The 117,023-nt window shown below is 35.1% G+C and overlaps 18 protein-coding genes and 1 non-coding gene across 25 annotated transcripts; 12 read left to right on the top strand and 7 right to left on the bottom strand.

Annotated features, from left to right (window-relative positions):
* The first annotated feature begins 4,071 nt into the window (after nucleotides 1–4,071).
* LOC108207817 (putative F-box protein At1g32420) lies at nucleotides 4,072–5,268 on the top strand. The gene has a single exon (XM_017378249.2). It carries the CDS (start codon nucleotides 4,072–4,074, stop codon nucleotides 5,266–5,268), a length of 1,197 nt encoding a protein of 398 aa, XP_017233738.2.
* A 452-nt stretch (nucleotides 5,269–5,720) lies between these two features.
* LOC108192233 (importin subunit beta-1) lies at nucleotides 5,721–7,842 on the bottom strand. The gene is made up of 2 exons (XM_017372675.2): nucleotides 6,431–7,842; nucleotides 5,721–6,334 (listed from the first exon to the last, which is right to left on the bottom strand). The coding sequence occupies exons 1-2, from the start codon at nucleotides 7,825–7,827 to the stop codon at nucleotides 6,154–6,156; spliced, it is 1,578 nt and encodes a 525-aa protein (XP_017228164.2). The 5' UTR covers nucleotides 7,828–7,842; the 3' UTR covers nucleotides 5,721–6,153.
* Nucleotides 7,843–20,212: 12,370 nt separating this feature from the next.
* On the bottom strand, nucleotides 20,213–24,143 carry LOC108209550 (iron-sulfur cluster assembly SufBD family protein ABCI8, chloroplastic). Its single transcript, XM_017380510.2, has 2 exons — nucleotides 22,566–24,143; nucleotides 20,213–20,599 (listed from the first exon to the last, which is right to left on the bottom strand). The coding sequence occupies exons 1-2, from the start codon at nucleotides 23,979–23,981 to the stop codon at nucleotides 20,381–20,383; spliced, it is 1,635 nt and encodes a 544-aa protein (XP_017235999.1). The 5' UTR covers nucleotides 23,982–24,143; the 3' UTR covers nucleotides 20,213–20,380.
* A 1,239-nt stretch (nucleotides 24,144–25,382) lies between these two features.
* On the top strand, nucleotides 25,383–29,098 carry LOC108206360 (mediator of RNA polymerase II transcription subunit 21). Its single transcript, XM_017376632.2, has 4 exons — nucleotides 25,383–25,700; nucleotides 28,144–28,221; nucleotides 28,319–28,370; nucleotides 28,760–29,098. Exons 1-4 carry the CDS (start codon nucleotides 25,488–25,490, stop codon nucleotides 28,834–28,836), a joined length of 420 nt encoding a protein of 139 aa, XP_017232121.1. The 5' UTR covers nucleotides 25,383–25,487; the 3' UTR covers nucleotides 28,837–29,098.
* Nucleotides 29,099–30,260: 1,162 nt separating this feature from the next.
* On the bottom strand, nucleotides 30,261–56,753 carry LOC108206489 (F-box/LRR-repeat protein At3g48880-like). Of its 5 annotated transcripts, none has more exons than XM_064088325.1 (5): nucleotides 55,773–56,753; nucleotides 34,832–34,850; nucleotides 32,191–32,673; nucleotides 30,871–31,026; nucleotides 30,261–30,774 (listed from the first exon to the last, which is right to left on the bottom strand). In XM_064088325.1, the coding sequence occupies exons 1-4, from the start codon at nucleotides 55,798–55,800 to the stop codon at nucleotides 30,912–30,914; spliced, it is 645 nt and encodes a 214-aa protein (XP_063944395.1). In that variant the 5' UTR covers nucleotides 55,801–56,753; the 3' UTR covers nucleotides 30,261–30,774; nucleotides 30,871–30,911. The 5 variants fall into 5 exon arrangements, with proteins under 5 accessions (XP_063944395.1, XP_063944393.1, XP_017232297.2 ...); XM_064088323.1 differs by having other exon boundaries at nucleotides 30,871–31,034; nucleotides 55,773–55,815; XM_017376808.2 differs by having other exon boundaries at nucleotides 30,261–31,034; nucleotides 55,773–55,815.
* Nucleotides 36,548–42,657, bottom strand: LOC108209894 (uncharacterized). The gene is made up of 4 exons (XM_017381096.2): nucleotides 42,632–42,657; nucleotides 42,437–42,531; nucleotides 38,183–38,407; nucleotides 36,548–37,327 (listed from the first exon to the last, which is right to left on the bottom strand). The coding sequence occupies exons 3-4, from the start codon at nucleotides 38,332–38,334 to the stop codon at nucleotides 36,817–36,819; spliced, it is 663 nt and encodes a 220-aa protein (XP_017236585.1). The 5' UTR covers nucleotides 38,335–38,407; nucleotides 42,437–42,531; nucleotides 42,632–42,657; the 3' UTR covers nucleotides 36,548–36,816.
* LOC108206864 (F-box/LRR-repeat protein At3g48880-like) lies at nucleotides 43,464–47,412 on the bottom strand. The gene is made up of 3 exons (XM_017377289.2): nucleotides 47,257–47,412; nucleotides 45,902–46,428; nucleotides 43,464–44,242 (listed from the first exon to the last, which is right to left on the bottom strand). Exons 2-3 carry the CDS (start codon nucleotides 46,342–46,344, stop codon nucleotides 43,723–43,725), a joined length of 963 nt encoding a protein of 320 aa, XP_017232778.2. The 5' UTR covers nucleotides 46,345–46,428; nucleotides 47,257–47,412; the 3' UTR covers nucleotides 43,464–43,722.
* Nucleotides 48,602–52,674, top strand: LOC108205924 (derlin-2.2). Its single transcript, XM_017376053.2, has 6 exons — nucleotides 48,602–48,904; nucleotides 49,293–49,392; nucleotides 49,862–50,076; nucleotides 50,168–50,251; nucleotides 51,277–51,330; nucleotides 52,231–52,674. The coding sequence occupies exons 1-6, from the start codon at nucleotides 48,806–48,808 to the stop codon at nucleotides 52,405–52,407; spliced, it is 729 nt and encodes a 242-aa protein (XP_017231542.1). The 5' UTR covers nucleotides 48,602–48,805; the 3' UTR covers nucleotides 52,408–52,674.
* Nucleotides 54,075–54,146, top strand: TRNAW-CCA (transfer RNA tryptophan (anticodon CCA)). The gene has a single exon. It is a non-coding gene; the product is annotated as a tRNA-Trp (tRNA).
* On the top strand, nucleotides 55,799–56,954 carry LOC108207815 (probable serine/threonine-protein kinase PBL23). The gene is made up of 3 exons (XM_064086944.1): nucleotides 55,799–56,039; nucleotides 56,125–56,516; nucleotides 56,643–56,954. The coding sequence occupies exons 1-3, from the start codon at nucleotides 55,799–55,801 to the stop codon at nucleotides 56,952–56,954; spliced, it is 945 nt and encodes a 314-aa protein (XP_063943014.1).
* A 520-nt stretch (nucleotides 56,955–57,474) lies between these two features.
* LOC135150561 (uncharacterized) lies at nucleotides 57,475–57,825 on the bottom strand. The gene has a single exon (XM_064086943.1). It carries the CDS (start codon nucleotides 57,823–57,825, stop codon nucleotides 57,475–57,477), a length of 351 nt encoding a protein of 116 aa, XP_063943013.1.
* Nucleotides 57,826–59,629: 1,804 nt separating this feature from the next.
* Nucleotides 59,630–63,407, bottom strand: LOC108210111 (N6-mAMP deaminase). 2 transcript variants are annotated; one of them, XM_017381378.2, is made up of 11 exons: nucleotides 63,045–63,407; nucleotides 62,133–62,203; nucleotides 61,940–62,031; nucleotides 61,810–61,869; nucleotides 61,313–61,540; nucleotides 61,137–61,213; nucleotides 60,971–61,040; nucleotides 60,765–60,878; nucleotides 60,320–60,386; nucleotides 60,019–60,123; nucleotides 59,630–59,927 (listed from the first exon to the last, which is right to left on the bottom strand). In XM_017381378.2, exons 1-11 carry the CDS (start codon nucleotides 63,119–63,121, stop codon nucleotides 59,803–59,805), a joined length of 1,086 nt encoding a protein of 361 aa, XP_017236867.1. In that variant the 5' UTR covers nucleotides 63,122–63,407; the 3' UTR covers nucleotides 59,630–59,802. The 2 variants fall into 2 exon arrangements, with proteins under 2 accessions (XP_017236867.1, XP_017236868.1); XM_017381379.2 differs by having other exon boundaries at nucleotides 60,015–60,123; nucleotides 63,045–63,405.
* A 4,911-nt stretch (nucleotides 63,408–68,318) lies between these two features.
* On the top strand, nucleotides 68,319–68,939 carry LOC108207814 (vacuolar iron transporter homolog 4). Its single transcript, XM_017378246.1, has one exon. The coding sequence runs from the start codon at nucleotides 68,319–68,321 to the stop codon at nucleotides 68,937–68,939; it is 621 nt and encodes a 206-aa protein (XP_017233735.1).
* Nucleotides 68,940–70,262: 1,323 nt separating this feature from the next.
* On the top strand, nucleotides 70,263–70,883 carry LOC108207813 (vacuolar iron transporter homolog 2). Its single transcript, XM_017378244.1, has one exon. It carries the CDS (start codon nucleotides 70,263–70,265, stop codon nucleotides 70,881–70,883), a length of 621 nt encoding a protein of 206 aa, XP_017233733.1.
* Nucleotides 70,884–74,682: 3,799 nt separating this feature from the next.
* LOC108208977 (pentatricopeptide repeat-containing protein At4g21170) lies at nucleotides 74,683–75,510 on the top strand. The gene has a single exon (XM_064086942.1). The coding sequence runs from the start codon at nucleotides 74,683–74,685 to the stop codon at nucleotides 75,508–75,510; it is 828 nt and encodes a 275-aa protein (XP_063943012.1).
* A 25-nt stretch (nucleotides 75,511–75,535) lies between these two features.
* LOC108208981 (nuclear transport factor 2) lies at nucleotides 75,536–80,165 on the top strand. The gene is made up of 3 exons (XM_017379640.2): nucleotides 75,536–75,668; nucleotides 79,033–79,400; nucleotides 79,826–80,165. Exons 1-3 carry the CDS (start codon nucleotides 75,662–75,664, stop codon nucleotides 79,898–79,900), a joined length of 450 nt encoding a protein of 149 aa, XP_017235129.2. The 5' UTR covers nucleotides 75,536–75,661; the 3' UTR covers nucleotides 79,901–80,165.
* A 1,927-nt stretch (nucleotides 80,166–82,092) lies between these two features.
* LOC108208980 (CRIB domain-containing protein RIC10) lies at nucleotides 82,093–98,963 on the top strand. Its single transcript, XM_064088322.1, has 5 exons — nucleotides 82,093–82,363; nucleotides 96,728–96,865; nucleotides 96,965–97,068; nucleotides 97,314–97,398; nucleotides 98,517–98,963. Exons 2-5 carry the CDS (start codon nucleotides 96,808–96,810, stop codon nucleotides 98,690–98,692), a joined length of 423 nt encoding a protein of 140 aa, XP_063944392.1. The 5' UTR covers nucleotides 82,093–82,363; nucleotides 96,728–96,807; the 3' UTR covers nucleotides 98,693–98,963.
* On the top strand, nucleotides 86,886–89,647 carry LOC108208978 (hypothetical protein). The gene is made up of 2 exons (XM_017379637.2): nucleotides 86,886–87,391; nucleotides 87,485–89,647. The coding sequence occupies exons 1-2, from the start codon at nucleotides 86,888–86,890 to the stop codon at nucleotides 88,121–88,123; spliced, it is 1,143 nt and encodes a 380-aa protein (XP_017235126.1). The 5' UTR covers nucleotides 86,886–86,887; the 3' UTR covers nucleotides 88,124–89,647.
* A 7,292-nt stretch (nucleotides 98,964–106,255) lies between the features above and the next one.
* LOC108206094 (homeobox-leucine zipper protein PROTODERMAL FACTOR 2) lies at nucleotides 106,256–113,013 on the top strand. 2 transcript variants are annotated; one of them, XM_017376280.2, is made up of 13 exons: nucleotides 106,257–106,564; nucleotides 107,057–107,116; nucleotides 107,526–107,817; nucleotides 107,968–108,085; nucleotides 108,363–108,551; nucleotides 109,299–109,742; nucleotides 109,835–109,936; nucleotides 110,130–110,330; nucleotides 110,406–110,580; nucleotides 110,722–110,993; nucleotides 111,382–111,477; nucleotides 111,564–111,951; nucleotides 112,252–113,013. In XM_017376280.2, exons 3-12 carry the CDS (start codon nucleotides 107,570–107,572, stop codon nucleotides 111,930–111,932), a joined length of 2,214 nt encoding a protein of 737 aa, XP_017231769.1. In that variant the 5' UTR covers nucleotides 106,257–106,564; nucleotides 107,057–107,116; nucleotides 107,526–107,569; the 3' UTR covers nucleotides 111,933–111,951; nucleotides 112,252–113,013. The 2 variants fall into 2 exon arrangements, with proteins under 2 accessions (XP_063944391.1, XP_017231769.1); XM_064088321.1 differs by lacking the exon at nucleotides 112,252–113,013 and having other exon boundaries at nucleotides 106,256–106,564; nucleotides 111,564–111,954.
* Nucleotides 113,014–117,023: the final 4,010 nt, after the last annotated feature.

Raw genomic sequence — 117,023 nt, 5'->3', positions numbered from 1 at the left:
ATGAGAACAGGCGATTGCAAATTACTGTTTGTTCGACTTGATCATTGGTGTAGATGCTGTATGGTTTTTTATTATTAGATTAACACCTTTGTTTCAAAAATCAAGGATATTTATCAAAGTATTAATTTTTATACAATAATTAAGTTCCATGTAGTCCACAAATCTACTGTAGTACCGTAGACCACGTATGTTCTGCAACTATAAGATGGCATAAAAACATTGCAAAATGTATAAAACTTGTTATTTTATGAAATACATTCTATAAATATCACTATTTCATGATAAATATTGAAAATCATTTATGTTCGACAAGTAGAACACATATGTTCTGTAATATGTAAATATGTTCTGCAAACTTAACATGTTTTGCAGAATAGTGTATTTTTCACTATTTAATTTGTAGAATGTTTAGGATTATCAATTTTTTTAACAAAATAATGATGTTTATAGAACATGATTTGCAAAATAACACATTTTGCAATGTTTTTATGTCATTCTATAGTTGCAGAACATATGTGGTTTACGGTACTACAGTAAATATGTGGACTACATAGAACTTTGTTCTAATTTATAAATTTTATTATCTTTCAAAACTAATAATAAAAATATTTTTTAAGTGAAATCAACTAAATATAATTTATGTATTATGAAGCCTAGGCAATGAAGCCAATATCAGGAGTTTAAAATAAATAAAAATTTGATGCACATGAATGTGTACAAAATTTTGTACATAATAATATGTGGTCTATACAATTTTGTGCACGTAGCACTATTGTTAAAAAAGGTGACGAGGATAACTGACTGTAATATGTGCACATGCCTTATCCCTCGTTTTAAAATTGGTGTTTTAAATTAAAATTTAAGATATTTGAATTAAACGTGTGTTTCAACAATGTCCTTTAAATCAACATCCAATAAGTGTCTATTTTTGAGGCACCACTAAGAGCAACTTCAACAGCATTTTAACACATTCCTTAAATATAATATAAAATATTAGATCCTAATAACTTAAGATAATAATAATTATTTCCACCTCCAACAATATTCCTTATATTCATTCTTTATACGCTATTTTATTATTAAAAATTATCATTATTACAATAGATGAATAGAATGAACGTGCTTGTTTTCAAAATTTATAATAAAATAGATTTAGGAGAGGAGGGAGGTTAGCTAAAAATAAGGCATGGCTAATGCATCTTAGTGATTTAGGGAATCACTAGGATACTGTTGTAGTAGATTTTTTTTCCCCATATTTCTCATATTTTGGTTTAAGACTCTAAATAGCTAAGCTACTGGAGTTGCTCTAAGCATATCCTAAACCAATTTTCACACTAAAATATTAATTTCCCACTATTTCAATAAATCTCTTTCCTCTTACCTTTTCACTTCTCTCCAATACTAATTCAAATAAATTATTAGTTTAATAATAAAGCACAATTATGAGAAATATTATTGGAGTTCATGTATCAAAAAGATGTCCTAAATCACTAGGACACTATTTTATATCGGTTTTTCTAGTGTGTGCCCATGGGCACACGCTAAGCACTAAAATTCATAAGTTTGGGTGATTTTTATTGGCTTGCAATTCTCTATAATGGTGGACCCCCTGCAAATTCACCAACCACACCAATAAAAATCCACCAAATTTATAGAATTTGGTGCTTAGCATGTGCCCTTGGGCACACACTAGACAAACCCATTTTATATTATATTTTTAAAACACTTCCTAAAACATTGTTGGACTTGCTGCGAGGCCAGTTAACCTATGCCCTAACGGCACATGTTAAAATATATTTAATGCATCTCGGTAGTAACTGATAGGATGCAGTTTTTTGGTAGACAATACACCACCAATACATTAATTACTAATTATAGAATTCAAATCGTATTATATATTTTATTTTACTCATATATTGTATTACAATTTTAATTATTATATTTTTTTTAAAAATATTAAAATAATAAAAGACACATAAATTCATTATTAAATATTAAATTGGCCGATTTTAGTTAGAAGACTAATTTTATTTGAAAATTAGTGTGCATATAGGGGGCTCGTTATTATTTCCGGGATGAAATCAATTAAAAATTGTCATATAAAATGTGATAAAAAGAATTATTCTACGTTCCCCTATTTTTTGAAATTTGATAATATTTTATTATAATTATAAAATTTAGAAGATAAATTAAAAATAGATGTATAATTAATATTTAATAAATTTTTGAATGATTTTGTACGCATACACGGGTAACTATACAAATATTGGACCAAATTCTGGTAACTCAGTGCAAAATTTGATCACAGTTCTAAAATTTATTTTGAAATTATGTAAGTTTATGACAAATTTTAACGAGTAACCAAGGCTACACTTTCAAAAACCGAAAGAACTATGGGCCAACTTTTTGTAATTTAATGTAAAGTTTGAGCACAAGCGTGAAACTATGGGCGACGTGCACATGAACTAGTCTCACTACATATGTTTTGATGAGAATTTTAATTTTGTTTTAACTATAACACATAATTATTATAATATGTTATAAATTAATGAGGTCCTTAAGCGTGAATATTTAGTGGTAATAAAAAAAGTATGTAATGAATTAAGGAGTACGAAATACTTATATGGCTAAGCTTATCAAAAATATTAATTAAAAATTAGTCTGAATATATGTGTCGATAATAATATTCAGAAATATACTTCAATTATAATAATAATAAATATGCGTTAAAATATGTTATAAATTAAGGAGGCTCGTAATTCAGATACCGATTGGCGAACAAATCAGCCAAAATTTTAATGTTTTGATTTGAATATAAGTGACATGCCTAGATTTTTATCAAAAATATGTATATATTTTAAAAATTGGATAATTTAAAAATATATATTTATATCAATATATTTATATAATATAATATCAAATTTAATTTTTGCATTATCTTACTAATATTGTATAAGTTCATATATACATGATTAAAGTTAAGATATCTTTTTTTTTATTATTGTCACAAGTTAAGATTTTCATCTTGTTAAAACATAAAATCGCTTAGCTGTTTTTCTTAGGGGGTGTTTGATAACTCTTAATAGCCTCTTAATGGCCATTTTACTTATTCGGTCAGAGATTTAATTTTTTCAACAGATTATCAAACATGCTTAATGAAACCAAAACACACTTAATTTTCACTCTTCCTGCGTTTATGCTAGCTGCTTTAACAGTGTATTATCAGGTGCCCGTCACTTTTCTTTAAAAAAAAAGGAATTGATTAATCTTGATATGGGCTATAAATATATAAAATTATAAAAATTTTGGATGATTTTTATAATTTTGGATTAATTTTTTTAAGATTTTAGATAAAAATTTTGGATGATTTATGATGTGTTTTAGATAAAATTTAAAAATATAATTTTGAAATTATAGTTATGGATAAAATTCCAAAATTATAAAAATTATAAAAAATTTAACATCATAAATCATCCAAAATTATAAAAATTTATCCAAAATTATAATTTTTTAATAATTCCGAATGATTTACATTTTTGTAATTTTTATAATTTTGGATAAGATTATACTTTTTTTATAATTTTGAATAAAATTATATTTGTTATAATTTTGGATGATTTATGATGTATGTTGGAATTATAAGGTTAAAATGATAAATATATTGTCATTCAGATGTTTTAATATGATTGTTATCAAACAATAAATTTCTTTCAGTAAATTTTTCATTCAGGTAAATTCTTCATTCAATGTATTCAGCAAATTTAATGACTCAGCATTTTTTATTCAGTTTTATCAAACAACCTCTTAGTTCGGAACTTGCTAGTGGGGGACGTGGAACTTCAAAATCATATTCTGATTATAAAATTATTTCTATTTTTACAAACCTACTTTTATTTGGTTTAGAAAAACTAATTCTTACAAATTTAGAACATGGAAAGTCTAAATTACTCCTATATATTTTGGTAGGGTTTGGTTTTGAACCAGAGGCTTTTCACCATATCTCAGAAGGAAAAGATACATAACGACGATATTTGATAAGCTAAGCTATCCAGAGGCGACGTGCACATGAACATGGATAAGATTTCCATTATTCCTGATGATATAATCCGGTTTGAGATTCTAACCCGACTGCCTGTGAAAATCCTCATGCAATTTCAATGTGTCTGTAAATCTTGGCAATTTCTCATCTCTCGTGATCCGATCTTTATAAAAGCTCATGTCGCTCGCAGCGTAATGGATCCCAGTAATGACAGAGTGATTATCAGGTGTCACCCTACACTCCGCCATAAGCATATCTCCGAAGACAATATCTTCAACTTTCCTCTATTTGTGTGTAGCAAAGTTGGTCCAGTGAATGAATTTGACTATCCTCTGTTGTCGTCGGGCATGGTGCTGGCTGGTTCAGTGAATGGCTTAGTGTGTCTGTACAGTTACAATGATAAGTCGAAATCAATACCATGTATCGGGATTTGGAACCCTGCAACTCATCGCTACAAGGATGTTCGTCCTCCCTTGAATGCATATAATATCAAGGCAGGTGATTTCTCTTTCGCGTTTGTTTTTGATTCGATTAAAAAGGATTATAAAGTGATCTACATCATCAAGACTCGAAATAAAAATAAAGCTAACAAACCTGGGCAGGTGGTAGCTGATGTCTACTCTTGTAATGCTCGTTCTTGGGCTCATATCAATGTTTCTTCTAGTTTCGAATTAGAGAATGGTGAACTTTTTAAATATGCCATAACTGTCGGTAATAGGGTTTATTGGAATTACAGTATGGCATATGGAAGAAAACATGATGTCATCTCATTTGATATAGGACATGAAGTTTTTAGGTTGTTTCATGCCCCAGATCTTTTGCCCAACCAAAAGATGGCTACAGGGAATTTGAACAATCTTCTTGTTTGCTTAGTCCATGAATATTGTTGGGACAAAACTACATCTGTCGATGTTTATGCTCTCAATGAAACAAATGGTGAAACCTGGAATAAGATGTACACGGTTGGACCAATTAGTTTGACAAGACGGATGCATATCGTTCAATGTTTTAGGAATGGTGATTTATTTTTTAGTGATTACAAAGAATACAGATGTTTGCATTTTGATCCAAAAACTCATGCACTACTCCGCAGTAACAGCCATGCCTTTGACGTTGATTGTCTCGCTGTTGCATATGGCATTGGGTACACGCAGACTTTAGTTTCTGTCATGGGAATGAAGCACATTGAGAAAAACGATTGTGAACGTCTTTTATTCATACAGTCATAAAGTTTTATTATTTAACTTGTAAGTATATTGCGCTTTATAAATATTCTAGCTTTTTTATTATCACTTAATTTTTAGTGGACAATTGGTTTATAATATTCTAGCTACCCCAAGTTCGCAATGTTTCCTGGTTCATTATTTTGATCACACGCAATCCATTCACCAACTCGCTAATACAAACTTGAGGAGAAAGATTGTGTTGGGTTATCCTCGGATACAAAACTAACTACATGCAGTAAATTAGGAGCTGATTGCGCACTGAGAACAAAATAAAAAGAGGTTAAAAAGGTGAAGAAAGAAGAACGAAATCGAACAAAATAAAGAAGAAAAAAGGCGAGGCAGTCTATAGTAAGAAATAAGAAATAAGATTCGCCCTCTAAACATATATACGGGTAGAATAAACAGATGGATGAAGCCATCGATTAACATGTTACGCTGAAGATTTATACGAGTTTGAACTAAGGTGAAAGCAAAGGTCCTAAGAAGAATGCTTAAAAGGACAGCATATGTATACAAAGGAAGTGAAAGTTATCTCACTGCAACTTTAGGGGCAAGAACCGAGTGCGGAATCAACAGCAACCCTAACATTTAACCCACCATTTGCATTAACAAAGACTTGACAAGATAATTGTGAAAGAAAAAAGATCTTGATAGATTTGGATTCTTACTTATGCCAAGTTAACACATAAATCCCACTAGGTAACCTCTTTCTAGAATTAAAGCACAGTTAGTATTGTAGTCACTTTGATAATGATCAGTACATATCTGCATCCCAAAAACTTGCAACTGAATGATACTAGACTAGAGCCAAGTTTAATAACATGCTGTGCTGACCTTCAGTACTAATGAAAAAGAAATTAGAGAAGAGAAGGCTTTTTGTTCAACAAATCAGTGAGTTCCACCAAGCTCCTGTTGTGTCCAAGCTGCAGTCTGCCTCAGCTCCTCATTGTCCGATTGTTGAAGCTCTGTTAATAATATATCAGAATGCACCTTCAGTGATCCCTTAATTTTTGAACAAACAGCTAGTTCCTTCAGCAATTTGACGGCTGTTCTCATACGTCCCTTATCCCTGCAAATGAACATTGTAATTAAGCAAGGTTGTCCGCAAGTGAGCTATAAGAAGTAAACAAGAAATTGCATAAAAATTACTAACAAAAACTTTTACCTTGGTTTGTGTTTTTGTATTAACTGCAGCATGTAAGGAACATAAGGCAACAATAAATCAGCATTGGAATCACCGAGTCCTATTAATATACAAGTAAAAGCCTCAAATATGCTCTGCCTCAGCCGATCCCCATATTCAACCATGTCATCACTGTTGTCCGAATAGACATGCAGATCTGAAGCATCCTGCATTATTTTTACCACATCCTGATAGTAATTCTTAAAGTGTTCTCCAATCGATTTAGCTATATTCCCATAGCACAAGAAAACAATAGGTGTTACTGACTTCTTTACTTCACTGCTAGTGAGATCCTTCAAACGGATCATGATACAAGAACAGTACGGTAGAAACTCTTTACGCAAAGCAACACAAATTTGCCCAACAACACCAACTGAGGTGGAACATGCCTGATATTCCTCTACATTCTGCAGCCCCATTAACACATACGGGTACAAGTCTGGCATATATTTCACAAACTCTGTTTTAGCTGCACAAGCTAGAGCGCCTATAACAAGCATTTCTTCTTTTTGTACTTTACGTCCACTGCATTGGGAACCAAAGAACAATGATATTACCTTATCACCAACTTGGAGAATGACAGGCTCCATGTTATCAACATCACCCATCCTCCGAATAATTACTTGAAGGACTCCAAAAAACGAAGCTTGTAAATCTGAAGCTTGCAAATGTTCTTGTATTTCCCTATCATCTGATGATCCAGTTTTAAGCACAGCTGTCTCTAACAACTCGAACATAACAGCAGGCAGATCTTTTATTTCACAGAAATCTTTTTCAGCAGAATATCCAATCACCACCCTCAAGGTCTCATATGCAACAACACGGAGTTCAGAGTCACCATCTCTTCTACCTGCAGTTTGTACAAGAGATTTTACAATATTGGGAAGATCAGAAGACAACAGAAATGCACTTGTACGAGCAATGGCACATATAGATCTACATATCTCTTTGGATATACAAGGAGCACATTCTAAGCTTTCCAACAGAATGACGACAACTCTTTTTGAAAATCCAAAATTTTTGAGAGGTATAAGAGAATATCCAGGAGAATGCAATAACTCAAACATACGACTGAGAGTACATGCAGTTGTGTACTTTACATGATCGATTTCATCTTTCATTAGAAGAAGTAGAATATATAATGTTGGTTTTACTACTCCCAAAAGTTTCTCGATACTGGGCCCTTCAAGAATTAAGCAATAGGCATGGGCTACAGCTTTACGAGACTGCCAATCAGAATTCGAAAAATTTCCTTCGATAAAATTTATCACGGGTTCAAGGACATCATCCTTAACAATCCTAGCCAAAAGACAAACGCAGGCCTTGCTGGCTATAAAAATATTTTGGTCTTCATCATGCTTCAGCAGATTCAGGTACATTTGAATCAGAGGTGACCAAACATCTAAATTAGGATACAGTTTGCGGAACTTTGGCACGCGCTCAAACTTTCGCTGCACATCAAGTTTAGCTTCAGCCTCAGTTGTGAGTAGGAATGAGTTAGTTGTCAGCTCAAATATAACCTGCATAAAAATCTCAGGCAGAGGCACAATTTTCTTGAAAAATCTAAGACACGTTAGAGCAAAACGTCTAACATCACACATTTCCGCCAATACTGCCTTACAAATTACCTTTGCTGAAAAGTCCGGCTTCCACCAATATTTCTGACTACCCGCATCCCTACGGTGGTGATACATGCCCCCAAAGATATTCTTCAAAGTCTTAGTAGCCGCCAATAGAATTTGTGAGCAAATCTGATCCCCATTCATCACCTGAACTATGGCTTTAATTACGGATTTGACCTTGTCGGGATTCTTTCCAAATTCACCAACTACAAAGTGCATGTCGCTGAAAAAACCCTCGAAGACTTCTAATGTGGCATGTTTCAATGTTTCGGATTTGTTTGGTTTCAAATTCATGTTCAATTTATCAAAAAATCCAAACCACTTCAATTTAGGCCCAATGCGTGCAATCCTTGCTATAAGTTGGGAGGCGGTTTCGGAAGCATGATGCCTCCTCCCATTAACCAAATGGACAGCTCCGAGAGTATCTAACAGCCGTTGTTTGATTTCGGATTTTATAACCACATCCATTTTACGCCAATAAACAGAAAATTTCATAATTTTGTTCCTCAACTCGAACTCCCTCTTATACGCCTCCTCATCTTCCTCCTCATCATCTACGTCTTCAACATCATCATCATCTTCCTCATCATCTACGTCTTCAACATCATCATCATCTTCCTCCTCATCATCTTCGTATTCACTTTCATCAGACTCCGGATATTCAACTTTAATTTGATCATCACTTTCCTCCTCACCGTCTTCGTCAACATGTTCAACATCTCCCTCCTCATCGTCTTCACTTTCATCATCCTCAAAAAACTCAAATGCCGGGCGCGCAGCAAAATTCGGTATCAAGTCCAATAACATTATTCCAGCCAACTTACGACTTGCATCCGGCTTTGTGTCATTAGATAACTCAACCACCAAGGACAGAAGATAATATTCTGGATTATCTTCTTCAAATTTCTTAAGCGCGCCCATCGCCTCACTCCGCACCGTTGAATCTACTGACATAAAAGAAGATAAAAGGGCTTGGGTGATATCCATGGCCATCCCTTCTCAGTTCTCTGTAACATACATATGAGATATTTAAAACAACTCAAACCCTGAGATGAGATTAAGTGATGGTGAAACTCACACAAGTTAATCAAGTAAAAAACGCAATTAAATTAACACACTAAGCACCTGACAATGAAAATAAAATAGATATACAAGGGAGCTTGCTTACCTGAGAGTGAAGAGTGAGAGAATAACAAGATGCTCTGTAACTTATGTGTTTGTGGATCACCTTGTAAATGTGATATACATAATAAAATTACTCCAGTATTGAGGTTTAACTACTAAAGATACTGGCTGTGATGCTACTTCCTGTGACAGACGAATACAGTGCAGATGACATGACAGATGAAATGGTGCAGCTGTATGTACCAGATTGTAATGATCACCTCGTCTTTAATTTTGCCTTTTTAAATTGATATTTTTGTGTAAATGAAACAAAATAAGAAAATGAAAGTGAAGGTATCTATTAAAGTGGCATGCCTTTCCTTCAAAAAGAAGAAAAATGCAAAAGTGGCATGCTTTTCTTTGCATAGAATTGTCATGCTGTCAGAGGACCATGTAACATACGGATGCGAATATTTGTTATTATGATAATAAAGACAATTGTTTTTGCTAAAACCGCATACCGTGTTCAACTTTCCAGTCATAAATATTTGACTTTTATATAATAAATTTAAATTTGTGATTTACTAATAATTTTTTATTTTTCTATACAAGAGTGTATGGAAGTTCGAAACACATATGATAAAAAAAGTCGTGAATTTGAGATTTGACTTTTTATTATTCAAAACACATGTGATAAAAAAAAATCGTGAATTTGGGATTTGATTTTGTAATATTCTAAAAATTCTTTATTTATTAAAATTTTATGATTTATGAAAAATCTCTGATATTCCTCAAAAATATTCTATCAATTTATTAATTAAACTTATTTTGATTAAAATCGCAAATTTAATAAATAATTTCTGATAGATCCTCGATAAATTGCGACTCCCATTGATTTTAACAACCCCATTAGCTTCGAATTGGGCTCGAGTTGGACTTGTACTCGAACAATGGCGCCCAGCGTATGCTAGCTATTACTATTGATGATCTATGTGAAGCCTGGATTTACTGCCAAAGGGCCTCGGCTTGTTTGACTTCGATTTTGGCCATACTAACTTTCTGTCATTGTCTTTGTTTCATGAGCCTATTTGTCTATTATAGTTTTATTTAAGGAACTTAGTAGTAAAAATTATTCACAATCTAATGTATTATTTTGGGTGGTCACATTTATCATCGAGAAGGGGAGAGACGGAAGGGGGGCCACCCCAGCTAGGGGTGGCAAAATCAGACACGACCCGAAACCCGACATGAACCCGACTCGAAAAAATACGAATTAGGGTCAGGGTTTTTACATTTCGGGTCGGGTTCGGGTTGGGTGATTTTTTACCCGAAAAACTCGGGTCGGGTTCGGGTTGACCCAGTGTACCCGAACCCGACCCGAAATATATATATATATATAAATATATTATATTAATTATATAGTTATATTTTAAAATTACATATATTTATGATATATTTATATAATATCAAAAATATTTTTGTCACATATAATCTTATTAAATTATTATTTATATATTTTTAATATATTATAATTAAAATAATTAATTTTTAATAAATTTCGGGTCAAAACGGGTCAATCGGGTACTGAACAGGTCGGGTTCGGGTTGAGATTTTCGACCCATTTCGGGTTCGGGTCGGGTTCGGGTTGACCCAAAAACTGGACCTGGTAAGACAACCCGACACGAACCCGACCCATTACCCGAAATTGCCACCCCTAACCCCAGCCCCCTCCTGGATTTTTAATTTCTTTTGTTTATATAATATTAAAAAAATATTTCATTTGCGAATGTAGCCTTACATATAATATTATAGTAGTTATATTTTATTTAGTTTATAAAATAAAATTATATCATTTATTATATATTTTAATAATATAGACTTTGATGTTAGACAATATCTTTTTACTTTTCCTATCGTGTCGATGAGTCTCCATATTTGCAACTCATTCTCTTAAGTTTCTGTCCTCAACGATTTGGTAATTAAATAATTAAATTTTCTTAATAAAACAATTGAGTTTTCTCATAAAAACCCAAAATAAATAGATTTGTATCACTAAAGTTGCTATAAAATTTAACGTATACTGTTTTTGAGTTTAAATAGTATTTATATTTTTACTCCCTCTAAAAATTCTTCCTCGCTCCGTCATTGAATATGGGTAAAAAGTGGAAGTTAGAATTTGTCCCCCGCTAATGAAATAAATAAGTGGCATGGAATATTGGGACCCGTTTGGATGAGTTTAAAATAAGTACTTCTTGTTTAAAATAAATAAGTGGAGTAGAAGTTAAAAGCAAGATAAAACTTATAAGTGATTAAAATGTCTAGAAATAAGTAGAATTCCTGAAACAAAAGCTAGCATTCCTAACTTTTTATAAATACTTCTTAACTTACTCCCTCCGTCCCATTTTACTTGTCCCTTTTGAAAAAATAACGCATCTTAAGAAAATGTTAGGTGGATATCTTGTTTTCATACATATCCCTAATAAATGTAATGAATTAGATAGAGTTGTGTGTATATATATGCTGGTCAAACATTGGAAATTGTTACATTTTGAAAAAACATACAAAAAATTGCTTTGAAAAGAGAAGTGGACAAGTAATTTGGGACAATTTTTTTTTTCAAAAGGGACATGTAAAAAGGGACGGAGGGAGTATTACACAAACGATACGAATAAGTGCTCATAACTTATAATTCAGAAGCTGAACTTATAAGTCCTAAACAAACACCCACATTATTTTCATAGTATTTGAGGTTGAATGCTTGCGAAGGGATGTATGCATGTATCTCTCGAATAGTTCATGCGTAGCGTCGTGGCGACGACGGTTCCACTTTTCACAAACAACATGCAATAAGTGGATTTTTTTCGAGGAACTTAATTGATTCGGAATTTTCAATAATAAATATACTCTTCCGTTCTACAATGCATGTTTTTTTAAAAGAAATTTTTGTCTCAAAGTACTTGTCCACTATTAATTTTCAATGCAAATATATTGACATTATTCCAAAATTCCTCATTTTGAAAGTTGTATACTTTTAATCAAACAATATCAGTTTAAATATAATGGACAAACCCTAATCGTGCTGCAGGTAGATTGTAAAAGATCATATTTAATTTTCATGTACTACGAATTTTGAAAAAGAAAGAAATATATTTGTTATATGATTTCACTTTTGCAGAACTTTTCTGAATGCATATTTCAAATTGACGAACTATATGACACTTGGGCGATGGGAGTAATAAATTTGAATATTATTATTTTATTTCACATAATAATTATTAATTATCAATATTAATATTCAATTCAATATATTCTAAATTCTTGCTAACATTAGCCTCTATCATTGGACTATTCATTTTTAAACGGGCTAAACCCACCTGTTTCTAAATGGTTTTTTGACAATTTGCTGGATGATCCATATACAAATGGGTCTAGGAAGGATTACTCCAAAAAAGCATGTAACTTTCATCTGATTCTCCAACTGCCCCTTTCACGCACAACACTATTATTATCTTCTTATCAGTTTGAAATTTAAATTCCTTGATTCCTGGATGCTTGATTACTCTCTCATTCCTATTATCTTTCATATTAATTTGAATTTTGAATTCCTCAATTAGTGGAGACATGATTTGAAACCTACGCTCCGAGGATGTGTTGTAGCGCATTTGGCTTCATTTTCTGATTATTTACAGATCACTGCGACCTTGCATACGAGATGTTCGATTTGTTTTCTACCTTGGGATCATATACCAATGATTAATGACTTATGACATTTTAACTATAATTATAATTTTTCAATTTTTTTTTGATTAATGACTTATGATATTTTAACTATAATTATAATTTTCTAATTTTTTTTAAATAATTATAAGTTTATAAATGTTTAAACACGAAATGCATTTTAATAATTTTATGATAGAAGTATGTAATTGAGGAGATGCTAAGAAGCGAGTACAATTAAAATGTTAACTTATTTTTTTATTAATATTTTTAGAAATTATTTATTTAATTATATATTTTTATTTTTAAGTTAACATTTCATGAATAATATGTATAATCATGCTTATGTGTGTGTGTATATATTTGAATTATTTCTAAACATGACTTAATATTTTTATTACAAATTGGTGGATAAAAAAACAACTGTATGCGAAGCACTAAGCATATTATTCAGAGAAGCAATTTTGACCGTGACCTTTCAAAATAATATTTTTTTTCATCGTCGATAATCACTAATAATTTAAAATTTTGGAATGGAGCATAGAAAATTTTCGTGTGTGTGCGAAGCACGTGCACAAATATTAATTATCTACATGTTATTATGAGGGTAATTTGTAATTGTAATATCCGTCAATGATATTTTTTGTCACGATCAAAAACTGGTTGAAATTTATAAAAATTAAATGGAACATCAACAATTTTCGTGTGCGAAGCACGAGCAAAAAGCTAGTTAATAATACAATAATTGCTAATAATATCTTTTAAAGCTATTTTACTAACTATGAATATTAATAAAATTACTTAAAAAAAACAAATCCTTTAAAATTACTCCGTGAAGAATAAATCAACCGAGTCTCGGGTTATTTTTTTTTTTGAAACGCAGCAAAGAACCATAAAATATCACAGAAGGTCTTACATAGTACAGGATGGAATAGCAGACCTAAAACTATACTTAGAACATCTCCCCAAAAACAACAAAAAGTTGGGAGATGGCTGCATAAGAGGCTAGACCTGGAAGATAAAACTGAGATACTAACATTCATCCTATATTAAAAAATATAAATACCCAAAAGATAACCAACAAAACTAGCATAATCCCCTGATCCACGATTCTACTGCAGCAAGCCTCAGACTTTCTTCTGGCGCTTCCCATTGTCGAAATCCATGAATACAAAAACCTGGTTCACACTGAGCAGCTTGACCTTGCATTCCCACTGTTGCTTCTTTTCCATGCCTCCATGATAGAGAACACTTCTTTGACATTGCCGAGTATAGCATGGAGAAGCACGACCTTGACTTACAGACCCACACCAACTACCGCATCCAGATCAACATCATCACTCTTTAGAGGAAGCAGGCCAGACTAAACAAAATTATTTTTTTCCATCTAGCAAACCCCTCCAGCTTGACATATCCTTGCGCCCTATTCCATTTTTTGCCAGTAAATCAGCTTCCTCATTGATTTCGCTTGGAACGAACTGAATGAAAATATTAAAACCGATGAGATGCTGGAAGTCAAGATTGCACTCCCTTAACGGGAATACTTTTGCGTAGCCCTTGTTGAATATATTTATTGATTCGGTCGAGTCTGTACAAATAAGGACCCGATTTTTGCTCAATCCCAGACTGAAAATCCAACGTAGCATTTGAAGAATCCCTTCAGTCTCCACTTGAAGTGCACTTTTCGCTCTAACTGGACCGGAAAAAATCAGGATTTTTTCTTTTCGATTATTCAGAATATAACCCCCAATGCCGCCTTTCGGACTTACCTCCCCTTGTGAGCCAAAAGCACCATCCACTGCACACACGAAATCGTAGTTGTCCACCCTAAACTGCCAGAAACCCAACGTCCTTTTGAAGTGGTGTACTGCAATTATCCCATGAGGGTTTACCCGCCATAACGGATCATCACCAAAAAGAATTAACCCCGCTGCATTACCCCATTTATTAATTCTTACAGCAATTAACTCAATCAGCTGCTGCTTCTTCAGCCTTGTACCATTGAATATCAACTCATTCCTAGCTAACCAGATGGACCATAAGGTGGCCACCACTACCACTCTCCAAATTTTTGCCGTAACAGGAGAAGCATAAAATCTGAGAATACTAGTTAGAGAGATGCAAGCAGCCCTGAAACTATTAAAGGGGATGCTCCACCACTTACAGATATAGTTCCATGCCCAAACCGCAACCTGGCAATCCCAGAGAAGATGGAAAATTGTTTCTGAGCTTCGCTCACACCACGGGCATAACCCTGATAATCCTGAAAATCGCTGCGCTAGAAAAACCTTTGTTGGCAAAATATTCCATTGAATTTTCCACACAAAAGCCAGGATTTTTGGTGGAGCACGTATAGACCATATAATGCTCCATATATTTCCTTTACAGAACGATGAACCCTCCACCGAATTATACACCGCATAGCATTTCTTTGTGCTGAAATTCGATTCCCCCGGTAACCATACCAGCATATCCTTGTTTTTAGATATACTATTCTGCGCAGTAAAACAGAGAAAAGGGTTTCTCCAGCTCCATAAGCATGCCAACGCCGCATTATTATTTTCCTGAAGAAATTGTGATCTTAATACTTTCATGGCTGCCTGTAAAATCTCTGCGCCGTTTCGCATCGGTCTGCAAACTGTGGCTTTCCATTATTACACACCCTGAATTTATTCAAACTCATCTCACCAATTCACAGAAAAGACCTGCATTATTAATACGAGGCACCATAGATAACACTAACAGGAACATAGGCTCATGGTATCAAGGTCTCGGTATTGTCTACCCCAACGATTTTGAACTCCCTGTATTCAATCGTCTTCAATTGCCATCTCCTTCAGCTGATCTACACGTCGCGTTCTCGTGTAACGGTCTCCTTTGCCTAAACAAAATTTCAGATGGTAGAGAAATCTACCTCTGCAACCCCTCAACTATGCAGTATAAAAGACTTGCTCCCCGCCCTATAGTATCACTTGGACGGCCTCCACATTATACTGGCTTTTACTTTTAACGATGACTACAGAATTCTTAGGATTGAATATGAAGATTACCGTAGTGTGCAAGTACAACTTTATTCTGTAAAATCCGATTCCTGGAGAGAAATTCAAGCTAGAAAGCGTGTCACGAGATTTATGCGCTCCCATGAAAGTTCTTCAGTACCTTGTTTTGTTATAAAAGAGGTATTATATTTGAATGGTGGACGGAATCCAATATCGTTCCAATTGCATAATGAGGTGTTTAAACCAGTTTCATTGCCTAGTATTAGGTACCAGGCTTCAGGGTCCAGTACTATATTCGACTTCAGAGGTTCTGTTGCTATAATTATGCATTGCTGTAAAGACGTTGGACTCAGTCTATGGACACTAGATGATAATGCTGGTGACGGAACTTGGACAAAGAACTTCAAATTTGAGAAGGAAGGTTTTAGGATGGACCAGAAATTCTTATATCTGGGCGATGGACTATTTGTTTCATCTAATATGAGTTTTAAAACTTTAACAATGTATGCCTATAAGAAGAACAAGACCAAGAAACTTCATCATATGATTATACCTGAATTATTCTACAAGCATACCGAGAGCCTTATTTCTATCCCGGGGTTCATCAATTTCTAATTAAGCGTTGTGAGCAGTCTAGTCACAGGTAAAAATAACTGACTTGTGGTTTATATTTATTTATTTTTGCCAGAGACTTGTGGTTTATTAATGATTTATATATTTGTTTAGTTATCACTTTTCCCTGTCCTGGTATATTTTGCACACTAATAAAGCTAGCACTGTTTTTTTTCATGGCTTCATTCTTTTCTGTTTGTAATAATTCACTCAAATTCACTTCATTAAGTTTTCTTTTCTTTGGCAGATGTCATTTAGATTGAACCTGAAGTACATATGTTTTAATCATCCTTGGAAATCTTTTGTTTTATTGTTAAAATTGCAGCGTGCAACTGCAGGTCTTTATTGTGTTGGTTTACTATGGTCGTGAAACAAACAGGGGATTGTGCCAAATTTGATGCTTGATCAAACTAAAAAATTTCTATTATTGTTTGGTAATTAGCGGATTGAAACAGCGGGTCAGTTTTGACTCTCTAATTCGAGCCATATGTTAAATTGTGATAATTTTACTTCCAATGAACAAGAACTGATAATTTCTAAAAACAAATATAAGTTTATCACTGATGCATGCAAGAAGAACATAAACAAGCTTACACGATTCTCGAATGTGTATAAAGTTACACAGAAGAATTAGCTACAAAAACTAAAGCTCAGGTGAAGAAGAGGGGAAGATAGAGTGCTTATAACTTATAAGCAAGGCAAATAGAACTTCTCACACCAAAGCAAACAGGCGCTTCCAGGTTCTCATATGACTAATAACCTGTTTATGACCGCTAGCTTTAGCTGCACCAACACTCAAAACTATGCCTTTCCTCAGTTTCTTGAGCCTGTTCCCGATCCTAACTCTTAATTTACACATTCTAATCCGCAGCCATGACCTTCTTCGTCGTCTTGGCGACGAGTGTGCAGCCTGTTGAAGAACTTTGTAGATCAAGAATTGTGCTCGGCGATGCTTGACATCTTCAGGGTCCTCAATCTCCAGCTTTGTGTAAGCAGATGACCTCCTACTCATATTTGTCTATGAGCATAAGAAAGGAGTGGCCGTTGAAGAGAGGAGGTCAATTAGTGAGATGTGAGAAGTACTACTAATTGAGTTATTTATAGAGAAGTAAAAGCTTTGGATGGTGTGTGGGAGATTATTGAAGAGGTCATCACTTCAGCAGTGCATGTGCACTACTTGAAGTCGTTGAAATAATGGTGTTGAAAATTAAACTGCAGTCTGCAGGCATATGAGCTGGACAAGCTACTTAAATTTGGACTAATTAACTACTTAAGCCATGCCGTTTATTTCCTGATTCATTTTCAATTTACTTAAAAACAACGAGAAGAACACGATGGGATAGCCCAAGGCCCCAAATGGTTAAGGTTTATCCTCTGTTGACCCAGATCCTGGATTCGACTGACGAACCATAACGTCTTTAATATTCAAATCACGTTAACCATTGCACTGAACCAAGGGTGGCTGCGACTTGTGAGTAGTTGATAGGCTTAACTTGTATACAGTATTACCAGCCTTGAGTAAAATTACAATATCTTTTACCTTTCTTTTGGTAAAATCATATTATAATATAAATAGTGATAATGTAGCAGTTTATGACCTGCCTTGGTAAAATTACAATATCTTTTACCTTTCTTTCGGTAGAGAATCATAAGATAATAATAAGAATGTAGCAGTCAGTATAGTAAAAACTATATATCCTCCATGTTTTCCAGATATTGCCAAGAGAGCCGTTAGGTTGCAATCTGTATATATCTGTCCAAGTCGGTGTAGATAATAAGCATATTCAAGCAGCGTAATCAAGAGCTAGTCAAAATTGTATTCATGAATAGGAGATTATTTTTTTGAGCCACGACTCAACTTAACATCAGTACAATCTTTTTTAACCCCAACGCTCAAAATCTTTTTTTTTTTTTCTAATTTTTTAAAACTGTTTTGGAGTCCTGATTTCGCAAATGTACAGGACTAAAAAATCTGAGACTAGGATGTCCCAGGTGCAGATATGAATATATGTACGGTTGATTCTTTAATATAATTGGATGATTAAATGGGGCACACCAGCCTATGTAAAAACTGAAAATATAATGGTCGACATCATGGCTGCAATAATTCTCATATTTAAGTACATATTACATGCCTCAGGCGGTGCTTGTAAATTGCTGTAGTTTCCAAGTCAACAGGGAACACATGAATACTGCCTCTTCTCTGTTACTATATCGGTTTTTCTAGTGTGTGTCATGAGCACATGCTAAGCGCAGAATTTTAGATGTTTGACCTATTTTTATTGGCTCTCATATTTTAATAATGATGGACCCCCTTGCATATACAACCACCACACCACATCAAAATCTCCTAGACATGAGAAATTCCGCGCTTAGTATGTGCCATGGGCACACACTAGACAAACGATGATTCAATATACAATAATACAAGACTGATAATAATACAAGACTGATGTTACAGTCAAATTCAACGGTTATCTTAACGTGAAGTGTTGATACTCTTAATTTTATTCCTGTAAAATTACATAAAATTGTTCTAATATTTGATTCCTGATAAGAACTAAACTCTGAAGATGGAGATGGTGTTTTCCTCCTAAAAAATGTGAATTATTAAGGCTTAGTTCAGTCGAAAAGGATGTTCACATTTAAAATACAGTGGAAAATCAGGAAACGAACTCTTAAGCCTATCGTCTTAATGTATTTTAAACCGTTAGGTGCGTAGTCAATTTGATGTATGTGGAGTCACCGACTCGCCAGTAGGCTGATAACATTGCGTCACCGAAACATGTCCCAGAAAATCAATATCAAAATAAATATTGATAAATAAAATAGCCCATTGAGCAAGATATAACTGTGGAGCCGTTTGGGTGAGCTTAAAACAAGTGTTTTTTGTTTAAAATAAATAAGTAGAGTAGAATTTAGAAGCAAGATAAGACTTATAAGTTATTAAAGTGTTTGGGAAATAAATAGAAGCCCTGAAACAAAAGCTAGCATTTCTACCTTTTTATAAGTGCTCTTTTTGACTTATTACACAAACGGTAGGAATAAATGCTCATAACTTATAATTCAGAAACTGGACTTATAAGTATTTACCAAACGCCCACTATATTTCAATAATTTGATGCGTTGTAGAAAACCTGTCATGTTATATGTTCTATTTTAACATCAAAAATCACTTTTTGATTTCATAATATAACAATAACAATGTATTTTAGCATTACCACCGTTAGACTTACTCTTGGTTATAAATGAAACACATCTTCAATTAACAATAAAAAATGAAACGCAAGTGGTGGTGCTTTAAATGAAGTTGAAAGTATTATATAAAGAACTACTTGGTTGCAAAATGCTAGCTACCATTAAAGGGCAAAACTATTTTAGAATTAGGGAAAAAAAAAAAAAAAAACTTTTTGGGATCATACCATGACAATGGGTATAAAAAATTTGCCATTAGCATAGAACTTGCTCTCATAACCATCACTTTTTACTACAAGAGCCTATGAATTGATGAATCTATACTTACAAATCCATAACAGGGGGAAAGAGCAATGCTGCTAACCCATAACTTTTAGCAACAAGGTGAAAGAAAGCTTCAACAATACACTACAAAGAAATCCTTCATGCAGCATCTTTCTTCAGAGGTTAAAAATTGAATGACTTATGTCAGGATAGTGATTAAAACTAAAGAAAATAGTTCTAAGAGAAGAGGGTACCAAACAAATTATTTATATTTACAAACTGTGAGATGTAAATTTATTTTCGTAGTATGTAGTAAAAACTTGTAATTGCTATAGTATCTTCCACAATTTTACAAACTTTGACTCATCAACTACAACGACTATACCTGTGACATGGTTGAAAGCAATAAGCTTTATAAACTAACCAACAGATCCTTCAAGCTTTAAGCTCATGAGTTGGTTCACTTCAGCACCAAACTCATCAGGGAGCTCATTAAATACATCTTTACAAAAGCCAGATATCATAGCTGCCATGGCTTTCTCATAGTCGATTCCCCTCTGCTGGAAATAAAATAGCTGATCTTCACCGATCTTGGAGGTGCTGGCTTCGTGTTCAATTCGAGCTGTAGGGTTCTTCCCCTGTTAAGAGCACGATTTAAAGCAATAAGCTAAGAAGAACCATCCCCATAATTTAATATAAAGGGACAACACAGCCAAGGATAGTGGACTAATCATAGTATATATAATTAAACAATAAACAGATTTTGGCTATTGCAACAGGTAAAGTTAAAATAAATTATGAACATCTATACAGGAATTGTGGGATTGCAGAGATGCAATACATAGAATTTATTTGCAAATAGAGCGGAATCTGAGATTTACATGCGGGGGTAATAGAGAGGCAAACGAATCTTTCAACCGAGGATTCGACTTGACTTCTCAATGATTGATAAAATCATATAGTAATATACAACTACAAATGTTTTCAATTCTCATTTCACTTTTTTTCATATTTTTCTCGATAGAGTAATAATTCCTGTATATGTCTTCCATTCTTTTCTTGAGGCTAACAAGTATACCCAAGAAAAGCGCAAAATCTGGTAGATGATTTTTAACTAAATTCTATAACAATCCAAAGATGGGAAAACCCATATCAAGCACGAATTTATCATTTCATTCTTCAACTAACTGATCTGACTGATGAACATAACAATGGTAGCAGGACTTTCCTTAAAAAAAAACAAATTTGGCATAAGCAGAAAGTCGGTTCCGCAAGTGCTAACACAGACACCTACCTTTTTAGACAATCAATACATAAAAATAAATCAACTCTCGAGCATTAAATCCAGACATCCTATCCTTTGAGCACAAACTAGCACCACTTTAAACAAAAAGGGCATAAACTCAAGACATTCTATTTTAGCCCTGGATGAAAACTTCTGATTTCCATTAGTAGTGGGTCAAAAAAAGAAGAAGCAATTTAGGGACACTTAATAATGGGACAATGATCATACAGAAAACAGTAAAAATGTCAAGCATTTCATCTATCACTTCGGCTTTGACCCCGGACGGGGTTAATTACTGAAATTACTTGCATAATCTAAGGAGTAAAAGTGTAAAACCAAGCAATAAAATTATGTAAAATCACATATACCATTCTCAGTCTCGTTAATCAATTATATTATTAATTATTTTATACCAACTTCAAAGTCTGCAAAGAACCAACGAACCTAGCAAACACAGCTGCTTTTCAAGTGCAGACAATATCTTATCTGAATGTTAATCAAGTCTATGCAACATCTTCTGTCTTTACTACCTAGATACTTCAATTTATTAACCACCCAAAACTCACTAGTGCAACGCATTCAAGTGAGTAGTGTGATAATAATAACGTTATAACGCATGAAACTTTGATGCTGTTGCTGCTTTTTCAAGAAAGTGTAAAGGCTCTTTAGTTTCTACACATTTCTATATCTCCAAGTACTTCACCTTTCATTTTCATATAATTTCATTTATCAAATTAGACTTCCAGCAGGAATCATCCTTCAGTAGATAGCTACACAATCTACATGGGGGTCTGGTACACTACTTATGAAATCGAGTTCCATATAAGCATGAGGCAATAATGAGTTAACAGTTGCTCACAGTAAAATTAATTATGGCTATAAAACAGTAAGAGGCAGCCTATAGGCTATAGTAACTAACGATATGATATACAAGAGAAATTCTACATTCATAATTGATACTGATTGAATTAAATTTATTTTCCTTTTATTCTCTAAATTTCCAATTTCATTTTACTATCGCAACTTCAATAAGTAAATGACCACTATACAGAACCTGTCAATTGAAATTGGATTTCTTTGTGCAATTACAAGCAACATCTTGGGGTAATCATCAACATGCATAAATTAGTGCTCAAGGTGATGTAATTTTCAGCAAAAGATTATCTACAATATTTATAACTTTCTTAATATTCATATAAGTTTGGCTTAACTAGAAGGCCGTCTTTAGAGAAGATAGCATCAAAGTTCAGTGATAATGTTGAATCAGATAATTAAGAGGAAGATGGAAAAGGATGCATTTGATATATCTGAAACGTTACCTGGATGTAAGGATAGGTGTTGGCAGCTGCATTATTACCAATAAGCATTGAATCACACTGTGAAGAGTTTCGAGCATTATCCGCCTTGGACTGGACCTGAACAAGACCCCTGTAACAGTTTCTAGAATGTCCAGCAGAAATTCCCTTTGATATGATTCTACTCCTTGTGTTCTTTCCCTTATGTATCATCTTTGTCCCCGTATCAGCCTGCTGATAATTATTAGTCAATGCCACTGAATAGAACTCACCCACCGAATTATCACCCTCTAATACAACACTTGGGTACTTCCAAGTGATAGCAGACCCAGTCTCAACTTGGGTCCAAGATATCTTTGATCCATTCCCAGCACAGATACCTCGTTTCGTGACAAAGTTAAAGATTCCACCTTTCCCATCCTCGTCACCAGCATACCAATTTTGCACGGTGGAGTACTTAATCTCTGCATCTTCGTGACAATACAATTCGACTACAGCAGCATGAAGCTGGTTAGTGTCATACGAAGGTGCAGTACACCCCTCCAAATACTCCACGAAACCTCTATCCTCAGCTACTATAAGAGTCCTCTCGAATTGACCAGTTTCCATCGCATTTATTCGAAAATAAGTAGAGATTTGCATAGGAGACCTAACGCCCTTAGGAATATACACGAAAGACCCATCACTAAACACAGCCGAATTTAAAGCAGCATAAAAATTATCCTCAGGCGGAACAACTTTCCCCAAATACTTCCTAACTAAATCAGGATATTCCTTGATAGCCTCGGATATCGAACAAAATATAACCCCAGCTTTCTCTAGTGTCTTCCTATGCGTGGTAGCAATCGAAACACTATCAAGCACAGCATCAACAGCAACATTAGCCAACCTATTTTGTTCGTTTAACGGAACACCCAATTTCTCAAAATACTTAACAAGCTCAGGATCAGCCTCATCAAGACTATTCAAAGTTGGTTTCTTTTTAGGCTCAGAATAATAACACAAATCTTGAAAATCAATTTTGGGGTAAGTATTATCAGACCAACTAGGTTCAGTCATCTTACAAAACTTCTGATAAGACTTCAATCTAAACTCAAGCATCCAATCAGGTTCATTCTTCCTAGAAGAAATTAATCTAATTGTTTCCTCCGACAACCCTTTCGGAATCGAAAAAGAATCAATTTCCTCACTGAACCCCCATTTATAATCACGTTTAAGAAACTTATGAAGTTGGTCAGTGTCAGAATTACCTTTCAGAGCGTCAGAATCAAGAGTTTGAGGCTTGTAATCAACATCAGCTCTAATCTTGAAGATTCTTGAATTATGGGTTCTGGGCTTCGAAGATTTGATTTTTATGAGGTCTGGGAGAAACCCTTTTGTGAAACAAGGTGATTCTGTGTGGGGAAAATGGGAAATCCCATTAGCTAGAAGAGAAGACATGGATGAGGTGCAGAGAGATAAAGATGAAGGTGATCTTGTTGTATGTATATGTGTGTGTATATATGCTTTTTGGGGTTTTTTTGGTGGCCACGAGTTTAGTAATTTGGCGTATGTTGACCACAGGCCTCGCCCTTCATAAGAGTGAATTGGAATTTTGGGGATAGAATTAGGGTAAATGATTAGACTTAAAATTATTTATTTCACAATCTTAACTTATTACACACATGGCAAATGACAAAGAATTTTCAAGGGAAAAATAGACACAATCAGTAGCACAAATATGGATTCTTAGTTAACATATCAAGAAAAGAGAATGTCCAATTGACTAACATAAAAAAATACTATTCTTTTGCATTGATCCATTTTGAAAAGTTAACATATGATGTAACAAGCTAAACCACCTTTCCCCCTAATATTAGATGTGATTTTAATAAATAAATATTTTAATTTTAAAAGTTAACTAATAAGGCAGGTTGATCAAATATATATAAATTCATATATATATATATATATATATATATATATAAAATTTACTTTTGATATCTAAATTTTTTAAGAATAAACAGAAAAATATTAGAAGTATTTTATAAAAATGAACTCAATTTTTTATATAACAAAATTTAAATTTTAGAAATTTATCGGATTGTGATTCAGAATTGATTTCTTCTACACAAAATGTCGGTAAAAAAATGGGTTTAGAAATATTTTTGATATTTATATGTATTGAGATATAATAAAAAATACAATATTTACGATCAAATTTTGATAAAAAAATGTAAAACATCTTTTTTAAAGGTTAGGGGATTTATTTCTTATAGAAACATCTTTTATAAAATTTATTTTAAAATTATCAATATTTTATGTGATAATTTATTTGAAGACATTAATTTAAAATCCGAAGGTTTGCTTCGTGACATGTCAATTTTTAGCCAAAATCAATTTTATTAAAATTATATTTTTACATATTATTCAATAAAAACCGTTCTCACTTTTTTTTTTGAAACAAAAAAACCGTTCTCACTTACTACTAACATAATCAACACTAATGATAACTAGTAACTTAATTATCAATTTAATTAATCACAAATCATGTGAATTTTAATATATATATTTTATTTATATAGCAAAAATAAATAAATTATAATATTGATAATTCTATTTAATTTAAAATATTTAGATATTTCAGAATAATAATTCTTATAAATCTCTTGTATATTTTTTAAAATACACATAAATTTATATTTAATTTTAATTTGTGATATTTTTTTCGTCTTTAACATCGGTGATCTTATACATATTATTTTCAAAATTATATGTACAAGACAATTAATTTCAGGACCACAAATAATTTGACTTTTGTTTTTTATTTAATTTTCTTAAATCAGTCTAGAATATGCAACTTGATCGACTCAAGCTAGTTGTCGCACTTGAGAAGTTGAGAATCAAGAAACAGTAGTGTCCGTATATATCAGAGTTTAGGGTTTTGAAATTGCAGGTAACAAAGAGATGGACATAATATCGCAATTACAAGAACAAGTAAGCACAATTGCAGCTCTTGCTGTGAATACTTATGGTTCTTTACAAAGAGATGCCCCCCCTGTTCGTCTGTCTCCTAATTACCCTGAACCTCCCCCACCCACCACTGTTCCTGCCGAAGATGCCAACTTTTCTGACCAGCCCAAGCTCATGAGCCAGGCTCTTGTTGATGCTGCTAAAAAGGTATTGTAAAGATGAAATCTTTTTGTGTCTTTGTGGTGGCCCATCTTGTGTTTTTGCTTGTTTGAGTTTGTGCTGGTTTTGTGATTTTTTGTGAATGTGGGGTGGTTCTTGAACACCCAATTAATATGTAATGTAAAGATTGAATCTTTTTGCGATTTTGTGATGGCCCATCTTGTGTTTTTGTTTGTTTGAGTTTGATTTTGTGCTTGGGTTTGTGGATTGGGAATGTGGGGTGGTTCTTGAATACCTAAGTAAGATGGTTTCGAGAATAAGAGTTTTGGGGAAATGCTGATAAAAAAAAGGTAGTGCAAAGATTGAATCTTTTTGTGTTTTTGTGATGCCCCGTCTTGTGCTTTTACTTGTTAGAGTTTGAGTTGGGTTTGTCATTTGTGTGGGGTGAATTGGTAATGTGGGGGCGGTTCCTTACCAATTTAAGATGGTTTTGTGAGTAGTGATTGTTGGATAGTTTAGGTGGCATGTAATCACACTCGGTGGGAAAATGTTGCTACAAAACTAAATGTTTTGATTATCAGAACAATATTGAGTATTGTGTATACCAACTTGGGTGATATGCATATGTGAAATGTGTATTAAGGAGCACAATGTGGTATGTTGATGGGTATCGAATGTGGTCTTTGGGCCTATGTTCTGTATTGTGGTTATTCGAATTATACTTCTAAATTGTTGGATTCAGGTCATTTTTTCTTTAAATATATGGTGGATTTTATTTATTATTATATTTTTTTCCCTGATAACTGCTCTGCTACTTTTTGGTCTTTTAGTTTCATTTGTGGGAATGTACTGGAGAAATCTGATTTGGAAGTTTATTCTCGTTAGGAGAAATTAATGCATTGAACATGTTTTTCTGGACTTGATAAAGGGTAACTTCCCATTCGTTAGGACATCTCTGAATGGCAGAAGTCTGTCATTGATGTAATTCAGATTATGTTTCCTTCGCACAACAAGAATATGTATATACTGCCATTCTTTAGGACATATCTGAATATGTTAATTCATTGGATTAAGTGTGGTGGAGAAGCTTGAGGATCTTGTACTAGTTTAATTCTAGTCACCGAATTTTATATACTGCCTCAACTGCGATTGATCAAGCATTTATGTCTCAGCACCTATCTGTGGATGTGGCCAACATTTAGTACAAGGAGTTTTGAGAGCCTGTTTCCTTTCAGATGAAGTTCCAAATAGTTGAGCCTGTCCTAGATAGTTTGTATCATGATGTCTCTCTATTAGGGATGAAATAATGAAATTTTGAATGTGCTATATATTGAGAAAAAGTAAACTGGCTACGATATTCAGGATAGGAACTCTGGTTCTCCTGCTACGATAATATCATGATATGAATTTATCTGGATTATGTGATGTGGTATTTGAATAGGAAAAAGCTGTTTGCTTAAAATGGTTCTATATCTCTGCTTCTTTTAAAAAAAATTCAGATGGTGGAGACTGTCGGGAGGTCATGTCTATCTGTATGAGGAGGTTATCATGGATTTATTAAGGCTAACATTTATATCATTGTGCAAGGAACATAACATAGATATCGTGAAATTTTAATTATTATACTTAAATAAAAATTATTATAAAAATTATTGAACAGTCAGCAAAAAAAAAAAAAATATTGAACAAAGTCGGAGGATTTTTTTTTTCAACAGATGCAGAAAGATGTGTGATATGATTTATGCAGGCTTGTTCCATTTTTTAATAAATATGCCCGTCTCTCTCTCCCTCCCTCCCTCCCCCTCTCTCTCTCCCTCCCCCTCCCTTTAAATGGTTGGCTTGTCCATTAGATGGTCTATATATAAGTACTGGAAAAGGTCATCCTAGAGAAGATGCCTATCAGCTGAAATGCTATATATAAAAGGTTGGACTGTAAATAAACAACTCCAATCGACGAGTTCTCTGAATTCTGTAACTTTGATATCAAAATGAATTGGTGCTCATTAATTATCAGAAACCAGCTGACGCTGATATTTGCATGTAAACTCGAGATTACGTAAAGTCTAAACTGTATGCTCCATCCGGCCAATTCTTTGAAATATCACAAAGAATGTCACTTTTGTTGTGTTGTTTGAACAATTAAGTGGTAAAAGTAAAAGGAAACATTTGAAATAAGTTGGTGATATCTTAATCAGCGATTTGAAGCACTTTATATTTATCTATTGCTTCTCAAGTCTTGTTGTAGAGCTTCCTACTTGTCCATAAAATTGTGCAGTAAGTAGGGTATCTGTCACGAAACTTTAATGAAGTAAATACTACCCAAAAACTAAAAGTGTTATATTTGCAGGTAATACAGGGGTCTGCTGACCTGGCTCAACTCCACAACCTATTTGTTGAGATGCTGTCATCTGTCTTGCCTGTTATTTTTACCGCTCAACATATATGAATACTTGTTTGTCTCCTTGCTAATCTCTCGTACACACCTTGACAGTTTGATGCATTAGTCACCGCACTTCCTCTATCGGAAGGAGGTGAAGAAGCTCAACTCAGAAGAATTGCAGAACTACAGGTATAATGATTCAAAGCAGATATATTATTACACTATTAGAAGGAGCTGTGGCTGCTGCAAGGGTTTGGTAAATTGTATATTTTGAGATTATTTGCAGGCTGAAAATGATATCGTGGGCCAAGAACTACAAAAGCAACTGGAGGCCGCAGGTGAAGTACTAAACCATATGTATCAACTGCATTTGTGCATCACTTTAAAGCACCATTGATCATTTTCATTAATCTTGATGCCAAATAGATGTCTGAATTTCTTTTGGGGAAAATTGTGAGGAAGGTAGAGTGAGTAACCAGCTTGAGCTCTTTGCAGTTTTTTCTTTATAATATCTTCAATAGATTTGCTTGTTTAGCAATCTTTGGTCTCTCTACTTTTACATTAGAACCTTGGATGTTTTGCCCTGCTTTCAATCTTTTTTTCATTTTCTACTCATACAGACACATTGATTGATATGTGTATCTGTATGTTCACATGTAGTATAGAATATTTGTGTATACATAAGATTTTATTGATCAATAACTAGTCTATTGCCCCCGGTGGTCAGAAAACGAATTGAAACAGGTCCAGGAGCTCTTCAGCAAAGCAGCAGACAGCAGTCTCAACTTAAAGAAACCTGATTGATGATGGAATGTACCGGATCATTTTTGCATTTTCCGAGTCCTGGGTTGAAGAGATTGTCATGTACGTGGTATTATAATGCACAAATTGCTTCTTAGTATGTTTCATCGAGATGCATCTGGTTGTCAAAGAGTCAAGTATCTACCTTACCATGATAGACTCTGTAGATTCTCTGATTGCAAGCATGTGACTTGAGATGAAAACAAAGTGGTGTTTGGTGTCGGTTTCAGAAAATAACAGTTTGATGTTTTATGTTTTCTGGTCATGTATATTCTGAAAGAAGACCGAACACTATATTTGATTTTTGAAAACGGTATTCTAAGAAACCGTCATGTCTAAAATATAGGAATTTTAAATACAAAGGATTTTTTTGGTTATAAGGTGAAACATGCACTAGGATAGTATGTTCTCGGTATAAACAGAACATATTATTGAATCATAAAATAATACACTCCGTTCCAAAATGTGTGTAGTTTTAGAAAAATTACACATAATAAGAACTTGCGGTCTAATTTGAGATTCTGAAGTTTTGAGCGTCCTGGTTATTGTAAATAAATGACCAAGAAGTTGAAAATGATATAAATTTGACTTTATAAAAATGTATAGGAATATCTTAAAAATTATCTTTATAATATCTTATTATTATATTAATAATTTTTATACCTAATAAATGGTAGCTCTAAAAAGAATTATCTATCTATTAAAAATTACTTCTCATGAATAAGTAATTTTTAAAGTTAAGTCAAACGATTACACATAAAAAATAGTTATTAGTTAAGATGTTCAAATTTTACGTTTTTTTTTGCTAAGCCAAATTTCACGTTTAAGTACACACCAAATACACAAGGCGTCATCAATATTGAAGAGTTTTTCCATATGCTCAAATGATCAAATTATAGGAGCTAATAAGATATACGTGAAAATGAAATTACTAGAACAAAATAATGAAAGTTGATTTGGCTTAACAGTATACCTCATATTCCAGCAAAGTAAAATTTTAAGCCAACGAACTTTCCTTGCATGTCCCTCGTTCCTATGTCTCGTAAATCGATATATTCTTCGATTTGAACTTGTTTTATTTTTTAAATTATAAAATCGGGGGTATATTCCTGATCATCACACGATAAAGTGTAAAACATATCCATTCCGAGCTATTACACTTGACACCTCTGGTTTATTTTTTTTAAGTATAATTCTTATATTCATTTAAAAATTTAAAAGGTCATGGTCTTTACCCAAGCATCGGTAGATATCTGAGCGGCAGCCTTAAAAGTTAAAACTATATAAGATCGAGTGAGAGCATAATACAAGATCAAATGTACCAAAATATTATGAGGTGCACAGACATCCTGCTTATGAAATAAAAGATTTATTAAGTGCTAACATCAACAGTAAAGCTAAAAACGAAGTCATCCGCTCCAAACGAAGAAATCCAAAGACAGTAAAGCTAATAACGAAGGCATCCATCCGAACAAAGAAATCCAAAGACAAAATGACAGCATTTTGAGCCTCAATATTTAGAGTTCACTCAAATTTGTCAAAACTATCTGAAAACAAGTTAAAACTTAAAATGACATACATGTCCCTTCCTAAGATTTCCAGGAGCGCATTCCATTCATTATCATCTGTAGTTCGAGAAGTACAGAAGCTTGTGTCCCAAACCCTGCAGCTTGGACAAAAGCAATGTCTAATTTTTGAGCTTCCAGATTAGATCAGTGAGTCCTTTAGAGGTATACAATTCCTCCACTTTATAGCTGCATATGTTAGTCCTCCACTTGATTCTACAACCTATCTGAATATTCCATATTTTGAAGCAGGCTTGCTCACCTCTGTCTTCATTATTTGTATAGAAACAAGAATCAAGATACAGCAACATTGGTTTCTTCAACCTTGACAAAAAGCTATGTAGCGCATACTTGGATATTTTAACATGACGCAGACCTAATCTCTCCAAAGATTTCAGATTCGACACGATCAGTTCTGCTGATTGCCGTTGGAACTTGAAATAAGTAAGATGAATGGATTTAAGATTCTTACAATTAACTCCGATTTCTTCGATAATAACGGGGAGAGGTAGATTATTGAGTGGTCCCCGCACCATCAACATTTCCATGCCACTCCAGCACTGCAGTGCCCTTGAAATTCCTTTGCGCGTAATGTTTTTCACGCAAGGGAGGAGAAGACTTCTGAGGTCTGGACACCTAAAAAGAATTTGTAGGTGAGCATCACAAATAATTTAATTGATGACGAATGAATAGGTACAAGGTACTTCATCTCTAATACAGGATCTTCAATACCTACTTCTATGACTAAAGTAAAAATATGATATAATAATGCCAATCTGAAGACAAGGGTGCGCAAGGCAGACATTTGTTCAAAGCTAGCTACAATTCTATAGCTTCATTGCTTCCTGATAATGACAAACAGATCTCGTACTGATATCACAAGTTTTCATATACTTTCAAGCCAAGAAACGGTTGTACAACTGGTCAATGACCTTAAAGTTGTTAAGAAAAAGTTGTACAACATGAAAGCTTCAAAGCCAGCTAGGGTTTTCCAACAACAGTCTCTATAAGGAAATGATACGAAACAAGAAGCACAAAAGAGGTTACAGATAATTTTTTAGCTGCTCAGGAATCACGAGCACAAGTAAATAATAAAGAGTATTCATTTAGGTATAGAAAATGCTTCTTATAAACAGGGAGTATTCTCTCATGTAAGAGAACCCAATTAACATTATCAAGCACACCAAGCCAGGGTTCATTCTTAAAACTAGAGTCAACTAAGCAATCAAATAGATTGACAAACAAACTAGTAGAAAGATACAGAAGAACTGAAATTGAAACAGTGAATGTGCTCATAGAAGCTCAATTTCTGGAGATTGCAAAAACTCTGTCTCCATATTCAAGCAGAATTTGATTTATGTTCAGCAGCCTGCATCCCTTGTTCAAAAATGCACACATGGCCAGATAGTTATAACTTATAACTATTGTTACTATTCAAGTGGAGCTGCAAAGTAACTTATGCAAATTTTATGAGCCTCATTTGACCTTACCTCAACCAGAGTTGCTTTCTATATTATTTCCTAATTTGCAGACAGGGAGACTACTATATAATTCACTATTAATCTAAAAGTTCCAGATATTTCATCAAATACTGCATGAAATAAAGAACCTAACCACATAATACCTGTAGAGTTAACTGTAATAAATATCACTCTACTATAGATATTACTATCAAAATCATGATCTTATATCAAATATTACTATATATGACAAATTACTCTAATTTTGGAAAAAATCCTCTACAAGTTTTATTATATAAAATAATAACATATCAGAGGGATAAAATTTGCACCTTTGCGCAATATAAACAAGGTGTCTGTCATGAATGGAGAGTGCGGCCCCAGTGTCTAAATCTGTGATCAAAGTTGGCCTGGCTGCAGTACTATTGTGAGCATCATTTTCACTCCCAGAGGCAAATGCATGAAGAAAACCAACAATCACAGTCATTAACCTCTTTGCCCTTACATTCTCATTCCCAGATAGGTGAAAAAGGGAATACAAAGGTGTGGAACATAATCGGGTGAGATCTAAATCAGTACTATTCTCTTGTATACGAAATACTTGCTTCAAGAAGATCTGACCCCAGTATTTGCAGACCAATGGAATCACGAGAATCGCATCTATGGGGTTTAATTTAGAAAAGATTTGACCCAGTGGACCGCTTGGCAAATCTAGCCATCGGTCAACAGCCATTTCTGCCGATCTGGGAACAGCACCCGCATTCGTGGTCTTGAACCTTGCACCACGACGTTTTCTTTTTCTGTGTCTGCGATCTCTGTCCATGATGCAGGACAAGATAGCAAAAGCTAAGATAAACAAACCCTCTGGTGATTGAATCGCAATTCAAATCACTACCCCAAGTTTAAATTCCTAAATTGACAATACTCAGTTCCAATTCAGAGAAAACTAATCAAATAACCTAATGGACCAAAGCCCATAAACAATTGGGCCTATTATTTATTTAACTATTTATGTAATAGTCTACTAATCCCACTTAAAAAAACATGTAGATAAATACATTATTCATCTTTAAATTAAATATATTTTAACTGGTTAATCTTATATATATATATCTTCTTCACTTCTGTTCCTCATCACTCATCAGTCCATCTCAGTCCAACACCTTTCTATTTTGTGGAGCTCAAATTCGGAGCGACACACATTAATACCGTTTTATAAAGGACTTCTTAAATCTATCTATCCAAAAATACATGTTTCAATTACTCCAAACTCATATTGATCGATAAACGACTTTTCAATCTATTATCTTCTCAAATTTTAAGAAAATTTTAGCTAAGATCAAACTTAATAAATTAATAATATCAAAACATTTTGACAGGTAAAGTGACATCTTGTCAAGGCAGCGGAGACAAGGTTTTAATACAACGGGGTAATATATAAAAATTAGCAAGCATATGACTAGAATCAAATTTTGCATAATTAAATTTTTACAACCCCCAAAGTCCGTCAAGCCCACACAAATGACCATCTCTTGCCTGAAAGTGAGAAACCCATGAAAGTCCGGCAAGCCCAAAAAATAAATATCTTTCGTAAACCAAACCTCAATATGCATAGAGGTCTTACTATTTACAGAATCATGTTTGTACATGTCAGTCTAATTGTACAACTAACATTCAAACATAAGAAATTAAATAATTATACAACTAGCAAGTACTACAGTGACTTGAGAAACTTTATTTATGCAAGGTACGTAAACAACTTCTCATCCTCACAACTATCACAACTCGGCTTACTTAGCATTTTCTTTCACTCTTCTCATCTCATTAGCATACTTATCTAGACCAAATATGATTAGGATTGAAAAATAATATGTAAGCAAGGAACGCGTAAATTCTGAACACAGATATGAAAATTATGAGTGTTGGAAGCTGTCCCACATTTGTGGAAGAGGCAAATAGCTAGAATATAATCACCCATATAACTCCACAAGTACGAGGCTTTTGGAAGATGCCCAAAAAATAAAGCCGTGCGGACTAGGCCCAAAACGGACAATATCATACTATGTTGGAGTTAGGGTGGGGTTCCGGTATGGCTTAGAAGGAGCCTGACCACATACCAGGAGGCAGTATTCGACAAGTGTCGATAGGAGTGACAATTTCGAGTAATGGGTCGTGTTCGGATCAGGTGGGTTAAAAATTTCAACCGAACCCGACATGTTCAGTACTCGATCAATCCGAAAACGATCCGAAATTTAATTACAATTAACTTTTGTTATTATATAAAATTGTATTTTATTAAAATTTATTAAAAAATATATAAATAATAATTTAGTGAGATTATATGAAAATAAATTTGTTTAAATGATATATAAATATATGGCAACTGTATGTAATTCTCTAATATAAATTATATATTATACATAACCCAAATAACAACATAAGCTAAATGAACAATATGGACAATAGTGACTAATTAAGAACTAAGAACAATTCGATAAATAAGTGTGACTAAATAACTTTGAACCAAGACAATGATCTCCAACATTAACCATCAACGAGATACTTTCAAAGACAATTTAATATCATGACCGAGGAATAAACTAAAAATACTTATAACCCTTTCCGACTGATCCCTCACATGTAACTCCTGCTTTGTTCACCCTATTCCACATTCACAATCCAATTTAGAAATTAAACCAACTACATGCACTCTTCTTATATAATTTGTACCCAACAAAATACTGATGCCACAAGGGCATAAATAATCATACCTTCGCCTCTTTTTTTCCTTCTGTTATCTCCTATTTCATCGCTCAATTTTAAGATATAAGCAACATCTAACTTTTAGTAAAATTATCAAACAACTCGTATGCATACTCTAATATAAATCTTAACTTAATATATCCAGCTCATATTTGATCCAAGAATGATATATTAGCACAAAATAAAATGTATTAGACATAAGAATCATACCTTCGCCTCTTCTTTTTATTTTTTCTCTGCAATCTCCGTTTTCATCGCTCATATTCTCGATTTATTCTGCGCTGTATATACTCCTCTGCTCTTTCATAAGTTCATAAAAAGAACATAGAGTTTCATCTTTCATCTTCATCAGCCGAATAACTTTGCTTTTTTGTTCTTCATATTTACGGGGGTGTATTCGATTAGGATTTTAATGCATTGTTTTTAATCAATAGATTTTAATGGATTGTATGGGATTTTGATTTTGTGCGGATTCTTGACGAAATATCGCAGAGTTGATAGGATTTAGGTACAATGCTTCAAAATCCCATTGAATTTGGTAGGATTTCAAAAAACTTAAAATACACCGAAGAATGCCACAAAATCCATCATTTTATGAAATGAAAAGAAATCCATCAGCATTTGAATACCATCAGATTTTAATGGATTTCAAACAATCCCAATCGAATACCCTCGGATTTTAAAGCATAATTTAAAATCCCAATTGAATACCACCAGATTTTGTAGCATAATTTAAAATCCCAATTGAATACCTCAAGATTTTAATGGATTTCAAACAATCCCAATCGAATACCCTCGGATTTCATGAATGCAAAAAAATGCTTTAAAATCCCAATCCAATACACCCCTCTTAGAATAAGATGTTTAGGGTTATATAGAGATTCATAGTTAGTCGCACATAATATTATTACCACACTATCTTAATGTTTGTCAAGAATAGTTAATATTTTATTTTGCAAGAAGATTATAAAAACAATAATTCTGACTGTGTGAAGGAAATTCTTAAGAATATATATAATCCAATATCAATTATATAAAAAATTGTTTTATGTTAATATGAAATAAGAGCATCTCCGGCAGAGTCTTAACATGTTCCCTAAATATATAATAAAATATTCATCTTTTAAGGGATTACTACATTTTATTGAATGGGAACTCCAACAACATTCCCTATTTCTATTCCCTATTATTATTATAATATTATATTCAACTTGTAAGTAGGAGAGAGAAAGGAGAGAAAGAGGGGGAAAGAGGAGTAAAGTGAATATTTTATTCTTGAAAATAGAATGAGGAATGGTTCCACAATCCTTAAAAATGAGGAATGAAGTGGGCATCCTAACTTTTTAAGGGATGACTAGGACTCTGCTGGAGTTGTGTTTTATGTCATATTCCTTATATTAATAGTTTAGGACATCATACAGGGAAGCTGCTGGAGATGCTCTAAGAAATATCAACTAAAGGTTCTGATTGATTTAAAATTATGAGTGTCAATTGATATCTCAAATTAATAAGAAAGGATTTGATTAACAACAGAAATTGTATGACCGCATCTAACAAAATAATGTCATTTTAATGAAATTATTATGATTATATTCACTAATAATAATAATAACTATTTTTAAAAAATTTTATTATAAAATCAGTAATACCTTCCGGACACATAAATTGGTATACCTGTTTTTTCTTTGCAGTATGATTCTTTATTTCGTTTTTGAATGAAAAAGATCAAAATCTTTATACGCATGTGCATTTGAAGGGTCAAAATCTTTATAAAAACATATGTAGATTTGTGTACGGTGTATGGGTGCTTAAATACTGAGACATTTGAGCGTCATCCCTGGAACTATACAAGACCAAATATTATCACCTGCAAGCACATCCTGCCTCTAGAAATGAAAGTTTATAAAGTAATTGCTAATATTAGCATTAGTACTAAAAACGAAGGCATCCATTGCAAATGAAGAAAGAGTCAACAACAAAATGATAGCATTCAGAGGACACTGTGTAGTCCAAATTATAAGAACACAAATTAAAATTTAAAAACATACACTTGTGCCTTCCCAAGATTTTAAGGCCCCAAAATAGAACTAAACCAACATATGTGGTGCATCCTGTTCGACCGGAGTAATTGTCTCAAGTTCAGAGAAGTACAAAAGCTTGTTACTGAAGACCCTAAACTAGAACAAAAACAATGTCTACTTATGGAGCTTCCAGATCACATCAGCGAATCCTTTAGAGGTTTTCGGTTCCAGCATGTCTCTGTATATTTCAAGCCCCCACCTAGTTCTACGGCCTTCTTGAACATTCCATATCATGAAATCGGGTTTCACAGCATCTTCGTCTTTATCATCTATACAAGAAGAAGAATAAAGATGCAGCGTAATTGGTTTCTTCCGCCTTGAGAGAAAGATAAATAGCCCATAATTCGATATTTTAGCACGATACAGAGTTAACATCTTCAAAGATTTCAGATTCTGCACGATCAATTCTGCTGATTGCCACTGTAACTCGAAATTATTAAGTTGAATAGAATGAAGATTCTTACAATTTACTCCGATTTCTTGAATAATTCGGGGAAGATGTAGATTATTGAATGGTCCACACATCATCCGATCCATGCAACTCCAGCACCGCATTGCCCTTGACATTCCTTTACCTGTGATGTTTTTCATGCAAGGGAGTTGGATATCTGTGAGCTCTGGACACCTGGAAATATTTGTAGGTGAGCATTACAAAATTTTGAAGATGAATTAAGAGGTACTTCTTCGCTAATACAGTCTTAAAATACCTACTAAAATAAAAATATGACATAATAACTCAAAAATGAAGACACAAATGACGGATGTGCTAGGCAAAAATGTATTGAAAGCTAGCTACAATATAGCCTCATTGCTTTTGATGATGACAAATAGTTCTCGTACTGATATCAACTTCTGGTTATGTAGTTTTAAGCCAAGCAAAATTTGTACAATAGGTCACTGACCTTAGAGTTGTTAAAAAACAGTTGTACAACACAAAAGCTTTAAAGCCAAATGGGTTTTCCCACAGCAATCTATATACGGAATATGAAACAAGAAGCAGATAAGAGGTTACAAATGATTTTCTCGCTGCTCAGGAATCATTAGCACAAGTAGATAATAAAGAGTATTCATTTAGGTACAGACAATACTTCGTATAAGCATAGAGTATCCTCTAATCGAAAAGAACACAATTCACACACACATCAAGCACACTAAGATTAATAAACAGTGAAGTATGAAGATACAGAGGATCTAATTTTATGAGCCTCATTTGACCTTACCTCATTTGACTTTTCTCATGTAAAACTTTAAGATATTTCATTAAATAATACATGAAAATGCACAATTTAACCACAAATTACCGCTAGAGTTAACCATAATTAATTTTACCCTAATGTAGATATTACTATCACAATCTTGATCGTCCCCAATTCAATTTTGCATCAAATATGACTGTTTATGATAATTCTCTATTTTGGGAAAACCTTGCAGAATTTTTACTATGTAAAACAATAAAATAGCTTAGGGATAAAATCCATACCTTTCTGCGATATAAACGAGATGTCTATCGTGAAAGGGAAGTGCGGCACAGATGTTAATATCTGTGATCGAAGCAGGCCTGGCTGCACTATTATGAGAATCATTTTCACTCCCAAAGGTAAATGCATGAAGAAGACCAACAATCAAAGTCATCAATCTTTTTGCCCTCACATTCTCATCCCCCGATTGACAGAAATATGAATAAAAAGGTTCCTTCACCAATGGGCTGAAATCCAAACATTTACCATCCTCTTGTAAAAAAAATAGCTCCTTCAAGAAGATTTGACCCCAGTATTTGCAGACCAATGGAATAACAAGTATCACATCTATGGGGTTTAATTTAGAAAAAATTTGACCGAGTGGACCGCTAGGCAAATCTAGCCATCGGTCGACAACCATTTCTGCCGAATTGCGAACACAACCATCATTCATGGTCATGTACTTTGCACCACCACGTATTCTTTTCTTTTTCGGCAATCTCCGTCCATCTCCCATCTACTCTGTGGAGCTTGAATTCGGCGGTGACATAAGGCAACCAATCTAGGTTTTTAATATAATGGGGGCAAAATGGGAAAAGACAAAATTTATCAAGCATCTGACCTAAATCAAATTTGCATAATTAAATATATTGTAACCCGGCCCAAGGTCCGTCAAAGCCCAATCAAATGAATGTCTCTCGTACCTAAATATGATAAACCCGTCCCATGAGGAACTTTCTATAACCCGACCCAAGGTTCGTCAATCCCAAACACAATAATATCTTTTATAAACTAAAACTCAATATGCAAAGAGGTCTTACTAAATACAAAATGATGTATGTACTAAGAAAATTATACAACAATGAAAACATAAGAATTTAGACAATTATACAACTAGCAAGTACTACGATGACTAAATAAGCTTAATCTATGTACTGTACAAGGTCAACACCTTTTTCATCCTCACTACTATCAAACCTCTGCTTGCATAACCTCTTCTTTCACTTTTTTAATCTCTTTCATGTACTTATCTTGGCATAAAATGGTTAGAATTGAAATAATATAAAAGAGCAAGGAACACATATATTCAAAACTTGATATGAAAATTATGAGATAACAAAATAAAAAAACCTAGACGGGATTCTACAAGATGAGTCACATATTGCATATTAGCTAGTGACTCAAACTAGCTAACATGAATCCAACAAAAATAATGAACATTTTGCTAATGCATAATCATAGTTAATCAAGAACCAACGATGGTCAAAAAACAAATAACATCAGTTAAAGAACAATGTCAACTGATCAAGAACAAAAGAACAATATCTGAACAATATTGATCAATGGCGAATGACGAACAATATTAGCTTGATCCTTCACATGTGACTATTGCTTTGTGCGATCCTATTCCACATTCATAATCAAATTTAGAAATTAAAGCAACCACATGCATTCTTCTTTCATGATTTGTGCCCAACAAAAAACCGATGCCAGAATGGCAAAACTATGTTATTTTTACTATATAACGAAACACTCTTTACTTAATAATTCATATATAATTAGCTCAAATTGTATAATTTACAAACATTGTTTATATGTGTGCTCTTTTCTCTAAAATTTTATGAACCAAATTACGGACTTTTAATCAGCTGCACATTCTCTCTCATTTTAAGCCCAAAACAAGTAACTCAAACATGTGGAAAATTTCAATAATCCAGGAAATTCGTTAATGGCCTGTTTGGAAGCATGGATTTCATTTGAAATTCTGGATTTCATCAAATAACTTGTTTGGGAATTTGGATTTGAATTTCATTTCAAATCCAGACATTCAAATACCAATATAAATCTGAGAATTTAAAATGACATCTAAAATCCTGTCATTTGAAATAATATGCAGGTTTCCAAGCGGCCTATAATGGAATTCATATATAATTAGCTCAAATAGTATAATTTACAATCATTGTTTATATGTGTACTCGTTTCTCTAAAATTTTATGAACCAAATTACGGACTTTTAATCAGCTGCACATTCTCTCTCATTTTAAGCCCAAAACAAGTAACTCAAACATGTGGAACATTTCAATAATCCAGGAAATTCGTTAATGGAAACTGATATCATTTTAAGTATTTGGTCAACTTTCAGACTTCATTAGGCACCAGAACTTGACATACGCTTAAAACAGTAGTTATGCTTAAACTAGCTTTAATTTTTTTGACAAGAAGTAATTTTTTTTCTAAAAATTCATATTAAAATTTTATTATACACACTCTTGCACTTCAATTTCAGAATTCTCGAACATATCATCAATATATACATCAACATAAACCTTTTAGTAACATTATCAAACAAATGGAACATATGCTCTTGTTTAAATATTAAATTAAAATTTTCAGTTTATAAGATATCCTAAATGATGAATAAGCACAATTTATAGGTATTAGAACTAAGAATTATACCTCGACACGTTCTTTTTATTCTTTGGCTATTTTTTCCTCTTCATCTCTCCTTTGCTCTATTTTTTTCTCTACCGTCTATGGTTTACAAGAAGATTGCAGAGGGAAACGCTTTTTTAGTTGAATTTAAATTTAAAATACCTATGATAGTTGAGTGCCTAACACGTGTTTACTGTTTAGCTATATTATATTCTTTGGATACAAGTTCGTGTGTTTAGGTTTAAAAGTTTTTACCAGTAGTTAAAATATTATTTAAATATATATTTTGATTGAAATTATTAAAACTTTAATAATTAATAACAAATATAAGAAAAATTATAATTCTGATTATGTGAACAGAAATATTAAATATGTATATTAGAAAACAATTCAGTTGTATGAAAGCTAATAGAGCAGTACTTTCTCCGTTTCTATTTACTTCTCTCGTTTAATATGTTCGGATTGTTCATAACATGAGACAAATTACTAATGTACGTCTAATCTATAAAACTAAAAATAGTCGTGAGTGACCTTGTTGGATTCGTATTCATGAATACTTTAATATAGCGAAGATTTTATATTTGATACTAATACAAAATTAAAGATATAAACAATCATAAATGTGTGTTGGCAAACGTGATAGAGGCAAATGGGAAAAGTATTAAGAGACAGAGGGAGTATTCTTTATTTATGTTGACAATATACATACCTTTAAAAATCTTTATAAATTTAAAATTCACGCAATATTATTAACTACATTAACATTTTATAATCATATTAAATTATTATCATTATCTTCAAATTCGACACCCTATTAAAAATAAAATGTACGGTTAATTAGACCCATTACACTTGACCATTTTATTTGTCACAAAAACAAAAACTTATATACAAATGAATAGTAGAGTTCTAAACCTATCTAGCCCATGTATGTTGCGTTGGACTAATCAATGTTTAAAATTATTGTATTATGGTGACATCAAGTGATGTTAAAATTTTAAATTAATATTCTTGTTATTTTATTAATTTCTCACATTTTATATGATGTTTTATATGTCCTTGTGTCAATCATTGCAAAAATTACAAGTATAATGTTTAACAGCACAAAACCATCGAGGCAAATGTGTGCATTACACTCAAAACAAATTCATCAACATCATCGCCCTAAAATTTTCATTCTCAATTCATGAAAATTGCTCCAAACAAGTTCAGGACATAAAGGGCTGAAAACCTTGTTTTGAATTGTTGGCTTCGTGCTGTTATTAGGAGTTGTGGGAAGAACAAATAACTAGAATATAAGCAGTCAAGTAACTCCACTAGTATGAGATATTTCTCCGACTCAACCATTAATGCTATGTAATTAACAAAAAGCATACACCATGGTACACTGTCCGGTCGCACTTTAAGCTTAATCATACTCTCTCTACTGGTTTTTTTTTTGGGGGGGGGGGGGGGGCTTGATACCCTTATTAACATCATAGTCACTACAACTCTGTGTATTGCCTTTTTTTTTTTGGAACAAGAGGCACCACCTAACTAGTTTAGTTTAGTTTAACAATCCGTCAAAATGAAGCAGATATAGCTGCTACATAAACAGTCTAAACTTCAAAGGGGCAAATTTTTCCCCGTATATTAAAACTTGATTCTCAATAACAAATCGAGAATCCAAAGTATACACATCTATTACCACAATATATACAATCCCTACATTACATGACATACAACCCAAGTTTTTATTACTAAGATACAGTGATAATTACTTGAGGGCTTAAGGCTATAATTTTGCAACCAGGTCAATAAAAAGAACATATATATAGTGAGTCGGAAGTCTGGGTGTAGATTACCTTTGTAACACAGAAGACCCACCATTCTTCAAGAACAAACAAACCTTGTCGAAGTTGTGGCACTTCTTTATAGCGCCATAATAGCAGTTCAATTGCTGTATGCATAATTTGTGATTATAAACATGTGATTTTCTATTAATAATTTAAAAAGATATATTAATATCTGTCAACAAGATGTTCACAATAATTTTGTACCTTTTTTTTGACAGCTGGATTATGAGATCATCTCCGCGCAGGTCTGGGTGTTGCGGTGGGGAAGTGGCGGAGTCTCTCTCTTTAAAACTGCACCGGAGCGGAATGAAAAACTTGGGCCGCCGGGTCGGTCGCTAGAGCAGCTTTTGTATTTTCTTTGGTTTCTTATTATTTTATGTAATCAAATATAAATCGACTTCCTCCTCTAATTTTATTTTCTAGAAATACATTATTTATTTTTAAAAAAAATATAGATATTGATATTTTTTATTTCTCATTATTTATATAAATTTAATTATTAGTTTTTTATATCATTTTATTTTAATTCTAGATATTATTTTTTATTTTTCAATAAAATTAGAATTTTTTTTAAAAAAATGTGAAAAATAAAAATAAAAAATATACTTTCACACTTCAGAACAATTGTAAAAATATTTGTAAGAAGTTAGTGATTTTTTTACATTACAGAAATATTTATTTTTGTGATTTATATTTATATTTAAGTTATTAAAAATTAATAATAACAATAATAGCAGATATTATGTTATTTGTATGTCATATTATATTTATCATCTAAAATAGAGAAAATATATTTTAGATCAAATTGAATTAATATAGTGGATTTTGGAGAATTTGGATTTTATTTGAAATTCTGAATTTGATTAAAAGATATATTTGAGCAAAAAAAAAGAGTTATATTTGAAATATGATATTCAAATACTAGTATAAACTGAGAATTTGAGAGTTTGAAATGACACCACAAATTATGTCATTTAAAATTTAGAATATATATTCCCAAACACAATCAAATATTAAATAATAAAATTATATCAGATAATAATGAATACCTTTAATCATTGGTTGAGAAAGGAGAGTTTTCCTTGAGGGAGTACGAGAAGACAAAAGCAATCAATTTTTGGGTGCTTCCGCAGTCCAGAAGCCAAAATGAAAAGGATTTAGGTGTAAAACTCGTTTAGAAAACCATGTAATCGACCTGACAAAAAATAACTATGTAATGGATTTCTGGAATGCAAAACAATAAAAACTTTCTCAAATGATACTCCTGTGACCATGTACATCCTCAAATATCTGCTTTACCACTTCCAAAGTAGATCAACCAGCTCTTCAGCAGTGTGCAATTTGCCAATGTCATCAGGATATTTATCTGTCCTCCACCTGGTTTTACGACGTTCTTGAATCCTCATTATGTTTATTTCGCTCACAAGTTCCCTGCCTTCACTGGTAAAAAAGATACAACCAAGAAACTTCACTTTGTCAAGTTCATTGTATCTTGAAAAAAAAATTTGCAGCCCCTGTTTGTGAATATAAGCACCAGAAAGGCATAACAACTTCAAAGACTTCAAACTCCGGACGAGAATATCTGCTGATTTGGAATTCAAGTCAAAGCCATTTAACTGAAGGCAATGGAGATTTTTACAACTTTTTCGAATTTCCTTGATAGTCCCAAAGAGCTGCAAGTCATACTGTAGTCGGCGACAAAATAGAGCAAGAGTCATCTCTTCCATGCCAGTCCAGAATCGCATTGCCCTTGTTATCCCTTTGCCTGTAACGTCTCGGGCGCAGGGGAGGATGATGGATTTGAGCTGTGGACACCTACAAATATTTGTGGGTGAGCATTACAAACTTTACTTTTTTAAGGAAAAAATTAGGAGGTACCTGTTTTATAATACTTTTCGTAAAAACACATAAATAGTCCTTACATTTAAACACGGGTAAAAGCTGCAAAGTAGGTTGCAAACCCTTGACTTGTAAAGTAACGATTGCCTAAACTTACAGAAACATTTATTCTACTTACAAGTACCTGACTGGGATACATTCCACTGTCAGTTAAAACAATGTACACCATGGTTGGGTGAGATTTTGAGCAGACAGTAGATATGGAAGGGAAAAATTATAAAAATAATGGACCACAAAAGAATTTGATTTCTGATATGCTAATCTCTGGCCTTGATTAAAAATTTATCAACAGTTAAGCTAAGAATTGAATCCCCTTATTAGATAGAGTTCCAAAAGGGGGGCTCTCGCATTTCTGCAGGCACAAACATGAAACTTTGAAAGCTGCAAGAAGTTTCCAACAATGGACTCAAAAAAGAAAACAAAGCAGAGCAGAAGTGGTTTCAAATGGGAAATTTGCTAGCAACAAAAAAATACTGATAGGACTTAAATGGATAATATAGAGAAAATGATATCATCAAACACACAAAGTAAAAGAACAAGTGGATTGGTGAATTTGCTGAAACTCCAAACAACATGTTATAAACTATATTGTTTAGACGCCGAATTGTGGAACTCATATTACTTTTTCCCAACACTCAGTGAGAACCCAACTTATTTTCAGTATATGGTATCTCTTGTTTAAAAATAAACACTTGGCCACAAATTCATAACTATCGACATGTTACTGCAAGTATAAGCAGAAGCAAAATTATCATAACAAAGAAAAGAACAGAAGTGTATTCAAGCTAAAAGAAAAGCAAATCATATATTCTGGAAATCAGACCTAAAATCCAGATAAAGGGCTTCATGGTATTGTCCACAATAACTCACTCTATCCCACTCTGAGGTCTTCATTACAATATATATACCTCAACAACATGACCAACTTTTCGCATTACCAACTAATTTGCTAAGGACTACAACCCAATACTAATATAAAATTTCAATAAATTTTACTGCATATTATTATTATGTGATCACTCTAGAATTGTCAAAAACCACATTTTTCATCATGTAATAAAATAACACATCAAAGTGGTAGTAGTTATACCTTTCTGCGATATAAAGTATAAACTAGGCGTTTGTCATATAAGGGAAGACCAGCAGTTTCCCGTTATTATTAAATCTATTTAATTTCTAAGGACCAACTAAGACATGTTTTGGTCTTTGCACGCTTATAATTTTATTAATGCAAGTCTTTTACTAAATTAAACACACCCAAAGTATCCCTCGCATTAAAGGCGGTCTCAAGAGGTAAGTTGTACACAAAGCTTACCTTTACACCAAGATAAAAATCACTATTAACTATTACACCAAGTAAGATGTTCCAAACCAAGGTAGTTTTCAAAAGAAAAATAATAATACAAGTAAAAGAGAGTTAACTTGTAAGATTTAGATAGTAGTATCGGTATCATAGTCCTGATTTGGCCCTCAAAACAATTTTTGATACCAAATGATTCATATCATTACTTTATAATTGATAAAACTCCACAATCTTTATTATGTAATATAATAACACGAGGATATGAATTATACCTTTCCGCGACATAAACAAAGTGTCTTTCGTGTAGGGGAAGATCATGAGGAAAAATAATTTTTATTATCGGAGTAACCCCAACATCATTACCCACCGCATCACTTTGATTATCACAGGCAAATGCATGCATAACACCCACAAGCAATTTCATCAATCTCATTGCTCTTGTATTCTTGTCCTCTGATTGGTAAAAGAACTCATAAAAAGGTTTCTCCCTAAGTGGCATGAAATTCAAACAATTATCTTTTTGTTTACAAATTATGGGCTCCAAGAAGATCCGACCCCAGTATTTGCAAACTAATGGAAGAGTCATTAACGCATCTGTAGGGTTACAAAGCTTGAAAACTTCAGTAAGAGGATCCTTTGGCAAATCTACCCATTGAAAGACACTAACGCTCTTGTGCTTTTCAGAACTCTTTCTCATTTTGCAAGTCATAGCCATCTCCACTCTAATTTGTCAAGCTTAAGCTTGTGATACTTGGAGGGCTTAGCAACAGTGACCCTAACCTCTTGGCCTGTTTCAGAACTTTTTCACCACATTTAATTCAAAATATATTGTTAGTATGGAATGATTACGAAGTTCTGTTCAAAGATATGAAGTAAAAGTATATAATAATTACTTGCTTTTTCACCAAAAAAGAAAGAACGAGAAGCACATATAAACAAAGATAACATCACAATTAATCTCGAATCATTTTAATTCATAGATCATTGCATCAAAACACTATGATTATATTAAATAACTTGATTTCTAATAATCATAATGAAGTCAATTTTATTGATTTAGTTAAATCAATACTAATCCATAGCATCCATGATTGAAAAATCTACATAAGCCGTAAAATTTATTGATGATAATCACTTACTAAGACATTCAGCTTAACACAATAAATGTGAATTTCTACTAAACATGTCTAGTATCAATCTTAAAACCTCATTCTTTCGCTCAAACACTATAACATATAATTCAGTCCTTAATTCATAAGAAATATCAATCTAACATATATCTACTTTGATAACTCTGAAATTGAAGAGATGACCAGATGATATACGCAGTAACACTAACCCTATTACGGCTAGATGTCCATTTAAATTAAAAAAATAAAAATCAGAATCAGAAATATCGTCAGTAAATAATGAATACCACCAAATTTATATAGACTTCTCGAACTTGTAATTAAATCCATAAATATACCGTGCATCATACCCACTCCCACTCAAAATTGTAAACCCTAGCATGCACACCTATTATTTCGTAATCAAGATCAGTTTATATACATATATGATATTGTGTTTAGCTAAGACCACAGACTCTATAATCTTGCACATATATACGAAGTTGAACATGATGTACCTTTGTTTAAATTGAAGGAATTGAACGAGTCTGCACTTAGGAATTGCAGATCATATTTAAGCAGTAACCTAGACAACAAAATTTCTATATGAGTACGGGGTTCCAAATCAATAATCGAAAATCTTTATGTTTCATGCGTGACAAGACGGATAAGGCCGGAACAGTAATCCGGTACTGGGGCCTTATTTACAGGGTATTTTTTTTAAGGTAAAATTTACGCGTATTCTTGATTTATTAGTAATATTTATTTATATTATAATTGCTTGTTAATTATTTAAAAATTATTTAATAAAAAATTGTTTAAGATATTCACTAATATGTTTATCAATTAATGGCTCTTAAAATTTTATTTATTAAACATATATTACTGAAAGATAAATATATTCTAAAAACTAAATAATAAAATTCGTGTTTTTTGACTAAACAGTTGTGAATGACTTGACAATTTCTCGACTAATCCGGTATTTTTTCACTTCTGGTTCTGACGAACGAATAATCATGGAGTCTCCTCTTTCCGGACAACACATACAAAGAGACTTACGGTCAAAAAATGAGTGAATTTTTAAGAGATAAGTATTATAAATTAATTATATATCACACATTATAAGCAAATAATATATGAATAAATAAGGAGAAGCGTGTTCAGGTTAGAGATGTCCAAATGGAAAAAATTGAAAAATCTGATTCGAAAAAAACCTGATCCGATAGCTTAAAATAGGGCTAGTATTTTAAAAAAATGAAATTTTTAAGGAATTTTGAAAAATTCAGATTTTTTTATAAGGAAACCAGGCCTAGTATTTTTGAAAAAGCACGGCCTTGCGATTTAAAAAAAACCCAGCCCGGTCTATTTTAAAAAAATCTGGATTTTTTTTGCCTGATTTAAATTTAGTCCGAACATATATTTGGTGCATCTCTAGTTCAGGTGACGCTTTCAAGATAATTCTATTATATTTTCAAATTTTATAAAAAATAAAATAAAATATGAATTTCAGTATCCGAAGAAACTTGGTTTTTCAAGACTCTGGGCAAATTTTTGAAAAATATCTATATCATAAATATAAACTATTTGATAATTTTATTCTATTTTCTTAATTTTTTGAAAATTTTGAAATATAAATTTCAATATTAGAAGAGAATTTCAAAATTCCAAAGTATCGAAAGAACAAAATTCCAAAATCACCTTTTTCAGTATTGGAAGAAAGTTTTAAAACTAATTTTTTCGTTTTCAAAATTATTGAATGACATTTTCAGATTATAATAGTGTTTTCTGAAAATTTTAAATTATATTCGGAACCACCGAATTAAAATCTGATATAATATTTGGTTTTCTGTGTGCATTATGTTTAGAAAGCCATGACATGATGACCATAAATTAATAATTTAATATTTTCCTGTATTAAATATTTAAAGAATAATTCTGCAACTATCGATTTAAGGTTGGTGGTGTTGGAGGATCTGTGTGTGGAATCTGGGCAGGTGTTAATCTGGATTTTGAGCCGAGGGGTCGAATTGAATTGATTGGATTTTGAAGAGAAAGAAAAGCGCGGAGATGGCTGAAGCTGTAGAAGAATGGTACAAACAGATGCCGATCATCACTCGTTCCTATCTCACTGCTGCCGTTGTTACAACCATTGGTTGTTCTCTTGAAGTATTCTCATCTCTCTCTCTCTCTCTCTCCCCCCTCCCTCCCTCCCTCCCTCTCTCTCCCCCCCCTCTCCCCCCCCCCTCTCTCTCTCTGTGTGTGTGGGGGGGGGGGGGGGGAATTTGTGTATCTGTTTGTGTTTGATCATCTAGGTTCTGTAGTTTAGTTGAATTGGGTGTTGTTGTATTGGTAATTTGGATATGGGTTTTGATTGATCTGGCCTTTAAGTGAACGTATTAGCTGTTTGATCATTTAGGTCCTGTGGTTAACTTGAATTGGGTATTATTCTATTAGTATTCCACACTTAAATTTTTCTTGATTTGGTCTTCAATAAAATTTTGCTATTGCAGTTATCTCTGGCTCTATATGCCTGATAAGTTTCTGTTTGCTGCAGATCATTTCTCCGTACAATCTGTACTTGAACCCGAGACTTGTTGTAAAACACTATCAGTTCTGGCGCCTGGTTACTAATTTCTTGTACTTCCGCAAGATGGGTATTATGTCAACTTCATTATCTTATTATTCTCTTTTTGTACTTGCTGATTTACCGTCTCTGTGGGATAATCTTGTTTATAAACTCTGTAGCTTACAGTTTACTTTTGAATGGCTACGGAACACACACACACATATATATTCAAAATAGTAGTAGAAAACAGGACCTCTAGATTTGTCGGGATCTTGGTAATCTTCTACGTATGCAGACGTCACTTCTATATATAGACATAATTAAACACATTTAGGAGTATGACTTTCATTTGCTCTATAGATACCTTACCTTATATTTGAACCGATCAGCATGTCACTGTTTTTGTATATAATACATGTTGTCTGATGGTTACGTATTATCTTGAAGGGGGCATTTCCGCAAATAGATATATCTTGTCAAGTTCTGGTTTTTGCAGAAAACTTTGTTTTATTATTACCCTCTGACTATATATAACCTGTTTATTTTAATATGATCAGACTTGGACTTCCTGTTCCACATGTTCTTTCTTGCTCGATACTGCAAACTTCTTGAAGAGAACTCTTTCAGGGGAAGGACTGCAGATTTTTTTTACATGCTCTTATTTGGTGCCACTGTCTTGACCGGAATTGTCCTTATTGGGGGAATGATACCTTATGTGTCAGAGTCTTTTGCAAAGATCATATTTCTTAGCAATTCATTGACATTCATGATGGTTAGTTAGCCTGTGTTGTTTACATATGATTTACATCCTAGTCATATCAGTTCCTTATGCAGAAAATTTTTCATGGTTACTTTTTATACAGGTTTATGTATGGAGCAAACAAAATCCGTTTATCCACATGAGTTTCTTGGGTCTCTTTACTTTCACAGCAGCTTACCTCCCATGGGTCAGTGTTCTTCTTTCTATTTATCTATGGTCTTAATCAACCCAGTACTTAAGGGTTGTAATTTGCAGTATTTTGTTCCAAACCATTATGGCTTTTGCTATATTTTTCCCAATGAAATGGTCTTTGCGTTTTTAAATCTTCCAAAGCCATCAATTCTTTCATTCCAAAATAGATGATACATTGTTTTTGCATTTTCTTTCCAAAGTATTGAGGCTCAGTCAAACTGCTCATCAATTGGCATCTATCTATCGATGGGAAAAGGGTACCTATTATGTTGCATGAATTACTGAACAGACATTTTGATTTCAAAAAAAACTACTGAGCAACTATTTCAGGTCCAGGTCAATAAACATTGTGATTTGGCCGATTGGGTTTTCTAATATATGTAGACTTTATAGAAGAAGTAAATTTTCACTCTATTTGCACGGCTTAGAGTATAGACACATAAACATCAGAAGTTAAACAAAAAGCTTCACTGAATCCCAGCTGAGAGTAAGTGGGCACTGGGAAGGGATCTTGATGGTTTGAGTGTAAGCATAAATAGACTGTATACGTCCCGTGCATATTGCAGTTTTTGGATTAACTGGCAGGCATTTGGGGTTGTCATTAATTTATTCACGAAACTGTTTTCTATGTGATTTTAATGCTCCATAACAAAATTGGTTCATTGGCTATTAAGTTTGCTCTCAGAATTCTGCTGGCTGTTTTTGTTCATTGTAAGTTTGATAAAGAACAAACTCCCTGTTTCCAGTTGGAAATACTTATCGAGATGGTCCATAATAATACTGGTGCTACTGTGCTAGCTCTTAATTTTATGCTTAACTATTTCTGGTGCCAAATATAACTATTCAGCTTTACTTGTGGTTTGTTTTCCTGACTATGCCTTGAAAAGCCATTACATATTTTATATTTTGAATGTAAAAATAGCAATATGTAAAGTTTATAAGCTTAAAACTGCAACATATGTTGGTTCCTTAATAGTTATAGTATAGAATGTGTGATCGTACATCTGCTATATGCTGCAGGTTCTTCTGGGATTCTCTGTCCTTGTTGGTGCCAGTGCCTGGGTTGACTTACTGGTAAGTGATCAAGTTTATCAGATACTTTATATCTGATGCATATTTGTAGTATGCGTTCCACTGTTTTAGGCTTTTATCAGTTGAACCTGTGATATTCTAAAATTTGAAGAATGAAGATGTGTGAGTCCTCTTGTAGCAATCTAACAGAACACAACGGGAAACTGGGGATTGTCATTGACTAGATAATTTTTTTTAATTTTTTTATTTTAGTGTAGAAAACAGGAAAGACGATCCATGCGTCTCATCTACCTAAAAAGTTTAAATCACAAGTTAAGGCATTGAGCTGAAGGCTTCTTGCTTATTGAGATGATATATACCCTTTCCAACCCCAATTATTTATCACAAGTTCATAGTTAGCTGCTTTAGTGCTATGCGTAATGTTTGAGTTTTCATCTTACATTCCAAACCTTTTACACTTCTCCCAGCCAATAGCAACAACAATGTTAATAGTTCAAATGTTTAAATGGAGATCTTTTATGTATATATCCTCGCTCCAGTATTCCAAGTAGTGTTGTTGGCAGTCTACTTGTGGCAAGCATTCTGTACCATTCTTCCTGAAAAGATTTACATAGGCATATGATGAATCATATCAGTAGATAGCAATAGATCATGCACCAATTTTATATAACTTGGTATCACTGCTGAAGATAATTTCATCTTTCACAATTTACCCTTCCAGTCTTTGGTGCAAAAAAAGATTAGATTATGATCTTTCTAGGTATCATCTCAGTTTTGTGAACAAGCTGGACTTCCTCATATTAGGCAAATCAGTAGTAGCCTAGATTTGATGGGTCTCATGTTTTATGTGGATGCTTTATTTGTCTATCAAATATCCAGATACAAAGTCTACTTACAATTTTTCTAAAGTACTTCATTCACCCATATCCATCTGGGATACAGGGCATGATAGCTGGCCATGCTTACTACTTTCTTGAAGACGTGTATCCAAAGATGACCGGTCGTCGGCCCCTCAAAACTCCCTTCTTCATCAGATCACTTTTTGCAGATGATCCAGTAGTAGTTGCAAGGCCTGCTAATGTGAGATTTGCTGCCCCACCAGTAGAGGAAGCTCATTAAAGGTGATTAGGTTGTGTATACTCTTAAAGAATCTGTTGTTGAGTGAAAAATCACAGTACACAGATAGTTCTAAGCGGGTTTGATGCAGAACTTCGCCCTGTGAATTCTAATGTTAAGTTAGCAGCCAATGAGATTTGTGATGCTTTCTGTAACTAAAATGTGGAGGGATTTTTTTTTTTTTTTTTTTTTGGGTTGGTATATAGAAATATGACTGTATATCGAACTTCTAGGTTGAATAAATTTTGGTTCCGTTCTTTTCCCCGTAAAGTGTGTTTGATCAGGAAATAAGATGCCATATAGCAGTGGAAAATTCTCAAATATTTGTCATTATTTTAACTTTTTTTTAAGAGGGAATCCCATTATTAGAACTTTGTGTGTGAGTGACATATTAAAACGCTTGCCTAAGACGCTACAGCATAAAACCAAAACAAAATGAGTACCTACAGCTAGGCCTGTAAACGGATCGGATTTGGATCGGATCTTGCTAAATCCATATCCTAATCCATTTAAATTTATCGGATTCGGATCGGATCGGATCAGGAGTCGGATATTTTACAAGTCAATCCATATCCGGTCCACTCGGATCATGGATAATCGGATCGGAGCCCCGCTCCACTAAAAATTATGAAATATATTTTTTCACCGTGAACAATGTTTTAACTTCCATACATAAAAAAGAGATATTTTCTAGCTATATTAATTCATAAACTTTAGCGTAATAGGTAAAAAAAACTAATAAAGCAGTATTTAATAAAAACTTTGTTGGTTGTTCCGATAAAAACTTCAACACAGAATTTATCAAGTAAATAGAAAAATAATAAATAAGTTGCTTAATATTTGGAGGAAGCAAATTATAATTTGCACCTCTATTAATAAGGATTAAAATCGATAAATATGTCTTAAATACGGAACCAGGTGATTGAGGAGATTTTAAGTGGAAGAGTTAGCTCATGTGTTTATACTCACTCTACATAAAAAAAGAGTGATTATTAAATTAACCGGATAACAAGAGTGAGAGCCATGTCAAGAATTAGGAGCGGCTCATCGATTATAAGAAAATATGATTTAGAGTTTTGTCTTGTATCTTTAGAAATTTTTATTTGTATGTAATATATTAATAATAATATATTATATTATAATACAATATAATATATAATATATAATATAGTTAAGCATGAATCGGATCGGATCGTTAACAGATCGGATTTGACCATATCCATATCCATTCTTTATCGGACCGGATTATTATCGGATCGGATTATTAGCAGATCGGATTTTTTTAATAAGGATCCATATCCATTTATTTAACCACGGATCGGATCGGGTCGGATCGGATATCCGATCCATTTACAGGCCTACCTACAGCTTTCCATTTGTTTTTTTTTTTCAAGTAATATTCCAATTTTCATTTTTTTGTCGACGTCTGAAGAGCAGGGATCTAGAAAATGTCCTGCTGATTCAAGAAACTAAAACTTAAATGTGTTTGCCAGAAACACCTTGACAGGAAGAATAATTACAAAATTTGAATACAAGCCAATGCTTAAATTCTTATGAAACGGGACCACCGGGTTTAAAGAGATGATAAAGAGAAGGGGATCCTACATTCCATAACACTCCCTCACAAAAAATCTAAGTCTTGTATTATATTGACTACAAATTTAGCATCCGGATCCGTGGCGCAATGGTAGCGCGTCTGACTCCAGATCAGAAGGTTGCGTGTTCGATTCACGTCGGGTTCAATCCCCAAAATTTGGATAATTTTTACCACCGTGTTTTTTGCCGAGTGTGTGCTTTTAGGCTCCTACTGTGTCCGATAGTTTGTTCGTTTGTTTTCCAGGGATAAGTTTTTTGAACTGCTTGCCATGCTTAATTCTTTCACTTTTTTGTCGAAATAAAATCTTAGCATTAGTATTAATCTGATAATAAATTTACTCAGATAAAGCATGTATCCACTCCATATCTAGGATATTACAACTAAAACATATAAGGGAGTACGATATTAATACAAGAACGTATAAGGGAGTAGTCATAAAATGAGTATCCTAAATTTTGTCAAAAATCATGGGTCCTGTGTTGATGCACCCGCTGCACATGTCCAAAACCGACCCCGCATATCGTGCTCTGCTCGGTTGTACATGATTGCAACAGGAAAAGAGTATTCATCCTGATATCGCTGATTAGATCGATGTTTGAATTAATCTGTAGACAGAAATGTTATATATGCAGAGAACTTGAATATTTCTCATTAGGAATCTCTTCACACACTAAGCTTTGTTTTGGATATAGAATAACAGAATGGTTCTCTAAAGAAATTTCTTGGTGATGAAATGATAATCAGAGGTTGAACCGGTCAAATGCATTGCACTGTGTGCTTGCCACTAACCATCACATACTAATCAACTTAATCACATATATGATTGAAATCCTGGTGAATAAAACAATACAGGTTGATGGGTAGAGAGTACCTCGAACTTCTCTTTTGTTGCCTTCGAGGTCCCGGGCTCAATTCTATTCTATATATTTAACAGATACTAAAAGGTGATAAAATACATGGAGTACTAATATTAAACCAAACCAATATTAAACCAGTTGACACAAATGAGCGCCCCACGACTAAACCGAAATTTCAGCTTCTCTCAAACTCCCATCTCAATACAACAAAACATAAGAATTTAAGACATACATATATTTTATATGCAGAATTTTCGAAGATCGATACCTCAATCAATAGTTTATGCATGTCACTTTGTGTATATTTATTGTTCAAAATTGCCAGAATATTTGTGTATAAAATGTGCATTTGCAATGAAGGAGTTTCAGGCCTCTGTGATGATTCATCAGCACAGGGAAAGGAGAATTTTTACAGGAGATGAGAATTATAATCTGTTGTCGAATTGTACCTCCTGATTCGCGGAAGAAGATGAGTTCAAGACCGACGAAAAGTTCTATTCTGGACACAGAGCACTCCAAAAATGCAAGAAAAAAGGGCCAGGCTGATGAGTGCACACCGATTGCTAGGAGCAGGTCCATGCTGCCAGGTTAGTTTTCAATCTTTTCGATATAAAAAAAAACTGTGAAAGCCTTGAATATGCAATGACCATTTGAGATGTGATATGATTGCATTTCATAAGACCATAACCGAGGCTTAGATTATTCTTGCATTTTTATCTTTTGCAGCTAGCAGCAAGCAGAGAATGATAGCTGAGGACGTTCTGAAACATGAAAAAGTAAAAATTGTACCTCAGGTATACACATTTCGTGAACTAGCTGCTGCAACAGAGAACTTCCATCCCGAATTGCAATTAGGTGAAGGAGGGTTTGGGAGAGTGTACAAGGGAAAGGATACACGCACAAATGAAGTACTTATTTTCTCTCTTCTTCATCTTTTTCCATGGGAGCTTCAGTTGTATTAGTCTTGACTCGGCTTTTGTTTGTCCTTCAGATTGTTGCAGTAAAGCAACTCGACAGAAATGGATATCAAGGAAACCGGGAGTTCCTGGCAGAGGTTCTGACACTAAGTATTGTTAACCATCCGAACCTTGTCAAACTTTTGGGATATTGTGCTGATGGCCAACAAAGAATCTTAGTCTATGAATACATGCCAAATGGTAGCTTAGAAAATCACCTTTTCGGTAAGCTTCTCAACTTAGATTGTGTTAATTTGAATCGCGTCTCTATTTAGTAACCACTGATCCGTTCCGTAGTATCTTCACTCAGAAACTTGTGCTGAAAGACCCCCTCTTGATTGGTATAAGAGGATGAAAATTGCAAAAGGAGCTGCAGAAGGACTAGAGCATTTGCATGATACCGCCAATCCGCCAATTATATTTCGGGACCTGAAAGCATCAAACATATTATTAGACAACGATTTCAATCCCAAGCTCTCTGATTTCGGGCTTGCTAAACTAGGTCCAACAGGAGAGCAAGACCATGTGTCTACAAGGGTGATGGGCACTTATGGCTATTGTGCTCCAGAGTATGCCATGACAGGACAGTTGACAACTAAATCTGATATGTATAGCTTTGGAGTTGTTTTTCTGGAGATCATATCAGGAAAAAGAGCTATTGATCCCTCTAAACCAAGTGAACAACAAAACCTGGTTGCATGGGTAAGTTAATCGATACAATGATCAAATCGCGGGAGAACTTTGTTCATTTCTGGACACGAAACATACTTCAAATGCTATTTGACATCAAAAACTGGAAAATTCTTGATTCTGATATGGTTTTTGCAGGCAACCCCGCAATTTAAGGATAAAAGAAAGTTCAAATTGATCGCTGATCCATTACTGAAGGACAAATATCCAGTAAAGGGTCTTTATCAAGCTCTAGCTGTGGCATCAATGTGTCTGCAACAAGAAGCTAATACCAGACCCTTGATTTCTGATGTTGTCACTGCCCTCGAGTATTTATCCATGGAAAATTTTGGTGAAACTGACGAGATAATTACTACAGCAGATTATGAACTAGCTTCAGGATTTGAGATTACAGATGATGATAACGATTTTGTAGACTGCCCTACTTCATCACCGGACACAACCCAGTGACAACCAACACCGAAAAGCAGAGAGAGGCCTTAACAAAGACCTTTGTCTTTCGGTTTTCCTTGTACTGTTTTTGTGGGTGATTTAGGCGCAAGTTCTGCAGTGTCAAATTATATTTGTATTCAGATTAGAACTCATGAAACGAGAGAGAATAGTTATTTTCATATAGCTAAAAGCCTAAAATTAGCAATACAGAAGTCAGGGAAAAATGTTTCAGTTCAATATAGAACATTATCGTTCGAACAAGGACAGAAGATCCTGATGACAGTAGAGCTAAGTGTCCTTGCAAAAAAAAACAAACAAACTTAACTTCTAATAGCAGATGCTCAAGTCTAACAACATATGTTAGCCCTCGCAATAACATGAAGATAGACAATAAAAAAACTGAACGAAACAGAAAAACCAAGCATCCAGAAATCACCTACTAATAAAGCTAAATCCCCAACCCTTCCCCCATGATGACAAAGTCACTTGCTCCTATTCTGCAACCTACCAAAAACAAGGAAAAAAAAAACCCTCAAGTCTATTCCTTTGCTTGAGCTTTAAGGTTCATGTAACTGAAACTTGCAAGACAGTCCAACTGTTGCTGGGGATCTGCAACTTTAGAAACAGAACACAAGCTAGGAAGAAACCTGCCCCTTCTTTTCTTCTTACCTCTGTTCCATACAAAGCATGACTTGCCAACACCAGGTCCACAAGACTTATCCACCATATTATTTTTCGACAGAACAAGGTTTCTTTCAAGTTCACTATAGTAATCCATCTCTTTCCTGATAAGTGATCCTACCGTGCCTCGTGTGCCTACCTTCACAGCTTCTGGAGTGTCCATTCTTGCAGGCGAGACACTTGTTATGGTGGAAGCATTATGTGACATTGTCTACAATTCTTTATAAGCTAAAGGCTAAGTAAATTGGACCTGTTGTTTTAGCCACTGGCTTGTTCAAGGGCGTGCTTTATGTATAGTGGACACCGTAACACTTTGCATGATTAGGGGCTTCTCCATAGAGATTAAATCAAACCAAATATACTTACCACTTATAATCAGTTTTATCCAATTCCAGATTAGAGTGAGCCTGAGTAGTGGCTGACCTGGCTAATATTTATTTAAGGGTAGTAGCAGTAATACAATTTATTAGATTTAAATGCAAATTCACCCTATATATCTCAGTGAGGAAATAATAGCATAAAATCGAGAAAAATATTCTAACAGTTGCTATTTCCTCAATATTACCTCCCACATTCACATAATAAATATTAATTTTGAACTTAAACCCCTTGGTAAAATTGGGTTGGCGAACCAATCATAAGTGGTTCTTAGCAGCAAAAAAGTTTAAACTTCTTTTCACTCCTTTTGACCTGATGGAATCAAGTAACTATTTTTCTCACCAGTTAAATAGTGTTCGTTATGATTTATGGTAATTACATATGCACTTAATCATGAACTTAAAGTTACCAAGCGAATTTCCTAAGTTAATTCTGTAATGCATATTTTCTTAGGTGGTAAATGTACAGAAAGCCCCATTTCAAGTTGAGTTTATTTTTTCTTTTTCCAAATTTCAGTTAATTCCTGAAGATATAAGAAGTCCCTCTTAGAGCAACTCCAATGTACCCATTCCTTACCTATATTTGATCTACATGGACAAGATTTGAGGATTGAGAACAAAAAGAGCTCCTCCAACGCAACTCCCTATCCCCTATCAATTTTAGGTGAGAGAAAGTTCAACCCCTTATTTGAGGGATGAAAAAGCAACCCCCTATATGCTCCATGTCATCACCAACTCATATCTCCTCTTATTTTTTTGTTATTTATTAGTGCAATCCATCTCTTTCCTTAAGTTGTATATATAGATTTAAAATATAGGGAATCAAATAGGGAACACCATTGGAGCAAAATAGCTTTTTGATCCCCAATATTTTAGGTAACCATTAAAATATAATATTTTAGGGGTTGAAAATAGGGAATTGCATTGGGCTTGCTCTTAGAGGTCATTTTTTTTTTTGGAGGTATTCAAATCAAGCCCCTTGAAAAGGGACTCATACCATATACACAAATTGATATAATTTATCCTAATCGTCCTCCCAAAAACTTAGAAGTCATATGCTATTTATTTTTGTGAGATATTCAAACTTAAATAAGGACTCATACAATATACACAAATCGATACAATTTATCCTAGTCGTCCTCCCAGAAAGATGTTCCACGCTTCCCAATTCTGTAATGTTCACTATCTTCCAGGTCACTTGCTAACCTTGCTGGTCTGCCAGGCCAGTCTTGAAGTTTGCAGGGTCCTAGTCAGATTCAATTTATGGATACCTCCTTCATATATACACTCTTCAGTATACACATGATTTTAAAATTTCTAAGGTCTTTAGGTTATAGGGCCCTCGACTAGGTCTTGTTAGCTTATAGTCGGGGCCACCCGAGGCTCTGCAACCTCATCTTTTACTTCATCCTCATCTTTTACTGTTCTGTATATTTTTTTTTGAAAAACCGGTATATATGCAATAATGTATTCATGAAAATTACACAAAACTATGTGAATCTCAACAACTTTTGTCACTGTAATATGCAAATTTCAACCATGAACTCAGAGTTTTAGCAACTTGTTATATAATAAATTTAAACTCTTTTGATGCTGAATAAATATGTAAGGTGCATGTAAATAACAATCACCGGATAAAACTTAAAAGGCTAGAGAGAACTTGATTCTTCAGACCAAATGCCATACATGCATGTAAAAGATAGTTGGCCTAGTGACAAATAGAAGTATCGTCACCTTGCACATGAATTAGATTATTTAACACCAACCCCTTGGAGGTGCCAAATTATGCCATAAATCACAAGTACTTCTCATAAATCAAGCTTTTTTGCAGCAGAATCAAACGTGTGTGTCAATGCCTTTTTGACTCCATCTCCAGCAAATATAAAGTCTATAGCATTCCTTGCTAAGTGAAACATCTCCTTTTTACCAATACCTTTTTTGATTAGCAAACAAATCAAGAGTCAAATTTGGGTACGTTAATTAACCTGTTTTCTCTTCATGCCAAGAAAGTCATACTTACTTACCGAATGCTGACGATGCGAGACTGTACTCCTTGGAAAGACTGGTGGAGAACACTCCTGCATCATCTGTACAGAGGACTATGGGATGTTTGGACCTGTACAAATCCTCTGCAATATACATAAAATTGTGTTTCAGAAGTGACATAATTGAAAGTAATAATCATTGCAACAGACAGTATACTCATGTAAAGAAGATTTATTAGTCCTAACATATTCTTCACATGTCTCCTTTTCCACTGGATATCAAGAGCATAACCAACGGAATTCCAGTTTAACTATTTACATATTAAAATAAAAAACTAACCAAAATGATGAACTTCCAAGGAAGAAATTGAGTTAGTTTGGATGTTGGATGTCAAACAAATCTCAACCTGCAAGGAACCATCCGATACAAACAAATTCACCCATGATAACAGCACAATAATCACATAGATTACAGCCGACTATAATTTATATAGTACAAACATGACAGGGAATAAAGCAAGTCAAACAAAAAATTTATAATGATTCAAAATAAATATGCACCTCCTTGGAACTTCTATAAATTTAAATGATAAGTTTTTGTCAAGTCATGGGCTATTTGACAAAAAAAACCAATTAATTTAATTTGGGCTTACTAAGTTGGTTTGACCAACTTATAATGAATGCCAAGCAGCCCCTTAATATTACACTTAAAAAAAACGTTCTTCAAGAATCACAAACTTTTGAGACGTCCTTTATAAGCAAAGGAATAATTGCAGATACCATACTGGGATTTTTGTAGATTTCAACTTTTTCCACTCTTCCTCTCCAAAAAAACAAGCGTGTCCAATTCTTTCAGGAATAAAGTCAAGCATTCCTTGGATTTCCTCCATATTGGGTACCTTTTGGCACCAAAAAAATAAGTAGATTTATTGGGTCATATGAGAAACAAAATTGAGTTGGAAATCTGTAGAGAGGGGGTAGTTAAACAAACCTCACCACAATGAAGAGTAACTGGGAGACCTTGTTCCCGAGCAAATTTTAAAGCTGGCAAAAATGTTCCCCTGCCATGAATGCAGATAACTAGAGGAGTTTGTTCTACCAATCTAAAATAGCAACACCAGTGATTTATAGTGAAAAAACTTTCAAATAAATAGTACCATTCACCAATGATAGGATTGCCAGAAAGGTCAACTCCCATCACTCCCAAATTTCTCATATCAAGTGCTAGCTTGACCTTTAATTAGCAGTAAGAGGAAGTGAGAAGGTAACCAACTATCAAAACAATAGCAATGTTAAGACTTAAGAACCTATCAAGATGGTCACTTGCACCTACAGTTTCTATAGCAGCTTCAGTGCTCTCACGACGATCTATGCTGAGAAGAAGCCTGACATATATTTTCTTTTTTGCAGTTCCAGCACATGAATTATTTCTACAATCAGGAGTAGGAGGACCCCCTGCGGTACAAGAAGAAAAATCAACGTCGACAGTTCTTACAGCCCTTAGACCGTTCACAACAGCTTCAGTGTAAGATCGCTTGCTCATGCCTATCAAATCATTTCTCTATATAAAATGAAAAGAAAAATCAATTAGTTGTTATATCCTTACAGGTGAAACGCATACAGTCTTCACAGATAATAAGAAAGTTACTCTTCAAAGCCTGCCAATTTAACTGTCCATGTTTCTCTATATTAACTAAAAATCAGGCTGCCTTGCCTTTAAAAATGATATATCAAACAACTTTAATTGCTTTCAGCCTTAAGAAGTCACTACTAAGTACTAATATAATATTTGTTAAGCAGAATCTAAATTGCAAATCATAACACAAGTACCTTTGGAGTTGTTCTCAACTCCAAATAGACAACATTCTCCGCAGCAAAATCTTCAACAACCTACTTTTGCGAATGGATAAATCAGTATAAAGTACAGAAATTTAAAAAACTGAAGTAGGAACAGTCATACTTCTTTAGTGATTCTTGACACAATCTCGTGGTCAGTAGTCACCAGATGGATTAGGTCAAAAAGTTTAAAAACTTCTCGAAGTGAACGATCATCTACATGATACAAACAAAATAGATTCTTTTACAAAATTTAGCATATAATTCTAATAGGTATAATTTCTGGTATGAGATTCAAGTTTTGAAAATAACCGTACGTTTTAAAATGACATGCTCAAATTCTGAGAAAACTATCTTTCCCTCATCACCCAATGCTTTAGCAAGTCCGCTGTACAACAGTATTAAAATTTAACCATGAATAAGTTCGAGTCAGGGAAAACACACAACTTCTTTAAGTAGATAAGTTCAATTGTATCAATTCACGAAAGGCATCAAGTAAAATACAGAACTGGGTGTATGGAAATGACATTAAGTTGACAGAGGAAGCTACATAAAGCATGAACCCTTTTTCACCAAGTCATGTTATCAGGGATGCAAAATAATTATGTAGATCAAGGCATAGAACCTCCTTAACTAACACGGTGGCAACTTTAACTACTAATACAGTGATCTATTCTATTCATCTGAATCAGGCCAAAAAAATTCAAGCTACCATAACCCAACCTCAGTAACCAAAAAAAATTCAAGCTACCATAACCAGAAAGAAGTGCCTAGTTGGGTAAAACATTTAACTGAAAGTACGAAGATAAGAAAGGCACACGCAGTAGAGTGAAAACTAAAAAATGCAACTACATCAGTCATAAAGATTCACCGAGGCAGACAACTTCCCTACTAATTGGTATCCTTAAAACTCTAATGCACTGAACAATAAGTTAAATATCTCAACGATTGCAAATTAATCTATTTCCTCAATCATATGATTCCCAAAGAGTGTCTTTTTAGGGGATCAAGATTCAAGGGTGCATATCAATAAAGATAATTACATAAAATTTACCCATTAAGGTACGCATGCTATTTATCAAAAGCAAGCCCAAGAACGAGTTAAGTTCATTACCAAACATAAATTACCAAGATAATTTTAACAGCAAGAACTATAAGATTAAAAAACCCAGTTGGGAAATTTTACTAAAGTGAAAGAAAAAGAGACGCAACACAAGTGATATACATACAGAAGAGTAGAGTCTCTAATGGAGCCATTGAGGTGAGCATGTAATTCAATCTTGGGCATAGTCAAGCACCATTCCATCTTCTTTGAATTGCCCCTTTCTCTTGCAGTACAGTTAAGCCGTTCAAGTTAGGCCTGTGAGTGAGAGTTGTATGCAAGCACGGAAGATGGACTAAAAATTGCTATAATTAATTGCTACAGATGGGGTTGATGGACCCGTTGAAAGTGAAACGGTTTCACAACAATTAATGATAATTAGATTTTCAGGAGCAAATAAGATACTCTCTCCGTCCGGCGGTTTTGCACGCAATTCTTAGGGCCGTTTGGTTCGAACGGAATGAAATTATGAAAGAAAAAGAGGAAGGAAAGGTCAAAGGAATGATAATTGTATTAACTGTTTGATTTTATCCGAAAATGGAATAAAAATTAGGGAAATCTACAAAACTACCTACCTTTTCTTTAATTATTTACAAAAATACTACCTTCCAGAATTCTTTTTAAAAATACCTTTTCATAAAATCTTTTTTTCAAAAATACTGTTTGCAACTTTTGCAACCTCATCTGCAACTCCAGGCGGCGCCAGCCATGTTGCAACCTCTTTTGCAACTTCATGCAACCGAATTCCTGATTTCAAGTTCCAGTTTTCAAATGTCGTTTTCGACCTCATTTTCGGAATCGATATATATATATATATATATATATATATATATATATATATATATATATATATATATCGATTCCGAAAATGAGGTCGAAAACGACATTTGAAAACTGGAACTTGAAATCAGGATTTGTAATTGCATATATGGTTGCATATGGTTGTATTCAGTTGCATATGGTTGCATTCAGTTGATTCTATTGTAATCTAATGGCCCCGCCAGGGGCACACCATACATCTGTTGTTACTTACAGTTTTCAGTTGCATTTAGTTGCAACTGATCAGGTTGCAAATGAAGTTGCAAAAGTTGCAACTGCAGTTGCAACTTTTGCAACTGCAGTTGCAACTTTTGCAACTTCATTTGCAACCTCAGTTGCAACTTTTGCAACCTCATTTGCAACTTTTGCAACTTACAGTTTTCAGTTGAACTAGTTGCAATTGCAGTTGCAACTGTTGCAACTTTCCATTTTTATTTGCAACTTTTGCAACCTCATTTGCAACTTTTACGGCTGCGCCGCCCAAGGTTGCAAATGAGGTTGCAAAGGTTGCAAATCGTATTTTTGAAAAAAAAATTTTATGAAAAGGTATTTTTAAAAACAATGAAAAAGATGGTAGTATTTTTAAAAAAATAATTTTACAGATGGGTATTTTTAAAAAGATCCCTAAAAATTATATGATTATTTTTATATCTAATTTTTCAAATATCACATAATTTGAAAAAAAGTTAATGATATTTATGTTTATAATGATATATTTATTTTTATTTTTATAAATTAATATATTTTATTATTTAAAAATATTATTATTACTTGAATGACTTGACTTATAAATTATATCAAAATTATTTTTAATTTATAAAAGTTAAATTAAAATTTAATCAAATACCTAGTGGGGGTAGGGAATGGATAAGGAAGGAAGTTGGGTAAGAAATCACAAATTTTATAAAACAAACACCAACAAAGGGAATGAAGTGAGTTGTTTCTCTTCTTTTTGTCGGTTACCCCAAAACAAACGACCCCTTATAAAATATTGTTCTATAACATATTTTTAAATTTTTTCTTTTTTTTTTTGAATAAAAGTTTAAATTTCAAACTTTTTATAGGATTATATATATATATATATATATATATATATATATATATATATGGGTGGGTTCTGGTACAAACTTACAAACTTTATGCGTTCAACACAAATATAATTTGAGTTCAACATTTTTTAACATATTTTGTTAAATATCGATTAAAATTGTGTTGGAGAAGTACATAAACTAATTTTTCAATGTAAGAACGAAGTTAAACGTATTATAAAACTAATATTTATGTTTTTAGATCCTACCCAAACCCCAGAGATATAGTTTAAGCATCTTTATAGATATATTCAACACAATGATAATTAGTGTTCTACACCCGATGTTGAACTCCAGTTACAAATGTTTTGAATGCACGATTTATTTATGCGTTATTTTTAAGAATTGTGATGTTTTTTGAAGAATCTTCAATATGGATACTTTCTATAATTAAGGATTAACATTATGGAAGAATAAAAAAAAAATTTAAAAAAAGTTTGTAAGTTTGTAACTTAAAAAAGTTTTTATTTGATCTTATCCCTATATATATATATAATATGTAAGTATATTTTATAGGAGAAAAGTAACGTAAAGAACTGATAAGTGGATTTTCTATCCACTTGGAAGCCTTCGTTTTGGCTTAAATCGATGGTCTAGCCTCAAGCTTTTGATGTTTTTGATATGTTTTAGTGTTGTGTTGTGTAGGGTTTCTTGGAAGGAGAACGAAGAGGAGAATCATAGCTTTCATTGAAAAAAAACGGCGAAGCAATCGGATGCTCGAGGAGAAAGATACGGACGTGTAAAGGTTGGATGTCAAGGCTGCTGTTTTGGCGCGGCCGCCCCAAATGTGGCGCGGCCGCCCCAACTCTTGGACGGGAGGCTGCCACTTTGGCGCGCCCGCCCCAACTTTGGCGCGGCCGCCCCACGATCTGAGCGGGAATTTTGGCCCGTTTTGCCCGTTTTTGATCCGTTTGAAGGCTCGTTCGCTGGGAAACTTAAAGGAAGGCTTGGGGGACTTAAAAGATTGCTTGTTAATCTTTATTGAAGCGACAGTGAATATATTGATTTAGAACTTGCCATGCGAGCATAGGTTTCGTGTTCGATAACATGACTTGTGATGTGATTTTACCCATCTTGCATCGCCCTATGTAATCTTGATAGATAACTTGCTCGTCAACCGTTATGTTTTCAAATTCTATAGACATATAGGGTCTAAGCATAATTGGTGTCTGTTTACCTTCTATCTTAATTGTGGATGTGTAGCAGTATGGTGCACGTATAACGACAGTTAGCGTGTATCAGTCTCGTGTTATCTGATTAGCTATCAACCATTACAATCGAATAAAGGTAGAACTCTGAATGAAGTTGTTAATGAAGCTAGAATCCCATGTTTTATTCTCATTAGTAAATCGTTATTCTCTTAGTTGATAATTCTTAGTTTCATAATTCGACTAGGATTAGTTAAGTAGAAAACCAAAACCCAATTTGATACTTGTCCAAGCATTGAATAATAATCATACATTGGTGCATAAGTGCATATTTCTGAATACACCAGTCTCTGTGGGAACGAACTTGAATTATATTCTATATTACTTGTGACCACGTGCACTTGCGTGATTTTGTGCAAACAAGAACCTGGTGGGACGGAGGTGTATATATATATATATATGTTTATATTTTTTTTATTAAGAGATTAATATAGCGGAGTAATAAATATTATTTACACATATATATTCTCTAAAAACTGCAATTAGATACTCCCTCCATCCCATTTTAAGTGTCCAATTTGCAAATTTCACACATATTAAGAAACAATTAATGTAATGTTTAGATCATTATCTTCCCACAGCTAATCAGCTTAGTTTTCATACATATTAATTACGCACCTCATTAATCACTCTCTATTGGAGCTTTTTTCACTTCAAATTACACTATACATTCATAATCCCTCTAAATACATTTATGAGGGGCTTGTTGGTTGTATTTAATACTATATTGGAAATAGTATAAATTTTACATGAGTTAAAGAGTATGACACATATTTTGGGATATTTTTTTTTGGCAAAATGAACACTTAAAATGGGATGGAGGGAGTATTACGCATATCACCTAAATCATTTAGTTAAGAAGTTTTTGCTTGAGATGTTCGAACAATTATTTATACTCTTTATTAATAAACTGAACTTACTTTCAATAATATAAATAAAAAATCAAATTATTATTTTATATTTTATCAATAATAAAATTGTTACATCTTCCACGGTTATATTAATAACAATAATATTTAAACTAATATTTTGTTATCATAATTTATTTATTTATAACATTAATAAAGTTATACATTCTCAGCTACAAATATATTGATTCTCTAACGACAACTTTTACACTTATTATCTCAACATTATTTTCAAAAAACTCTGTTATTAGTTAATATATACAGTATTTGATTTTTAAAATATATTTATTTGTATATATTTATGACACATATAAACTACTACTATATATATACTCGCATAATTTATGTGAATATAAGAGTATTTTTGACATAAGAGAGAAACATTTATGTAGATTTTAAGAATTTGATAAAAAAAATTATAAAATTATCATTAATTTGTAAGATATATCTGGATAACTTAGCTAAAGTATTACTATAAGCAATTTTCTCATAATATATTATCTATTACACGTTTGTTAAGTTCATTTTTGACAGTAGTATAATTCGTAATCCTATCACATATCAAGTTCCTTCAGAATTATCACATATTAATTAATTAGTTTTCATTATTTATTTTTAACTATAATACACATTATACTATTTAATGTTACAAAGAGAAATAAATTCTACCAGGTAATTACGTTTAGAGAATATGCCTCGCCTATTTCTGAACCTTAAATACTTACCTAGATGTTAATGAAGGATATCAATTGCGCGCAGGGGTGACATTGGAGTACCAAATTTGCTTTATAATATCTCCTAGTGATAACAACTTAGCCTAATTCTTTCGTAATTACGGTATTAAACCTGTCTTAATCCATTTACATTAGGAGTTTCCTCTGCATCAAAACTTTGACCACATAAATGGCTAGCATTTGCTTGGTCTTTTATCCTGAATAACTCAACGATAATTAGTACTGTGACGAGCCTGTGAATCAGACACCTTAACATAGCTGCCCATCTTTACTTCACTAATACTTCCCTCAGCTCCAGGTTACATGTACAAACATAACCATGTTTATGTTAATCTACACGGATTCGTATCGATGAATACATCTCTAATCAAATTGTGTATCAGAACGCTGCTGATCTTTCTAGTGGTCTCAATGTTAACAAGTGTATTGTTTGGTACATTTTAATTCGGTTTCTAATAAGAATATCCCGCTACCATTTTCTATAAATACCATCCCTAGCTTTGTTGCCTTCCATGATCCATCTCTTCATTAGCATATGCAACTGCAAACAAATCGTGCATTTTTCTTCCCCTTCGTTTTTCAATCGTTTATTTTGTTCAGGCCTGATAATTAGTAATTTTAACATATTCAACATTTATGACAAAATGGCAAACTTGTTGAAAGTGTATTCGACTAATGAGAGCGATGTTGAGGCCAGTACTGATCATCCGCAGGAGAAACGCTTCGACTACTCCCAGAGAGCGCAATGGCTTCGGGGAGTTGTGCTTGGATGCAATGAAGGCGTGATGTCTTCATCCATATTAGTGATGGGTATGTCTGTTTTTATAGATAATACTAATGATCTAGTGATCACTGGTCTCATGGGCTTAATTGCTGGAGCTTTAGCTATAGCAACTGCAGAGTACATATCTGTCTACACACAAATTGATGTGGTAGAGGCTCAAAATGAGCGCGACAGAAGAAGTGGTCGAGTTGGAGGTGGTTCGGCCCCGAGTCCAACTCAAATAGGCTTGGCTGCATCACTCACCTATTTAATTGGAGGGTTTGTGCCAATACTTACTGCATTTTTTGTGAGGCACCATGTGCTGAGGTTTATTGCGGTGGCGTTTGCGGCTTGTTTGTCCATGTCAGGGGCCGGTTACTTTGCAGCAACACTTGGGAAGGCACCGGTGTTGAGATCTTGTGCAAGAGTGTTGATGGGAGGATGGATTGAGATCGCGATTATGATAGGGAAACGAAAGGTTCTCGAATGTTATGGACTCTAGGCTGAAATATATAGGATATGTGTTGATTATGAATAAGGCACGTGTTGCATGTTCTTGTATGTTTCGCAGACTGCTACATGTTTGTGTAATTTTATGTGATGAATAAAGCAAGTGTTTATTATGCCAAAACAATAAAGGTTTATACTGCTGCATGTATTAGTTAAAATTATAAGTACGAGGAAAACCAGCTTAGTTTGGAACTGGGAAGTCTGGACAACAAGTACTTGTTACTTAACTATCTCATCGCGTCGTGATAAGTTGAAAGCATATCTCATCACACTCACCAGCTTAATTAATGTTGATTAATTCTATTATTCAACAGATTCTCTCTTTCACATGACAGTGTAATATATACAACGGAAATCGTGAATAAGAAGTGCCCATAGAGCGCGCAGTACGCTGTAAAAAATACTGAGAAATTGAATAAACTCATACAGATACTCTAGATTCTAAAATCTTTTATGCTTATACAATCGTTGGCAGGCAGGCATGTTTACTCCATTATTTTATTTATTTATTTATTTGACAAGTAGCAGTATCTGGTATGATACCCGATTTACAAAGAATCTGTTGATTGATCTATGCAATTAATTTAAACTATTGTTATACACTTTTTTTTTGAAACCATATTGTTATACACTTATACTATTTATTTATTTTATGGATCGAATTCGCGTCGGGTTGTTGGGTCGGGTCTAATCCTGTAACTCCATATGAATAATTGGTGGCGTATGTAACTCAACTCAAATAAGGATACTATTTATCTAGGTGATCACATGCAACATGACCCTGGAATAAGTATAATATTTATGCAGGTGATCCATCTTGCCAGTCATTTAGAGTGTGGTTTGGAAAAAGATTGCCATGATACGGTGAGAGAGAAAATGAATTAATAACATGTATTTTAAGTGCCCAATGTGGATGGCTTCTTTCACTTCGCTAACACTTTCTTCAGCTGTACGTGAACCATGATTATATAATCTAGAAGGATTTATATTGATATGACCAAAAGAAGTCGAAAGATTTATATTGACGAATAATATTTTTTAAGTTATCATATATTTAGGAGTATATTAATTTGTACGCGGCAAATCTTTATTTGTGGTCTAAAAGCTAACTGCTGGGGATCGAAATAATTTAAATTAATTGTTAGCAAGATCAATGTGATGCTGAAATTTCTCTATATATAGCATCACAAGCTTCCATATCTTCCACACAATCAACATAGACATATTGTTCCGCAGCTGTACCCTCTTCTTTCCGGTCTTTCGGCCAGTCCAGGAACGAGCCTGCATTTTGTACTATTTGGAATCAATCAGCATAATGTCGAACTCGTTCAGAGTGCACTCAACCAGTGACAAAGATGTTGAGGCGAATTCCGATCACCAATCAGAGAAACGCTTCGACTACTTGCAAAGAGCGCAATGGCTCCGAGGAGCTGTGCTTGGATGCAACGAAGGGATAATGACTTCGTCCATATTAGTAATGGGAATGACTGTACATATAGATACTACCAAGGATCTGATTATCACTGGTCTTGTGGGATTAATCGCGGGAGCCTTAGCTATAGCAACTGCAGAATTCATATCAGTCTACACACAAGTAGACGTCGTCGAGGCTCAAAATGACCGTGATCGAAGGAGTGGTCGAGTTGGAAGGGCGCCGGTCCCCAGTCCAACTGAAATCAGCCTGGCTGCCTCACTGGCATATGTGATAGGAGGGGTTGTTCCAATACTTACTGCATTGTTTGTGAGACCCCAAGTGATGAGATTTGTTGCGGTGGCGATTTCGGCTTCTTTTTCGATGTTAGGGGCGGGTTACTTTGCGGCATCACTTGGGAAGGCACCGGTGCTGAGATCTTGTGCGAGAGTGCTGATGGGAGGATGGATTGAAATCGCGATTTTGATAGGGAAGAGAAAGGTTCTCGAGAGTTTTGGGCTCTAGGAAATGAATATTCAGATCTTCTGCTTGGTTCTCATCCTTTTGCTGAGGTGTGTTGTATGAGCTTGCATGAAAGTCGAACAAACGTCGCTACTAACATGCATGAGTTGTATACTTGTATGTTAATGTTATGGTATGTGTATCGAAATATGCACATCTCTTTTCTATTCATACATTGTGTTAAACCATATATAATGTCAATGTCGCACATTTTTCATGTTAATATATTATGATCCGATCCTTCTTCCTGGGCACGTCTCGTACATAATATATTATGAATGCATTTTGTCTGGCACATGACCGCCTATATGAGATTCATTTGAAATATGATTCTAATAATTTAAGATTTCAAATGGACTCATCAGTATCTTTTATTAATAAGCGAAACACGTCTCGGTGGAATATAGTACCAAAATACCAAAATTTGATTATCTTATATTATATTTAATTTATTATTATTATTATACATCTAAGTATTATATTATTATTAAAAAACATATATTGGTAAGGATTTTATAATATTCATCAAATTGATTAAGATATTATAATTAAAGACGACTTCTATAATTATTAAGATTTTGTAATCATATAATTTTTTTATTTAATAATAATAATCATTAAACTAATCATATTAATTAGGATTTTATAATTAAAGACCTCAACATCAGTTACGATTTTATAATTATCAGACTTTGATATTGATTAAGATTTTATAAATAAAGACTTCAATGTTATACAATAAAAAAAAAGATTTTTACCGTAGTTAAAAGGTGGTAGCAACACTGTCATAAAAAGGTGGTGGCAGCACTGTCATGACAAATGCAAACTTCAACGAGAATAAAATTATCATAAATTATCTGATTATAATCATAAAAAGGAGCTTACAAGACTTTGTCAAAAAAATTTAAACATAAATTAATTTAAAATCTCTGTTATAATTCTATATTAATTTGAAAAATATCTACCAATATTAAATTTACAAGAACTTCAATTAGCGTTACACTTACTAATATTTATAAGACGTCTAAAACAATTGAATTAAAAAAATTAAGTTGCACTAAAGATTTAATACCCTCTCAGCCAATTTATATATGCTGGTGTTGAATTTTTCCCCATCTATTTAGAACCAAAAACAACATAATGATTTTATTAAAATAAAACGTACTATTTTGAAATAAATTCATCTCATAACATGTATTTTGAGAATTTTTTTTGAAAAAGTAGAATTTAAACATAATTAGATATGACTATATTAATGTAACAAGTTTTGTATCTAGACAATAATAAATTAAATAAATATATTAAAAATATTAAATTTCCAATAAATAATAAATTTAAAAAATTTATATAGTCTCGTACTTGGCACGGGTCATAAATTAGTTTTAATATAATATCAAATTCCATTTTCCGTCATCTTACATGTGAACAAAATTCTTTATATAGAATAATATTTGTTAAGTTTCAACTGAAATAAGTTTCCAATACATGTAAATAATACAAATAAAAATATTTCATCTAAATTATCATATCTATACTATACTATTAAAGCCGAAACATTAAAAGTTTGGTCGGTCGGTACGTGGGCTTTTAGACGGACTTTTCAAATTAGCGGGTTTCAAATAAAAGCCCAAACATTAAAAATTTGGTCGGTTGGTACACGGGCTTTTAGACGGACTTTTCAAATTAGCGGGCTTCAAAAAAAATTAGTGGGTTTCAAACAAAATTATAAAAAGATCAAAACATAAAACAAATATAAGACATGTTTGGCTATACCAAAACTAAAGTCAAACTTTAAAAATTACTATACTATTAAAGCCGAAACATTAAAAATTTGGTCGGTCGGCACGCGGGCTTTTATACGAACTTTTATGATTAGCGGGTTTCAAAACAAATTAGTGGCCTTCAAACAAAATATAAATAAATCAAAATATAAAACAAATATAAGATCAAAATATAAAACAAATATAAGACCTATTTGATTATACCAAAAACTAAAATCAAGCCTTAAAAAATATATACGCATCTATACTATCGATACTATACTATTAAAGCCGAAACATTGAAAGTTTGGTCAGTCGTTACTTGGGCCAAAATACGGGCCTATTTATTTACCAATTATTCTTTTTAACTAAAATATGTTATCTTTTTTTATATTTTCTAACTAAATAAAACTCCATTATTTAAAATAACATCGAGAAATATAGTAATTATCTTTTTAACTAAAACACTTTTTTTATGTATTCTAACTAAAAAAAGGGATCTTCTACAATTAACACGGGTGACATATATATATATATAAATATAACATTATTATATAAAATTATTAATAAATAACCTGTGATATTTTTCAACTAAAATACATTAACATTATTTTTAAATATTCTAATGGACTCACTTTATAAGTAATATTAAAAGATTGATTGTTTGATATATATCTGATTTTATAGATCTCCTTAAATTATAAGATGAAAAAAAAACATATTTTAACATTCTCAGTAAAATATATATGTTCGACCTAATTTTTAATTAGCCATTTGACGGAATTAACTATTAAGAATTTATCAGCTGTTAAATAAAAAATTTATTTAATCATATTATTCTATCATAGTTTTATTCTCACAATAATATTAATTTAAATTAAAATATATACAATAAAATAGCAAATATTATAACCGCCCGTGCATTGCACGGGTTATAAGCTAGTTATTATATAAAATTTTATATCTAAAATTTGATGCATTCAGTACTATTCGAATTTCGAAGCGAAGTTCGACAGAGCTGCGTTTGCAATGCCCAACGGCCAACTCTTTAAATATAGAATGACTCGGTTTAGAAAGTTTGAAACAGAAGCCTAGCAATGGTGAATTGGTGAGACAGTAGCTCTATCACATGCAAGATGCTTCTTCTCAGACCTAATCTTTACATTAAAACACTACCCTTTTCCTCATTAGCAACAACAGCAAAAACATCATCAAATTGGAGAACCCAAACCAAACAAACCCATCTTGTCACTCAACTATCCTCAATTCTCTTACAAAGAACCAACTGGGCCCCTCTTCTCCTTTCTCTAAATCTCTCCACAAAACTCACCCCATATCTCTTCCTTCAAATCCTCCACAAAACCCAATCAAACCCACAAATTTCCCTCAATTTCTTCAATTGGGCCAAGAATAATCTAGGGTTTCAACCAGACTTGAGAGTTGAATGCAAATTAGCCCAGACATTAATTCGGTTCGGGTTGTCTCAACCCGCCCGACCCATATTGGATTCTTTAATTCAATCTCACTCACCAACAGAAATTGTGGATTCATTGGTTGTATCATGTACAGGTACTGATTGTCACTCTACTGTGTTTAGTTCTGTTGTTGATTGTTATTCAAAAAATGGGCTGTATTTGCAAGCTTTAGAGGTTTATCGGAAAGTTAATGATTGTGGTTACGTTGTTTCGGATTATAGTTGTAATGGATTGCTTAACGTGTTACAAGAAAGTAATGAGATTAGATTATGTTGGTGTTTTTATGCTTCTATGTTGCGTAATGAGGTTTTGGTTGGTCAGTTTACTTGGTCTGTGATAGCGCGAATTTTGTGGAAAGATGGAAACTTTACGAAAATTGGACAAGTTATCGACATGGGTGTTTATAATTCTGTGATGTATAATTTGATCATAGAGGGTTACAGTAAGGGTGGGAATTTTGGAGCTTCTAGTGACCGTCTGAATGAAATGGTTGATAAAAAACTTGAGCCGGGTTTTGGTACATACAGCTCAATTCTTGATGGGGCTTGTCAGCATGGAAACGTTGAGATGATTGAAGTTATGATTAATACTATGGAGAAAAATGAATACATTTCAAAACTTCCTTTATTGGAATATGATTCTGTTATACAGAAACTTTCGAACTTGGGGAAAACATATGCAGCAGAGTTGTTTTTTATGAGAGCTTCTGATGCAAAGGTTAAGTTAAATGATGCTACATATGAATGCATGTTAAGGGCGTTTTCCAAAGAAGGCAGAGTGAAGGACGCGATTGTGATACATGACAAAATGTTGGAAAGTGGAACTGTTGCAAAATGCAGCTCTTATACGTTGTTTGTGAATATTCTTTGCAAGGAAGATCCAACAGAGAAAATTAGTAAACTTTTGAAAGACATCATTGGAAGAGGGTTTTGCCCTAGTTTATCAGAACTGTCTAAATACATCATTTCTCTGTGTAAAAATCGACGATGGAGAGAATCAGAGGACCTTTTAAATCTGATTATGGAAGAAGGATACGTGCCAGATCCATTATGTTCTTCCTTTGTGATTAAGCATTATTGCTCTACCAGACGGATTGATTTAGCTATTGGTTTACATAATAAGTTGGAACATTCGAAGGGTACCTTGGATACAGATGCATATAATGTATTTGTTAAGGGGCTCCTGAATGAAAGGAGAGTTGAAGAAGCACTTAAAATATTTGATTACATGAGAATTCATAATTTGCTAAATGGAGAGAGTTTTTGCGCTATGATTAGTGGACTTTGCCATGAAAATGACTTGAGAACGGCCATGAAACTTCATGACGAGATGTTGAAGATGGGCCTGAAACCTGATTTGAAAAAGTACAAGCGTCTAATATCTTGTTTCAAATAGATGAATTACATGCTGACATATGGATGTCATCTTAATTTCCACCGAACCCTTCAGAGTCATTCTCAATATTTTGAGAATTCAGTTTCTCTGATGGTAAAAGTTTTGTGGTGGTATTGGCTGATACTTCCTCTGCATTAGCACACACTATGGTATGGAAGGTATACTTCATTAACCCTTGTCTATAAAGTATCTCAAGTATTAATATCTCTATTTTCTATTGAAAACTCACAGCTCATTCAATCATGTGTTTGTGGTCAGAGTTTTGTGAAAGTTGATCTTACATGCAGTATAGTGCAGTATATTTTCTTTTCAATTTGTTGTAATAATAGTTGAAGATTTTTACTTTGCATTAGGGCTGGCAATTACGGGTATCGGGTCGGGTTGACCCACTCAGGTCAGAAATTTGACCCAACCCGAAAACGACCCAAAGTTTTAATGAGTCAGAATACTCAATCCGACCCCGACCCGCACTACCTATGGATAACACAAATATAACCCCACACATAACAAATTATTAATGAATATATCTTTTGAATAATAAATAAATAGATAAATAATTGTCATTTTAATTTTATAAATTAATTTATATTAGATTAAATAATATAAAAATATGTATTTTTAATAAACATATAACATTTTATATTTTATATGCAAGATTTTGGGTCAGTTTTGGGTAACCCGAATTCAACCCAATAATGACCCGCTTTCAGGTTTAAATTGGTTCACCCCGAAATCAACCCAAACCCCGAAAACTCCAACCCGAATTCGTATTTTGCAGGTGGAATTCATGTCGGGTCCAATTTTGCCACCCTACTTTGCATGTTTAGATGTGTAACAACCTTTTGAGCAACCAAATGTCAAGCAAATGGTTATTGCTGTAGCTAAACTGCTGGACTAGGTAATTAATGATAATGCCAAACAGATGATTGAATACACATCTTATGTATAATGATTATGCTGGCATTTAAATTACTGAAGAAATCTTCTATTCAGCACCAACTGTTTCAAAAGCAGCTCTTGGGTTATTAGGGGCAGTATGTGTGTATTTTTTTAGTCTCTTGGGACAGACTGAAAGGCACCTATGTGTAATTTTAGTGCCATAAAGTTCCATCTTATATTGGATGGAACTGCATTTGCTGTAAGCTGTTGCGAGTCTCAGAGTCTGTGACCATGTTATAATGAAGTTCTACATGACACTGGGATCTTGCAAATTATATGGGCATAGTTATAATTTATTTTCATCTTTTGGAAGGCGAGGTTTTTCTAATGACCCCTAAATTGCTCAATACTTACTCACAGATGCCTCCATTAAGACCTGGACCCTCAACCTTCCAATAGTACGATAATGTTGGAGCACTGCCCCTTTGGGGGCAGAGTATTTGATTGTATTTGTATGGATCCCTAAGCTATTACAGGCAAATTTAGTTCTTGTTTCAATCATTTTATTTTGCCTGTTATCAGTACTATGTTTAGATCTTATATTCTATGGCATTAATCTTTGGAAATGATGTGTGTCAGATATCTGATCATTATATTGAAGCTATGATGCTCAAACTCTTTTAGAAGGATCCGACATGGACACATATCAGGGTGTCAGACCTTTCAAACTACAAAATTAAAGACTCGGGGACACGTTTTATAAGGATCCGACACTTGGATTTGGACACTGCAATTATTATTTTTAACTAATATGATAGTTCTTGTAAATAAATACCTATCATTCTATTATACTGCATAACAAACAATTGCACAAATTAAGCCAAGAGTTGCTTCTTTTCTCCTTTTACATCCATTACACCTCTGTTTCTTCATATACTTTCTTATTCCTATCTTGCTATTAGAGATAGGTCACTGAAATTAAAGATAGGTTGTCTAAAATGGAGAGTCTGATTTCTAGATGATGATCGGATCTGGATCCCAGTGTCAGTGTCGTGTCCTGTGGACGCGGGTACGGCTGGGTTTTCCGGAGAGTCCGAGCATCACAGCATTGAAGATTTGGTAATTTCTGAGGTTGTTTCTATTATGTCACTGCAGTATTTTTGTAAAAGTTTGTGCACTGAGAATCTGAAAAGAAACTTGTGTAGTAATATTAACAGGGCACAGTCGCTGCAAAAGGCTGCATCTAATTGTAATCATATCAAAGATATTAACTTTTATAGGGGGCATATGGATTGTTGATCGGAAGCCAGAATTGGAGTAGGCATTGAAAATGAAAGGAAATGCCAAGGGGAATGATATGGAATCCATGGGGTATGTCGAGTACGAGTTACCAGGTTATGGAATCCATGGGGTATGTCGAGTACGAGTTACCAGGTTGGTGAGAATTAGTTTCTCATTCCAACCAATATATCTGTTACCCAACACTAACAGAAAAAGTGAACATTTTGATCCTCGTTTACAAGGTTGTAATACGATGAACCAAAATGCCCTTTTTGTGGGGCTAATTTAATTCTAGTTATCATACCTTGCAAAAATATAATTGGCAATATGATTACACTTAAGTGTAGCTCAGGCCAAAATTATTAAAAATTCTATCTTAGTGATCGTAGACTTGTAGTGCTTGGCTGCTTGCAATGCTTTGTTGCTGTGCTGGTGTGTCAAGTACTAAAAGGATGCTGGATTGATGAATTAACTCTTCCTCTGCTGTTAGTAGTTATTTCCTATCATTATTTTGTCTGTCACATTCCTCACCCAAATGTATGAACTTTGTGGATTATGTAAATTTAGACATCTAAAAGAGGTTGGTTTTTTTAAATGATAATTGCAGCTATTTACTGAAGGTCTAGGCCCTGAAAATTTATGATGTTCTGGATTGTTGACAGACGTCAGGATATCCTGGAATCTTCATGAAATCTTGTTTCTTGGTGTATTTTCTGTAATGGCATTTGTTGCCAAGTGCAGTCTCTTTTTCCTTTAGATAATCATTTTATAACCCAAATATGCTTTATCTTTGATCATCTCTAGATATATATTCAGCTAGGAGTGCAATTGAATAAGGAAGAGAGATATAACTGAAGGCTGGGTTGTTTGGCTAAATGCAACTTTGAACTAATGAATAGATACAAGGACTTGGGACACAGTGATCAGCCCAAATATGATAAAGCTATGCTCTTCCAGTAATTATGTGTGCACTAGTGCCCGAGGTCCTATCACAGTTGCATCCTTTGGAAATGACTCGATGCATTGGTTTCTTACTGGACCTGTTTTGATCCCACTGAGAGTATAGCCAAAATTTTTGCCTTTTCTCAACTAAAATCTTATGTACTTGTAGACAGATGCATATTTGTTAACCATTCGAGTTTGTCTCCAGAAAAATAAAAGTGCTTTTGATGACCAAAAGAGTTTGTAGATGTGGTTCAATCCTGCAGCATGCCTGCGTAGTTATGCAGCAATAGATGATTCCCTTTAACTTATTCTAGTTACCTTTCTTCTTTTCTCACTCCTCACTCCATAACTTTAACTTTTAAATCTACACTTGCTTTTCCTTAAATTCCCACTTCTCCTTCTGCCGTGCTAGATCAGGAAGGGATTTACTAGCATATGAAATATATATATACGTATGCTATAGTGGGAGGAGCACGGGAGAGATGGAAGAACAAGTTGAAACAGTGGGGAAGGCCTTTGTGGATCACTACTACCATCTATTTGACAATGATAGGCCCTCTCTAACTTCCCTATACCAACCAATGTCCATGCTGAGCTTTGAGGGTCAGAGATTAGAGGGGACTGAAAATATATGTAACAAGCTTAATCAGTTGCCATTCGGCCAATGCCACCATGCCATTAGCACCATTGATGCTCAGCCTTCCTCTTTTCCAGGAGGCATCATGGTCTTTGTTAGTGGCAGCCTACAATTGCCAGGACAGGACTACCCTCTACGGTTTAGTCAGGTATCTTTCTCCATCTCTCGCTCCCTAAATGAGTTGACATGCTCTTTAAATGGGGTAGTAAGTTGCCATATTAAACCATCCTTGTAATCCAAATAATAATATGGAATCATTTTTTCTTCAGAAATACTATGAAAATTGTGCAACACATTGCTTGTGTTGTATTTCGCAATAAATTATTTTGATCGTGTTTTATGGAGGTGCAAAAGTGGACCAGTTTTGCAGAATTGCTATATGAGCACATTACCTTTTGAATAATGTTTTAAAGAGGACCAACTACATATTGCCTTTTTGTTTAGAGCTGCTTTGCTCCATAGCTTTTACTTGTTTGAAAGTTAATAAATAAATGTATATATATTTTAAGATTTGTTGATTATTTAAGATTGCTTCTTATATTATGGATCCAATTGTTAAAAATTATTTTGCAGATGTTTCACTTGATCCCAGCTGCAGAAGGGAACTTTTTCATTCAAAATGACATATTTCGCCTTAATTATGGATAAATTGGTGTAGCTACTTGAAAGAACGCTCTTCATGAGATTGATGTTCTTCTTTCTCCTGTTAACAAGTATGAATAAATTCTTATGGATCTTCCGGCAATCAGTATTTGCATATCAAATCCCTCTAGCTAGCTTATCTTTCACTCTGTGCACAATACATCCGCATAAATGATGTATTTTATTGTTCACGAAAATATTACAGGTTCCTTCTGTCAAAGTATAAGAGGTCTTTCTAATAATCCCAATCTAATTTGGTCTTTTTCATTCAGCTGCATTGGCCAAAACTATGCTCGTACTTAACATCTTTGCCAAACATGAAAGGTAAAACTTGAAGATATGTTACTAATTTTAATCTAAAAGAAATCTTATTTAGCCTGGAGTCATGTTACCAGCCAGCCAAGGTTGACTCCATCCGATAATATGATAAAAAAAATGTCGACATCATAAACAAATTATACATGGACAATATAGGGTAGCTTATTGGTGAAATGAGGAAAAAGCTATTACCTAACCCAAGTGAAAGGAGCTTTTGCCCTCAATATTATAGTTAGCAAACTTATCAATCTCTTTTATACTTTTGTCCCAAAAGAACTTAATTTATGCAATGATACCTGATGCTTGATAGGCTGATATTGTCTCTGCACTTCCTCAGAAAACACAATGTAAATGTTCCCTGCATTTATTTTTCTCTTCATAAGAATTCCACTAGTCTCGTGTGGTACTGGCAAAGCATTGTAGATATATTCAAAGAAAAGGAGCCATACGATCCTTGTATTATATAATCTGTCCCACTACGAAACGCTTATCATGAAGTGTTTCATAAATAAATATATGAAGATATAAGATAAAAAAATGAATAGATAATATCATTCCATCAAAGACACGTAAATCGGAAATCGTCACCGATGATAAAAAAAAATAAAATAAATTCTCAATAGTATTTAGCATCCAAAAAACTGCCAAATAAAATGCGTTATTTTCTTGAAAGTATGTATGCAAAATTAATATGTCAAGATCTTCACAAGTGCCAACTACTATTTGAGGAAATGTTAATCTGATTGTGTTTGATCAAACGTGGAGACAACTATTAAGTACTTCACTTTGAATTATTCTCTTAATTAATCACTTTCATTAAGGGAATCGCACATTGAATCGGTTCTATTAAAATATAATTTATAAAATTCCGGATGTGGATGATTCAGTTTGTATGGACAATTGTACAGATCAAATGAATCCTACCTGCATAATCTACGTGCTTCAAAATAATCAGTACCGGTGATGCAATCATTTTTATACTGACCTGATAAATTTAAATAATTAATTTGACAGATAGTTCGATTAAGTACCAAGGTCACGATCAATTAGAAGATCAAGTATTCTATCTTATCTGATTATCTGAAACCACCACAGTGTATGTTGGTGCTGGAGAATGTAGCAACATAATAACAGACAAGCAGTCTTCTTAAATAAATTTGATTTGAAAAGAATAAATAATGAAAAATATTAAATTATTGTGACAAAGGAACTACAGATATAAAATATGACTGCTTGATGTTGGCTGTGACCGTTGATTGTAATTTTTGTTGATTATCGCTGATGACGATCATGGTTAGAATTTAGATGAGGTGAAAATTGACTATATGATTTTTGCTTAAGATTCAAAGGGTAAAACTGTAAAAGATATACTAATATTTATCAACAAATAAGCAAATAACAATGTGGTCCATGACAACTGATTGTGATGGAGGTCTTATCTAACACACAGCTTCATTACTATTAGATTTGTATTTCAAGGGTTGGGATTGAAACTTATTTTTTTAAGATTTTCCGTGAAAAGGAAGAATTCCTATCCGCCGAAAATTACTTAAAAAAACGAAGTTTTGATCTGGACCCTTGAAATATAGATCCGACGACTATGGAAGTATGTGTTAAATAATCTGTCCCTGACAATCAGTTGTCAGGGACCAGGACCCATAACAAAAAATGACATTAGCTCGACTAATTATTTACCTTTAGTTAATTGATCTCAAGATTCTTAACTAATTAATTTTTTAAATAACAAACAACAATTCTTATTTTTAAAAAAAAGGAAAAGAAAAATAAGTAAAAAGTCTGAAACTCACATTACCAACTCACCCTGACACACAGTCACTAAAATGGAGGAACATTTGATGAATGCATATGTGGCAAAATGGTGCGTGACTGTGAAAAAGATTCATGTATATCCGTATCTTACAGTTCTTGGTAGCAAATCAAGAAATGTTACCATCTCTAATCTACACGCCTGACCGACACTCCATCCACTAATATTTACCACACAAATGTGAACCTGAATCCGCTCATTTGCACCTCTTTCAACACCTCTCTTCTTCGACTACATATTTTTTTCAGTTCAATTTTTGCCGGAAAACTACATCCACGACTTTCCGCCAAGTGTTGCGCTTCCACTACAATCCTGGGAAACAGGTTCTTTTTCTTAAGTTTCTTTATATTTTTGCCATGAGTTCTTTTGGTTCAGTTTCGGCATTGACGTGATTTTTTACGTTTGATATGATGAAACAATATTTCACATTGTCATTCATTCATTTTACCGTTTAAGCATGTTTTCATATTTATTACTACTAGTGAAGATGCTTGGATATTATTGGTCTTGCAAGTAATAAATTCAAACGGCACTGTGTATTAATTATATATTGCAGATTTCAAACGGCACTATTTTGTAACTGGAAATAAAAAAGAAAATCAGACATTACAGAGTGTTTTGGTTTTGTTTTTTGTTTTCTAGGTATACAGAGTGTGTTATGTGTTAAACTAACAGCAATTTGCAACTTTCATTACATTTTAATGAATATGGTTGAATTTCATAATATAACATAAAATATTACATGCAATAGACAAAATTAAAATTGCATTACTTAATTAAATTTATAAGTAATTTCATTAATCATTCAGCTACGGAGTTAGAAATTAAAGTACAAAAATCAAGAATTTTATAAAATTTAAACAACACTAATATATTTCGTATATTAAAAATCCAAATATATATGAGATTATATATATTTATTTACTATATATATATATATATTTATTTATTTAATAATAGAAATTTTAGAAAATATTTCGGGGAGAACATGAGCACCGAATGTCCTGTGCTCATCATTGCCAGAGAGGATAGATGAATGACCAATTGTAGAAGTAGCCACAAGCTTACCAGTTACCACCACTAACTTGAAGAGCAACTTTCTGAATACGGTAGTACAAGTCAACTCTGAAATAAGACCCCTTCACACAAAGTCAGAAACAGATAAAACACCTGTTAAAAGGCTGTAACCCCCCAATTAACTCCTAACCACAATCTCACCAACCCATCTTTTTCCATTTCTCCTCTATTACCTCGTTCTTTTTTATTATATACTATGAAAATAATTGAATATTTTAAATCATGAATCATGATTATAGAAATTGGATATCCGAACTATTTGATTGACCTGTTGTTTCAGGATTTATTGAATATTTTTTGTTAAATCAATCATTACATAATTGATAATATATATTTTAAGAATTAATCGGAAATTAAGCGGAGATTTATCAAAAATCTTTAAAACACTGTCATGATTCGTGAACATATAAATGAAATAAACAAATAATTAAAAATAAGTACTAATACTTGCAACAAAAACTATACTAGTTGATAACGCCAATCTCCGATCCCGGTCCTTCCTCCGCCGTGACTGGTGGTTCCGTGGTGTAGCTGCTGGATGGGGGCCTACAAAACAACGCCGGCGGGGGGGTTTTGCCCCAAAGCGCCTCCGGCGTGAGAGTAAGCGTAGGTTTCGGAAGGATGAAGACTAGAGAAAGTGCTATCTATGTGTGGTGGGTGAAGGTGGTGTATGGTGGTTGCATGGTGGCTGATGGCTGATAGTGTTTATATGTATGCTGAGTGCTTGAGTGTGTGCAGAGAATGAGTGTAGGGAGTGAAGTTAACCCCCAAACTCTTGATCCTTGGTCTATTTATAGGCCAAGGGTTAGGGTTTGGGGGTGCGTACCTGGATCCTGGTCCTACACGTGTAGGGATTTGATCCCCTACACGTGTCCAGGTGTCGGCGTAGAAGTAGTATTTTGGAATGTTCCCTGGCTTGTCTCTATCGCCAGTAGTTGACCGTTATATTTGTCTTTATCGTGTCAGTCTGCGCCTTGTGCAGCAAGTGTCGGCTGGTACATATGCACCCGGGCAAGTAGTAGGTTTTGCTGTACCCGGGTGAGGGATCTTGTCCGGGTTGTGCAACTTGACAAGACTAGGGGGCGTCCTGCGGTGTTGGTGGCTACCCGGGGTGGAGGCTCCTCTAAAGGACCCGGGTGCTCCTTCTGAAGGACCCGGGTGTTGCTTGACCGGGTTATACCCTATCATTTGCCCCCCACTCCCTTACATAGATTTTCTATGTGAGGGAGTAGTGCGGAGTTTTCATTTTTGCTTTTGTATCCGGGTATCCATGTAAGGGTAATGATTTTGCCCCCCTGTCCTGTTAGACTTGGCCGGAGGTAAAATTTTCGTGTTTGTCACGTTGAGTGTATCCCGGTGATTGATGTTTGCTTCGCTGCCCGGGTAGACCCGGGTAGGGTTCGATTTTTGACGCCCGGGTTTGGGGGATGTGAAGCGTTTGTAATACGAAGGGGTTTTTACAACTGTCTGTTTTCGAAAATTGGGACATCGCGCCTTTTGAGGAATTGAATTATTACGGCTGTAATAATTGCAGTTCAACCAATGGGTTTCTGCCACGTAGGCGGTACTGGCTATAAGTAGGGGGTCTAACCTCCCACTTCGTTTTTTACTTTCACTGAGTTTTTCTTTCTTTTCTTCACAGTTCTTCTTTGCGCTTTTGCCACCATTCGTGCGGTTGTGTTCCGGAGAGCTTCGCTGGAGTCCCAGAGGTCGTTGTCATCGCAATTTTTGCTTCGTCGCCGGTTAGGACGGTAAGTCCCTTTCCTGTTCTCTTCTCTTTGTGCTTTGGTTTTGGTTTTTCGTTCGAAACCACAACCTGTTTGTGTTTGTATGTTTGGTATTTGTGTATATTCCTGTATTTTGATTTGTTTTTGGCCATGAGAATAGTGTTTTCCGATGTTTTTTGGTTTGGGCTTGGTTTGTAATACGTGTTTGATGATTGTAGTTGTTTGGGTTCTGGTGGATTGATGTTCTTGAGTTTTTGTGTGTATATATGTGTATGTATTGTCAGGGCTTTGTGTTTGATCTTTGATTTTGATCTGAAATGATTTCGGGAATTGTTTGTGGCTGTTTAAGATTCTTGGGGTTTTGTTTGGACCCGGGTAGGGATCTCTTGCCCGGGTTGGGTAGGTAGCATGGAGGCTTTCATGTAGATATAGGGTGTTCCTGGGATCCGGGTTATCTCTTTTGTGGCGTATTGTAGGTCTTTGTGGCCCGGGTAGCTTCTTCTTTGCGCAACTTCGGGACCCGGGTAACCTCTTCCCTTCATCATTTTGAATGAAGAGAGAGGGACCCGGGTAACCTTAGTCGTATCCTGGTAGCTTTTCAATTTGTTGTTTCTCACATAGATTTAGGGCGGGATCCGGACCTACGTAAAATTTGAAATAAAATTGGTTGAATGCTGAATTGACCCGGATTCTCCTTTTCCTTTAGGTTTATGGTCCGGATCAAAAAGAGGGCCAGGCGAGATATTGTAGCCTTTTCTGGTGTGCCCGGGCAATATTCTAGTGATAGTGAGACCGACGAGCGCCAATCGCTAGCAGACCGTGCTCGTGAAAAGATGTCTGAGAGGGAGGTAGCTTCATCCGGGGTTGTCTCTGAGTTCCAGAAGGTATCCAAGGCCGAGGGGAAGCAGGTTATCATGACCCCGGAAGGCATGTGGATGGATACGAAGTCCTACTTCATCACCAAGGCCCCTCTAGCGGATGAGAGGGAGTTTTACCGGGGAATCGCGTCTTTTTATAAATTTAAGCACCCCAACGGTCCTCTGGGCGCTTATGATAAGAAGAAGTTCGACGAGGAGTTTAAAACATATGCTGTTGCCCGGGCTCCGTATCCCGTTAGGAGTTCCTTTAGGGAATTGCCTTGGAAGGTTCAGGATCGATTGATCCGGGTCTCGTTTCAGCTTCCGGATACGGTCGAATGGCGATGGCCAGAACCCGAGGAGAGGATCTACCACCGGCCGGCTGACGGGTTTGTTCCAGTGTGGATGGAACACTTGAGATCCGGGTGGAATCCTAGGTGGCATCTGTTTTTTCGCCATTTATGCAAGTATGAGTATAAGTGCTCCCCGATGCAGATCACTCCAAACGCGATCAAGTGGATGACGTGGTTTCTTTGTGCTTGTAACAAGATGGGGTATCAGCCTACCCTTAAGTTGTTCCATATGCTTTTCCAATTTAAGAAATCCGGGGAAAAGCCGTTGTATGAGCTCCGGTTCCGGTCCAAGGAATGTGGTTTGGGACCCGGGTTCCTGAAGCCGGTAATGCATCAGACTTCTTTGAAGAATTGGAATCGCGAGATCCTGATGCTGAAGGGTCTTGATATTCATTACATGCCGTATCTGGTAACTGATGATACATTAGTGAAAACGAATTTCGGGGCCCCGGGTGCTTCTGGGAAATTCCGAGACCAGCTGATGGAATTTTGTGGGTGTCTCGGGCAGCAACTGACCCGGGATACTTTTATGCAATTCGATAAGTTGCATGAATGGGGATGTGAGTTTCCTTTGCTTTTTGTCATGTAGGATGATCCGGGTCTTCTGTTTGCCTTATTGTCTCGTTTCTGTTGTATTTTGCACTTAGAAAATTTCTCTAAGTATAGAAAATTTCTCTAAGTATATGACCCGGGTGTTGTATTCTGCACTTATTACTTCTTTCTCTCGTGTTTGTGTATTTCGATCTCTTGCTTGTCTATACTTGTTTGTGTGACCCGGGTATTGACTTGTGCTTGCAGGTTTGCCATATTTTGATAAGGACCCTTGGAAGAAGATGTCTAACGACTCTTTTGCTGTGGCTTTAAGGAATTTGGGGGGAACTCACACAATCCCAAAGTCTGCTGCCAAGTCCAAATCTGGGTCAGGGAAGAATGATGAATCCGGGTCCTCCCAGCAAGGAGCGGCTGGTGGAGAGTCAAGTGTCGCCGTGGAAAAGGTTGCCCTCGGGATGACCGCCGAGGTTCAGGAGTCTGGCAGCCCGGACCTTGTTACCCGGGGGACGAAGAGGAAACAGCCCTCGGCGAGGAAGGCTCCTGCGAAGGTTCCCAAGGCCAGGGCTGGCCGGGGTAAGGAGATGATGGTGGAGTCCGAGTCTGATACTGATGAGAGTGAGGACCCGGAGAGGGAGGATACCCGGGTTGTTCTTGGTGCTGGCAAGTATTCAGCCAGAGAGATAATCAAGTTGATGTCTGGTATCCCAACTGATGAGGATTGGGTGAAGATGGATGACGCCGGGTTGGTTAGTACCTTCAGAGAGATTGGGAGTCTTTGGGGCCAGGTAGATTCGATCTTGGCCTTTGTTTCTTTTGTCTCATTTCCAAGTTAATATTTTGTCTTTTAAGCTGTTAACTTTGTGGGTCCGGGTTTGCAGCTTGGGGCTCGGCTGGCCGGGTTCAACACCATGGCCTTTGATGTTATCAAGTCGGAAAGGGATACTGCTGATGCGTGCGGGGAGAGGACCCGGAAAGCTGAGTCGAGCTTAGCTCAGGAGAGGTCGGCAAAGGAGAAGTTGGAATCTGAGATGGATAAGCGGGTGAAGGAGGTTGAGACCCGGATGCAGGGCGAGTGGAAGAAGAAGGTAGACGATGCCGAGGCTCGGGCTGCTGATGCCGAGAAGAAGGCGTCCGGGTTCGAGGAGGAAGTGGGCACCCTGAAGAAGATCTTGGAGGAGAGGAAGGAGGCCGGGGTGGTCATCGCTGAATTCCAGAAGTCGACGGCCTATGCTGATGCCCTCAACCATGCTGCGGCAGCGGAGGTGGTCCGTTGTTGGCATGTAGCCGAGCGACATATTAAATCTGACCCGGAAGCTAATCTTCAGAGCTTCATCGAATTGTATCTCGCTGCGAAAGATAACATCAAAGCTGGGAAGGGCGAACCTGAGCCTTACGAAGGCCCAACTCCCAGCTTCATAGCTCGTGCCAACCCGGACATCTCCACTACTTCGGATGTGCCTGTTGATCCGGGCTCTAATGTCAACCGTCCCCCGGCGAACGATCCTCCCCTCCATTAGTCCTTGTCTTCCTTGATTCTGTTTGTGTTATTTGAAACAACCTTTTGTAATTCCGAATTTGTCTTGCTGGATTTGAGTATTTGCCCGAGGTCTTTGTAGACCCGGGATTATGGATGTTTGTTTTGATGCTCTTTATCAAATATTGTCTCGCCATTTTTACTCATGTGTGCTTTTGCCTTGTGGATGCTTTTATCTGTTTTACATGATTGCTAGGGGATGTTTGCACTTAGAAAATTTTTCTAAGTAAATAAGAATAGATGGACCCGGGTAACATCTACCCGATTTGACTGCTTTAACATGTTTGCACTTAGAAATTTTTCTAAGTAAATAAGAATAGATGGACCCGGGTAACATCTACCCGGGTTGGCTGCTTTAACATGTTTGCACTTAGAAATTTTTCTAAGTAAATAAGAATAGATGGACCCGGGTAACATCTACCCGGTTTGACTGCTTTAACATGTTTGCACTTAGAAATTTTTCTAAGTAAATAAGAATAGATGGACCCGGGTAACATCTACCCGGGTTGGCTGCTTTAACATGTTTGCACTTAGAAATTTTTCTAAGTAAATAAGAATAGATGGACCCGGGTAACATCTACCCGGGTTGGCTGCTTTAACATGTTTGCACTTAGAAATTTTTCTAAGTAAATAAGAATAGATGGACCCGGGTAACATCTACCCGGTTTGACTGCTTTAACATGTTTGCACTTAGAAATTTTTCTAAGTAAATAAGAATGGATGGACCCGGGTTGAGTGCTTTCTTTTGCTTTTTATACTTAGAAAAATTTTCCAAGTTAGTGATTGTATGGATGAACCCGGGTAGATCTTTCCCAGGTTGCTTGTTTTCTTTTGCTTTTTATACTTAGAAAATTTTCCAAGTTACTGATTGTATGGATGGACCCGGGTAGATCTTTCCCGGGTTTCTTGCTCGACATGTTTTGGTTGCCTTAGAAATTTTCTAAGTAAATAACAATACGGATTCACAAGTAGCAAAAGACTTCATTGATATTCAGATGATTACACAGCTTTGATAATCAAAAATACATGGTTGCTTTTAGGAATATGTAGCTGTCTTCTAAGGTCTTTTCTTTCCGTTGGCTTTACTGATAGAATTTCCTCAACCTGAGGCCATGCCAGGTGTTAGATACCTCTGATCCGTCCATGTGTTCTAGTTTGTAGGTACCCGGCCTTAAGACTTCTCTGACTTTGTAAGGGCCTTCCCACTTAGGCATTAGCTTTCCTGTGTTAGTTGGATCTGAGGCTTCGGTGTCTCGTAGGACCAGGTCCCCTGCTTGAAAATTTCTAACCCGGGATTTCTTGCTGAAGTGGTCCCGGGTCTTCTCTTTGTACTTTTCCATTCTTGCGATTGCCTGATCTCGGACCTCATCTACCAAGTCCAGGTTGACCCGGAGTCCTTCCTCGTTTGCAATTTCGTCGAAGTTGATTGTTCTGTGGGAGGGTGACCCGACCTCAATTGGGAGCATTGCCTCGGTTCCATAGGCCAACTTGAAAGGGGTTTCTCCGGTGCTTGTCCGGGGACTGGTTCGGTATGACCAAAGGACATGAGGTAGTTCTTCTGGCCATTTGCTCTTGCTTTCTTCAAGTCTCTTCTCAATTCCTCTCAGGAGGATCCGGTTGGTGACCTCTACCTGGCCATTTCCTTGAGGATAGGCGACTGAAGACTTCTTGTGCTTGATGCCTCTTTCGGCCAGGTAGCTTTCAAAGTCCGACCCGATGAACTGGGGTCCATTATCTGAGACCAGGACTCTTGGTAGCCCGAATCTCATCAGGATGTTGTCCATGAACCGGATGACATCTTGTTGATTGATCGTCCGCATTGCTTTGGCCTCAACCCACTTGGTCATATAATCAATGGAGACAAGCAAGTATCTGAGGTCTCCTTTAGCCCGGGGGAAGGGTCCCATGATGTCTATCCCCCATACAGCAAAGGGGATCGGGGATAAGACCGAGGAGGGTAGGACGGGGCTTACCCGGGGCACGTTGCTGAATAGCTGGCAATTTTTGCACTTCTTAACAAACTCGACGGAGTCTTGATGAATTGTTGGCCAGTAGTAGCCTTGCCGGATGATTTTATAGGCCAGGCTTTTTGCCGACATGTGATCTCCACAGATCCCTTCGTGAACTTCCCTCAGACAGTATTCGGCTTCCTCCGGACCTATGCATTTCAGGATTGGGGATGAGTAGGTCCGGCGGAAGAGGATCCCGCCTTCTACGAAAAACTTTGCTGCCTTAGCTTTTAGTCTTTGAGCTTTTCCCTTGTCCTCGGGTAACTCTCCTTTTTCTATGTAGTTGATCAGGGGAGTCATCCAGGTAGGGTCGTTGTTGATTTCAAAGATTTCTTCCTGCTCTATTGTGGGTTTGTGCAACTCTTCGAAATACACTGAGCTATCCAGGTCTGCTGAATTTTGGACCAACCTGGAGAGGTTGTCTGCCTCCGCGTTTTCTTCCCTGCTGACTTGCAAGATTTTGTACCCGGGGATCAGGGTAAGGTAGCTTTTCACCAAGGCTTGATACCTGGTCAGAATTGGGTCTTTGGCGAGGTATTCCCCGTTTGTCTGCCTGACCACAATTTGTGAGTCGCTGTAAATGGTCAGGTTTTGGATAGACAGGGTCCGGACTAATTTCAACCCTGCTAGAAGAGCTTCGTATTCCGCTTGGTTGTTGGTTGCTGCGAAACCGAAGGAGATTGCTGTTTTGATTGTGAACCCATCCGGGCTTTTCAGGATTAGCCCGGCTCCTGACCTTTCGGTTGTTGAGGAGCCGTCAACATGGAGTGTCCAAGACCCCGGGTTTGACTCTACCGGGGCTTCTGGTTCAGTTTCCATGGGAGTTGATTGGTTTTCTGGGAAGTTGCATTCCACCACGAAGTCTGCCAGGACCTGGGCTTTGACCGCTGTCCGGGGTAGGAAGGTTAGGCTGAACTGGCTAAGTTCAATTGCCCAGTTGACTAGTCTCCCGGAGATGTCTGGCTTGTGAATGATTTTCCTTAGGGGCTGGTCGGTGACAATCCTGATCTCTCTTCCTTGAAAGTAGTGTCTGAGTTTCCTGGATGCGGTGATCAGTGCAAACGCAAATTTTTCTAAGTTGGGGTATCTGGTCTCCGCATCTTTGAGGACCTGGCTAACATAGTAGACGGGCTTCTGCTGCCCGGCTTCTTCCCTGATCAAGGCTGCCCCGACGGCAAAGGGACCGGCAGACAGATATAGGTAGAGAGGTTCTCCAGGTAAGGCTTTTGTCAGGATTGGGGGTTTGGACAGGTATGCTTTGATTTCATCAAGGGCTCTTTGGCAATCCGGGCTCCATTCTACCAATTTCTGGTTTTTTGCCCCTTTTAACAACTCAAAGAATGGTAGGCATCTTTCGGCGAGTTTGGAGACAAACCTTCGGAGTGCCGCTAAGGACCCTGCTAGCTTTTGGACCTCCCTCTGAGTCCGGGGTGGTTGCATCTCTTGCACAGCTTTGATCTTCTCCGGGTTGGCCTCGATACCCCGGTTGCTTACCATAAAACCCAAAAACTTTCCAGCCTCTACTCCAAAGGTGCACTTGTCCGGGTTGAGCTTTAGCTTAGTCCTTCTCATGTTCTCGAAACATTCTTTTAGATCAGAAATGTGACCCGGGACCGAAGTGGATTTGGAGATGATGTCGTCGACGTAGCATTCCAAATTTCTTCCAAGTTGATCTTTGAAAATTTCATTCATGGCTTTTTGGTATGTGGACCCGGCGTTCCTTAACCCGAAAGGCATCAGTTTGTAGGCATAGACCGCTCGATGGGTTATGAATGCTGTTTTGGCTATGTCTGCTGGGTTCATCTTAACCTGATTGTACCCGGAGAAGGCGTCCATAAAGCTTAACATCAGGTGTCCTGACGTGGCATCAATGAGCTGATCGATGCTCGGTAGAGGATAAGGGTCCTTGGGGCATGCTGCATTCAGATCCGTGTAGTCGACACACATCCTCCACTTGCCGTTTGCTTTCTTTACCATGACTACGTTAGCTAGCCACTCCGGGTATTTGATCTCGCAGATGATATCTGCCTTCATTAACTTGCCAACTTCCTCATCTATTGCCTTCTGCCTTTCTGGTGCGAAATTTCTTCGTTTTTGTTTGACTGGTTTCTTCTCGGGGTCCACATCCAGGCTGTGCATTGCTAGTGACTCGTCCAACCCGGGCATGTCGTCCGGGCTCCAGGCAAAAACATCTGCGTAGCTCCGAAGTAGTTGGATGAGTTCTTCTTTAAAGACGGTATCCAAGCCTTTTCCAATTTTGATTTTCCTTGTCGGGTTGTCTTTTTCGATCAGGACCGATTCGGTCTCGACCGCAGCTTCGACCTTGGTTAGTTCTTGTGCCGAGATCATTTGCTGGATCCGGGCGTCAGTGTTCTTTTCCACAAAATGTTGAGCTGAGCTCATGGTTGCTTTCTGGTTGCTTTGTCCAGGACCAGGATTGGTGGCTCCCGGGTTGGTGTTACCCGGGTCAAGTTCGATCACCTGGACTTCTCCTTTGGGATTTGTTTTCGGGTAAGGTCGGTGTTTTTTGTTGCTCTTCTGTTTTTGAAAAACGGTTGCCTTTCTCTTGTTGTCCAGGTGTGTTTCTGCCATGACCAAAGCTTGGCTATAACATACCCCGGCTGTCGCCGAGTCTCCTTTGACTTCTCCTACCCCGAACGGGGTGGGGAATTTGAACTTCAGGTGTGGAATGGATGTGATAGCTTCGATCTTGTTCAGACCTGGGCGGCCGATGATCACGTTGTAAGGTGAGGGTGTATCTGTGACATAGAATTTGATGGTATGAGTGACTTGGTTCGGAAGGGTTCCGAATCGGACCGGGAGATAGAGTGTGCCAAGGACCGGGACAATGCTATTCCCGAACCCATATAGAGGATCCTCCCTGTAGTCGTTCATCCGGATACTCCCGAGCTCCATTCGATCCATGGTGTGCTTGAACAAGATGTTGGCTGAGGAGCCGTTGTCCACCAGGATCCTCCTTACTTCATTTTCGGCCATGTCAAGGGTCACTACCAGGGCTTGATTGTGACCCCGGGTGACTCCTTCAAAGTCCTTGTTGCTGAAGGAAATTACTTGTTCGGGGAAGGTTTGGATGGACATTACTTCTTGACAGGAGCCCGGGCTAGGGGGAGGTGAACAAGATCCTCCCAGCACTACGTTGACAATGTTTTTCTGTTTCCCGGATCCCCCCGTTTTGTCGGCTGTATTCCGGGCTATATATTGCCCCATGTTTCCTTTACTGATTTGCTCTTCAATGAAGTACTTGAGGGATATGCAATTTTCAGTTTTATGACCATGGGTACCATGGTAGTCACAGTGTCTGTTGGTAGGTCTGCTTTCAGGAGGAGTTTGCATGGGTTTTGGTGGGTAGTAGAAGGGTTTGTCCCGGACCTCTTTGAGTATGTCCTCCCGGGGTCTGTTTAGAGGAGTCCATTCGGGCTCTGGTTTTGGTTCCCTGGTTGCTTTGTTTGGACCAGGGTCACTTCTGGACCCGGATCCCTGTTGGCTGGTTCTCTTGGAACCTGATTGCTGGATGAAGTTTGTCTGTCTGTCCGGTTTGAATTTCTTATCCTGGTGATATTCTTTCCTGGGTCTATCTTCGACTTGTTTTCCTTTTGAACTGCCCTGTCGGGTCATCCTCATTGCTTGGAGCACATCGGTCTCCTTAATGAATTTTGCAGCCATGGCGTAGGCAGCTGCCAGGCTTTGGGGCTCTTTGTTGATTAATTCGACCACATATCTCTCATTTTGTTCCGGGTCCAGGTTCCTTCGGAATATGCTCAGAGCCTCACGCTCATCCAGGTTGGAAATTTTGTTGATTGCTTCCTGGAAACGTTTCATGTAGTCTGAGAGTGCCTCATTGTCATATTGGCGAACCGTTTCCAGGTGACACATATGGAGTTCATGTGTCTTGTTTGCTCGAAACCTTCTGAGGAAGGCTTCCCTGAAATCTTTCCAGGACCCGATGCTCCGGGAGGGGATCCGGCTGAACCATCTCTGGGCCCCTCCCTTGAATGTGGATGCGAAGAAGCGGCACTTGGTCAGGTCATTGTAGTAGTAGATCTGGGCTATCTGTTCAAAGTAGTGCAGATGCTCCTCCGGGTCTCCCAGTCCGTTGAAAGATTCAAAATTGTAGTGTTTCATACCCTTTTGTCGGGGTATGGATTCCAAGGAGTGGCTGAAGGGAGTCAGGGTTCCCCCAATTTCAAGCCCGGCATCATTCCCAATTTTCCTGTTGAGCTCATTGATCATGTCTCTGAGGTTGGTTTGCCCCGGTCTCTCATCCTCGTCATCAGAGATGAGTTCGGGTGTTGTTTCCTTTCGGTAGCGCTTGGACCGGGATCCTTTTGTTAACTTTTCCTCTTCGAGTTGGATCCGGAGGGCGATTTTTTGCTCAAGTTTTTCCTCTTCCTCTTTTCGGATCTGTTCTTTCCTTTCAGCCAAAATTTTCAACCGGGTTTCCTCACTTTCCTTTTGTTTCTTTTTCTTTGCTTTGTCTCCGATCCGGTCGAATACGGAACCCCGGGATTGACGACTGTTCCCGGAGTCCTCGGATTCACCGATGTCCTCAAGTCTGCGGTTGCTTTCCCGGCGATCATGGTACTGCCGGATGGCTTCGGCCAACTCTATATTGGTGAGCTGGGACAGGTGGAGGGTGGTGATCGGGACATCGGTGTACTTGTACTGGTTTGCTTCGATCGTGACCCGGGCATCATTGGGGTGGATTGCTTGGTTCTCGTCCGGGTTCACATGGGTGAAAAGTGGTCCCGAGGCATGATCCTGGTTTGGGTTATCCTGGTCTGTCTGAGGGTTATCCGGGTTCTGAGGAAGACCCAGGTGGGAGCGTGTCCTTTTTGTCATGGTTTCAAGAACTTACACAGGGTGTATGGTCGCTGCTTTGGTGGTAGTGCCCACAGATAGTATAGACAGTGACAGAATGACAAAAATAGCGTGCACAAGTAGTCAACTTACTATTTTCAGAGATACCACAAATAGTTAAGTGACAAAATGTGTGCAGGTGTGAGACAAAAAGATTTTATGTGCTACAGACAAGATTAGGGTTTTGCTCAGACAGGGTTTGCTATCATGCTCTACTACAGACAAATTTAGGGTTTTGGTCAGGTGAGGTTTTCTATCATGCACATATCAAGAAAAGCCATGGCTGAAGGTTTCAAGGAGCTGGGTGTTTTATGAAAGCTTACTGGTGTGTTTGGACCCCCGTTTCGGGGGTTTGTTGAAGAAGATGAGTCCAGTGGCACCGTGACCACAGGACAGAGGACACCTTCCCCTCCTTCTAGCGCCAAATGATAACGCCAATCTCCGATCCCGGTCCTTCCTCCGCCGTGACTGGTGGTTCCGTGGTGTAGCTGCTGGATGGGGGCCTACAAAACAACGCCGGCGGGGGGGTTTTGCCCCAAAGCGCCTCCGGCGTGAGAGTAAGCGTAGGTTTCGGAAGGATGAAGACTAGAGAAAGTGCTATCTATGTGTGGTGGGTGAAGGTGGTGTATGGTGGTTGCATGGTGGCTGATGGCTGATAGTGTTTATATGTATGCTGAGTGCTTGAGTGTGTGCAGAGAATGAGTGTAGGGAGTGAAGTTAACCCCCAAACTCTTGATCCTTGGTCTATTTATAGGCCAAGGGTTAGGGTTTGGGGGTGCGTACCTGGATCCTGGTCCTACACGTGTAGGGATTTGATCCCCTACACGTGTCCAGGTGTCGGCGTAGAAGTAGTATTTTGGAATGTTCCCTGGCTTGTCTCTATCGCCAGTAGTTGACCGTTATATTTGTCTTTATCGTGTCAGTCTGCGCCTTGTGCAGCAAGTGTCGGCTGGTACATATGCACCCGGGCAAGTAGTAGGTTTTGCTGTACCCGGGTGAGGGATCTTGTCCGGGTTGTGCAACTTGACAAGACTAGGGGGCGTCCTGCGGTGTTGGTGGCTACCCGGGGTGGAGGCTCCTCTAAAGGACCCGGGTGCTCCTTCTGAAGGACCCGGGTGTTGCTTGACCGGGTTATACCCTATCACTAGTATATAGAGGCACTGGTGTATCAAAATGATTCATTTGTCCCATGTTCTTCAAAACCTGCCCTCATCTTCCTATTGTGAGGTTTTAGTGGTTCTCCACCTTGTTGCTCTCTTCCCAAATTCTTCTTCTTCAACCACTCCATTTCTGTAGTCCACACAGACTCACACACTTCAAACCACACTCCATAGCTCACCATTTTCTGTCTTCTTATCTTAAGTTTGTGAAAGATTGAATCTTTTGTCACTCCATCCAAAACCCAGCTTCATTTTCCTATTGTCTTGCATGCATGTTTAGCATATATATGAATTTAGAAAAATTAATCAAGTTGGGGAATGTGGTTACAAGGCTCCTGTAAAACCTTCTCTCCTTCCCATCAGGTATTCATGGTTTATGCAATTTATAGGACTCTATGCAGTATACCAATATCTTTTCTGAAGCTCATCTTTCATGCTAGTGCTTTTTGAAGGACAAGATTCAGAAGCAGATACATAGATGATGGTATATAAATTCAATTAAACATTTGTTAACTCATTCCTTTTTATCTTTCTCATTAGGTGTAAAAAGTTATAATATATACTCAAGTTCTTGGTGCTGCTTCTTTTGTGAATTAAAGAAGGCTTTTACAGTTTTCACCATGCCAAATACAATCAGAGGAATTTATAGAGGATTCAAGTTCATAACTCAAATCTTTGGTAAAGATCCTCTCTTTCTTTAGTTAAGATTCATCTTGTTTAGTTAATTTAGCAATTATTGGTGTTTTATTACTAATCGAGAAAATGGGAATCTTGTAGCTGTGAAGGATAGAGAAATGGAAATGGAAATTGGGTACCCAACAGATGTTAAACATGTTTCACATATTGGGTGGGATGATCACTCTGGCAAAGCACCCAGTTGGGTGAGTATGCCTTACTTCTTTTATTATTTTCATTTGTGATGTAAATGACTTGTTAAATAAATATTTTCCAGAATTATAATTATGATACCCTCTTTCTCCGGTGAGAGGTTCAGGGTTCCTCATCGTAGGAAACGTTGAATGTGTGTGCGAGCAGAGTAGTGTACTAAGGCCAGGGGGTTTGTTTATAATCCAGCTTGCCTTCCATTATATTTTTCTGACTTCTCTAATTTTCTTTTTAATTGTAGATGAATGAATTCAAGACGGGACCAGATTTCGCTTCCAAATCCATCGCCAATTCTGGTTCATCTTTCTCCCCTTGGTCCTCTCAAGGTACGTATTGCAAGTAAAAGTAGGCAGTTATTTTATTAATTTGTATCATGTGCAGTGTCTATAATCAGACAAGGGAAGATGGAACCTTTTCACGGGTGGGAATGTTGACAGAAAAATTATAATTTGTCATGTATTGGTGTATATATAATAAAGCCAACAACATAAATTAAAGCGTACAGTTTTCCTTAGATCCTTTGCCTCCTCATATAGGAGAGCTTGGCTTGGTTTTTATGTCACGAGACTCTATTAGGAAGACTCCAGAGGGCTGGATGTCGAATTTATTGGGGTTCATTCTCCTGACCAACGTATATTATTATTTTGATCGAATCCAATTATTGTCCAAAGGATCTGATAAACATTGGTATGCTCATGTTTTGCTAGGACAAAACAATATGTTTTTATAGTATATCTAGGTAATCATTTTACTCTTGATCACGGGTTAGTATGCTGCATATTATTTATCTTCGTTGCAGTGTGATTTATTCATTAATTATACTTTTTGGTATTGAATTAGATAATAATGTAATACTGAAGACCAACAAGAACAATAGCTGCCACTGAGTGGATAGTATGGCAGAGATGTCATTTTCGAGTCTTGAACTTTAGTGTTGATTTTGATGTTGCACTGATTTGGTCGTATGACACCTATGATTTAGCAACTGCAGAATAAATTTTTACAGCAGCTGTCACATACAGCTTTCCTCTTGGTAAGTGATTTGATGCATTCTCTGAAAAAAGGAGCCGCTTATATCTAAGAATCTTGTGGAATCAACCATCTACCATTTATAGACCTTGACTTTCCTGAAATCAATCCAGAAAATGAATTTTACTTCTGCAATTATGTGGTTAAACTTGTCTGCTTGGAAGGATTTTCAATACCAACTTTATAGTTAAACTACAATTGTCAACTTTGATGATGCCGAGCTCGTTTGTCTCCAATTACAATTGCCATTTGCCAATTCTGATAGACAAGCCAGTAGACGAGAATAGTACTCATGATATTTATCTTTTTCGACTTAAAATGCCTGCTAACTTAATGTCTATGCTGCTGAATTCATCTCATACAGTCTAGAAGAAAGTTTAATCTTATTTCTTTCTTTTATGGATTGATGGAACAGATTTTGGAGAAAGGTTGGGACGACAAACAGCATCTGACATGTTTGCCGATATACCACCAACAGACATGCCCAATTTTCCAAAGAAGCAGAAGCATAAGAAGCACAAGTCAACTTCCTCCACCAAATCTTCCTCTTCCTCGACGAGGTCCTCACGGTTAGCAATGTTAAAAGCATAATTCATCAAAGGAAACGTGACAGCTTACTTCGAACATAAAAATTGTGATATTTTACTAAAAATACTTGCGAGAAAAGTTCATGGAATTCTCTTCATGTACTTGATTGAAGTGAATAGGGGTTGTTGAAAACTTATGTATATTAAGCTAGCAATTGCATTTCTTATGTGAGTCTAGCAAGTAGATTGAAAAGGACATGATATTAGCTTGAAAGAAGAGAAATTTGGAATGATAGTGTGGGTCCGTTGGAAGATGATGCTGATCAATTTTTTCATTTTTTGTGGTTTATATGCATGTGGGATTTTGATGAACTGGTTGATGTTACATCGTGGTATATAAAATATATTTGGTGAGCCAGAGTCGAACCCATGACCTGGGACGACAGAGGATAAACCCTTAACCACTGGGCTATCCGATCGTGCTCGGCCAGAATTACTGAATTTATGTGTTGCCACATTGTGAATGGAAGTTTCTTTTACAGGGTTCTATTAAATCTTAAGGTAAATTATTATGAAGTTTATTTCCCATATATACACAATCATGTCATTATTTTAAAAATCAGTGATTAATTCCGGTTAGTTCATGTTTCATTGTTTACTAAACTTATCATTCGATTAATCAATAATTAATTGAATCAATTCTCTTTACGTGTCTTTATCGATCTGTCTGATTCGTGTTTTTTCTCATACTACTAATACAATGATTTGATTTTAAAAAAAAAAACAATACACAAAATTTATCTAAATTTTCAATATTATAGAGAATCACACAAATCCACGCATCCATACTGTGATTGACAGAATTAAAAAAAATCCGAATCTTTTAACGAAATTAAGTACAGCTGGATTTGCTAAAAGCAACGGGCAAATTGATCTGGGTACCACATTGGGCAGTTGGCACTGCCAGTTTGCCACCGCAGATTACACATTTTGCAACGTATTATTATGATATTATGATATTCTTTTGAAAAATAATATTATGATTTTTTTTTTGAAAAAATAAATTCTTATCTTGTTGTTATATGACAATATTTCCATTTCTGTTCCCCTTCCCACTTCCATTCAAAAATGCTCTCAAATGACCATCGGGCCCATGGGCTATTATGCAAATAAAGTTGGGCCTGCCTTGTTAGTAACAAAATATTACTGTTGGGCCTAGCTTCTTTAATATTATCAAGTAAATCTAGTGTTGTTCATCCCTTTTACAAAACAAAAGCATGTGTGAACTAGGCCCACTGTGTAATTGGATTGTTGCCTCTACGGACCACAGTCCAGTCACTAGTGTCCATCTTCGTCCGTGTCAAAAATATCGTGCAAATAAAAAACATTCGATTTCCAAAACTAGAAATGCGTACTAGTGGCTCTATAATAACGTATGTTTCCGTGTTTCGTCTTTAAATTTGCGCTGTTCCGAATCCATCCCACGGGAAATTAATTCTTGCAATAAAAATGGAATTTTTGTCACATAAAAAACGACATAAAGAATTTCAATTCCTTTATTTATAAAATTAATATAGTTGCTACTAAACGTTGTTGGGTACATAAGTTCTGTTAATGAATGACTTGTCGTTCCCAACGTGACATATTTTTTTTTTTTTCTGTTTTTGTCAAGTGACATAATGATATTTCTGCACGTAAGAAATGTATAGAGGCAGCTATGCAGTACTAGTACTTTTTGTTAGTTAAAGTATTTAATACATTTTCTGCACGTCCTTTTTCTCTAGTCTGCACACAATTTAATAGTTCGTATAATCATATTTTGATCATTCAATTTTTATTTATTACATCTACGTACCGGAGCAATAAAGAACTCTTTAAGTATAATCAAGATACATAAGAGAAAATGCCCTAAATAACTAAAATTTGAGAACTACATGCCCAAAATACACAATGCCCTTTCTGCCTACTGACCCTCGCATTTTCTAAATGCGTATATGAAGTTTATTAAATTATCCAATTGTTTCTCTTCTTCTCTTATAAATAACTCATCTATCTCTAAAAAAGATGGTGAACGTGTGTAGAGTGATGCACATGGGATTAAAGCCATGATGTTGGTAGGTTGCTCGTCGATTGTTGAGAGTCTTGTATTTGACCACTATAGCGAGGAAGTTAATATCATTATGAGAACAGAAGAGTATTTGATGTATATGAGCCGGAACGCATCCCTGAGATGCGTGTATAGACAAATTTTGTACAGTAATAATCAGAAGAAAAATATGCACGCATTCTGAATATGCGTGTGTTTCCAGGCAGTCGCATCAGCTGGATGCGTAACTCTTCTTTACTCTCTTATGTTTTGAGTGATGATGAATGAGGATAAGAGTATAGTTCACAGTTGTGATTGATGAATAAGAACGGCGACAACACAAAATTATTAAAACTAAAAAACTGAAAGACATTTGTGGAACACTGAAAACTTGTTGGGGGGTGAACTGGTTTTGTCTGGGGGGTGTAGGTTGAAGGGCAGGAAGTCAGAGAAAAAGAAATGGACGAAGCCAAAAAGAATGTGTTTTAAGAATTATAACCACACAACACACATTCCTTGCATTCGTGTTTGTACACGCACTCCTTGAATGCGTATTTGTTTGGTTGTTTTGGACAAACTCTCGATTCTTGGTTATTTTGGACGCTGACAACTGGAAAATCGTCAAATAAGGCCTTCACCCGATACATAAACCGTACCTTCAAAAAGGCACTATAAATAAATGACTGGCCGGATTTTATTAACGTAATTACAAAATCGAAGGTTGTAAATTATTCACCTTCCTTCCTCCGTCAACAAAATTTAAATATATAAAAATAAACTAAATATCCGAAATTGTATAATTATCTGAGAGAGCAATAATTGTAGAATATGAGGGATATGGTTGTGCAGTTGGGAAGAAAAAGAACAGAGATGATATATATTCATGTCACGTCCAGAAAGCAAATTTTTTAATTCGATGTGGTGGACGAGAGGGAAACACGCATGCTGTACCCAATAATTTAAACAAACGACAATAGTATATTCAGGAAGAATAAGATTTTTTATGACAAAAAAAAAAGGAAGAATAAGAATTTTAAGAATAAAAATACAAAATTATGCAAAGAAAAATTTGTTGATGTTTTCTATATTTGTCGAACTTTTTTCAAATGTTTTAACCAATTCATTATTTTATTTTTATATTTCACTTTAATTTTTGGCACAATTTGAAGTATGTTAATTGTGTAATAAATATTATTATTTTTAATTGACATTCTTATAAAATAAAATTTGATTGATAGTAATAATTATACGGTCAAAATATCAAAAATAAAATAATCACATCAGACAAAGGTAATTTATAGACAGGATCAAATATACCCACAATCCTATGACAAAAAAAATAAAATATACCCACAATCCAAACTTTTCAGCGTGAAACATATTTTGGCATTTTGTTAGTGATGTAGCCAAGTTTTAAATTTGAAACGTATCAGAAGAGGCTTTACATTAAAAAAGAATTTCATCGTTAAATTTACTAAAGACCAGCTAGACTACCGTTACAGGATTAATTAACCAGACAAAAACAACCACACTTGATATGTTCCTAAATTTTCAGAATAGGGAAACTATTTTCATCGCGGCTCTGCCGAGTCATCTCACAGTATATACAAGTTTTTTTCACTACACTTTTTCCTGTTATATTTCTTTTGATTTATTAATTATATTTCAATCTTCGTGCACCTCTTCCAATCTACAGCTTGAATATACTATTGTTGTGTTTGGTTGGGGAGAATGGAATGGAATGGAATGAAATGAGTAAAAATACTTGAAACTAATAGTGAATTAGTGATACGAAGAAAATTTTGAAAAAAATTGAGGTAGCGCAAAATTGCTATGATGAGATTTGAGAAAAAATTGAGGATGGGAGAGAATGGAGCATTCCATCTCAAAGTGAAGGTGTGAACTCTAGCACATGATGTAAGGAATGGAATGGAGGAATGAATGAAATTTCCTAAAAATTGTTCATAAAATAGTTCATTTTTCATTCCATTCCTTCCGGAATCATTCACCCCAACCAAACACAACATATGTCGTGTCACCTTACTCATTTAATTTGTTCATATGAGATCCACGATCATCTTTCATCCATAACATACTCATTTAAATCATCATCAAGATTCCAAATCGGTCTTAAACAGATTTTAGACAATCCCAAAAACTCGATAATAACACTTCCCGTGTTGTTAGGCCTGCTTGACCCTACTAGACCCGCAGTCGCTACTTAGGCTCATCTTGGTTCCATCTTTGGACCTCATAACCTCTCTCATTTTCTATTATTATATAATCTTAGTTTTTCTTAATTTTAAACATAGAAAACAATTCTAATATTTTAATCTCATTGAATAGACATAAAATATATAAATATTATTCTATAATCAAGATATAGAATATTTCTAAATAATATTGATCTCAGTGATTCGTGTAACACCACTTAGAAATATTTATTAAAATATACATAGACATGATAATCAAATCTTCCGTTATCTCATTTGAAACCAGGTTATTCATAATATGCAATATACAAATAATGTGAAAAGCTGCATTCAAAATTCTCAGTGAAAATGATAATGGGGCCGTTTGGCTGGGCTTAAAAGAAGTGACTTATTGCTTAAAATAAAGAAGTGGATTAAAAGTTATAAGTTGGTTTGGACTTATAAGCTACCAAAAGTATTTGGATACCGTGACTTATAAGCTACCAGAAATTTTTAAAGTGTTTGGATAACTTAACTTATAAGTTGGTATTAGTTTGATAATTTTGTATATCCATGCCCATCTCTACTTCAATTCAGCTTGAAAAAACATATGTAGACAAAAGACATGCTCTTGCCAGTAGTGAACTAATTCTATCAGTCCCAGATCCCCAGATTTTGAGTCGCCGCTCGAGGTCGTTTTTTGTTAGAACGAAAGAAGCAGAAGTCGGGTTTGAAAAATAAGCTAGGTTTCGAAACTTTTTTTTGCTGGCTTATTTCCACTTAATCAAGCGCTTCTTTTGCTGGACTTATTCTTGCCAAACGGACAATAAATAAGCTGATGTGGGCTTCTCGGACTTTTAAGCCCAGAAGCCACACAGCCAAACACCCACAATGTTATATACTTCAAACGAATAGTTCAATATATCTTAAGGGTTGGTGGCAGCGATGGTGATGCTTGAAGTAGATCAAAGGTTGTAGATGGTGAAGAAAAATATTATGGTATAATAGTTTGTTTATATAGATGTATTAGTGTTGAATTTCAGTCATTTTTATATTGAAAATTGGAGAGAATTGCAACATATATTAGTGTATTTGTTAGGCGAATTGGCAGTTGGGGGTGTAAATTTGATAATTTATTAGGAATAGTATGTGAAGTAATGTTTTTACGTATCTTTTTCAAAGGTGATGGTCGTTAATGAAAGTGGTTCATAGTCGTAGACTGTAGTTGTGGTTGGTGGTTGGTAGTTGTTGCTGTGGTGGAAATGTGTAGAGTAAAGAGAGATTAATTGAAATAAGACAGTGAGTTAAAACCGATGATAAAGAGAAGAGATAAAAAAATAAACGGTTTTTCTGATTATATAATTAATTTATAGACGGTTCCTCAATCGATTAAGAAGTTTAGTATTACAACAACTTATTACTAGAAAAATATGAAATTTGTTTAATAAATCTACAAGCATCTTTGGTAAACAGAAGTTTTTGAGCCAATACATGCTTTTAAACCAGTTTATCATACTTTTGTGAAAAGTTATTTTAAGGTTTACAGAAAATTGTTATAGATTTCACTACTCACCTCAAATAAATTTTTTCATTATAACTCATATCATGAAAAAATCCAAAAAAATGACCATATAATAATGTAATTGTGCAAAAACAATTTTTTAACGGTACAACACTTTCGAACAATACTTGCAAATGCTAACAATAATATATACAATATAAATGATGTATCTAACAAAAAGCTATTAATTTTTTATCATTCTTCTAATTATGCAAAATCAGTCTTTTCATCTTGCAAAATTAATAATTTTTTACTCACTAACTCGTTTCGATGAGTCATTTAACTATATTTTGATAAAAAAAATATATACTGTATTTTTAAGTTTTGGCATATATAAGAGCAAGTCCAAAATATACCTTATATGATATTTTAAATTATAATTTAGGATATTTGATATAAAAAAAGTTGATCCACCGATGTTTTGATGTTTAGGATAACCTCTTCAAGTCTTATTTTTAAAACATCTCTTTTTTTACCATATCTTATATTCTATAATAAATTATTATAAACAATCTCTTTCTCTCCCTAGTTTATGTTGTCCTTTATTGATGAAAGAATATCTTTAATAATAAAGTAGCAGTACTACGTGTGACAACCCGGGTCAAATCCCGAGTCTTTTTCGAAAATCGGGTCAAGTCCCGAATTCCGAATCCGAAAATAAGCCCAAATACACCACAAGCCCACCACAAGCCCCCAAAAGATCATGATTTGTTGGTGCAATTAGTAGCAGTACTTATATTTATAAACTAAACAAATATCCTCACTCTTCTCGATGTGGGACTGGGGTGTTGCAAACTCCCCCACTTAAATTCCTGACGTCCTCGTCAGGCCGAAACGGATAGCCCATAGGCCCAGATCGAACCTCTCTAGCCATTGTGGGATAATACCAGTTGGCTTCGTGTCCCCGCCTCCGGATCTCTGTCCATTGCGGGATAATACCACCAGCCTTCGTGTCCCCACCTCCGGCAACTTGACGAATCAAGCTTTCGAGAGCCTCGCTCTGATACCATATGTGACAACTCAAGTCAAATCCCGAGTCTTTTTCGAAAATCGGGTCAAGTCCCGAATTCCGAATCCGAAAATAAGCCCAAATACACTGGCCCAATTGCAACAATTTGGGTAATTCACAAGCCCACCACAGGCCCCCAAAAGATCATGATTTGTTGGTGCAATTAGTAGTAGTACTTATAAACTGAACAAATATCCTCACTCTTCTCGATGTGGGACTGGGGTCTTACACTACGTATCCTATCTAATTTTAATTGGGTAATTTATGTGCATATACGAGGTCTCATGATTATTATTAGTATGAAACCCAATCATACATTACCTACTTGAATTGAGAAAAAAAATTGGGAATATTTTTTGGGATATTTTTGATATTAAATTTACAGTGAAGATAAGACACATTATTGTAGTTAAAGTTACTAAATTTTTATTAAATTATTAAAACAGGATTTTTGTATTATATTTAATACTTGAAAGAGGATATATTGGACTTGTTTAAAATGGAAAAATATTGAAGAGAAAAGAATAATAGTACAATTAAAAATTAGATACTAAAAAGTTTTGAATTCAGAAGCAAATAAAGAAAAAATCTTAGATACGAAAAAGAAGATTATCATTAACCCGAAAAGGAAATAAATAATCACTCTTTCTAATTAATCTATTATATAAAAGAAAAAAGTAATTAAAAATTCAAAATCTTTAAAAATATACGTGAAAAGTGTGGGAATATATAATTTCAATCGGCTGTCATCAGCCTCGTAACATTAAACACCTCCTCCAACCTCCATAAATATTATGGCATCCTCTCTACACGCTCTGCATTAACTCCTACCGGTTCATTTCCCTTCTCACTCTTCATTTTCAAAACCCCTTCTCTCTCTCTCTCCTCCCTCATCTTCGTCTTTTTCTCCTCTCTTTCTCCCCAACAAGTATTCTTTTTTAATTCTGTTCACAAGCAAATGTTCTCCCCACCTAACACCCCACCGGAAAACCGCTAATATAAATTAAAAGGTGGTTTTCTGTTAATACTTTTGGCCGCAAAACAGATCTGATACCACCCTTTCGTTCCATTCTCATCCACCGATATCAGTAAGTTCATGTAATTCATATTAAAATTCAAAACTTATTTATTCTACAAAATTGCATGTATAATTTTTAATAATTCTTGCCGTCGTTACAATTCAGAAACTGATAATCGCGAAATATATATCTCTGTGGGGCCGGGGTGTTAGATAAAATTAGCAGTAATTTAGTAGTATCTAAAAAGAGGGTACGTGTTAATCACAGTTGAGGGTGTTATTATATTTAAGCAGTTTTAACGTAAATTTAAAATGCTAAATTTTCGCTGAGCTGTCGTTTTGACTTAAAGACTGTGATTTTTTTATGGCGAAAAAGTCTTCGCGGTCCTTAAAACGGTTATCTCTACTTTGTTCGCATGTAATCATCTTCGTAAGCTAGTGACAGAATCCACTGGATTGTGTATCTGCCCATTTTTTGTAAGAGACAAAGTCAAACACAAGTCTCCTTAGGGTTTGTAATGTGTTATATAATACTCTTTCATTTCATTCTCTCTACTTGCAGTTTTACACCATTCCTCCGGAGAAAATACTTGGAGTTTCAGAGCTGATTCTTCGAATTATTGTGAGTGCATAGATGTTAATTATTTCTTATCTATCTTTCTTTTATGATATATTAATTGCTTTATGTATCCTGATTCCTTTTATTCATCGTCTCTTTAGATTTTATATTGAAAGGTTTTGAAATGCAAACGAGATGAGTGTTATATCGATCATTCACTCTATTCTTTGCTGATTGAGACATAGATAGATCTGCTCTATATATGTGTGTGTTCTTCATTGTAAAGGTGAATCTATATACGTGTTTCTTCTGCCATCTGATGATAGGATTTTGTTCAGGTGTCCTCTTAAATTTTTTCTATCACTTTAAAAATGATTAATTAATTAATTTGGTTCGAATGAGTACTTGAGAGAATGAAATGTTTATTTGTGAGAGGTTTGTTGACTGGAGTTAATTCGTTTCATTTTTGCAGGGTGAAAAACTGTTCTTTTCTGTTTCAAAAACCCTAGAATCAAGATGTTTCAGCCAGATATGTTTGAAAGCAATCACCTTCTATTGGATCAGATGAATCAAAACCAGAAAACCTCGGAAGATCAGAATGATCTTCAACTTGATATGCTGAGAGATGATGAGTTTGATACCAAATCCGGGGGGACTGATGGCCTCGAAAACCCATCTGGTGATGATCAAGATCCCAGTCAACATCCCAACAAGAAGAAGCGCTATCATCGCCACACACAACATCAGATTCAAGAAATGGAAGCGTAAGCAAAAAGACCTTGAACTCAACTAATTCTTTACTAATAAGCTAGCTACAGTACTGTATAGTATTTTTGTTTTCTATATTATTTTTTGTCTTTAAGTAACTTGATTTGTTGCTTCTAGCTTCCTGATCTTAAAACATTATGTTACAGGTTCTTCAAAGAGTGTCCTCATCCGGACGACAAGCAAAGAAAGGAGCTTGGCCGGAGATTAGGGTTAGAGCCTTTGCAAGTCAAGTTCTGGTTCCAGAACAAGCGAACTCAAATGAAGGTTAACTACAATAAGTGCATATCTAGCCAGCTTTAACTACTTATATCTAAGTTTATTTGCAACTTCTTCATTTATATATACTAATGACTACTTGTAACTAAATTCTTCTGTCTTTATCATACATATCTTTATCATTGTTATATCAAATATGTAATTATTACTCTTTATAAGTTTTAACACTCTACATCTCATAAGATATAGTTTAATTATACATTTAACTAATGATGCATGACTGTCAGAAAAAAATGTATTTACCTACATTAATATGTAAATGCAGTCTCAACATGAACGATGTGAGAACACACAGCTCAGGAATGAAAACGAAAAGCTCCGTGCTGATAATGTTAGATACAAAGAAGCTCTTGCTAATGCTTCCTGTCCAAGTTGCGGCGGTCCCGCTGCAATTGGTGAAATGTCATTTGATGAGCAGCATTTGAGGATCGAGAATGCCCGATTAAGAGAAGAGGTATACTTTTATTATTGCACATTTGCACGTATATATGCAATTAGTAATTATGTTTCACCAATTAATACAGTTGTTCTAACATATAAGCCATAGTATGCATATAGTTACCTTAAGTGTGATCAGGTTAACTCTTAGGCTTAATCAAGTTGTGTTTGGAAATTTAATAATAATTGTTTTGCAATCAGGTTCACAATGATCGGTTTTGTCATTCTCAGGAAGGTCACAGTAAGCAATTATTAGTTGCATGAAGCTTTCTTAGTGCTACCTTAATAGTAATGCTTTATAAGTCAATTCTATTTATAAAGTATGATCTCATAATGTCATGTTTATGTTTCATAGATAACATAAATCATTGATTGTATTATTATGCTTATTGTCATTTATACCAGAACTTTCCATCATTTGATCTATAGTTAGTTTTATAAGTTTGTTTGGTTTGTAATTTGGCTCTAATTTGATCAACCATAAGTTTAGTGGTTGTCCTCAGTATCATTCTTTGGAATCTAATGTGCTTAATTGTGCTGAGTTTTGTGCATAGAGCTTTATCTTGGCCCTTCTGATCACTTTAACACCAACTACATATGACGAAGCTAGATTGAGATTTTTTAAAATAAAAAATCTAAAGATTATACGAAATAAAAGAGCTCCTTTTCTCACATTCAACAACTATGATGATGTGCATTAAATAAAGAGTAGCACGTATGTTGTGGCATTTAAGTGATTATATGCAAATTTGAATTTTGGCAGATTGACAAAATATCTGGAATCGCCGCAAAATATGTTGGCAAGCCTATGCTTTCATATCCTCACCTCCCTGCTCATGGACCATCAAGATCACTGGATCTTGGGGTGGGGAGTTTTGGACCACAGTCGGGTATAGGTGTCCCCGACTTGTTTGGGCCTGGCGACCTTCTCAGGTCCGTTTCTGGGCCTAGTGAAGCTGACAAACCCATGGTAATTGAGCTTGCAGTTGCGGCAATGGAGGAGCTTATAACAATAGCTCAGGCTGGAGCGCCCTTGTGGATTCAAAATTTGGGAAATAGCATCGAGTGTTTGAATGAAGATGAGTACTTGCATAATTTCCCTAGAGGGATTGGACCGAGACCCATGGGACTCAAATCTGAGGCATCTAGAGAATCTGGAATTGTTATAATGAATCCTATTAGCCTTGTGGAAATCATGATGGATGTGGTAAGTATATTTTTTAATTGCAGTTGGAATATATGTTTATCTATATTAGCCTTCTGATAATTATCATCTACATGCATGATTATACATATCAGAACCAATGGTCAACTGTGTTTTCGAGCATTGTTTCAAGAGCAATGACAATAGAAGTTCTTTCGACTGGTGTTGCTGGGAACTACAATGGAGCTTTACAAGTGGTAAAAGTGTTTTTTAATTTTTTTTTTTGCTTATAGTACAAATGCATTCTTACCTATAGTTATGCTTGCTTTGACAATTAAATAACACATGCAGAATGCTTGTTTAAAATTTCTGTGAAAACTAATAAAGCATGATTAGATTGTTTAATTAGAAGGGTATTATATACTTCACTAACATGGTTGATTTCTCCAGATGACAGCCGAGTTTCAAGTTCCATCTCCTTTAGTTCCAAGTCGGGAAAACTATTTCGTAAGGTACTGCAAACAACACGATAATGGGATATGGGCTGTTGCTGATGTTTCCTTGGACAATTTGCGACCTGTGTCCATATCTCGATGCAGAAGAAGGCCATCAGGCTGTTTTATCCAGGAATTGCCTAATGGTTACTCAAATGTACAGCTTTCTCTTTCAGTTGTTTCCCTGTAATACATTCTTCTCTTTGTTCTCTTACGTATGAGTATTTTATAGGTTACGTGGGTTGAACACGTGGAAGTCGACGATCAAGGTGTTCATGATATATACAGACCACTAGTCAATTCAGGTCTTGCTTTTGGTGCAAAGCGCTGGGTAACAATGCTTAGCAGGCAATGTGAACGCCTTGCAAGTGCTATGGCAAACAACATTCAAGCTGGAGATGTGGGAGGCAAGTAACACAAACCGTAGTTACACTCTTTGAAGTTGAATTTATGTAGTGTGTATATGTTTATAAAAAAGTTAATTTATGTAACTAGCACAAGTTAGAGATGAAAAGGATATAATCATCGTTTATTGCAATATGAAACAGTAATAACAACTCCTGAAGGGAGAAAGAGCATGTTGAAGCTGGCGGAAAGAATGGTCTTGAGCTTTTGCTCTGGCGTGGGTTCATCAACTGAGCACACATGGACTACCCTATCAGGGAGTGGTGCTGATAATGTAAGAGTCATGACAAGAAAGAGTATAGATGATCCAGGTAGGCCTGCTGGTATCGTTCTTAGTGCTGCGACTTCGTTTTGGATTCCAGTTGCTCCTAAAAGGGTTTTTGATTTCCTCAGAGATGAGAATACGCGCAATGAGGTGAGAAGTATATTTTAGAACACTTGCAGATTTATTTAATATTTCATTTATTTCTATGGCCATAACAATTAATTAAGGTACTTGATACTTAGTGATCGAGATAGCTCTGTAACATATACATATATCTTTGCTTCGAGTGAAAATATCTTTTTGTATCAAATTTATTCCAAGTACAACATTAGGAAAAATTCCTTATAAAATACTTGAAACAACATTATATAAAGTTGAAATTGCAGATATGATTGGGAAGGTTTTTCTTGATTAATTACAATCAAATAAATGATTAATGATGACAATTTTTTTTTATTGGAGTGCATCTATTTCTTGTCCTTGAAAGTAAAACAATATTCTCTAGTATGCACTTTCCTAACTTGCCGTGTATGTACAGTGGGATATCCTGTCAAACGGTGGTCTAGTGCAGGAAATGGCACACACTGCTAATGGCCGTGATCCTGGGAACTGTGTCTCATTATTGCGCGTAACTGTAAGTCAAAAATAATTAAATAAACTTCGATAGTATTAGTTATATGCCTTTTATACTGAACTATTTGGGACAATCTGAAATTGTAGGGCACTAACTCAAGCCAAAGCAACATGCTGATTCTACAAGAGAGCTGTGCAGATCCTACTGGCTCATATGTGATATATGCGCCAGTTGACATGGGTGCTATGAATCTGGTCTTAAGTGGTGGTGATCCTGACTACGTTGCTCTTTTACCATCTGGATTTGCTATACTTCCTGATGGTCCTGTACAGAATGTGGAACAGATTCTTGAGGTCGGGTCAGGCGGATCTTTAATTACTGTTGCCTTTCAAATTCTGGTGGATTCAGTTGCCACTGCAAAGCTCTCCCTTGGATCAGTGGCAACTGTGAACAACCTTATTAAGTGCACAATAGAAAGGATCAGGAGTGCGGTAGTAGGTGACCAGAACATTTGACCTAAGGGTCAAACGTGAGGTATGGTCTTTGTTTTGACGTTCACATCTAACATTCTATGTTGGATGATTAATTTATAAGTTTAAGGTGTGGTGCAACAAAATATAAGTTGGATGTTTAAGATTTGTATGCTGCTTGGTTTTTTTTTTTTTTTTTCCATTTAATTTGATTATTCACTATCTTTATTATGTGTCGTATGCATTATATTGGTATGTACACAGTATTTAATTATCTTCCAAATAATGCTATTTAGAGGCTAAATTTTGATTTGACTTGTCATGATCTTGTTTTAATCATTTACCTGTTTACACTGATTTGCAGTTAGAATAGGGGCAAAAAGAAGATAAAGGCTATGCAAGCTTTGTTTATTGTGGGATTTAAAACTGAAGGTGGAAGTCAAGAACGCACCATATATGATCGACCTTTGTTGTCTGGTGTTTGTCCAAGGTAGTGAAGTCGCAGGCAATAGTGCTTATCACCGGCCAGCTGGCAAGGGTAATTGGTTCGGGTATTGACTTTGCCTAAGGATTATCCTTTTAAACCTAGCTTACATAAACCATTTAAACTTCTGTTCATTTTGTTTCCTTCTAGACTTAGTTCAATAGTGTCAAAAATATGTGTTTGCATAGAGGTGTTTGTTGGTAGACTTTAAAGTTTGGTTTGGCTTTGAACCAACTTCATACCAACTTGCTTTTCGTATTTGAAGTGATAGAAACTAGTAGCTTCTGTCTTGCATGTGTAGACTTTTTTTTGGAAATGTATTTACATAAGCTGTGACCTCTGGATCGAGTTTCAGAATTGAGAGATTTGATTAGTCCTCTCAAATAACTTGCTCCAAGTTTCAGCTGAATATATTTCTGGATTTTGGCGCATTCAAGAACGTTATTGCAGTTGGCAAAGGACAACTGCTTGTTGAAGCTTTTAATAAATCTTTAGAAACTTGCATCAATTATTCTATCTGATTTAACCTTCTTTTTCTTGACCATGCATTGCTCTGTTTGTTCACATGCATTTGGATGTATTTGGTCTCCCATTTGGCCTCTTTTCTTGTGTGTTGTATGGCAGTACTGGTTTGGTTTGTATTTATCGAAACTATGTTAGGGTTCTAATTAGCTAGAACCCTGTTTTGTTGTATTATAAAAGACAACCCAATTAGAGTGGGCATGGAAGCCTGATCATTGAAGGTACAAATTAATTAGATGTCAAGTACTACTATTAACGGACGAAGATTAAAAAGGAATAATTAAAATATAGATCAACCAACAGGGTAACTAGAGATGGGTTCTGCTTGGCGATTGCAACCTTAAAATGGGTATGTTATTAACCGTATTAATTGAGACCTAGCTCTTTATCATTCATGAACTAGGACGGGTAACAGAAATAGTAAAAAATAATGCACTGATTAAAATGGAATTTTGTTCGGATGGAGAAATTTAAAAAGCTTAACTGTATAAATGTCTGTATAGTTAGAGTGACTAGCTAAATTGTTTGGAACAACAACAAAAAAATAGTTTGCTCCAAACATCTTACAATACGGTTTAAAAAGGTTAAGAGCCCTGCGGCATTTCTTAACCGTATCATCAATTTTATCGTCCATCCTTGTTATCCGGTGCATTGACCTTGCAGGACCACGCTTAACCAAAATTTTGTATACGTGCACCAAGCATTTTTCATAAAAAAACGGACTATGTAAATTAATATTGATTTTTATGAAGATAAAGGTGAATCTTAATAATAGAAAACTTTAGCGATACTTTGTTCATAACTGAGCATATTAGTGATTATGTTAATTACTCGCTAATATATAGTAGATGGCAACTCCGGCAAGTGATCGTTGCCCACTGTTTATCAGAACTAGTTGTGAATATGACCGAGATAATTAATGTGGTTGCTACCTCCGCTTTTCTAGTATGTTTTAGCTTCAGACTTTGGAACCTAGGATGTCTTTAGGTATTTTGTGTTCAATTGCTAATATCAAATTTACTGGAATTGAATGTATGTGAATGTGTATTACCTTCTGCGCCTATAGTATTTTTTACCGGCAATTTGTCATGACAGACAATTTAATCTGGTGTTCAAGTCTCAATGAGCAAAGACACGTTTTAGTTAGATGTGAAGATACGGTTTGGATGCATGTTCTTCCTAATTAAGTTGCTATTATGAGAATTGAGATACTTGATCGAGTAGATGGTAAGATACGGTTTGGATGCAAGTTTTTCCTAATTAAGTTGCTACTGTGGGAATTGAGATACTTAATCGAGTCAGGCAAGAAAAGTTGTTCTGGAGCTCTTATAATCTAATGTTTCATGTTCAAGCACCAAGAATCCAAACTATAGGCCTCAGGATAAAAAAAAGTGTCTGAACTATGTATCTCCGATGAACTCCAAGTACCGACATCATAATTTTTGATACTCCAGATTCTCCGGTCTGCAACAGACTTTCACAGTTAGTGCTCAAGTGTTTAACCCAAGCTTTTCTCAACAATCCAAGACTGATGCATATATGTTCTTTAGATCTAAAACCGACTTATCACTAAGGGAACATGTGAACATGTATGTGATTGTCTGATTGGTATATTATACATATTAATTCATGATTATCCTATTATTTGTCATGCTAGTAATATCTTATCAATATCTTATCTAATCGTAAGAACTAATTTGTGCATTTACAATGTTATGTATCACATTAATTGATTACATAGAATTGCTCATGAATCATGACGCTTATGCTTACGGCTTAAACAGTTAAATCACACGACACAGTACTTTGTCATGCAAGGAATACATATTCCAAGAAGGTGAATAACCAAGTAAACTTTGTATTCTTATATACTCATGTCTGACTGATGGATTATATATAGTAACAACATATTAATTAATTAATTTTAAGCCATTTCATATATGCTTGCAGTAACATTCATTGTTCATCGTAGTTGTCATCATGGTTTGTATCTCAGAATAATTTATTTCGAAGCCACAATAAATTTTACCAAAGAAATTTGAGTGAGAAGAATAGTACTGTACCTCTCATTGCTTACGTGCAATGAAAAGATCCGACAACCTGAAGCTATAACAGAGCTGCGATGTCAGAAAACAAGAGAAGTGTTGCCTGAATAGAAGGTCCTTGCCGCTGCTGCTCTCATGTTTTTCTTCTTTAATATCCTCTCTTTCCATTTTAGTAACAGTCTGATTTACTTATTTATTTTCCACAACCAGTTAGGATGGTGGTTGCTTGGGCTGTAAATAAATTGATTCACGGAATTGGTAGGTTTCTTTACTTCTCCATCTAGTTGGGAGAATAATTCAAAGTTCTTTAGTTTTAGTTATTTTTTGAGAATCAGTCGGCCACATATATATAACTTAGGGACATCTTTATCAAAGGTATAAATTTTCATGTTTATATGTGATATAATTATAAAATTTTAAAAACTTAATCGCTCTCAGTTGTATATATTAGAATTGGGACATCACACGGACTATATTACTCCTCTAAAATTTAGTTCTATAATTTATTTTTAAATTTTTTTTTATGGATAAAATTTTAAAATTCAAATTCTGATTTAGGAAAAGAAAATTTTAAAAATAAATTATAGAATTATATTTTATAACAGCACAAGTAGATGACAATCTACAAAATGAAAAGTTAGTGTTTGAGTTTTGAATTTTGATATACGAACACGAAAGCACACAAATACGAAAGTAAATAATGAATGTAATGTATGATATGAGTTTTCGTTTCATATACATGAAAGTATAAGAATGCACACGATATAAAAATATTTATAAGGAAATAAATATATTTTAATGTAAGAAGTATATATGTACACATATATAATATATATTCATGTACAAATTTATACACAATTTTATACAAATATAAAAATTTAATTTATTTTTCTTTAAAAAATATTTTAAAATAAATTTAAATTAAAAATTTTATTATCATATTTATATTAAATATTCAAGAAATGCACACGATACATTTCGAAACAGATATGGGTTCAGATTAGGTACACAAATTGTAAATGGATCATGTACGGATTAGTCATTCGAATACAAGAAACACGAAAGTACACGGCGAGAAAAAACATGACAAGACACGATTTACTGGTCTAATTAAAGTACGTGCCAAATAATAAAAAACGTATAAAATTAAATGAGACGGTCGAGTATAATTTTATCCTATAACTATTTTTCGAAAATTTAATAATCTTTATTTGTTTTATGATATTGTATCAAACAACCAATATATCCCATATCCACCTTGCAATTACGCTTATTGTACGGGATATATTATTTTGATTGCATATCCCAATATTGTGATCATTTTTTATATTCGCAGGTCTTACCATGCATGATGCATCTAGCTAGATAATAGGAAGTAAACATACACAAGGAAGAGAATGAAAACCAAACGAGCATCGAAAGAGAGCAACACTACAGATCGATCTCCTATCGTTTTTTCTGAACAATTCAACGGCAGGCGCACAGGTCGATTATATCTCTGCCAAAACTGGGCCACGTCAATTGTCCGGCCCTCTTTTATACAAATATACGATTCAGTCGCAGAGATGTATACCCCATCACTGCTTCGAGGAGGATACAATTACATCAAGCAATCTGCATTCACCAGAATCCAGACCAGTTGCAATCCATGATGCACGGTGACAGTGGCTAAAATATATAATCAGCACCGGTGAATATATAATCCTACTATCTAAAAATTTAGATGGCTCAAGCCCATAATATTAATACATATATAAATTCTTTTATATTATAAGTTTAAAATTCAAATTTAGATTTCTTTTCATTTTTTGTAGTATGTTGATAAAAATCTCTAATTTATATTTTTTTTTCTTTATAGTTGATTGGTTGCAATTACTATTATCACTACATGTAGATTGATATTATATTCAAATGTTAGTATTTTATGTTAAATTTAATTATTATTAACTGAAATTATTTTTTGAACATTTTGTATCAATTTGCCAAATAATTCTAGTGGATAGTTAATATATAATTTTTATTTTTTTTAAGTTATATATTAAAGCAGCATAAAAAATTATATACATATTTTTTTGTCATAATCAA

This window comes from Daucus carota, chromosome 2 (genome assembly GCF_001625215.2).
Source record: "Daucus carota subsp. sativus chromosome 2, DH1 v3.0, whole genome shotgun sequence".
NCBI lineage: Eukaryota > Viridiplantae > Streptophyta > Magnoliopsida > Apiales > Apiaceae > Daucus > Daucus carota.
This window is presented reverse-complemented; position numbering and strand designations above follow the sequence as displayed.

Excerpts from the sequence above, each read along its gene's own strand:
- LOC108206094 (XM_017376280.2), top strand. The coding sequence starts at position 107,570 with ATGTTTCAGCCAGATATGTTTGAAAGCAATCACCTTCTATTGGATCAG. Across the intron at positions 110,581-110,721 it reads TCAAGCTGGAGATGTGGGAG|TAATAACAACTCCTGAAGGG; the intron begins GCAAGTAACACA and ends AATATGAAACAG. Across the intron at positions 110,994-111,381 it reads ATGAGAATACGCGCAATGAG|TGGGATATCCTGTCAAACGG; the intron begins GTGAGAAGTATA and ends GTGTATGTACAG.
- LOC108192233 (XM_017372675.2), bottom strand. The coding sequence starts at position 7,827 with ATGTACCTGAATCTGCTGAAGCATGATGAAGACCAAAATATTTTTATA. Across the intron at positions 6,335-6,430 it reads ATACAAAAACACAAACCAAG|GGATAAGGGACGTATGAGAA; the intron begins GTAAAAGTTTTT and ends GTTCATTTGCAG.
- LOC108206360 (XM_017376632.2), top strand. The coding sequence starts at position 25,488 with ATGGACATAATATCGCAATTACAAGAACAAGTAAGCACAATTGCAGCT. Across the intron at positions 28,222-28,318 it reads GAAGAATTGCAGAACTACAG|GCTGAAAATGATATCGTGGG; the intron begins GTATAATGATTC and ends GATTATTTGCAG. Across the intron at positions 28,371-28,759 it reads AAAGCAACTGGAGGCCGCAG|AAAACGAATTGAAACAGGTC; the intron begins GTGAAGTACTAA and ends CCCGGTGGTCAG.
- LOC108209894 (XM_017381096.2), bottom strand. The coding sequence starts at position 38,334 with ATGACTTTGATTGTTGGTCTTCTTCATGCATTTACCTTTGGGAGTGAA. Across the intron at positions 37,328-38,182 it reads CTCGTTTATATCGCAGAAAG|GTGTCCAGAGCTCACAGATA; the intron begins GTATGGATTTTA and ends AAATATTTCCAG.
- LOC108208977 (XM_064086942.1), top strand. The coding sequence starts at position 74,683 with ATGATTGAAGTTATGATTAATACTATGGAGAAAAATGAATACATTTCA.
- LOC108207813 (XM_017378244.1), top strand. The coding sequence starts at position 70,263 with ATGTCGAACTCGTTCAGAGTGCACTCAACCAGTGACAAAGATGTTGAG.
- LOC135150561 (XM_064086943.1), bottom strand. The coding sequence starts at position 57,825 with ATGTCACATAATGCTTCCACCATAACAAGTGTCTCGCCTGCAAGAATG.
- LOC108208981 (XM_017379640.2), top strand. Across the intron at positions 79,401-79,825 it reads ACCCTCTACGGTTTAGTCAG|ATGTTTCACTTGATCCCAGC; the intron begins GTATCTTTCTCC and ends ATTATTTTGCAG.
- LOC108208980 (XM_064088322.1), top strand. The coding sequence starts at position 96,808 with ATGCCAAATACAATCAGAGGAATTTATAGAGGATTCAAGTTCATAACT. Across the intron at positions 96,866-96,964 it reads GTTCATAACTCAAATCTTTG|CTGTGAAGGATAGAGAAATG; the intron begins GTAAAGATCCTC and ends GGAATCTTGTAG. Across the intron at positions 97,399-98,516 it reads CTCCCCTTGGTCCTCTCAAG|ATTTTGGAGAAAGGTTGGGA; the intron begins GTACGTATTGCA and ends TTGATGGAACAG.
- LOC108207817 (XM_017378249.2), top strand. The coding sequence starts at position 4,072 with ATGGATAAGATTTCCATTATTCCTGATGATATAATCCGGTTTGAGATT.
- LOC108206489 (XM_017376808.2), bottom strand. The coding sequence starts at position 55,800 with ATGGAAAAAGATGAAGAAGAGAGAAAAT. Across the intron at positions 31,035-32,190 it reads CTTGTTTATATTGCGCAAAG|GTGTCCAGACCTCAGAAGTC; the intron begins GTGCAAATTTTA and ends AATTCTTTTTAG.
- LOC108209550 (XM_017380510.2), bottom strand. The coding sequence starts at position 23,981 with ATGTCTTCTCTTCTAGCTAATGGGATTTCCCATTTTCCCCACACAGAA. Across the intron at positions 20,600-22,565 it reads ACACCTATCCTTACATCCAG|GGGAAGAACCCTACAGCTCG; the intron begins GTAACGTTTCAG and ends TGCTCTTAACAG.
- LOC108210111 (XM_017381378.2), bottom strand. The coding sequence starts at position 63,121 with ATGGAATGGTGCTTGACTATGCCCAAGATTGAATTACATGCTCACCTC. Across the intron at positions 62,204-63,044 it reads ATTAGAGACTCTACTCTTCT|CGGACTTGCTAAAGCATTGG; the intron begins GTATGTATATCA and ends ACTGTTGTACAG. Across the intron at positions 61,870-61,939 it reads TGTCAAGAATCACTAAAGAA|GTTGTTGAAGATTTTGCTGC; the intron begins GTATGACTGTTC and ends TCGCAAAAGTAG.
- LOC108206864 (XM_017377289.2), bottom strand. The coding sequence starts at position 46,344 with ATGGCTATGACTTGCAAAATGAGAAAGAGTTCTGAAAAGCACAAGAGC. Across the intron at positions 44,243-45,901 it reads TTTGTTTATGTCGCGGAAAG|GTGTCCACAGCTCAAATCCA; the intron begins GTATAATTCATA and ends AAATATTTGTAG.
- LOC108205924 (XM_017376053.2), top strand. The coding sequence starts at position 48,806 with ATGGCTGAAGCTGTAGAAGAATGGTACAAACAGATGCCGATCATCACT. Across the intron at positions 48,905-49,292 it reads CCATTGGTTGTTCTCTTGAA|ATCATTTCTCCGTACAATCT; the intron begins GTATTCTCATCT and ends TGTTTGCTGCAG. Across the intron at positions 50,252-51,276 it reads CAGCAGCTTACCTCCCATGG|GTTCTTCTGGGATTCTCTGT; the intron begins GTCAGTGTTCTT and ends TATATGCTGCAG.
- LOC108207815 (XM_064086944.1), top strand. The coding sequence starts at position 55,799 with ATGGGAGCTTCAGTTGTATTAGTCTTGACTCGGCTTTTGTTTGTCCTT. Across the intron at positions 56,040-56,124 it reads CTTAGAAAATCACCTTTTCG|AAACTTGTGCTGAAAGACCC; the intron begins GTAAGCTTCTCA and ends ATCTTCACTCAG. Across the intron at positions 56,517-56,642 it reads AACAAAACCTGGTTGCATGG|GCAACCCCGCAATTTAAGGA; the intron begins GTAAGTTAATCG and ends TGGTTTTTGCAG.
- LOC108207814 (XM_017378246.1), top strand. The coding sequence starts at position 68,319 with ATGGCAAACTTGTTGAAAGTGTATTCGACTAATGAGAGCGATGTTGAG.
- LOC108208978 (XM_017379637.2), top strand. The coding sequence starts at position 86,888 with ATGTCTAACGACTCTTTTGCTGTGGCTTTAAGGAATTTGGGGGGAACT. Across the intron at positions 87,392-87,484 it reads TTGGGAGTCTTTGGGGCCAG|CTTGGGGCTCGGCTGGCCGG; the intron begins GTAGATTCGATC and ends CCGGGTTTGCAG.